This window comes from Salmo salar, chromosome 15, assembly GCF_965601325.2.
Source record: "Salmo salar chromosome 15, fSalSal1, whole genome shotgun sequence".
NCBI lineage: Eukaryota > Metazoa > Chordata > Actinopteri > Salmoniformes > Salmonidae > Salmo > Salmo salar.
The window spans coordinates 4,522,105-4,644,000 of NC_138305.1; the positions used below are offsets into that span (position 1 = coordinate 4,522,105).

At 43.0% G+C, this 121,896-nt stretch overlaps 3 protein-coding genes across 5 annotated transcripts; all 3 read right to left on the reverse strand.

Moving 5' to 3' along the window:
• Positions 1 to 17,897: 17,897 nt before the first annotated feature.
• On the reverse strand, positions 17,898 to 31,114 carry LOC123727182 (perforin-1). Its single transcript, XM_082961561.1, has 4 exons — positions 31,094 to 31,114; positions 19,112 to 19,270; positions 18,376 to 18,495; positions 17,898 to 18,164 (listed from the first exon to the last, which is right to left on the reverse strand). The coding sequence occupies exons 2-4, from the start codon at positions 19,262 to 19,264 to the stop codon at positions 18,027 to 18,029; spliced, it is 411 nt and encodes a 136-aa protein (XP_082817687.1). The 5' UTR covers positions 19,265 to 19,270; positions 31,094 to 31,114; the 3' UTR covers positions 17,898 to 18,026.
• An 18,294-nt stretch (positions 31,115 to 49,408) lies between these two features.
• LOC106570835 (perforin-1) lies at positions 49,409 to 121,652 on the reverse strand. 3 transcript variants are annotated; one of them, XM_014143451.3, is made up of 3 exons: positions 53,458 to 53,527; positions 52,201 to 52,401; positions 49,409 to 49,906 (listed from the first exon to the last, which is right to left on the reverse strand). In XM_014143451.3, the coding sequence occupies exons 2-3, from the start codon at positions 52,357 to 52,359 to the stop codon at positions 49,646 to 49,648; spliced, it is 420 nt and encodes a 139-aa protein (XP_013998926.3). In that variant the 5' UTR covers positions 52,360 to 52,401; positions 53,458 to 53,527; the 3' UTR covers positions 49,409 to 49,645. The 3 variants fall into 3 exon arrangements, with proteins under 3 accessions (XP_013998926.3, XP_082817688.1, XP_013998871.2); XM_082961562.1 differs by lacking the exons at positions 52,201 to 52,401; positions 53,458 to 53,527 and adding exons at positions 121,037 to 121,237; positions 121,551 to 121,652 and having other exon boundaries at positions 49,502 to 49,906; XM_014143396.3 differs by lacking the exons at positions 49,409 to 49,906; positions 52,201 to 52,401; positions 53,458 to 53,527 and adding exons at positions 119,867 to 120,735; positions 121,037 to 121,237; positions 121,551 to 121,652.
• Positions 63,574 to 91,502, reverse strand: LOC106570873 (uncharacterized). Its single transcript, XM_045695354.2, has 4 exons — positions 91,148 to 91,502; positions 75,052 to 81,726; positions 70,809 to 71,093; positions 63,574 to 64,926 (listed from the first exon to the last, which is right to left on the reverse strand). The coding sequence occupies exons 2-4, from the start codon at positions 81,689 to 81,691 to the stop codon at positions 63,971 to 63,973; spliced, it is 7,881 nt and encodes a 2,626-aa protein (XP_045551310.1). The 5' UTR covers positions 81,692 to 81,726; positions 91,148 to 91,502; the 3' UTR covers positions 63,574 to 63,970.
• Positions 121,653 to 121,896: the final 244 nt, after the last annotated feature.

Consider the following 121,896-nt stretch of genomic DNA (forward strand, 5'->3'; position numbering starts at 1 on the left):
GCTTTCGTTGTAAAGCCTTTTTGAAATCGGACAGTGTGGTTAGATTAACGAGAGTCTTATCTTTAAATGGCTGTAAAATAGTCATATGTTTGAGAAATTGAAGTAATATGATTTTGAAGATTTTGAAAATCGCGCCACAGGATGGCAGTGGCTGTTACGTAGGTGGGACGAATTCGTCCCGCCGGTCCCATAGAGGTTAAATACTTTATACTGGTAAAAGCATCTGTTCTAAGAACAGTTCCGAATGGTACTCTAAAATAACCATTATAATAACTACGACAGACTGTGACTCCTGGGGAACGCAACCAGAGACTTTTCTGTCGACTTTTTAGCAGATGGACCGGTGTTTTTTGAAATCGGACAATGTGGTTAGATTAATGAGAGCCTTGTCTTTAAAATGGTGTAAAATAGTCATATGTTTGAGAAATTGAAGTTATAGCATTTATGAGGTATTTGTATTTCACGCCACGCAATTCCACTGGCTGTTGACTGGCAAGCGTCCCACCTTGCCCAGGGAGGTTAAATATGGAAAGCTTAGCAGCACAGAGAAATGATCTAATTCACACACTTATCAAGAGAACATATCCCCACTGCCTCTGCTTTGGCGAACTCACTAAAGACAAATGCTTTATTTGTAAAGGATGTCTGAGTTTTGGAGTGTGCCCCTGCCTATCCAAAAAACAAAAAAAATTTAAGAAATTGTGCAGTCTGGTTGGCTTGATATAAGGAATAAGATATTATTTAGACTTTTGATACTTAAGTATATTTCAGCAATTATATTTACTTTAATACTTAAAACCTTTTAGGGACAGACGTTCCGCTAGCGGAACGCCTCACCAATATCCAATGGTAGAGCGTGGCGCGAAATACAAATACCTTAAAAATGCTATAACTTCAATTTCTCAAACATATGACTATTTTACACCATTTTAAAGACAAGACTCTCGTTAATCTAACCACACTGTCCGATTTCAAAAAGGCTTTACAGCAAAAGCAAAACATTAGATTATGTCAGGAGAGTACCCTGCCAAAAATAATCACACAGCCATTTTCAAAGCAAGCATATATGTCACAAAAACCCAAACCACAGCTAAATGCAGCACTAACCTTTGATGATCTTCATCAGATGACACTCCTAGGACATTATGTTATACAATACATGCATGTTTTGTTCAATCAAGTTCATATTTATATCAAAAACCAGCTTTTTACATTAGCATGTGATGTTCAGAACGAGCATACCCACTGAAAACTTCCGGTGAATTTACTAAATTACTCACGATAAACGTTGACAAAAAACATAACAATTATTTTAAGAATTATAGATACAGAACTCCTTTATGCAATCGCAGTGTCAGATTTTAAAATAGCTTTTCGGCGAAAGCACATTTTGCAATATTCTGAGTAGATAGCTCGGCCATCACAGGCTAGCTAATATGACACCCACCAAGTTTGGGACAACCTAAACTCAGAATTACTATTAGAAAAATTGGATTACCTTTGCTGTTCCTCATCAGAATGCACTCCCAGGACTACTTCAACAACAAATGTTGTTTTGGTTCCAAATAATCCATAGTTATATTCAAATAGCTCTGTTTTGTTCGTGCGTTCAGGTCACTATCCGAAGGGTGACAATTCTAAATATTCCATTACCGTACTTAGAAGCATGTCAAACGCTGTTTAAAATCAATTTTTATGCTATTTTTCTCGTAAAATAGCGATAATATTCCAACCGGGAAACGTTGTATTCATTCAAATACTGAAAGAAAAACATGGCGAGTTCTCGTGAACGCGCATCTCCAGTCTCACTGTCCCCAGGCTGACCACTTACAAACTCTGCTCCTATACTTTGCCCAGAGACAGCAGACACCCCATTCCACTTTCTGGCGGCTTTAGAGAGCCAATGGAAGCCTTAGAAAACGTCATGTTACAGCACAGATGCTGTATTTTTGATAAAGATGCAACAGAATGACAACAAATTGTCAGACAGGGCACTTCCTGTATGGAATCTTCTCAGGTTTTGGCCTGCCATATGAGTTCTGTTATACTCACAGACACCATTCAAACAGTTTTAGAAACTTTAGAGTGTTTTCTATCCAAATCTACTAATTATATGCATATTCTAGTTTCTGGGCAGGAGTAGTAACCAGATTAAATCAGGTACGTTTTTTATCCGCCGTGAAAATACTGCCACCTATCCCAAAGAAGTTAAGTATATTTTAAACGAAATACTTTTAGACTTTTAGTCAAGTAGTATTTTACTGGGTGACTTTCGCTTTTACTTCAGTCATTTTCTATTAAGGTATCTTTACTTTTGCTCAATTATGACATTTGAGTACTTTTTCCACCACTGCATTCAGATCAGGGGAGACCTGTTCTAATCTGTGTCTCAGATTAGGAGTGCTGATCTAAGATCAGGTTTTCCCAGTCCAGAACAATCTGCTTCAATATGATCTAAAAAGTCAAACTGTTATGAACACGCTTCATGAATACGGGTCTAGATCAGGAACCGTGTCCACAAAGCACCTCAGAGTAGAGACTGCTTTCCAACAACAGGTGGTTTCTGTTGACTGTTTCTGTTGACTATCTAATGGAGGTTCTTGAACAGGAAAACATCTGAGAGCAGAGCATTACATTTACATTTTAGTCATTCAGCAGACGTTCTCATTCAGACAGACTTACAGAGGAGGACAGAGGAGTCGAGGAAAAGACAGACTTTTGCCCAAATGAGAATCTCTCAGTGAATAAAATAGATCTCAGTAACCGGGAAACTAATGAGTGGTTGAGAGGTCGAGGAGAGTGTTAATTCATTAGTAGGTAAAGGAGGAGTCTGCTTTCCTCCTCGATGACATACTTCAGCAGAGGATTCACAAGAGTATCCTTTCATGTTCAAGCACGGAAGTGTTTTAAAATCCACCTCACCCCATTTGAATCAGCTGTTGTTTTCTGTAAGGAGAAAAGCATGCTACTTCTACTTTTATCTATAAAATGTCTTCCACAACTACTAGATACAAATAAATGTATCATTACGCAATTATTTTGGGATTACAATGAGCCAATGAGGATGGTATGATGGTATGTCTCCACATGCCTGACTGACCAGTGAGGTCATTCCTCAGGATCTTCCGTGTGTGTGTGTGTGTGTGTGTGTGTGTGTGTGTGTGTGTGTGTGTGTGTGTGTGTGTGTGTGTGTGTGTGTGTGTGTGTGTGTGTGTGTGTGTGTGTGTGTGTGTGTGTGTGTGTGTGTGTGCGCGTGTGTGTGAGCATGTCTGTCAATGGACTGATATCTAGGTTGGGTCTGCCTTGGGTATCCCTAACCCTCTCCCACCCCTGCTTGGACCACGACACAACAAAGATAGAAATTTACTTTTTTAAAGCAAGGTAGTTATTGATGACCCACAGAGAATAGGTCATAATTGGTGGCAAATTACTACAGTATCTCAAACTGACTAAATAATGGAGCCTGGCCCATGGGGAGAAGATTATGTTTGACGGCATTGATATTAGTAACAACAAGACAAGCTGTTGGACAATCACAATGTGGTCATTAATAATGTGACAGCCCATTGGATAATCACAGTGTGGTCATTAATAACGTCACAGCCCATTGGATAATCACAGTGTGGTCATCAATAACATCACAGCCCATTGGACAGTCACAGTGTGGTCATTAATAACGTCACAGCCCATTGGATAATCACAGTGTGGTCATACATGACATCCCATTGGATAATCACAGTGTGGTCATTAATAACGTGACAGCGCATTGGATAATCACAGTGTGGTCATTAATAACGTGACAGCCCATGGTCTTTCCTAGCTCTCTTTCCTCATATCTTTTCCTAATTTTCTTTCCTTTCCTCCTTTCCTAGCTTAATCTCCTCCTTTTCTTGCTTCCTTTGCTTCCCTAGCTTCCTCTCTTCCTTTTCTTGATCCCATTCCTCATTTCCTAGCTTTTTTTCCTAAATTCCTTTTCTCTTTCCTACGTTACTTTCCTCATTTCCTTGATCTATTTCCTCGATCTATTTCATCCTCCACTTGTTGGCTGCTTTTCCTTCATTCTGTGGTCCAACTTATCCCAAACCATCTCAACTGGGTTGAGGTCGGGTTATTGTGGAGGCCAGGTCATCTGATGCAGCACTCCATCACTCTCCTTCTTGGTCAAATAGCCCTTACACATCCTGGAGGTGTGTTTTGGGTCATTGTCCTGCTGAAAAACAAATGATAGTCCCACTAAGTGCAAACCAGATGGGACGGCGTATCGCTGCAGAATGATGTGGTAGCCATGCTGGTTACGTGTGCTTTGAATTCTAAATAAACCGCTGTCACCAGCAAAGCACCCCCACACCATCACACCTCCTCCTCCATGCTACACGGTGGGATCCACACATGCAGAGATCATCCGTTCACCTACTCTGCGTCTCAGAGATTTTTGGAGACACAGTCTCCACAAAATTACCATCTTTTAGTAAATATCTACCTCCTGTTTCAGCACTTTTAGGAAAGTGACTAATCAGTAACAACCCGTTTTATAACTGCATCTCAAACCCTTCTGTAAGGCGTCTGTGTGCAGCTGGTGCAGAGGAGTCAGGCGCAGGACAGCAGAGATGAGTAATAAAAGTAATTTTACTCAAATAATCAAAATACATGAAGTAAATACTAAGCACACACACAGGACCGAAATACATCAAACAATCACTCACAAACAAACATGGGGGGAACAGAGGGTTAAATAATGAACAGGTAATTGGGGAATTGAAACCAGGTGTGTAAGACAAAGACAAAACAAATGAAAAATGAAAAGTGGATCGGCGATGGCTAGAAGGCCGGTGACGTCGACTGCCGAACGCCGCCCAAACAAGGAGAGGGACCGACTTCGGCAGAAGTCGTGACACCCTCTCTGATAAGATGACAGAAAGCTGTAGTCTAGACCCACATGGGTGTACTTCAGCTGTGGGATGACATCACAATAACAACATTCTAAAGTGAATATTAACATAATTCAAACAATCAAAAAATCCCGTGGCAGATATGGCTAAGATCCTGTAGGACAGACAGACAGACAGACAGACAGACAGACAGACAGACAGACAGACAGACAGACAGGTGGCTGCTGCTAAAAGATAAGAGTTCAGCCTGTGTTTGTGTGTAGCACCACAGAGAGAGGAGAGAGGAGTATGTTCTGTAGTCAGTGTATATTGTCGCTGTGGGAGTGACGCATATTATAACACCTTAATTAGCTCTGTAGTCTTCTGTACTTCTTTAATACAAAAAGTTTACTAATTAGATATTGGAATATTAACCACAAGTGGATTCACTGCATTCAAAGTGATTGAGGATAAAACCAAGAGGTTTTACAACTCATCCGGGTGATAGGGCCCTGGGATGAAGCTTCTATTGAAGCCAGAGACAGTGTTTGTATGTGGCGCCACAGAGTGAGTGATATAACTGTAGTGTGTAAAGATGTTGTCCCACATTACACCCTATTCACTTTATAGTGAACTACTTTTGACCTGTATTGCATTATATAGGGAATAGGGTGCCATTTGGGAATCAAAACATTGTCACTGTAGGAGTGGTCCTTATACACTGCTCAAAAAAATAAAGGGAACACTAAAATAACACATCCTAGATCTGAATGAATGAAATAATCTTATTAAATACTTTTTTCTTTACATAGTTGAATGTGCTGACAACAAAATCACAGAAAAATTATCAATGGAAATTCAATTTATCAACCCATGGAGGTCTGGATTTGGAGTCACACTCAAAATTAAAGTGGAAAACCACACTACAGGCTGATCCAACTTTGATGTAATGTCCTTAAAACAAGTCAAAATGAGGCTCAGTAGTGTGTGTGGCCTCCCTACAACGCCTGGGCATGCTCTTGATGAGGTGGCGGATGGTCTCCTGAGGGATCTCCTCCCAGACCTGGACTAAAGCATCCGCCAACTCCTGGACAGTCTGTGGTGCAACGTGGCGTTGGTGGATGGAGCGAGACATGATGACCCAGATGTGCTCAATTGGATTCAGGTCTGGGGAACGGGCGGGCCAGTCCATAGCATCAATACCTTCCTCTTACAGGAACTTCTGACACACTCCAGCCACATGAGGTCTAGCATTGTCTTACATTAGGAGGAACCCAGGGCCAACCACACCAGCATATGGTCTCACAAGGGGTCTGAGGATCTCATCTCGGTACCTAATGGCAGTCAGGCTACCTCTGGCGAGCACATGGAGGGCTGTGCGGCCCCCCAAAGAAATGCCACCCCACACCATGACTGACCCACCGCCAAACCGGTCATGCTGGAGGATGTTGCAGGCAGCAGAACGTTCTCCACGGCGTCTCCGGACTCTGTCACGTCTGTCACATGTGCTCAGTGTGAACCTGCTTTCATCTGTGAAGAGCACAGGGCGCCAGTGGCGAATTTGCCAATCTTGGTGTTCTCTGGCAAATGCCAAACGTCCTGCACGGTGTTGGGCTGTAAGCACAACCCCCACCTGTGGACGTCGGGCCCTCATACCACCCTCATGGAGTCTGTTTCTGACCGTTTGAGCAGACACATGCACATTTGTGGCCTGCTGGAGGTCATTTTGCAGGGCTCTGGCAGTGCTCCTCCTGCTCCTCCTTGCACAAAGGCGGAGGTAGCGGTCCTGCTGCTGGGTTGTTGCCCTCCTACGGCCTCCTCCACGTCTCCTGATGTACTGGCCTGTCTCCTGGTAGCGCCTCCTGAGCTGCACTACCTGAGCCACTTGTGTGGGTTGTAGACTCCGTCTCATGCTACCACTAGAGTGAAAGCACCGCCAGCATTCAAAAGTGACCAAAACATCAGCCAGGAAGCATAGGAACTGAGAAGTGGTCTGTGGTCACCACCTGCAGAACCACTCCTTTATTGGGGGTGTCTTGCTAATTGCCTATAATTTCCACCTGTTGTCTATTCCATTTGCACAACAGCATGTGAAATGTATTGTCAATCAGTGTTGCTTCCTAAGTGGACAGTTTGATTTCACAGAAGTGTGATTGACTTGGAGTTACATTGTGTTGTTTAAGTGTTCCCTTTATTTTTTTGAGCAGTGTAATATCACTCCTACTGAAGCAGTGGGCTGTGTGGCACCTGTTGTCTTCCTATAGATCGTGATCAATGGTATTACTGATGAATTACAGATTCTATGCAGTACTATTTACCATCTCCACCCTTAGCAATGTCCTCTCCCTTACCTAACTGTTTATTCACTGGGCTGGCCCTTTGACATTATCTGGAATAGAATTTGTTCAATCAGCATTTCAGATAGTATCAGAATTTGTTGTTACATCTTATAGGCTTCCATACGTCTCGTGGTAATATAGGGTGTTTTTTCATTGGTTTAGTCATCACTATGTAGTCCTACATACCATCTGTGGGTCATCATACCACCCGGGTGAGGGGGGGGGGGGCTGAGATTTTTATAAACAGCTAGATGGCACAGTAAGGACCATCAGCAGTTGGGTGACTAGAGAAAAACAGACTCAAGAATATCCAGTTAAGATATGATCTGTTGTTCTGGTGCTGTTCTTCCTTCTTGTGCTGTTATTCTGTTTCTCTCTCTCTCTCCTCTCTCTCTCTCTCTCTCTCTCTCTCTCTCTCTCTCTCTCTCTCTCTCTCTCTCTGTGTGTGTGGGCATCCCTCCTACGTTTGTCATCTCTGTAGACTGTGGCTGGGATTCAGTTGATTGCAGTCAGTGAGTGGCTTTCCAAAAAGCGCTTGTAGATTGGCACAATAGCAGATATAGAAATTGATTGTCAGTTTGGTTGAGTACACTGAATGACTTCTCAGCCAGGTTTGCTGTCAGAACTGAATGTGTAACACCATGGGACTGACAGTTTCTATATCAAGTGTCACCTCCCTCCATCCAGGATACGCTGTTGTGGAAATCAAAGACACTTCTGGAAAGCCACTATCTGCAGTTGAATAAGAGCCTGTATTTCTGCTGATTCAGGATTGTTCTGGTGTCTTCCATTTATTTATCTCTCTCTCTGTCTGTCTGTCTCTGTCTCTGTCTCTGTCTCTGTCTCTGTCTCTGTCTCTGTCTCTGTCTCTGTCTCGCTCTGTCGCTGTCTGTCGATCTCTCTCTCTTCCTCCACTGACTAATCTCCTAACACTGATAATATGTCCTGGTCTTTCAACTCTATTTTTTACTCCACCTCTCTGAATACAGTTTGTAGTGTTGGTTTCAAGCTCTTATGGACATGTTTATACCCTCCCTTCCCCTCCCCTCTCTCAGACAGTGTACCATGGCCTCTCTCCCTCTGTCCCTGGGACTGCTGGTGCTATGCACCCTGGCTCTTGTACACTGTGACCTGTATGATGGCCACATCAGGGTGTGGGTCCTTAGTGCCTCCAACCTGAAAGGAGAGTTCCTCTCCCAACCAGACCCCTACGTCAAGGTGAATTGATTCATTTATTTCACCTTTAATTTATCAGAACAGTCAGTTAACAAAACATTCTTATTTTCAACAACAAACTGGTGGGTGGGGTGATAAAACAGAAGAACTACAGAAGAACTACAGTAATGTTACAAACAGGACAGACATCCTAACACAAAAGGACAGAGACACAGAACTAATCAAACAGTAAACAGTAGACAGTCAGCAGTCATTTGTTTGGATATCAAGTAGGCTACTAACTTACTTACTGACTTTATTGTCCCCATGGAGAAATTTTGTTGCAGTGTCATGTACACGTTTAAAGTGGCGTTTAAATACAAAACAAAATTGGCAACTCAACTTTCATAACAGTTACATACCAATAAAACATTTTTTTTTTAAAGACTAGCCTGCTGGTCTTACTGAGTCGATAGGAACATTAGCCCGAGCTATTTAGGAGGGATATCACACCTGGCACAAATAATTGTCTAGTTCTGTTTTTCCTGCTGAGGGGTGCCCTATACCTGCGCCCAGAGGGGAGTAGTTCAAAGTCCGGGTACAGGGGGAGGCTTGGGTCTAAAATGATTTTGTGAGTGTTGCGGAGGGCCCTGACCTTAAAGATCTCATCCAGGCCTGTATGTTTGACTCCAAGTACCTTGCTTGCTGTGTTGATAATCCTTCTCAGCATACAGTGACGTGTGAACATGAAAATGTCAGTGATTGTCTTGTTATTTGTTAGGTGAACAAATAAACAAATGAATGAATGAATAAACAAATGAAAAAACAAGCAAACAAATTAATTAATGGATTTTTAAATACGTATATAGGTGACTCTGCCAAGTGAGCCAGCTATACATACATACTTTTTTTTAAATCAAAATGTTTATTATTATTACAAATTATTATTATTATTATATGTGGGATGATGACGCCTTGACCAGATCACCACCTGGGAACCTGCAGCACCACCATCCGCCGAGGAACACACACTGAGACCTGCCACCTGAAGAAAGGCACCGTCTACTACACCTACAGCTGTGACTACAGTCACTAGAAGGAACATAATGATGGTTAGATTGTAACCTATGACCTTTATGACCTTGTGACTTATTGGTTGTCTCACCCTGTCACTCATGTACTCACTTCCTATTAACATCAATTCAAAAACGTGCTTTATGCAAGATGTTCTCAGTCGGGCTTCATCATGTTTCTGCATTGTTTTATACTTCTCAGAAAACGTCTTAGATTGGTCCATAGAATATTAAAAGGGATTTATCAATATTTCTACTAGATTTTAGATTTTATCTCAAAGATTTTTATCATTTGACATTTACCTTTTACATTAGACAAATCTTGTGCTTAAACTTGAGCTTAATATAACTTGGTTTATTCAAAGGTTTGTCCTTATTTCATAATCAGCAGTTAAAAAACGTCAAAACTTTGTAATGTACATTACTGTATGTCACAAAACCCTATACTGTTTGCTTTAGAGACATTACTGAGAATGGACCAGCTGTGGGTCTTCATTGCCTCTTGTTGAATGTGTACGGGGGGTTGGTACGATATTTGTACAGGGTGCCGGGTAAGGTGCTTATAAGGGGAACATTTCCCATTGGTGATAACAAAGTCCAAATGTTATCTTATCTTAAAGTAAAGATTCACCCATTTAAAATGTTATATTGTTTTTGTGCATCTTTGAGCGAAGTTCTATGTGTATCTGAGCTACTGCCATTCAAGCAGGCAGAAATTCAGAAATAGCATTGCAATAAAGCCGCTCTCATCAGTGGTGATTGGTCATGTTTAAGATGAGGGAGGAGGATTATTTTTTTCATGAGCATGACCTTATTTCTATTACAGCATATTGGATGGCTGTCATTCATATTCCATTCACCCAGTTCAGTTTAACAGTGATAGGTTAAGGCTACTACATGATACTAACATTTTCCCTATGATGTTGCTACAACCTAGCATATGAATGAAAGTTTATAACGTCGAAGAAAAAAACAAAGTGAGGTGACAGACAGTGACACATTCAATACCATCTTGCACACTCTTTCCTGCATCTAACTTATCTAGAGTGTAATCATTAGTCCAACAGTTGCAAAGGAGAGTTTCTTTTGGACAAATTCAGGTATGTTTATCCCCATTTTCTTCCGTTTGCTTCAGTTTAAGAAATGTTTTCAAAGAAAAGGTTTTCAACAGAATCGCCAGAATGAATACACCCTTGATCATACACAAACACAGTTCACTTTCATAGCAGCCGCATACAACCAGCATGAACATTTTGCTTGTTGTAATTCCTTCTTGCATCTACTCGCTCTCCTCTCACCTTTTCCCTTCGCTTGTGGACTTCAGTGATGCTAACCACTACACACAGCCTACATCATTGTCACAATATTAGCTAACGCCATAGTCAACATAGCTACTAGAAGTAACGCGTTAGTAAACCAGCTACAATCATGAAGTACAGTGTACAGTCAGCAAGCAGTTTAGCATTTACACTGGTGGGCCTCGGTGGCAATAACTGAATAAAACCAAAAGCTCACCTTGACTTGGAAGAGTTCCAGTGTTGGATAGCTAACATCTCTGTTTGAGCTGGGTGTTTATGCAGGGTAAACTAGTTAGCTGCATTCGCAAGCTAAGTGAAAGTGAGAAGAAGAAAAATCTATGAAATATATCTAGCTGTCTTTCTTTCTCGCTCTCTCTCTCTCTCTCTCTCTCTCTTGCTTCTCCTTCATTTTTAAAGAAATTAATTTGTTAAAAATTGTTTGACTATTGTCTTTCTCTCACTTTGAGTCAACTACTCGCCACATTTTATGCACTGCAGTGTTTGCTAGCTGTAGCTTATGCTTTTAGTGCTAGATTCATTCTCTGATCCTTTGGTGGACAACATGTCAGTTCATGCTGCAAGGGGTCTTCTAGGTTGGAGGACGTCATAATTACTGTGTAAGTCTATGGAAGGTTTTGTATTGAAGTCAATGTGCCCAGAGGAGGATGGAAACTAGCTGTCCTCCAGGTACACCATTGTGCTAACCTAGAGTGCTGTTGAGACTAATGTAGATGTTCATTGCAAAATAGTGTGTTTAATTAATTATTTGGTGACGTGAATATATTTAGTACTGTTTTTTTAATGTTTCACTATTTTTATTTGTATGATATTCACTGAGAAGGATGGTCCTCCCCTTCCTCCTCTGACGAGCCTCCACTGTTTTAGAAATGTATCTGTTTGGTATCCTAGCTTCCTTTCTACCTTTCTTATCTTCATTTCTTCCTTTCCTAGCTTGCTTTCCTTGATCCCTTTCCTCCCTTTCCTCCTACTATAGTAGTGATTTTGGGCCTTCTACTGTACATTACTACTACTGTTACATTAATGTTGTGCCACCGGAGGTTAATCTCTTTATCTTTAAAAAACAGATATCACAGTGCCTCTCCTCTTTCTAAAGATCTAATGTAACTTTACTGTATATAAGAATATGAATATGTATATATGAATAGTGTGTAAATAATATTTTTGTTCTATCTCAAAAAATGTTTTAATTAAATTAAAAAGATGGTGGCCAGCTTCGGCACGGCATACCCAGGATACAAGGATCATGGATGAACTAAACGTATTAACACTGCCCTCATTTCATGAGTGATGACAACCTGTGCCTGGACTTTGCAGTGTCCCTGTTTAAGTCCCCCTTCAGAGACTGTTTACCTGCCTGCCAAGGACATGTGTCAGGCAAGTCACCTGTAGTATACACATGCTGTCTATATTAACAGGCCAGGACTGAAAGATACAAAGTCACCCACACCTTACTTTTGCCACTTCACTCTGTGTTTGAGTGTCCACTTAATCAACTCTTTAAGTATCTTCTAAAGTAAATGTCAAATGTGTTTTATGTGTATTTTAACTTGAATGTTTTATTGTCTATTCAATGCAATATCCATGTACGTATGAGGTTGTCACATTTTGCAGAGTCATCACTTGCCATTGACTATAATGCAATATGCAAATATGTATAAAACATATTAGAAACCACTCTAAAACACTCCACACCAGTAAATGGAGTAAGGAAAAGAGGAAAGGAAGCAAGGAAAGGAGGAGGAAAGGGAGCGAGGAAAGCAAAAGAGTGGAAGATAAAAGAAAAAAAGAGATCAAGGAAATTAAGCTAGGAAAGGAGGAAAGGAAATGAAACAAGGAAAGGATAAGTGTAAAGTTAGTTAGAGATATAAAGGGAACAAGCAAATTAGGAAAGAAAGCTAGGAAATGAGGAACAGGATCTAGAAAAGGAGGAGAGGAAATTAATCTAGGGAAGGAAAGGGAGAATAAAAGGAGGAGAGGAAATTAATCTAGGGAAGGAAAGGGAGCAAGAAAAGGAGGAGAGAGGCTAGAAAAGGAGGACAGGATAGAAAATGAGGAAAAGATAGGAGGAAAGAGAGTGAGGAAAACAAAGGAGTGGAGGAAGGGAAAGACAGGTCAAGAAACAGAAGATAAGAAAGAAGGAATGTAAACGAGGAATGACCAAGGAAAGGAAGCCAGGAAAGGATAGGATGAAAGGGAGCTAGGAAAGAAAAGGGAACTAAGAAAGGGGGAGATGAAGACAGTGAAGGAAAGTGAGCAAGGAAAGGAGGATATGAGAGGAAGCCAGGGAAGGAAAGGGAGCAAGGAAAAGGAGGAAAGGAAGCTAGGAAAAGAGGAAAGGAAAAGTAGTTAACCTCTATGGGCTAGGTGGGACGCTTGCGTCCCACCTACTCAACAGCCAGTGTAATCAGGGCTCTGTTCTAGGCCCTCTCCTATTCTCGCTATACACCAAGTCACTTGGCTCTGTCATATCCTCACATGGTCTCTCCTATCATTGCTATGCAGACGACACACAATTAATCTTCTCCTTTCCCCCTTCTGATAACCAGGCGGCGAATCGCATCTCTGCATGTCTGTCAGACATATCAGTGTGGATGACGGATCACCACCTCAAGCTGAACCTCGGCAAGACGGAGCTGCTCTTCCTCCCGGGAAGGACTGCCCGTTCCATGATCTCGCCATCACGGTTGACAACTCTCTTGTGTCCTCCTCCCAGAGTGCTAAGAACCTTGGCGTGATCCTGGACAACACCCTGTCGTTCTCCACTAACATCAAGGCGGTGACCCGATCCTGTAGGTTCATGCTCTACAACATTCGCAGAGTACGACCCTGCCTCACACAGGAAGCGGCGCAGGTCCTAATCCAGGCACTTGTCATCTCCCGTCTGGATTACTGCAACTCGTTGTTGGCTGGGCTCCCTGCCTGTGCCATTAAACCCCTACAACTCATCCAGAACGCCGCAGCCCGTCTGGTGTTCAACCTTCCCAAGTTCTCTCACGTCACCCCGCTCCTCCGCTCTCTCCACTGGCTTCCAGTTGAAGCTCGCATCCGCTACAAGACCATGGTGATTGCCTACGGAGCTGTGAAGGGAACGGCACCTCCATACCTTCAGGCTCTGATCAGGCCCTACACCCAAACAAGGGCACTGCGTTCATCCACCTCTGGCCTGCTGGCCCCCCTACCTCTGAGGAAGCACAGTTCCCGCTCAGCCCAGTCAAAACTGTTCGCTGCTCTGGCACCCCAATGGTGGAACAAGCTCCCTCACGACGCCAGGACAGCGGAGTCAATCACCAACTTCCGGAGACACCTGAAACCCCACCTCTTTAAGGAATACCTGGATAGGATAAAGTAATCTTTCTAACCCCCCCCCCCCCCCTTAAAAGATTTAGATGCACTATTGTAAAGTGGTTGTTCCACTGGATATCATAAGGTGAATGCACCAATTTGTAAGTCGCTCTGGATAAGAGCGTCTGCTAAATGACTTAAATGTAAATGTAAATGTAATCCCGTGGCGCGTTATTCAAATTCCTCAAAAATGCAAAAACTTCAATTTTTCAAACATATGACTATTTTACACCATTTTAAAGACAAGACTCTCGTTAATCTAACCACACTGTCCGATTTCAAAAAGGCTTTACAACGAAAGCAAAACATTAGATTATGTCAGCAGAGTACCCAGCCAGAAATAATCAAACACCCATTTTTCAAGCTAGCATATAATGTCACATAAACCCAAACCACAGCTAAATGTAGCACTAACCTTTGATGATCTTCATCAGATGACAACCCTAGGACATTATGTTATACAATACATGCATGTTTTGTTCAATCAAGTTCATATCTATATCAAAGACCAGCTTTTTACATTAGCATGTGACTAGCATGTGACTAGCATTCCCACCGAACACTGCCGGTGAATATACTAAATTACTCACGATAAACGTTCACAAAAAGCATAACAATTATTTTAAGAATTATAGATACAGAACTCCTCTATGCACTCGATATGTCCGATTTTAAAATAGCTTTTTGGTGAAAGCACATTTTGCAATATTCTCAGTAGATAGCCCGGCATCACAGGGCTAGCTATTTAGACACCCAGCAAGTTTAGCACTCACCAAAGTCAGATTTACTATAAGAAAAATGGTATTACCTTTGCTGTCTTCGTCAGAATGCACTCCCAGGACTTCTACTTCAATAACAAATGTTGGTTTGGTTCTAAATAATCCATAGTTATATCCAAATAGCGGCGTTTTGTTCGTGCGTTCAAGACACTATCCGAAAGGGTAAATAAGGGTGACGAGCATGGCGCAATTCGTGACAAAAAAATTCTAAATATTCCATTACCGTACTTCGAAGCATGTCAACCGCTGTTTAAAATCAATTTTTATGCCATTTTCTCATAAAAAAGCGATAATATTCCGACCGGGAATCTGCGTTTAGGTAAACAGACGAAAGAAAATAAAGCATGGGGTCGACTCGGGCACGCGCCTAAGCCCATAGTACTCTGATCGGCCACTTGCCAAACGCGATAAAGTGTTTCAGCCAGAGGCTGCCTCGATATTGTTCAGCTTTTTCCCGGGCTCTGAGAGCCTATGGGAGCCGTAGGAAGTGTCACGTTATAGCAAAGATCCTCAGTCTTCAATAAAAAGAGCCAAGATGAAACACAACTTGTCAGACAGGCCACTTCCTGCATGGAATCTTCTCAGGTTTTGGCCTGCCATATGAGTTCTGTTATACTCACAGACACCATTCAAACAGTTTTAGAAACTTTAGGGTGTTTTCTATCCAAAGCCAATAATTATATGCATATTCTAGTTACTGGGCAGGAGTAGTAACCAGATTAAATCGGGTACGTTTTTTATCCGGCCGTGTAAATACTGCCCCCTAGCCCTAATTAAGATGGAAAGAGAAGAAGAAAAGCAAGCAAGGAAGGAATAAATTGAAGCTAGAAAAGGCAGAAAGGGAGCTAGGATATCAAACATGCATTTCAAAAAGCAATTGTGATATATACATTTGTACCAAATTTTTTTTAGAACTGAGGATGTCCTATCTGGATTCCGTATTGTTCAATGCATTCGGATTGTATTCGCACCCCTTGACTTTTACATTACAGCCTTATTTTAAAATTGATTAAATAGTTTTTTCCCCTTATCAATCTACACACAATACCCCATGATTACAAGGCAAAAACAGGTTTAGACATTTTTTCAAATGTAGAAAATTAAAAAAACTGAAATATCAGATTTACATAATTATTCAGACCCTTTACTCAGTACTTTGTTGAAGCACGTTTGGCAGCGATTACAGCCTCAAGTCTTCTTAGGTATGACGCAACAAGCTTGGCAAACCTGTATTTGGGAAGTTTCTCCCATTCTTCTCTGCAGATCATCTCAAGCTCTGTCAGGTTGGATGCGAGTGTCACTGCGTAGCCATTTCCAGGTCTCTCCAGAGATGTACCATCGGGTTCAAGTCCAGGCTCTGTCTGGGCCACTCAAGGACATTCTCAGACTTGTCCCGAAGCCACTCCTGCGTTCTCTTGCCTGTGTGCTGAGGGTTGTTTTCCTGTTGGAAGGTGAACCTACACCCCAGTCTGAGGTCCTGAGAGTTCTGGAGCAGGTTTTCATCAAGGTTCTCTCTGTACTTTGCTCCGTTCATCTTTCCCTTGATCATAACTAGTCTCCCAGTCCCTGCCACTGAAAAACATCCCCACAGCATGATGCTGCCACCACCATGCTTCACCGTAGGGATGGTGCCAGGTTTCCTCCAGACGTGACGCTTGGCATTCAGGCCAAAGAGTTCAATCTTGGTTTCATCAGACCAGATAATCTTATTTCTCATGGTCTGAGAGTCCTTTAGGTGCCTTTTGGCAAACTCCAAGCGGGCTGTCATGTACTTTTTACTGAGGAGTGGCTTCCGTCTGGCCACTCTACCATAAAGGCCTGGTTGGTGAAGTGCTGCAGAGTTGGTTGTCCTTCTGGAAGGTTCTCCCATATCCAAAGAGGAACTCTGGAGCTCTGTCAGAGTGAACATCCTGACCAAGGCCCTTCTCCCCCGATTGCTCAGTTTGGCTGGGCGGCCAGCACTAGGAAGAGTCTTGGTGGTTCCCAACTTCTTCCATTTAAGAATGATGGAGGCCACCGTGTTCTTGGGGACCTTCAATGCTGCAGAAATGTTTTGGTACCATTCCCCAGAACTGTGCCTCGACACAATCCTGTCTCAGAGCTCTACGGACAATTCCTTCGACCTCATTGCTTGGTTTTTGCTCTGACAAGCACTATCAACTGTGGGATCTTTATATAGACAGGTGTGTGCCTTTCCAAATCATGTCCAATCAATTGAATTTACCAAAGGTGGATTCCAATCAAGTTGTAGAAACATCTCAAGGATGATCAATGGAAACAGGAGGCACCTGAGCTCAATTTCGAGTCTCATAGCAAAGGGTCTGAACACTTATGTAAATAAGGTATTTCTGTTTTTTTGTAGTTTTTTTATACATTTGCAAACATTTCTGAAAACCTGTTTTCACTTTGTCATTATGGGGCAATGTGTGTAAATTGATGAGGAAATACATTTATTTAATCAATTTTGGAATAAGACTGTAACGTAACAAAATGTGAAAAAGGGAAGGGGTGTGAATACTTTCCAAATGCACTGTATGTGGAGCAACTCACAAATATGTAAAATACAGGTCACAAATGTAAACTGTGGAGTCACAAATGTTGTCATATTTCTAAAAACATATTTGACCACAGTGTTTGCAAAGTAAGAAATATGTTTATTATAGGTTCCCTGATGACGTTGTGGGTTCCCTTGCTGATGTTGGTGCTTCAGCTTCCCACCATGTCATCCCAGGTTAGATCCTTAACATAACATAACACAAGGACTTAATTATCACCATGGGGATATGTTGTATTCATCTGAATGCTGATTATGAAAGAAGGCCAAACCTTAGAATAACAAAAAGTTGTATAAAGTGTAGGTTTAAGCACAATAATGGTATACTGTAAAAGGCTTTGACAGAAAATCTAAAATCAAGTCAAAATATTAATTTATCACTTTCAATATTCTATGGACCAATCTAAGACCTCTTCTGAGAAAGTGTAAAACAATGTAGAAACATGATAAAGCCAGACTAAGACCGTCTTGCCGTAAAACACGTTTTTTTTATTGATGTTTTAAGCAAGTGAATACATGAGTGACAGTGTGAGAGAACCAATCAGACACAAGGTTATAAAGGTCATAGGTTACAATCTAACCATCATTCTGTTCCTTCTAGTGACTGTAGTCGTAGCTGTAGGTGTAGTAGACGGTGCCTTTCTTCAGGTGGCAGGTCTCAGTGTGTGTTCCTCGGCGGATGGTGGTGCTGCAGGTTCCCAGGCGGTGGTCTGGTCCGGCGTCATCATCCCACACCTAATAATAATAATAATTTATAGTCATAATAATAATAAATCATCTTTAAAATCAGAATAATAATAGTAATACTCTTCCTCCTCCTCTTCCTCCTACTCTTTCTCCTCCTACTCATGTTATTCATCATCATCATTGTAATAATAATTTATTTGATTTACATAGTGCTTTTGCAGTGCTCAAAGCGCTTTGCATAGTAAGGGGGGAAACTCACCTCCAGCTTCAGGACAGACTTGTGGATGATGTCTACGAAGTTGAATTCACCGGGCCAGGTGGGGTTGGCCTGGTTCTTCAGAATGCTGCTCATGCCACCGAAGGTGGGGCCGCACCACACCTAAAGAAGAGAATGTTGTCAGTAGAATTGATTAAGTATTGGTGGGACCCCTGCGAGACGGTTGAGCTAATGTAAGTAACAAGAACATTTCCCAGGACATAGACATATCTGATATTGGCGGAAAGTTTAAATTCTTGTTAATCTAACTGCACTGTCCAATTTACAGTAGCTATTACAGTGAAAAAATACCATGCTATTGTTTGAGGAGAGTGCACAATTTTGAACATCATAAGTTATTAATAAACAAATCAGGCACATTTGGGCAGTCTTGATACAAAATTCTGAACATAAATGCAATGGTTCATTGGATCAGTCTAAAACTTTGCACATACAATACAACTTTGCACATACAATCTATATTGCACCTGGGCTGGAAGAATACATTATGGCCTTTCTCTTGCATTTCAAAGATGATGGTACAAAAAAATACAAAAGAAAGGTTGGTTTTTTCTTTGTATTATGTTTTATCAGATCTATCGTGTTATATTCTCCTACATTCCTTTCACATTCCCACAAACTTCCGTGTTTCCTTTCAAATGGTACTAAGAATAGGCATATCCTTGCTTCAGAACCTGAGAACCCTATGTCATTACAGGCGAAAATGTAATCAATTCACCTTGACGTAGGGGTCTGGCTGGGAGAGGAGGTCTCCTTTCAGGTTGGAGGCACTAAGGCCCCACACCCTGACGTGGCCGTCATACAGGTCACAGTGTACAAGAGCCAGAGTGCATAGCACCAGCAGTCCCAGGGACAGAGAGAGAGAGGCCATGGTACACTGTCAGAGAGAGAAGATATAAACATGTCCATAAGAGCTTGAAACTAACACTACAAACTGTATTCAGAGAGGAGTAAAAATACAGTTCAGGACATATTATCAGCATTAAGAGACCAGTGAAGGAAGAGATAAAGAGAGACAGACAGCGACACAAAAGAGAGAAAGAGTGAGAGAGAGACAGCGACAGAGAGAAAGAGAGAGAGAGAGAGAGAGAGAGAGAGAGAGAGAGAGAGAGAGAGAGAGAGAGAGAGAGAGAGAGAGAGAGAGAGAGAGAGAGAGAGAGAGAGAGAGAGAGAGAGAGAGAGAGAGAGAGAGAGAGAGAGAGAGAGACAGTTAGAGAGAGAGGTGGAAGAACAGAAGAACAGCACCAGAACAACAGATCATGTTTTACCTGGATATTCTTGAGCTGGACGTCTGTCTTTCTCTAGTCACCCAACTGCTGATGGTCCTTACTGTGCAATCTAGCTGTTTATAAAGATCTCAGCCCCCCCCCCCCCCCCACACACACAGGTGGTATGTAGGACTGCTTAACCAGTGAGAACACACCCTATATTACCAAGAGACATATGGAAGCCTATAAGGTGTGACAACAAATTCTGAGACTATTTGAAATGCTGATTGAACAAATTCTATTCCAGATAATGTCAAAAGGCCAGCCCAGTGAATAAACAGTTAGGTAAGGGAGAGGACATTGCTAAGGGTGGATATGGTAAATAGTATTGCATAGAATCTGTAATTCATCAGTAATACCATCGATCACTATCTGTAGGAGACAACAGGCGCCACATAGCCCACTGCTTCAGTAGGAGTGGTATTGTAAGGACCACTCCTACAGTGACAATTTTTGAGTCCCAAGTGGCACCCTATTCCCTATATAGTGCACTACTGGTCAAAAGTAGTTCACTATAAAGTGAATAGGGTGTAATGTGGGACAACATCTTTACACACTACAGTTATATCACTCACTCTGTGGCGCCACATACAAACACTGTCTCTGGCTTCAATAGAAGCTTCATCCCAGGGCCCTATCAACCGGATGAGTTGTAAAACCTCTTGGTTTTATCCTCAATCACTTTGAATGCAGTGAATCCACTAGTGGTTAATATTCCATGATCAAATTAATAAACTTTTTGTATTAAAGAAGTACAGAAGACTACAGAGCTAATTAAGTTATTATAATATGCGTCACTCCCACAGCGACAATATACACTGACTACAGAACATACCCCTCTCTCCTCTCTCTGTGGCGCCACACACAAATAGTATTTTTCTTGTCTCTTGGTTGACTTTCCTATATATAAATCTTATTTTATTTATGTAATATCTTATGCTGTTCTTGTCTATTACTGTTCTGTACTTTGTCATGTATTTGTTTTAGGTGGACCCCAGTAAGAGTAGCAGCTGCAAGAGCAGTAGCTAATGAGGATCCTAATAAACTAAACTAAACTGCTACTATGACAGTCACTGTACAAGTATCAGCAAATCAGTGGCCCTGTGTTAGAGTGTCCACCCTGAGATAGGAAGGGTGGGGGGATCTATCCCTGGTCGAGTCATACCAAACAAAGATTCTAAAAACATGGGGCCTGAAGCCTCTCTGCTTGGCCCTCAGCATTAAGAAGATGGATTGGTGGTAAGGCCTAACGCCAGACTAGCGTCCTGTCCAGGAGCTGTAATTGTACATCAAGCTGCCTTACCCCACAGAATCAGGAGATGGGCTCCTGCCCCTAATTTCCTCCAATTGTATACATTTGTCATGTGGCAGAGAGAAAAATGTGCATTTTTATAGTTTACGTCATGTTGTTCTAATCTACAAATCTTGCCATGAGGCTGATTTTTTATACACTGCTCAAAAAAATAAAGGGAACACTTAAACAACACAATGTAACTCCAAGTCAATCACACTTCTGTGAAATCAAACTGTCCACTTAGGAAGCAACACTGATTGACAATACATTTCACATGCTGTTGTGCAAATGGAATAGACAACAGGTAGAAATTATAGGCAATTAGCAAGACACCCCCAATAAAGGAGTGGTTCTGCAGGTGGTGACCATAGACCACTTCTCAGTTCCTATGCTTCCTGGCTGATGTTTTGGTCACTTTTGAATGCTGGCGGTGCTTTCACGCTAGTGGTAGCATGAGACGGAGTCTACAACCCACACGAGTGGCTCAGGTAGTGCAGCTCATCCAGGATGGCACATCAATGCGAGCTGTGGCAAGAAGGTTTGCTGTGTCTGTCAGCGTAGTGTCCAGAGCATGGAGGCGCTACCAGGAGACAGGCCAGTACATCAGGAGACGTGGAGGAGGCCGTAGGAGGGCAACAACCCAGCAGCAGGACCGCTACCTCCGCCTTTGTGCAAGGAGGAGCAGGAGGAACACTGCCAGAGCCCTGCAAAATGACCTCCAGCAGGCCACAAATGTGCATGTGTCTGCTCAAACGGTCAGAAACAGACTCCATGAGGGTGGTATGAGGGCCCGACGTCCACAGGTGGGGGTTGTGCTTTACAGCCCAACACCGTGCAGGACGTTTGGCATTTGTCAGAGAACACCAACATCGGCAAATTCGCCACTGGCGCCCTGTGCTCTTCACAGATGAAAGCAGGTTCACACTGAGCACGTGACAGACGTGACAGAGTCTGGAGACGCCATGGAGAACGTTCTGTTGCCTGCAACATCCTCCAGCATGACCGGTTTGGCGGTGGGTCAGTCATGGTGTGGGGTGGCATTTCTTTGGGGGGCCGCACAGCCCTCCATGGGTTAATAAATTGGATTTCCATTGATTATTTTTGTGTGATTTTGTTGTCAGCACATTCAACTATGTAAAGAAAAAAGTATTTAATAAGATTATTTCATTCATTCAGATCTAGGATGTGTTATTTTAGTGTTCCATTAATTTTTTTGAGCAGTGTATATTCTTGGAAATGTGTCTTTGCGCACGCCATGAAGACAGGACGCACCTGCTAAAATCGGTTTCCTATTGAACATACTTCTTTCCGTAAGAAATATTAGTTTGATTACATTTAACAGTTTCTGAGGAGTAAATAGAAATGTATTTTGACTAGTTGAAACAAAGATTAGGGGTAGATTTTTGGATTCCTTTCTCTACATGTTGAATGAGTGGATTACTCAAATTGATGGTGCCAACTAAACAGACTTTTTGGGATATAAAGATGGATTTTATCTAACAAAACGACACTACATGTTATAGCTGGGACCCTTTGGATGAAAAATCAGAGGGAGATGTTCAAAAAGTAAGTGAATATTTAGTCACTATTTGTGAATTTATGAAACCTGTGCCGGTGGAAAACTATTTTGATATGGGGCACCGTCCTCAACAATCACATGGCATGTTTTCGCTGTAATAGCTACTGTAAATCGGACAGTGCAGTTAGATTAACAAGAATTTAAGCTTTCAACCGATATAAGACACTAATATGTACCTAAATGTTTAATATCCATAATTTTTATGATTATTTATTTGAATTGTGCGCCCTCCAGTTTCACCGGAAGTTGTCTAGCCCCTTAGGAAGAATTCAGAAATCAATATTTGATGGAATAACCCTGATTTTCAATCACAGCTTTCAGGCATCTTGGCATGCTCTCCACCAGTCTTTCACAGTGATGTTGGGTGACTTTATGCCACTCCTGGTGCAAAAATTCAAGCAGCTCAGCTTTGTTTGATGGCTTGATCCGTCTTCCTCTTGATCACATTCCAGAGGTTTTCAATGGGGTTCAGGTCTGGAGATTGGGCTGGCCATGACAAGGTCTTGATCAGGTGGTCCTCCATCCACACCTTGATTGACCTGGCTGTGTGACATTGTCCTGCTGGAAAATCCAATCCTCAGAGTTGGGGAACATTGTCAGAGCAGAAGGAAGCAAGCTTTCTTCCAGGACAACCTTGTACGTGGCTGATTATGCATCCTTCGCAAAGACAAATCCGCCTGATTCCAGCCTTGTTGAAGCACTGGAGAGGCCTACAAGCTACAGTGTCTCAAACCCCAAAATTTGTTAAACAAATCTAAATATATTTCAGATTTTAGATTCTTCCAAGTAGCCACCGTTTGCCTTGATTACTGCTTTGCACACTCTTGGTATTCTCTCAACCAGCTTCATGAGGAATGCTTTTCCAACAGTCTTGAAGGTGTTCCCACATATGCTGAGCACTTGTTGGCTGCTTTTCCCTCACTATGCGGTCCAACTCATCCAAAACCATCTCAACTGGGTTGAGGTCTGGTTATTGTGGAGGCCAGGTCATCTGATGCTGCACTCCATCACTCTCTTTCTTTGTCAAATAGCCCATACACAGCCTGGATGTGTGTTTTAGGTCATTGTCCTGTTGAAAAACAAATGATAGTCCCACTAAGTGCAAACCAGAAGGGATGGTGTATTGCTGCAGAATGCTGTGGTAGCCATGCTGGTAAAGTGTGCCTCTAAATAAATCACAGACAGTGTCACCAGCAAACCACCAGCACACCTCCTCCTCCATGCTTCACTGTGGGAAACACACATGCGGAGATCATCCATTCAACTACTCTGCGTCTCACAACAACATGGCAGTTGGATCCAAAAATCTCAAATTTGGACTCATCAAACCTAAAGGACAGATTTATACCGGTCTAATGTCAATTGCTTGTGTTTCTTGGCCCAAGCAAGTCTCTTCTCTTATTGGAGTCCTTTAGTAATGGTTTCTTTGCAGCAATTCAACCATGAAGGCATGATTCACTCAGTCTTCTCTGAACAGTTTAGATGTTTCTGTTACTTTAACTCTGTGAAAAATAAAGGAGAGCCACACACCCTAGGAGCTCAGATGAAAAAATGTTATGTCCAACGTTTCGACAGACAAGCTGTTTTCATCAGGATATAATGACAAACACTGCGGGATGACTTGTTTATATAGTGTCAAAAGACACACACAGGTGTCTGTAATCATGGCCAGTTGTGGCCTGATATCATTGGTTAATTCTCATATATTAAAATAGCATACAAAAAACATAAATGGATAGCGTACGATCATAGATACAATTTGGCTACATAGGCCTACAAACATTTACACTAGCAAAATCACAATAATCACAAGAATTGCTTCAGATCAAAGTCTACTTGAACTCTGTGAAGCATTTATTTGGGCTGCAATCAGAGGCTGGTAACTCTAATGAACTTATCCTCTGCAGCAGATGTAACTTTGGGTCTACGTTTCCTGTGGCGGTCCTCATGAGAACCAGTTTCATCATAGCGCTTGATGGGTTTTGCGACTGCATTTGAAGACATATTCTAAGTTTGTCACAACACAACAGATTGGCTCAAACGCATTAAGAAGGAAAGAAATTCCACAAATTAATTTTTAACAAGGCACATCTGTTAATTGAAATGCATTCCACGTGACTACGTCTTGAAGCTGGTTGAGAGAATGCCAAGAGTGTGAAAAGCTGTCATCAAGGCAAAGGATGGCTAAAATATATTTTGATTTGTTTAACACTTTTTTGGTTACTACGTGATTCCATTTGTGTTATTTCATAGTTTTGATGTCTTCACTATTATTCTACAATGTAGAAAATAGTTTAAAAAATAAAGAAAACACTTGAATGAGTAGGTGTTCTAAAACTTTTGACTGGTACTGTATATGATGTATATTATGTATGTGGCTGGCTGGAATATGTAGAATATCTGTAGTCAATGGTAGAATATCTGTAATCAATATCTAATATATCTGTAGTCTGTATGTAGTATATCTGTAGTCAATATGTAGTATATCTGTAGTCAATGGCAGTATATCTGTAGTCAATATATAGTATATCTTTAGTCAATATATACCATATCTGTAGTCAATGGCAGTATATCTGTAGTCAATATGTAGTATATCTGTAGTCAATATGTAGTATATGTAGTCAATGGCAGTATATCTGTAGTCAATATGTAGTATATCTGTAGTCAATATGTAGTATATCTGTAGTCAATGGCAATATATATGTAGTTAAAATGTAGTGTATCTGTAGTCAATATGTAGTATATATGTAGTCAATATGTAGTATGTCTGTAGTAAATGACAGTATATCTGTTGTCAATATGTAGTATATCTGTAGTCAATGGCAATATATATGTAGTCAATATATAGTATATCTTTAGTCAATATGTAGTATATCTGTAGTCAATGGCAATATATATGTAGTCAATATATAGTATATCTTTAGTCAATATATACCATATCTGTTTTGGGGATCAACAACAATCACAGAAAGAGTAAAAATAAGTCTACATGTAAAAATTGGTGAACTTCCCCTTTAATGCTCAGTGCCAAGCAGCAGGGCATCAGGTCACATTTTTTTTGAGTCTGTTTGGTTTGACTCGACCAGGGATTGAACCCTTCCAATCTCAGGGTGGACGTTCTACGACAGGGCCACTGACTTGCTGCTACTGTTATAGTGACTGTAATAGTAGCAGTACTAGTAGTGTAGAAGGCACAACGACACTACTGTAGTCGGAGGAAAGGAAGCCGGGAAAGGAAGAAAGGGAGCTAAGAAAAGAGATGAAAGGAAGCTAGGGAAGGAGGAACGGAAAGGTAGTTAGGAAAGAATAGGAGGAAAGGGAGCTAGGAAAGCGAATGAGGAAAGGAGGACAAGTATCATGGAAAGGAAGCTAGGAAAAAAAGGAAAGGAACCTAGGAAAGAAGAAGAGTAAAGTAAATTAGGAAAGAAAGCAAGGAAATTAGGAACGGGATCTGCATAAGGTGAAGCGGAAATTAAGCTAGTGAAGGAAAGGGGGCAAGAAAAGGGAGGAGAAGATGCTAGGAAAGGAGGGAAGGAAATTAGAAAAAGATAGGAGGAAGAGAGCTAGGATACCAAAGGAGCGGAAGAAAGGAAGGAAAAGGATCAAGGAACGGAAGCGAAGAAAGAAAGAATGGAAGACCAAGGAAAGACCATGGGCTGTGATTATCCAATGGGCTGTCACGTTTTTAATGACCACACTGTGATTATCCAATGGGCTGTCACGTTATTAATGAGCACACTGTGATTATCCAATGGGCTGTCACGTTTTTAATGACCACACTGTGATTATCGACTTGGCTGTCACGTTATTAATGACCACACTGTGACTATCCAATGGGCTGTCACGATATTAATGACAATACTGTAATTTTCCAATGGGTTGTCTTGTTGTTACTGATAGCAATGCCATGAAAAATCATCTTCTCACCGTTGGCCAGGCTCCATCACCTAATCAGTTTGAGATACTGTAGTAATTTGCCACCAATTTTTACCAATTCTCTATCTGTCATCAATAACTACCTTGATTGAATAAAGTCAAACATTTTATAGATGAAATACATTTTATAGATAAATATATGAATAAGTATCTATAAAGTATAAGTATAAGTAGCATGCTTTTCTCCTTCCAGAAAACTTGCTAGAACCTGAAAGGATACTCTTGTGAATTCTCTGCTGAAGTAGGTAAAGGAGGAGGAGAGCAGACTCCTCTACCTAATAATGAATTAACACTCTACTCAACCTCTCGACCACTCATTAGTTTCCCGCTTACTGAGATCTATTTCATTCACTGGGAGATTCTCATTTGGTCAAAAGTCTGTCCTCTCCTCGACTCCTCTGTCCTCCTCTGAATAAGAACGTCTGCTGAATGACTAAAATGTAAATGTATGGCTCTGCTCTCAGATGTTTTCCTGTTCAAGAACATCCATTAGATAGTCAACAGAAACCACTTGTTGTTGGAAAGCAGTCTCTCACCTCATATTCAAAACTCATCTCAAAGACAGATTAAGAGTGTTGGGCCAATATCCACAAATCATCTCTGAGTAAGAGTGCTGATCTACAACCTGTCCATACAATATTATTCATGATGATCTGAAGAGTAAAACTGATCCTAGATCAGCAACAGTTCTCTAAGGTGCTTTGTGGATACGGGCCCTGATCTAGTCCCGTATTCATAAAGCATCTACATGAAAGCTGATCTACGATTACTTTAGCTTTTTAGATCATAATGAATCTGGGGGGTATATGTAAGTATATCAGTGGGCTCCCTGACGATGTTGTGGGTTCATTTGCTGATGGTGTTGCTGCGGCTTCCCAGCATGTCATCCCAGGTTGGATCATAACGATAACATATTGTAATATAACATTAAAACTTAATTATCACCATGGGGAAATGTTCCCCTTCATAAGGACCTTACCCAGGCACACCGTCATTAACATAACAACCCCTCGTACAACTACTGTACCAACCCCTGTACCAATCCCACATTCGCCAAGAGGCAATGGAGACCCACAGCTGGTCCGTTCTCAGTAATGTCTCTAAACCAAACTGTATAGGGTTTTGTGATGTTCCGTACTGTCAAAAGTTTTGTTTTCATCTGATACGCTGATTATGAACGAAAGCTAAACCTTAGAAGAACAAAAAGTTATATTAAGCTCAAGTTTAAGCACAATAATGGTCTACTGTAAAAGGTAAACGTCGAATGGTAAAAATCTTTGAGATAAAATCTCAAATTAGTAGAAATATTGATTTATCACTTTAATATCCTATGGACCAATCTAAGACATCTTCTGAGAAATCATATAACAATACAGAAACATGATGAAGCCAGACTGAGACCATCTTGCCGTAAAGCACGTTGATTTTATTGATGCTATAAGGAAGAGAATATATGAGTGACAGGGTGAGAGAACCAATCAGACACGAGGTCACAAAGGTCATAGGTTACAATCTAATCATCATTCTATTGCTCCTGTTCCTTCTTGTAGCTGTAGGTGTAGTAGACGGTGCCTCTCTTCAGGTGGCAGGTCTCAGTGTGTGTTCCTGGGTAGACAGTGGTGATGCAGGTTCCCAGGCGGTTATCTGGTCCGGCGTCCTGATCCCACACCTAATAATAATACCATTATTATAATAATAACAAAAACAATAGTAATAATTAATCATAATCATAACTATCATATTCATAATAATCATAATCATCATCATCATCATCATCCTCTTCCTCCATCTCTTTCTCTTCCTGTCCCTCTTCATCATTATCATCACAATAATAATAATTGATTGGATTTACATAGTGCTTTTCCAGTGCTCAAAGCGCTTTGCATAGTAATGGGGAAACTCACCTCCAGCTTCAGGACAGACTTGTGGATGATGTCTAGGAAGTTGAATTCGCCGGGCCAGGTGGGGTTGGCCTGGTTCTTCAAAATGCTGGTCATTCCACCAAAGGCTGGGCCGCACCACACCTAAGGAAGAGAATATTGTCAGTAGACTTGTATTATTAAACTTTTTTTTTTATTATTGTACTTCTAATACTAAATTATCTTTAATGGTAAGGGTAGGTAACAACACACCCGCCACGGTGATCCTCAACACAGGGGCCCCTCAGGAGTGTGTGTTCATTCCCTTCCTGTACTCCCTGTTCACTCATGACTGCACGGCCAGGCAATACTCCAACACCATCATTAAGTTTGCCGATGACACAACAGTGGTAGGCCTGATCACCTGGCCGTGTGGTGCCAGGACAACAACCTCTCCCTCAACATGATGAAGACAAAGGAGATGATTGTGGACTACAGGAAAAAGAGGGCCGAGCACACCCCCATTCTCATCGAAAGGGCTGTAGTTGAGCAGGTTAAGAGCTGTTGGTGATGTTTTGGTGATCAAATCCTACCAACAAAATAACATGGTCCTTGGTGTCCAAAATGGTCCAGCACACCAAGACAGTCATGAAGAGGGCACGACAAAACCTATTCCCCCTCAGGAGTCTGAAAAGATTTGGCATGGGTCCTCAGATCCTCAAAAGGTTCTACAGCTGCACCATCGAGAGCATCCTGACTGGTTGCATCACTGACTGGTATGGCAACTGCTCGGCCTCCGACCGCAAGGCACCACAGAGGGTAGTGCATACGACCCAGTACATCACTGGGGCCAAGCTTCCTGCCATCCAGGACCTCTATACCAGGCGGTGTCAGAGGAAGGCCCTAAAAGTTGTCAAAGACTTCAGCCACTCTAGCCATAGACTGTTCTCTCTGCTACCGCACGGCAAGTGGTACCGGAGCACCAAGTCTAGGTCCAAGAGGCTTCTAAACAGCTTCTACCCCCAAGCCATAAGACTCCTGAACATCTAATCAAATGGCTACCCAGACTATTTGCATTGCCCCCCCTTATTTTACCCCCCTTTTTTACACCGCTTCTACTCTCTGTTGTTATCATCTATGCATAGTCACTTTAATAACTCTACCTACATGTACATATTACCTCAATTACCTCAACTAACCGGTGCCCCCGCACATTGACTCTGTACCGGTACTCCCTGTATATAGTTTCGCTATTATTATTTTAGGGGCTCGTAAGTAAGCATTTCACTGTAAGGTCTACATCTGTTGTATTCGCCGCATGTGACTAATACAATTAGTTGGCTCACTTGTCTGAGGAACCTCTATTTGTATTTAAAAATGTATTCATTCGTTTGTTTGTTCATTCATTTTTTTCATTAGTTCACCTAACAAGTAACAAGCCAATCACTGACATTTTCACGGTCACACGTCACTGTATGCTGAGAAGGATTATCAACACAGCAAGCAAGGTACTTGGAGTCAAAATCATTTTAGACCCAAGCCTCCCCCTGTACCCGGACTTTGAACTACTCCCCTCTGGGCGCAGGTATAGGGCACCCCTCAGCAGGAAAAACAGAACTTGACAATCATTTGTGCCAGGTGTGATATCCCTCCTAAATAGCTCGGGCTAATGTTCCTATCAACTCAGTAAGACCAGCAGGCTAGTCTTTAAAAAAAAAATGTTTTATTGGTATGTAACTGTTATGAAAGTTGAGTTGCCAATTTTGTTTTGTATTTAAACGCCACTTTAAACGTGTACATGACACTGCAACAAAATTTCTCCATGGGGACAGTAAAGTCAGTAAGTAAGTTAGTAGCCTACTTGATATCCAAACAAATGACTGCTCACTGTCTACTGTTTACTGTTTGATTAGTTCTGTGTCTCTGTCCTTTTGTCTTATGATGTCTGTGTTGTCTGTAACATTACTGTACTTCTTCTGTTTTATCTCCCCACCTGCCCATCCCTCATTTTATATAACAATGATTTGTTAACTGACTGTTCTGGTTAATTAAAGGTAAAATAAATGAATAAATTCACCTTGACGTAGGGGTCTGGCTGGGAGAGGAGGTCTCCTTTCAGGTTGGAGGCACTAAGGCCCCACACCCTGACATGGCTGTCATCCAGGTCACAGTGTACAAGAGCCAGGGTGCATAGCACCAGCAGTCCCAGGGACAGAGAGAAAGAGGCCATGGTACACTGTCAGAGAGAGGGGAGAGGAGAGGAGAGGAGAGGAGAGGAGAGGAGAGGAGAGGAGAGGAGAGGAGAGGAGAGGAGAGGAGAGGAGAGGAGAGGAGAGGAGAGGAGAGGAGAGGAGAGGAGAGGAGAGGAGAGGAGAGGAGAGGAGAGGAGAGGAGAGGAGAGGAGGGGAAGATATAAACATGTCCATAAGAGCTTGAAACTAACATTACAGACATTCAAATGTAGTTGAAAGATCAGGACATATTTTCAGAATTAACAGATCAATGAAGGAAGAGAGAGACAGACAGGCAGCGACACAAAAGAGAGAAAGAGGGAGAGAGAGACAGCAACAGAGAGAGAGAGAGGGACAGCGACTGCGAGAGAAAGAGAGAAAGAGAGAGGGTTAGAGAGAGAGAGAGAGAGAGAGCTGTACTAGCTGTACTGTAGCTATAGCTATACAAATTCTGAGAGAGAGAGAGAGAGAGAGAGAGAGAGAGAGAGAGAGGAAGAATATAACAGCAGCAGAACAACAGATCATGATCTTACCTGGATATTCTTGAGATGGACGTCTGTCTTTCTCTAGTCACCCAACTGCTGATGGTCCTTACTGTGCCATCTAGCTGTTTATAAAGATCTCAGCCCCCCCCCCCCCACCTACCCCCCAGGTGGTATGTTGACCCACAGGTGGTATGTAGGACTACTTAACCAATGAGAGCACACCCTATATTACCACGAGACGTATGGAAGCCTATAAGGTGTAACAACAAATTCTGATACTATTTGAAATGCTGATTGAACAAATTCTATTCCAGATAATGTCAAAAGGCCAGCCCGGTGAATAAACAGTTAGGTAAGGGAGAGGACATTGCTAAGGGTGGACATGGTAAATAGTATTGCATAGAATCTGTAATTCATCAGTAATACCATTGATCACTATCTGTAGGAGACAACAGGCGCCACACAGCCCACTGCTTCATTAGGAGTGGTATTGTAAGGACCACTCCTACAGCGACAATGTTTGAGTCCCAAATGGCACCCTATTCCCTATATAGTGCACTACTGGCCAAAAGTAGTTCACTATAAAGTAAATAGGGTGTAATATGGGACAAACACTTTACACACTACAGTTATATCACTCACTCTGTGGCGGCACATACAAACACTGTCTCTGGCTTCAACAGAAGCTTCATCCCAGGGCCCTATCAACCGGATGAGTTGTAAAACCTCTTGGTTTTATCCTCAATCACTTTGAATGCAGTGAATCCACTAGTGGTTAATATTCCAAGATCTATTTAATAAACTTTTTGTATTAAAGAAGTACAGAAGACTACAGAGCTATTTAAGGTGTTATAATATGCCCCACTCTCACAGTGTCAATATACACTGACTACAGAACATACCCCTCTCTCCTCTCTCTGTGGCGCCACACACAAACACAGGCTGAACTCTTATCTTTTAGCAGCAGCCACCTGTCTGTCTGTCTGTCTGTCTGTCTGTCTGTCTGTCTGTCTGTCTGTCTGTCTGTCTGTCTGTCTGTCTGTCTGTCTGTCTGTCTGTCTGTCTGTCTGTCTGGCTGGCTGGCTGGCTGGCTGGCTGGCTGGCTGGCTGGCTGGCTGGCTGGCTGGCTGGCTGGCTGTGCTACAGGATCTTAGCCATATCTGCAAATTGATTTTTTGAATGTTTGAATTACGTTAATATTCAATTTAGAATGTTGTTATTGTGATGTCATCCCACAGCTGAAGTACACCCATGTGGGTCTAGACTACAGCTTTCTGTCATCTTATCAGAGAGGGGTTTGAGATACAGTTATAAAATGGGCCGTTATTGATTCGTCACTTTCTTAAAAGCGATGAAACAGGAGAAAGATATTTGCTAAAAGATGGTAATGCTGTGGAGTGTTTATAAAAAAGAATCTCAAAATCTCTGAAATTCATAACTAAATCTAAAAATGTATAATCACTGACAAATATTAAGACAAAAACAGATGTGAAGCCTTAACTAACACTTTACAGTGATGACACAAAGAACCAGACTGAGAACATAATGCTGAGATGCAGGTGTCTTTATCGATGCCATACTGAAGTGAGGATTGTCATATCAGATGAGTGAGCCAATGACACACTAATATGACAGTAGGGTCAAAGGTTGAATGTTAAGGTTCATCCTCTTGGGACAGAGCTGCTGTCTAGCTGTACTGTAGCTATAGTTGATGGTTCCCTGCCCCAGGAAACTTTCCATACTATGGGCTCCATCTGTAACTGTGGTGGAACAGGTCCCCAGCTGGTCGTCAGCTGATCTGTAACTGTGGTGGAACAGGTCCCCAGGTGGTCGTCAGCTGATCTGTAACTGTGGTGGAACAGGTCCCCAGGTGGTCGTCAGCTGATCTGTAACTGTGGTGGAACAGGTCCCCAGGTGGTCGTCAGCTGATCTGTAACTGTGGTGGAACAGGTCCCCAGGAAGTAGTCAGCTGATCTTTAACTGTGGTGGAACAGGTTCCCAGGTGGTCGTCAGCTGATCTATAACTGTGGTGGAACAGGTCCCCAGGTGGTCGTCAGCTGATCTTTAACTGTGGTGGAACAGGTTCCCAGGTGGTCGTCAGCTGATCTATAACTGTGGTGGAACAGGTCCCCAGGTGGTCGTCAGCTGATCTTTAACTGTGGTGGAACAGGTCCCCAGGTGGTCGTCAGCTGATCTTTAACTGTGGTGGAACAGGTCCCCAGGTGGTCGTCAGGTGATCTTTAACTGTGGTGGAACAGGTCCCCAGGTGGTCGTCAGCTGATCTGTAATAAGCTGACATATGGAATTGTTTTAAGATGGTCATACTATGGATCATTTAGGTATTTGATTTTGAATTTTAGGACACCTTCAGGTAAAAAATGAAATATTGAATACAACCTTTACTACGATAGCCAATAGAAACGCTTTGAATAACACATTCATTAATGAGGAAAAAGACAGTATCTGTCCCTTATCGAGGAGATATAAGAAAGCTTTGGAAATATTGAGGTTTTTCTGGACACATATTTAACCACTTATTTTAGACAGCTCCCGCTATTATTTTGGTTGTGCACAAACAGCCCGTGATATAGTCCACATTAATATTATACTGAGAGACAAAAAGCCTTGATATAGTCCACCTTAATATTATACTAAGAGACAAAAAGCCTTGATACTAGTCTACCTTAATATTATACTGAGAGTCAAAAGCCTTGACATAGTCCACCTTAATATTATACTGAGAGTCAAAAGCCTTGACTTAGTCCACCTTAATATTATACTGAGAGTCAAAAGCCTTGATATAGTCCACCTTAATATTATACTGAGAGTCAAAAGCCTTGATATAGTCTACCTTAATATTATACGCCCACTGAGAGCAAGTATGGTGCTTGTAACTGTATTTAAACATAGCCTATTTAAAACAAATTGTTGTTACGTTTTGATTAGAAGTGTATTATTCACTCTCATTCTTAGCTTTATCAATAGTGCGAATGGTATGTTTAGCAATATATTTCCATATTGAAGCCACGCATTTAGGCTTCTTACAATGTGCACTGCAAACATGTTAAAAATATTTAGCAAAGATGTTGTAGGTTTATATACTCTACATCTGTTTACTGTTGTTATTTAGTTTCTGTCGGTTATAACGGACTAACATTCCAATAGGAGTTGATGACAACGCAATTCATTAAATACCGTAAATACACAACTTGAAGCAACCACATATTTAGCAATTGAGCATGTTCTGATTGGCCAGTGAGGGGTCAAGCCTCAACACACCTAAAACTTGACACCCCCGCCCCCCGATTTTATAGCGCTACCGCCAGCACTAAAGTTTACCATAGAGTTAGGTTCTTAAAATAGAGCCCTATAGCTTACATTAACATAAACACTAGTGACACACTGGGTTAAAGAGGAATGCAAACACTTTAGGAAGTGTTTATATACACTGAACAAAAATATAAACGCAACAAGCAACAATTTCAACGATTTTCATGAGAGAGAGCCAAGGTTTGACCATGCATTCCTCTACTGAACTTTAACCATACCACGTGGTTAAACTTTTAGACTATCGATACGGACAGAATAATAACAAGTCTTTGATATTAACCTGTTAGGGCTAGGGGGCAGTATTGACACGGCCGGATAAAAAACGTACCCGATTTAATCTGGTTACTACTCCTGCCCAGTAACTAGAATATGCATATAATTATTGGCTTTGGATAGACAACACCCTAAAGTTTCTAAAACTGTTTGAATGGTGTCTGTGAGTATAACAGAACTCACATGGCAGGCCAAAACCTGAGAAGATTCCATGCAGGAAGTGGCCTGTCTGACAAGTTGTGTTTCATCTTGGCTCTTTTTATTGAAGACTGAGGATCTTTGCTATAACGTGACACTTCCTACGGCTCCCATAGGCTCTCAGAGCCCGGGAAAAAGCTGAACGATATCGAGGCAGCCTCTGGCTGAAACACATTATCGCTTTTGGCAAGTGGCCGATCAGAGTACTATGGGCTTAGGCGCGTGCACGAGTCGACCCCGTGCTTTATTTTCTTTCGTCTGTTTACCTAAACGCAGATTCCCGGTCGGAATATTATCGCTTTTTTATGAGAAAAATGGCATAAAAATTGATTTTAAACAGCGGTTGACATGCTTCGAAGTACGGTAATGGAATATTTACAATTTTTTTGTCACGAATTGCGCCATGCTCGTCACCCTTATTTACCCTTTCGGATAGTGTCTTGAATGCACGAACAAAACGCCGCTGTTTGGATATAACTATGGATTATTTTGAACCAAACCAACATTTGTTATTGAAGTAGAAGTCCTGGGAGTGCATTCTGACGAAGACAGCAAAGGTAATAAAATTTTTCTTATAGTAAATCTGACTTTGGTGAGTGCTAAACTTGCTGGGTGTCTAAATAGCTAGCCCTGTGATGCCGGGCTATCTACTGAGAATATTGCAAAATGTGCTTTCACCGAAAAGCTATTTTAAAATCGGACATATCGAGTGCATAGAGGAGTTCTGTATCTATAATTCTTTAAATAATTGTTATGCTTTTTGTGAACGTTTATCGTGAGTAATTTAGTAAATTCACCGGCAGTGTTCGGTGGGAATGCTAGTCACATGCTAGTCACATGCTAATGTAAAAAGCTGTTTTTTGATATAAATATGAACTTGATTGAACAAAACATGCATGTATTGTATAACATAATGTCCTAGGGTTGTCATCTGATGAAGATCATCAAAGGTTAGTGCTGCATTTAGCTGTGGTTTGGGTTTATGTGACATTATATGCTAGCTTGAAAAATGGGTGTCTGATTATTTCTGACTGGGTACTCTGCTGACATAATCTAATGTTTTGCTTTCGTTGTAAAGCCTTTTTGAAATCGGACAGTGTGGTTAGATTAACGAGAGTCTTGTCTTTAAAATGGTGTAAAATAGTCTGAGGCTGGGGTAACATAACATCAAACAATCACCGACAAGGACATGAGGGGAAACAGAGGGTTAAATACACAACATCATTAATTGGATTGGAAACAGGTGTGTAGGAAGACAAGACAAAACCAATGGAAAATGAAAAACTGATCAATGATGCCTAGAAGACCAGTGATGTCGACCGCCGAACACCACCCGAGCAAGGAGGGGCATCGATGTTGGTAGAAGTCATGACAGTACCCCCCCCCCCCACCCCCCACCCCCCACCCGACGTGTGGCTCGTCGACACCGGCCTCGGGGACGACCCGGAGGACGAGGATCAGGGCGATCTGGATGGAGACGATGGAACTCTCGAAGCAGGAAAGGATCTAACACATCCTCCAACGGAACCCAGCATCTCTCCTCTGGGACCGTACCCCTCCCAGTCCACGAGGTACTGAAGATCCCTCGCCCAACATCTCCAATCCAGGATGGATCAAACGGAGTACGCCGGGGCCCCCTCAATGTCCAGAGGGGGCGGAGGAACCTCCTGCACCTCAGCCTCTTGGAGCGGCCCAGCCACCACCGGCCTGAGGAGAGACACATGGAATGAGGGGTTAATGCGGTAATAGGAAGGGAGCTTTAATCTATAACATACCTCGTTCACCCTCCTCAGGACTTTAAACGGCCCCACAATCCGCGGACCCAGCTTCCGGCAGGGCAGGCGGAGGGGCAGGTTTCTGGTCGAGAGCCAGACACTGTCCCCCGGTGCGAACACCGGGGCCACACTGCGGCGACGGTCTGCGCCCACTTTCTGGTGCTGCACGGCGCGCTGAAGGCGGACATGAGCAGTCCCAGGTTTCCTCCACGCGCCGGAACCAGTCGTCCACCGCAGGAGCCTTGGTCTGACTCTGATGCCAAGGGGCCAGAACCGGCTGATACCCCAACACACACTGAAAGGGAAAGAGGTTAGTGGAGGAGTGGCGTAGCGAGTTCTGAGCCATCTCTGCCCAGGGCACAAACTCCGATCACTTCCCCGGCCGGTCCTGTCAATAATACCTCAGAAACCTACCCACATCCTGGTTAACCTGTTTAGGATAGGGGGCAGTATTGACACGGCTGGATAAAAAAACGTACCCAATTTAATCTGGTTACCACTCCTACCCAGTAACTAGAATATGCATATACTTATTACACATGGATAGAAAACACCCTAAAGTTTCTAAAACTGTTTGAATGGTGTCTGTGAGTATAACAGAACTCATTTGGCAGGCAAAAACCTGACAAGGTTTCAGGCAGGAAGTGGCCTGTCTGACAAGGTGTCGTTCTTCTTGTCTCTGTTTATTGAAGAGTGAGGATCTTAGCTGTCCCGTGACACTTCCTACGGCTGCCATAGGGTCTCAGAAGGCGGCAAAAAGCTGAATCGTGGCTTTGCAGGCTCTGGCTGAAACAAAGTAGCGCGTTTGGGTAGTGGCTGGTTACAGTACTGTGAGACTCAGGCGCGTGCCCGCGTCGACCGAAAGCTTTGTTTACTTTCCTCAGTTTAGCTAAATGGACATTCCCGGTCGGAATATTATCGCTTTTCTACGAGAAAAATGGCATAAAAATGGATTTTAAACAGCGGTTGACATGCTTTGAAGTACGGTAATGGAATATTTAGATTTTTTTTGTCACGAATTGCGCCATGCGCACGACCCTGATTTACCATTTCAGATAGTGTCTGGGACGCACAAACAAAACGCCGCTATTCGGATATAACGATGGATTATTTTGGACCAAACCAACATTTGTTATTGAAGTAGCAGTCCTGGGAGTGCATTCTGACGAAGACAACAAAAGGTAATCAAACTTTTATAATAGTAAAGCTGATATTGGTGAGTGCTAAACTTGCCGGGTGTCTAAATGGCTAGCCGTGATGGCTGGGCTATGTACTTAGAATATTGCAAAATGTGCTTTCACCAAAAAGCTATTTTAAAATCGGACATATCGAGTGCATAGAGGAGTTCTGTATCTATAATTCTTAAAACAATTGTTATGCTTTTTGTGAACGTTTATCGTGAGTAATTTAAAAAAGCTGGTTTTTGATATAAATATGAACTTGATTGAACAAAACATGCATGTATTGTATAACATAATGTCCTAGGGTTGTCATCTGATGAAGATCAGCAAAGGTTAGTGCTGCATTTAGCTGTCTTCTGGGTTTTTGTGACATTATATGCTAGCTTGAAAAATGGGTGTCTGATTATTTCTGGCTTGGTACTCTGCTGACATAATCTAATGTTTTGCTTTCGTTGTAAAGCCTTTTTGAAATCGGACAGTGTGGTTAGATTAACGAGAGTCTTGTCTTTAAATAGCTGTAAAATAGTCATATGTTTGAGAAATTGAAGTAATAGGATTTTTAAGGTTTTGAAAATCGCGCCACAGGCTTCAAGTGGCTGTTACGTAGGTGGGACGAATTCGTCCCGCCTAGCCCATAGAGGTTAACTCTCTCCAACTGCCCGTTACTCTCAGGGTGAAAACCCGAGGTAAGGCTGACGGAGACCCCCAGACGTTCCATGAACGCCCTCCAGACCCTAGAAGTGAACTGGGGACCCCGATCAGACACTAAATCCTCAGGCACCCCGTAGTGCCAAAAGACATGTGTAAACAGAGCCTCCACCATTTGTAGGGCTGTAGGGAGACCTGGCAAAGAGAGGAGACGACAGGACTTAGAAAACCGATGCACAACGACCAGGATCGTGGTGTTACCTTGTGAAGGTGGAAGATCGGTTATAAAATACACCGACAAGTGCGACCACGGCCGTTGTGGAACGGGTAAGTGTTGTAACTTACCCCTGGGTAGGTGTCTAGGAGCCTTGCACTGAGCAGGAGGAAACATAAACCCTCACGTCTTTGCTAAAGTGGGCCACCAGTACCTCCCACTAAGACAGCGCATCGTCCAATCAATCCCAGGATGATCAGAGGAGGGTGACGTGTGGGCCCAGTAGATCAATCGCTTGCGGACAGCAGACGGAACGTACCGACACCCAGCTGGACTCTCAGGCGGAACGGGCTCTGCACGTGACGCCCGTTCAATGTCTACTTCCAGTTCCCACACTACCGGCGCCACCAAGCAAGATGCTGGAATTATGGCAGTGGGATCCATGGACCGCTCCTCTGTGTCATACAGCCGGGACAATGCGTCTGCCTTAATGTTCTGGGAACCTGGTCTGTAAGAGATGGTAAACACAAAACGGGTGAAAAACATGGCCCACCTTGCCTGGCGAGGATTTAGTCTCCTCGCTTCCCGGATGTACTCCAGATTGCGGTGGTCAGTCCAGATGAGAAAAGGGTGTTTAGCCCCCTCAAGCCATTGTCTCCACACCTTCAAAGCCTTGACGACACCCAACAGCTCCCTGTCCGCCATATCATAGTTCCACTCCAACGGGCTGAGCTTCTTGGAAAAGAAGACACAGGGGCGGAGCTTAGATGGCGTACCCGAGCGCTGAGAGAGCACAGCTCCTATCCCAGCCTCAGACACGTCCACCTCCACTATGAATTGCAAAGATGGACCCGGATGAGCCAACACCGGAACCGAGGTAAACAGAGCCTTCAGTTTCCTAAAAGCCCTGTTCACCCCAGCCGACCACTGCAAACGCACCGGACCCCCCTTCAATAGTGAGGTAATGGGAGCAGCAACCTGACCAAAACCCCGGATAAACCTCCGGTAGTAATTGGCAAACCCTAAAAATCGCTGCACCTCCTTCACCATGGTTGGAGTCGGCCAATTACGCACGGCTTCAATGCGGTCACTCTCCATCTCCACTCCTGACGTAAATATGCGATACCCTAAGAAGGAGACAGACTGTTGAAAGAACAGGCATTTCTCAGCCTTGACATACAGGTCATGCTCCAACAGGCGACCAAGTACTCTGCGCACCAGGGACACATGCTTGGCGCATGTAGCGGAGGATATCAGAATCTCATCGATATACACCACTACACCCTGCCTGTGCAGGTCCCTGAAAATCTCATCTACAAAAGATTGGAAGACTGATGGAGCATTCTTCAACCCGTATGGCATAATGAGGTACTCATAATGCCCTGAGGTGGTACTAAATGCTGTCTTCCACTCGTCCCCCTCTCGGGTACACACCAGATTGTACGCACTCCTGAGATCTGGTTTAGCGAAGCGCGCCCCGTGCATTGACTCAATCGCCGTGGCAATCAGTGGTAGTGAGTAACTGTATCCCACCGGGATTTTATTTAAACCTCGATAATCAATGCATGGGCGCAGACCTCCATCCTTCTTCACAGAAAAGAAACTCGAGGAGACGTGTGAAGTGGAGGACCTAATGTACCCCTGACGCAGGGATTCGGAGATATATGTCTCCATAGCCACCGTCTCCGCTTGCGACAGGGGATACACGTGACTCTTGGGAAGTGCAGCGTCTACCATGAGATTTATCGCACAATCCCCCTGTCGATGGAGTGGTAATTGAGTCGCCTTCCTTTTACAGAAGGCGAGAGCCAAATCAGCATATTTGGGGGGAATGCGCACGGTGGAGACCTGCTCCGGACTTTCAACCGTAGTAGCAACAACATAAACCCCTACACACCTACCTGAGCACTCTCGCAACCACCCCGTGAGAGCCCTCTGTGGCCAAGAAAAAGTAGTGTTATGACTAGTTAACCAAGGTAGACCCAGCACCACGGGATACGCAGGACTGTCAATAAGGAAAATACAAATTTTTCCTTGTGACCCCCCTGCGTCACCATACTCAAAGGAGCTGTGGCCTCCTTTATCAACCCTGACCCTAATGGTCGACTATCTAAGGAGTGAACGGGGAAAGGCACATCCACGGGTACAATGGGGTTCCCTAAACTACGAGCAAGAGCTTGATCAATTAAATTTCCACCCGCGCCTGAATCTACTAGCGCCTTATGCTGGGAACGCGGGGGGAAAAAAATCAGGAAAAATAACAGACACAAATATATGTGCAACAGAGGGCTCTGGATGAGAATGGTGTCTACTCACCTGGGGTGGCGCCAGAGCGCCCTGCCTGTTACCTTGATTCCCAGAGGAACCTACCCGGCACCGACCAGCAGTGTGACCTCTGCGGCCACCCATGGTGCACGAGCGGGAACCCCCTCCAGTCTCCCTGTGTACCCTCCCTCCTAATTCCATGGGAAGAGGAGAGGGGGTGCGGGAGGATGGAACCACCAGACCCTGATCTGGACTTCCGCGATCAGCCAGCAGGTTGTCCAGCCGGATGGACAGATCCACCAGCTGGTCGAAGATGAGGGTGGTGTCTCTGCAGGCCAGCTCCCGACGAACGTCCTCACGCAGACTGCAGTGGTATTGGTCGATCAGGGCCCTGTGATTCCATCCAGTACCAGCTGCCAGGGTCCTGAACACCAGGGCGAAATCCTGGACGCTCCTCGTCTCCTGCCTCAGATGGTAGAGGCGCTCACCCGCCGTTCTGCCCTCAGGTGGGTGGTCGAAAACTGCCCGAAAACGAATGGTGAACACCTCATAATCGTCCAACGCCGCATCTCCTTCTCCACACACAGCGCTGGCCCATTCCAGGGCTCTCCCGGTGAGGCGAAACTCTTCTCACGCTCAGTTGGAACTGAGGGGACCGTGGCCAGATAAAGTTCTAATTGGAGCAGGAAACCCCGGCAGTTGGCAGCACTCCCGTCGTAACCCTGAGGCAAGGTTAGACTGATGCCCCCGGGTTCCGGTTGGCATGGGGCGCTTCGGATAGACCCCGGTTGAGCTGGTGGAGGCGCTGGATGAATTCCCTGTCTCTCCCAGCGGTCCAGATTCTGGACAACGTGATCCATGGCGGCGCATAGATGGTGTAGCTTCTCCGCATTCTCCTGGATGCGCTCCTCCACCTTTCTGTCCGGGGTATCTTCTCCTGCTGACTTCAATATGCTGGTCGGTGATTCTGTCATATCCATGTATGTAGGTGGCAGGGAAGTCAGGCGCAGGAGAAACCAAGTTGGTTAATATGGAGTATTTAATGAAAAAACCAACTGCACAACCAAAGTACAAAATAACCTGGGTAAAGTATACCCGTCGCACACCGATACACAAACTCACCTAACATAACATCAAACAATCACCGACAAGGACATGAGGGGAAACATAGGGTTAAATACACAACATGATTAATTGGAATGGAAACAGGTGTGTAGGAAGACAAGACAAAACCAATGGAAAATGAAAAACTGATAAATGATGGCTAGAAGACCGGTGACGTCGACCGCCGAGCACCACCCGAGCAAGGAGGGGCATCGACTTCGGGCAGAAGTCGTGACAAGGGCATGGGTTTTGTTTCAAAATGTACCACCGGGGTGGAGGAAATCCCACAACCGTTTTTAGTTTTATTGTTTAGGGGTAGGTCAATTCCAGCTCCTTTACAAAAAATAGATCTAGTGGCTCGCATACCTACCAATATAGGAATTTCTTTACCTTGTATTTTTACCATAATGTTAGGCTGTGGTGGGGATTGAGGGTATGCTGGGGGTGAGGGTGTGGTGGGGGTTGAGGCTGGGGTTAGGCCTGTGGTGGGGGTTAGGCCTGTGGTGGGGGTTGAGGCTGTGGTGGGGGTTGAGGCTGGGGTGGGGGTTGAGATGGCGGTTAGGCCTGTGGTGGGGGTTGAGGCTGGGGTGGGGGTTGAGGTGAGGCTTAGGCCTGTGGTGGGGGTTGAGGCTGTGGTGGGGGTTGAGGCTGTGGTGGGGTTTGAGGCTGGGGTGGGGGTTGAGGTGGGGGTTAGGCCTGTGGTGGGGGTTGAGGCTGTGGTGGGGGTTGAGGCTGTGGTGGGGGAGCTGAGGAAGGGGTCAGTTTATCTGCCCCTTGTGGCTTTTCCTAGCTTGAGGTAATTATTGACGAAGTTGATGATTAACGTGGCGATGATATTTGTCTGAGACTTTGTTTCCCTTTAAACGGTCATACAATGCTTTAACCTCATCTTTATCAAATTATCCACAAATGGACCACTGAACATTTCATATGAGGACTTTTTACACCTCTTACGTACGTTTACGTGTGGGTGAGTACGTTTTTTCCCCGCTGGATCAGCACCTTCTAAATAAACCCATAATACACACATACAATTCAGTCTCTCTTTACCCAACTACGTCTCCCAAACGACACAAGTCTACTCGACCACTGGTCTATCACTTCACTTCTATACTCAACCCGTCCCATTACCAACCAAACTCTTACAGTTAAATGTCTGGAATTACCTTTAACTTTCTCCTCTCATGTAGGCAAACCAATTCCTACTCCCTTTTAGTCAAAACTATGTATAATCATTTGTAGGCAAACCAATTCCTACCGATAGGTCAAGGATAGTAGGGTTCGGTACACAAATCTGGTTCTCGGTAGGTCCAGGTCTAAACGCCAACAGATAAGTCCAAAACAGTCCAGCTCGTACACGGTAAATCCAGCCAATGTAGATTGTCTCTTTCTCTATGGTTCATAGATCCTTCCCCATCACAAAATGGCCGACTGCCAAAACTATAATTCCCAGAAGCAAGGGGAACCCTCAGAAGGTGGAGCCGACCCACAGATAAAGGGTCAAGAAAAACCCGGAAGAGAGAGAGAGGGCGGGAAGGATCTATGAACCATAGAGAAAGAGACAATCTACATTGGCTGGATTTACCGTGTACGAGCTGGACTCTTTTGGACTTATCTGTTGGCGTTTAGACCTGGACCTACCGAGAACCAGATTTGTGTACCGAACCCTACTATCCTTGACCTTACCTGCGGCCTGGGTGGACCAGGACAGAGAAACAAACATACAGGTACTGTCATGTTCGAAATAACTTTAATTCTGGGCTGACTTTGGTGACAGTTTCCCACTTAATTTGTGACAAACGCTCCTAGCTTTGAAGAGGTTTGCCACAATATATATATATATATATAAAACGACTATATTTCCATTCTTGCAGGCTATCCAATTCCTGCTAATATACTGTAAAAAACGGTATATTTTACCAACTTGTGACATACATTACAGCAATAAAGGAACAAATGCACAATCATTGACAAATATTAGGAGAAAAGCTAAACACTTCATGGTGATAAAAGAAAGAACCAAACTGTGACCATTATGCTGAAATACAGTTGTTTTATTGATGTCTAAACTGAGACCATTATGCTGAAATACAGTTAATTTATTGATTTTTAAAGGGAGGACCATGAGATCAGAGTGAGGACTATGCATATTCAGGAGGCTAGCATCTCACTCTCCATTGAATACAGGCGGTTGACATCAACACCCCTCATCAAATATTCAAAAAAGTATTCAAATAACCATTCCCACCATTCCGCTCTGTGGACAACGGAGTGTGTAGGAGTAGTACAGGGTCTACTGTAGAGGCTCTAGGGTGTAGGAGTAGTACAGGGTCTACTGTAGAGTCTCTAGGGTGTAGGAGTAGTACAGGGTCTACTGTAGAGGCTCTAGGGTGCAGGAGTAGTACAGGGTCTACTGTAGAGTCTCTAGGGTGTAGGAGTAGTACAGGGTCTACTGTAGAGGATCTAGGGTGCAGGAGTAGTACAGGGTCTACTGTAGAGGATCTAGGGTGTAGGAGTAGTACACGGTCTACTGTAGAGGATCTAGGGTGTAGGAGTAGTACAGGGTCTACTGTAGAGGATCTAGGGTGTAGGAGTAGTACAGTGTCCCGCCCTTCTTCAGGAAGCAGCTATGCTGCCAAGTTCCGTTCTTGATGGCGTGCATAGGTCCCCATCAGGTCGTCGAGGAGCAAGTCGCTGTCTTACACCTCCAACCTTGCAGGGTTGTTCTCATAGGCGTTGAAGAAGCTGAAGTCCTCCTTCCACCAGGGGTCAGATTGGTCATTCTTCACCTCTGTCCTCTCCCCATAGCTGCAGTTGAACACCTTAAAGGGATAGTTCACCATGATCACAAAATTACTTAGATAACCATAGATTCTTCTATCATTTGGACTGACCTTTAGCTGAGTTACAGCCACCGGTCTAAGGTTCAGGAGAAGGTCTAAGTCCTGCCTAAAAAAAATAGCTGAAGTTGGAGACTTATCTCCCTCACTAACTTTAAGCATCAGCTCTCTGAGCGGCTTACTGATCGCTGCAGCTGTACACAGCTCATCTGTAAATAGCCCATCCAATCTACCTACCTCATCCCCATATTGTTTTTATTTACTTTATTTTGCTCTTTTGCAGACCAGTATTTCTACTTGCACATCATCTGCACGTCTATCACTCCAGTGTTAATATGCTAAAGCTAACTCTCTCTCCTCTGCTCTCATCCTTCTAGACCTATCTGCTGCCTTTGATACTGTGAACCATCAGATCCTCCTCTCCACCCTCTCCGAGTTGGGCATCTCCGGCGCGGCCCACGCTTGGATTGCGTCCTACCTGACAGGTCGCTCCTACCAGGTGGCGTGGCGAGAATCTGTCTCCGCACCATGCGCTCTCACCACTGGTGTCCCCCAGGGCTCTGTTCTAGGCCCTCTCCTATTCTCGCTATACACCAAGTCACTTGGCTCTGTCATATCCTCACATGGTCTCTCCTATCATTGCTATGCAGACGACACACAATTAATCTTCTCCTTTCCCCCTTCTGATAACCAGGCGGCGAATCGCATCTCTGCATGTCTGTCAGACATATCAGTGTGGATGACGGATCACCACCTCAAGCTGAACCTCGGCAAGACGGAGCTGCTCTTCCTCCCGGGGAAGGACTGCCCGTTCCATGATCTCGCCATCACGGTTGACAACTCCCTTGTGTCCTCCTCCCAGAGTGCTAAGACCCTTGGCGTGATCCTGGACAACACCCTGTCGTTCTCCACTAACATCAAGGCGGTGACCCGATCCTGTAGGTTCATGCTCTACAACATTCGCAGAGTACGACCCTGCCTCACACAGGAAGCGGCGCAGGTCCTAATCCAGGCACTTGTCATCACCCATCTGGATTACTGCAACTCGCTGTTGGCTGGGCTCCCTGCCTGTGCCATTAAACCCCTACAACTCATCCAGAACGCCGCAGCCCGTCTGGTGTTCAACCTTCCCAAGTTCTCTCACGTCACCCCGCTCCTCCGCTCTCTCCACTGGCTTCCAGTTGAAGCTCGCATCCGCTACAAGACCATGGTGATTGCCTACGGAGCTGTGAAGGGAACGGCACCTCCATAACTTCAGGCTCTGATCAGGCCCTACACCCAAACAAGGGCACTGCGTTCATCCACCTCTGGCCTGCTGGCCCCCCTACCTCTGAGGAAGCACAGTTCCCGCTCAGCCCAGTCAAAACTGTTCGCTGCTCTGGCACCCCAATGGTGGAACAAGCTCCCTCACGACGCCAGGACAGCGGAGTCAATCACCACCTTCCGGAGACACCTGAAACCCCACCTCTTTAAGGAATACCTAGGATAGGATAAAGTAATCCTTCTAACCCTCCCCCCTTAAAAGATTTAGATGCACTATTGTAAAGTGGTTGTTCCACTGGATATCATAAGGTGAATGCACCAATTTGTTATTCGCTCTGGATAAGAGCGTCTGCTAAATGACTTAAATGTAAATGTAATGTGTTTCAAAACGTTTCGAAAGGTGGGGGTAGACAGGGCCGCCGCCGTCATAATGGTGATGGCCCTCCCCCTGTGACCAATTTCCAACGCGTCTCATTCACTGAGTTTCGACAGTAGAAGGCTCAAAACACTTTGTAAAGACTGGGGACATCATGTGGAAGCAATAGGAAGTGCTCAATGAACGATAGCTCACGGTGTGAATAATAGGCAACGACGTGAAGTTGAGTCCACAATTCAGAATTCCACTTCCTGTTTCAATCGCTTTTGACTGCCATATGAGTTCTGTTATACTCACAGACACCATTCAAACAGTTTTAGAAACTTTAGGGTGTTTTCTATCCACAGGTATTAATTATATGCATATCCTAGCTTCTGAGTTTGATTAGTAGGTCGTTGAAAATGGGCACGAATTTTTTCCAAAATGCGCTGTGGCGCCCCCTATCCTAGGGTAACGTCAAGAGGATAAACTCTCGTTACATGACTCCTAAAAGGTCATAATACCTGTGTTCTGTAGAGTCTGGAGACGAGCGTCTGTCTGTCTGTCTCAGGGGGAAACAACAGGAAGTGATTTGCTATATACAGTATCTCATAAAAGTGAGTACACCCCTCACATTTTTGTAAATATTTGAGTATATCTTTTCATGTGACAACATTGAAGAAATGACACTTTGCTACAATGTAAAGTAGTGAGTGTACAGCTTGTATAACAGTGTAAATTTGCTGTCCCCTCAAAATAACTCAACACACAGCCATTAATGTCTAAACCGCTGACATTAAAGTGAGTACACCCCTAAGTGAAAATGTCCAAATTGGGCCCAATTAGCCATTTCCCCTCCCCGGTGTCATGTGACTCGTTAGTGTTACAAGGTCTCAGGTGTGAATGAGAGCAGGTGTGTTAAATTTGGTGTCATCGCTCTCACACTCCCTCATACTGACTGGTCACTGGAAGTTCAACATGGCACCTCATGGCAAAGAACTCTCTGAGGATCTGAAAAAAAGAATTGTTGCTCTACATAAAGATGGCCTGGGCTATAAGAAGATTGCCAAGACCCTAAAACTGAGCTGCAGCACGGTGAACAATACCGCACAGCGGTTTAACAGGACAGGTTCCACTCAGAACAGGCCTCGCCATGGTCGACCAAAGAAGTTGAGTGTACGTGCTCAGTGTCACATCCAGAGGTTGTCTTTGGGAAGTAGACGTATCAGTGCTGCCAGACTTGCTGCAGAGTTGAAGGGTGGGGGGTCAGCCTGTCAGTGCTCAGACCATACGCCGCACACTGCAAATTGGTCTGCATGGCTGTCGTCCCAGAAGGAAGCCTCTTCTAAAGATGATGCACAAGAAAGCCCGCAATCAGTTTGCTGAAGACAAGCAGACTAAGGACATGGATTACTGGAACCATGTCCTGTGGTCTGATGAGACCAAGATAAACTTATTTGGTTCAGATGGTGTCAAGCGTGTGTGGCGGCAACCAGGTGAGGAGTACAAAGACAAGTGTGTCTTGCCTACAGTCAGGCATGGGGGTGGGAGTGTCATGGTCTTGGGCTGCATGAGTGCTGCCGGCACTGGGGAGCTACAGTTAATTGAGGGAACCATGAATGCCAACATGTACTGTGACATACTGAAGCAGAGCATGATCCCCTCCCTTCGGAGACTGGGCCGCAGGGCAGTATTCCAACATAACGGCCCCAAACACACCTCCAAGACGACCACTGCCTTGCTAAAGAAGCTGAGGGTAAAGGTGATGGACTGGCCAAGCATGTCTCCAGACCTAAACCCTATTGAGCATCTGTGGGGCATCCTCAAACGGAAGGTGGAGGAGTGCAAGGTCTCTAACATCCACCAGCTCCGTGATGTCGTCATGGAGGAGTGGAAGAAGGCTCCAATGGCAACCTGTGAAGCTCTGGTGAACTCCATGCCCAAGAGGGTTAAGGCAGTGCTGGAAAATGATGATGGCCACACAAAATATTGACACTTTGGGCCCAATTTGGATATTTTCACTTAGGGGTGTACTCACTTTTGTTGCCAGCGGTTTAGACATTAATGGCTGTGTGTTGCGTTATTTTGAGGGGACAGCAAATTTACACTGTTATACAAGCTGTACACTCACTACTTTACATTGTAGCAAAGTGTCATTTCTTCAGTGTTGTCACATGAAAAGATATACTCACTTTTATGAGATACTGTATATAGCAAATCACTTCCTGTTTTTTTTTTTGACTCTCTAAGAATTGTGTTCCTTTTCTAACAGACCTTCATGTAAGTGAGCCTCATTTCAACACAACAACAAAAATAGGAGAGAGACTGAAACCCCTGTGCAGTGAATCTAGTTTTTATTAATTGATGCCATTGTAGAGTGAGCACAGAAGTGACAGTTGGACAGAGCCAATCAGACACAGAGCTAGAAGGAGCATAAAAGTACAAACATAGTGACAAGAGGTCAACTTCTTTACTGCAGTTCACAAGATAAACAGACACAGAACCAATGTTTTATGATGACTTTTACTGGAAATAAGCAGTTGTATGTTGCTTATTACAAAGTGAGAGACTTAGAGAGAGACATCAGCGTAGACACTAATTACAATACACTAACTGTAAGGGGGAGGTGGAGTTTTGTACTGCTCAGTATTCTAGAATCTACTCTGTTATGATGAGCTTGAGGATGAGGCCAGGGGGTTTGAGGAGAACGAGAAATCATGTAACAAATGAGGGATCCGAAATGGGACGTTGTTGTAAAAATAGATAAGAGGAGAGAAACCGTGGAACAAGCCGTTGTTGTATATAAGAGGACAGAGATATGGGACCAGATGTTGTTGTAGGTAACAAGAGGACTCTATTCTAGCTGGATATAGGACTACCAGTAGTAAATGCTGTTTTAGCTATGTGGAACGGGTCTAGGGTGTACTGTAGGCTTTTAGGGTGTAGGGGTAGTACACGGTCTACTGTTGAGGCTCTAGGGGGTAGGAGTAGTACAGGGTCTACTGTAGAGGCTCTAGGGTGTAGGAGTAGTACAGGGTCTACAGTTGGAAATCTTGGTGTAGGAGTAGTACAGGGTCTACTGTTGAGGCTCTAGGGTGTAGGAGTAGTACAGGATCTACTATAGGGGCTCTAGGGTGTAGGAGTAGTACAGGATCTACTGTAGAGGCTCTAGGGTGTAGGAGTAGTACAGGGTCCCTCCCTTCTTCAGGAAACATTGATGCTGCCAAGTTCCAATCTTGATGGAGCGCTCACAGGTCCCCAACAGGTCGTCGAAGAGCAAGTCACTGTCGTACACCTCCAGCCTCATGGGGTTGTTCTCATGGGCGTTAAAGAAGTTGAAGTCCTCCTTCCACCAGGGGTCATGGTTGTTGTTCTTTACCTCTGTCTTCCCGCCGTAGCCGGAGCCCATAAACACCTAAATTATAATGATACTAGTGATAATGACAATAATGACATTAATGATAATAATGATGATAATGGCAATACTGATTATGGTCATGATGATACTGATGATGATGATGATGATGATGATAATGATTACACTACTGATTATGGAAATGATGATAATGATGCTGATGATGATGTGTTATAATTATCATTGTCATCATTACCAGAATCAGTATTGTCATTATCGTCATTATTATCAGTACCACGTCCCGCTACCAAAACCTGCTGGCTCTCATTCACTGCGGCCAATGTGAGTAAAACATTTAAACATGTTAACCCTCGCAAGGCTGCCGGCCCAGATGGCATCCCTAGCCGCATCCTCAGAGCATGCGCATACCATCTGGCTGGTGTGTTCACAGACATATTCAATCAATCCCTATCCCAGTCTGCTGTTCCCACATGCTTCAAAAGGGCCACCATTGTTCCTGTTCCCAAGAAGGCAAAGGCAACTGAGCTAAACGACTATCGCTACGTAGCACTCACTTCCGTCATCATGAAGTTGCTTTGAGACATTAGTCAAGGATCATATCACTTCCACCCTACCTGACACCCTAGAACCACTTCAATTTGCTTACCGCCCCAATAGGTCCACAGACGACGCAATCGCAATCACACTGCACACTGCCCTAACCCATCTGGACAAGAGGAATACCTATGTAAGAATGCTGCTCATCGATTACAGCTCAGCATTTAAAACCATAGTACCCTCCAAACTCGTAATTATGCTCGAGACCCTGGGTCTCGACCCCGTCCTGTTCAACTGGGTCCTGGACTTTCTGACGGGCTGTCCCCAGGTGGTTAGGGTAGGAAACAACATCTCCACCCACGCTGATCCTCAACACTGGGGCCCCACAAGGGTGCGTTCTCAGCCCTCTCCTGTACTCCCTGTTCACCTATGACTGTGTGGCCATGCACGCCTCCAACTCAATCATCAAGTTTGTAGACGACACTACAGTGGTAGGCTTGATTACCAACAACGACGAGACGGCCTACAGGGAGGAGGTGAGGGCCCTCAGAGTGTGGTGTCAGGAAAGTAACCTCGCACTCAACATCTACAAAACAAAGGAGATGATCGTGGACTTCAGGAAACAGCAGAGGGAGCACCCCCCCTATCCACATCGACAGGACAGTAGTGGAGAAGGTGGAAAGTTTTAAGTTACCCGGTGTACACATCACGGGCAAACTGATATGGTCCACCCACACAGACAGCGTGGTGAAGAAGGCACAACAGGGCCTCTTCAACCTCAGGAGGCTGAAGAAATTTGGCTTGCCACCGAAAACACTCACAAACTTTTACAGATGCACAATCGAGAGCATCCTGTCGGGCTGTATCACCGCCTGGTACGGCAGCTGCTCCGCCCATAACCGGAAGGCTCTCCAGAGGGTAGTGTGGTCTGCACAACGCATCACCGGGGGAAAACTACCTGCCCTCCAGGACACCTACACCACCCGATGTCACAGGAAGGCCAAAAAGATCATCAAGGACAACAACCACCCGAGCCACTGCCTGTTCAGCCCGCTATCATCCAGAAGGCAAGGTCAGTACAGGTGCATCAAAGCTGGGACCGAGAGACTGAAAAACAGCTTCTATGCCAAGGCCATCAGACTGTTAAACAGCCATCACTAACATTGAGTGGCTGCTGCCAACATACTGACTCAAATCTCTAGCCACTTTAATAATTCATAATTGGATGTAATAAATGTATCACTAGCCACTTTAAACAATGCCACTTTATATAATGTTTACATACCCTACATTACTCATACTGTATGAATATACTGTACTCTATACCATCTACTGCATCTTGCCTATGTCGCACGGCCATCGCTCATCCATATATTTATATGTACGTATTCTTATTAATTCCCTTACACTTGTGTGTATAAGGTAGTTGTTGTGACATTAGATTACATGTTAGATATTACTGCACGGTCGGAACTAGAAGCACAAGCATTTTGCTACACTCGCATTAACATCTGCTAACCATGTGTATAGTTATGTATGTGTGTGACCAATAAAATTTGATTTGATTTATCATCATTCTTATCATTATCATCATCATTATTACAATTATTTTCATTATCGTCATTAGATTAGATATATAAATCCCCCTCCCAGATGCTCATAGTATAGGGGGGAAGGGTGACTCACCTCATCTAATCTATAATGTATAGCACTAGCACCTGGCTATTTTGCACCAGACAGATCACCACACATCATCTATCATGGTGGACAGGTGACTCAGGTGAGGAGAGATTTACCTTGACGTAGGCATCAGGGGTCCCTAGCAGGCCGCTGTTCAGGTCGCTGGCTCTGAGGTTGAACACCTTGAGGACCTTACGTTCCTCTGCTGCATAGACCTGAACCACAGTCAGAACACACACCACCAGCAGGCACCACAGGAGAGAGGAGGAGGACATGTCTCTCAGTCAGATAGGGCTTGATCCGTGGAGGGAAGCCAACTAGGAGAGGGGGGACAGAGAGAGACGGAGGAAGAACGTGAAAACAGAGAGAGAGAGAGAGAGAGAGAGAGAGAGAGAGAGAGAGAGAGAGAACGAGAACTAAAACAGGATCGGACCCTTTTTTTTTTTTTTTTTAAATCTTCGCCTAAAATGACATACCCAAATCTAACTGCCTGTAGCTCAGGACCTGAAGCAAGGATATGCATATTCTTGATACCATTTGAAAGGAAACACTTTGAAGTTTGTGGAAATGTGAAATTAATTTAGGAGAAAATAACATATTAGATCTGGTAAAAGATAATACATCGAAAAAAAACATGCATTTTCAAACTGTAGGACCCAGTTCCTATATTTGAATATAAAAAAAAAAAACTATGCTACCTTTTTGTCTCTGGAACCCTCAGGCTGACAAATCAGAGTAAGATTACTGAATGTAAGTACATTATTTACCTTCAGAGGTGAATGTATCAAACCAGTTGCCATGCTAAAAGTTTATTGTTTGTGTGCACTCTCCTCAAGAGTGCTCAAACAATAGCACGGTATTCTTTCACTGTAATAGCTACTGTAAATTGGACAGTGCAGTTAGATTAACAATCATTTAAGCTTTCTTAAATTATGTCTTTGTCCTGGAAATGTTCTTGTTACTTTCAACCTCATGCTAACATTAGCACGCGTTAGCTCAACCGTCCCGCGCGGGGGGGGGGATCCGTAGAGGTTAAAGAGAGCGTAAGAGCTTGGTCACAGAGCATAAACCGTCTTCAAACCGTAAACATACACGCATAACAATGTAATAAGAATGTATGTCCATTTCAAGGTCTCGATCAGTTTAGCGATTACAACTAGGAGAGACAAGGAGAAAATACACATGCCACATACAGAGAGGAAGAGAAAGAGAGAAGCCAAGATACTTCTGAGAAAAACGAACCCAGTACAGACAAAGAAAACTACAGGGTGAAAGAGAAGCCAAGATACTTCTGAGAGAAACAAACCAAATAGAGACAAAGAAAAGACTACAGAGAGAGTGAGAGAGAGAAATATGGATTGGCTGTCCTTTACCTCAGCCTTGTAGTGTCTGAATGTTGTACATTCTACCCCTGTAAATATAACATACTGTACAGTCCCTTCAGCCCCCTCCACTCTAAAGGTGATAGCAACATACATATGGTCAGTTCTCAAGCACCGTCTCAGCCAATGAGCGTCCACGGTGCTGGCTATGAGACGGCAACGCCCTATACTACGTGGAAAACGGGTTTGAACTGAAATCCTATTTTGCATCCCAAAAAGGACCCTATTCCCTATACAGCACTATGGGCCCTGGTCAAAAGTAGAGCACTATATAGGGAATATGGTGGAATTTGGGATGAAGCCTGGGTTAACAGAGATGGTCTCATTACATAATGAAAGGTAGGTTAGGGTACGCCTGTGAGAAAAGGCTTTCCTCCAACAGGTGGGTGCAACAGGGCCAACGTTGTTGTCATGGTTAACAGAGGTAGAAATGGTCTCATTGTCATAGGCGTCGTAAGGATTGGACCAAGGCGCAGTGGGTAAAGTGCTCATCTTCTTAATTTATTTAAAGTAAACACTTAAACAAAATAAACAAACAACAATAACAGTTCCATAAGGCTCCCAGGCTATACAGAAAATAACCACCCACAAAACACAAGTGAAACAAACACAACTAAATATGGCCTCCAATTAGAGACAACGACAACCAGCTGTCTCTAATTGGAGGTCAATGCCAAAAACCCAGCATAGAAATAGAAAACTAGATATACACATAGAACGTAAACACAAAACAAACACCCCCTGCCACGCCCTGAACAAACTACAATGACAAATAACCCCTTTTACTGGTCAGGACGTGACACTCATTACATAATGAAAGGTGGGTTACGGTATGCCTGTGAGAAAAGGCTTTCCTCCAACAGCTGGTTGACACAAGAGTCAGAGTTAATCTTACCAAAAACTATAAACCTGTAGCTAATATCAACCAAGTCTTCACAACCTAATTATACTATCTAACTAAGATATCTTTAGCTAGCTAGCTAGCTTGTCTGCTTGCTGGCTGAAGCATGACCGCCCAGATAAACAGAGATTAAGAGTCTGAGCCTGCCTGGCAGGGTGGGTCCAAAAGCCAAAGCCTGGGATTGGTGAGCATGTCACGACTTCCGCCGAAGTCGGTTCCTCTCCTTGTTCGGGCGGCGTTCGGCGGTCAACGTCACCGGTCTTCTAGCCATCGCCGATCCACCTTTCATTTTCCATTTGTTTTGTCTTGTTTTCCCACACACCTGGTTTACATTCCTTTATTACTTGTCGCGTATATATCCCTCTGGTCACCCCATGTCTGTGTGTGAAATTGTTTATTGTCAGGTTGGCACGCTTCCGGCTGGTTTGTGCCGGGTTTTGTTTTGTACCCGTGCTTTGTGGCAGCGTCACTTGTTCTATGGGCATTTGTTTTTGTGATGCAGTTGCGTTCTGTTCAAAATATTGCCTCAGTAAAGTGCTTTGTCCACTCATCTCTGCTCACCTGCGCCTGACTTCCATGCACCAGCTACACACACCTCTTGACAAAGCAATATACAAGGATTTTCTCAAAGCTGCTAATGAAAACCTTGACAACATCGCACCTAGCCATTTGGAGTTCCAGTGGAGTACCCCACCCAGGTAGTGGCAGTGCTGGCAACATTGGCTGCAGTAACCCATGGGGAGTTACACTCAACCCATGGGGAGGGAGTTACACTCAGACAATCAGAGGGGGAGCATATTATTGCGGCCCTGGCGGTACAGAATAATTAAAGGGTCTGACTGCACAGTGGTGCTTGGGAAGATGGGTCACAACGGGCGACCAGCGTGTGTGGGTGTGCGTGTGTGGGTGTTGGGGGAATATCCGAGTTCCACCAGCTAGGACTAGATATTGGTTAATCAAATCTTCTCATTCCTGCTGTCATGACGTTGCCCTGTTGTATGAGGTTTATGACCCCCATAAATACCTCTCCCACTTTTCTCTCCTCCCTACAGAATGGACTCTTGGAAAGCCCATTGTTAACATAGAGAGAGTATGGTAACATCAAAAGGTTGGGGAAAGGTACAATATGTCTGTAATCCAACCAGTTGAAAGTGTCCGTTGGTACTAAAATAATATGATGTCAGATCAGTTGGTGTCTGGCACATTATATCTGATGACAGGACAACATACATTTTATCTTGGAAAGTCTACACATTCTAGTTATCAGATTCACATGGAATTGTTGTGCAATTTTTAGCTTCTAAATGAGAGAATTGTTTTCATAAGTAAACTATGCTCACTCAGTGGCCACGCCCAAGTGAACAGACATTGGTTGAGAACTGTGAAACACGCCCTTCTCTCCCCCAATACAAAAGCCTGTTGACGGAAGTCAACCTTAGTTCCCGACAACGTGAGGACTGGTGTCCATATGTTTAAAAGGGCTAATTTCAATGTGGAGGTGACGATCCCCACACTGGAAGGATGAATTTCGACTAGACCAGCCAGAATACAGCACGAGCTGAGTATGGCAACTTGGTATGAACTCTTATTCACTAAAGAAGTGATACCTCCTAGACGTTGAGTTATCAGTTGCAGCTGTAAACGTACGTGGCCTAATAAAGGACAGACAATCCGATGAGAAGACAGGGTACTTCAACGTATCCACTCTACAACACTATGACCAGAAAGATTCTACAAAGGACAAAGGCGATCTCTGCCGGGCAAACCAGTCTTCCATCTTCGACCCATCTATTGAAGCGCAGCTTAGTGTAAATATATATCTTGCATTTTCCTTTTCCGAATGGCGGTTCTTAGAACGCATAAGATTCTATATTTACGGTAGCATAGCTTCTAAAGGTCCGATAAAGACCCAATCCCCTTTGTCCCTCAGTCTTCCCGCTCTTTTATTCAAACCCAACCCCCTTTGAGTAACCAGCCGTCATATCGGTTTCGTCTGCTAGAGACTTTATTTTATGACATGATTAGTAATCGATGTATGATCCATCCTGTGTATATGTAATTCTGTGTGATTATTTAGGTATTTAGCAAATAATAATTAAGCCAATTTTTGTATTGCTGATTAAACTTGTTAGCCAGGATTCGTGATGATAACCAAGAATTTTACGACATTCAGATGAGACTGAATAAGGTGACGATTAATAATAGACTGCTGTTGATATATATAAGATCTTCAGATCTTTAAGAGTTTATTCGGAAGACAGTAGCTCTATAAACACTCTTCCGTGGTGCCCCAGGTTGTTAGCGAGTTAATTGTTGCATGGTTTAATTCAATCACGTAATCAATCAAACATTAGCTAATCGATTTGATGAAATAGCCTGTCATATAATTTAAACAGTCAGAGACACGACACCGCTTAATTTGGCAATTTGGCATGCCTTCTAAAACAGCCAAACTCTGTACACATTCACACATCAAGTGGTGAGCTTGTGGATGTGTTTGGTTGTGTGTGTGTCTGTGGGGGGGGGGGGGTGTAAGTCGATCTATGGGTGGAAGGGAAGAGAGGATGCAGAGGTGTTTGTTAGGGAGGTGTGTTGAGTGAGTGAGTGAGTGAGTGAGTGAGTGAGTGAGTGAGTGAGTGAGTGAGTGAGTGAGTGAGTGAGTGAGTGAGTGAGTGAGTGAGTGAGTGAGTGAGTGAGTGAGTGAGTGAGTGAGTGAGTGAGTGAGTGAGTGAGTGAGTGAGTGAGTGAGTGTATGCATCCAACATCTGTTGACAAAAATGTAGAATTTATACTGCAATCCTATGTGATAGGGAGCAATCGTAAGTAGAAATGCTTATTATTATTAAGTCGATTGTGGGAATAAATTAAGATTTGCAAGATTTTCATATATATATATATATATATATATATACAGTACCAGTCAACATTTTGTACACACCTACTCATTCCAGGGTTTTTCTTTATTTTTACTATAATGTAGAATAATAGTTGTCACGTCCTGGCCGGTATAAGGGTAAATTGTTATTGTAGTTTGGTCAGGACGTGGCAGAGGGTATTTGGTTTATGTGGTTCGGGGTGGTGTTTTTTTCTAAAAGGGCATTTGATTTAAGTATTCCGGGGTTTTTGGGCACTGTTCCTTGTTTACGTATTTCTATGTTGATCTAGCTGGTTGTATGTCTATGTTTGGTTAATTGGGGTGGACTTCCAATTGAAGGCAGCTGTGTGGTGTTGCCTTTGATTGGAAGTCCTATATTAGTTGGGTGTGTTTGTCTGTGTATTTGTGGGAGAATGTTTCTTGTTTAGCGTGTGTGAGCATAACAGAACTGTCTAGTAATCGTGAGTTCGTTTTGTTATTTTGTATGTTCATTTTTGAGTTTATTAAATGTTCAAAATGAACTCTCTCAACTCTGCTGCATATTGGTCCTCTTTTTCCGACGATGATTTCGCTATATCGTCTGACGACGAAGAAATCCCTGACAATAGTGAAGAAATGTAACTATGAAGTAGCACATATGGAATCATGTAGTAACCAAAAAAGTGTTAAACAAATCAAAATATATTTTATATTTGAGATTCTTCAAAGTAGCCACCCTTTGCCTTGATGACAGCTTTGCACACTCTTGGCATTCTCTCAACCAGCTTCATAAGGAATACTTTCATAAGGAACACGACTCAGGATAAAACCCAGATGCAGACAGTTCAGATGTTTACTACAAAACAGGGGGCAGGCAAACGACAGGTCCAGGGCAGGCAGAGGTCGGTAATCCAAGACAATGTCAATCAGGGACACAACAGCAGGCAGGCTCAGGTTCAGGGCAGGCAAAATGGACAGAAACAGGAGGACTAGAAAGCAGAAAACAATTTGGTAAAAGACCAAGTCCATATTATGGCAAGAACAGCTCAAATGAGCAGAGAAATGACAGTCCATCATTACTTTAAGACATTAAGGTCAGTCAGTGTGTCTGATTCACGCAGTCTCCGTTGAACAGTTGATGTTGAGATGTGTCTGTTACTTGAACTCTGTGATGCATTTATTTGGGCTGCAATTTTTGAGGGTGGTAACTAATGAACTTAACGTCTGCTGCAGAGGTAACTCCGGGTCTTCCTTTCCTGTGGCGGTCCTCATGAGATCCAGTTTCATCATAGCGTTTGATGGTTTTTGCGACTAGATAGATAGCAATAAAAACTGTAACATAGTGGAACTACCAGTACAGATAGATAGCAATAAAAACTGTAACATAGTGGAACTACCAGTACAGAAAGATAGCAATAAAAACTGTAACATAGTGGAACTAACAGTACAGATAGATCGCAATAAAAACTGTTACATAGTGGAACTAACAGTACAGATAGATAGCAATAAAAACTGTAACATAGTGGAACTAACAGTACAGATAGATCGCAATAAAAACTGTTACATAGTGGAACTAACAGTACAGATAGATCGCAATAAAAACTGTAACATAGTGGAACTAACAGTACAGATAGATCGCAATAAAAACTGTAACATAGAGGCACAGAATAAGTTAGAGGAAAAACAAAAAGAACTAGAGAAACATTCAAGAAAGATGAAGTGTAATATATTATAAAAAATAAAATGAACTGGATGGAATATGGGGAAAGAAGCAAAAGACGATTATTAATTTTTTTCAACACAGAAATGCTACGAAAAATAATTTACAGAAATGTACAAATGATGGAGTCATCCATGATTCAACAAACTGTATTCTGAAAGAGTAAGCAAAGTACTATAAGAAAATATTTTTTTTCAGTCTCCTCCATCTCCACTAATCGAAGTTAATTGTAAGGATTTATTTTCTTTTAATAGTGTCAAATTAACAGTTATACAGAAAGACGTATGTGAAGGCCTAATTACAGAGGATGAACTTCTACTGTAGATGTAAATAAAGCTTTCAAGTCCGGGAAAACTCCAGGGCTGGATGGCATACCAGTTGAGGAATATCAAATATTTTTTCATGTACTCAAAGGTCAGTTTTTAACATGTTTTAACCACTCCTATAAAAATGATAGACTATTTGACACTCAGCAAGAAAGTCTGATTTCACTATTACTGAAACAGGACCCAGGTGGCCAATATAAAGATCCAGTCCACCTAAAAAACTGGAGACCCCTTAAACTTCAGTGTTGTGATGCCAAAATCCTAGCAAAATGCATAGCGCATAGAATTAAAAAGGTGTTGTCGGATATTATTCATCCTAATCAGACAGGTTTTTTTACATGGACGATACATTGGACATAATATAAGACAAGTACCGGAAACAATAGAACACAATGAAAAATCTGGGAAACCAGGCATTGTATTCATAGCTAACTTTGAAAAGGTCTTTAATAAAGTACAATTAGGAATTAACATATGGACTGGACTATTTTAATTTCGGAGAATCCTTATACAATGGGTTAATGTTACGTAAAGTAATCCCAGTTGTAAAATAGTACTGGCTACTTCTCAGAAAGTATTAAATTGTCAAGAGGAGTAACACTAAGTTGTCTACTATCGGCATATCTATTTATTATGGCCATCGAAATGTTAACTATTAAAATCTGATTCCCCCCAAAATATGAAGGGGATAGAATTCAAGGGTTTAAAAACAAAGGTGTCATTGTACGCTGACGATTCATGTTTTCTTTTAAATCAGCCATTTGGATCCCTGCACAGCCTCATAGAAGCTCTATGTAATTGTTCTAACCTCTCTGGATTAAAACCAATTTATGATAAGTGCACCATTTTACAAACTGGATCTCTCAAAAATACTTTTACATTATTATGTAGTTTACCAATAAAATGGTCCGACGGGGGAAGTGAACATACTTGGTATGTTTTGTAGAAAGTTAGCAGTGGTGTAAAGTACTTACTTAATACTTTAAAGTATTTTTACTTAAGTCATTTTTTGGGGCATCTGTACTTCACTTTACTATTTATATTTTTGACAACTTTTATTTTTACTTCCCTACATTCCTTAAGAAAATAATGTACTTTTTACTCCATACATTTTCTCTGACACTCATTACGTTTTGAATGCTTAGCAGGACAGGAAAATGGCCAAATTCACGCACTTGTCAAAATAATCCCTACTGCCTCTGATCTGGCGGACTTACTAAACACAAGTGCTTTGTTTGTAAATTGTGTCTGCATGTTGTAGTGTGCCCCTGGCTATGCGTAAATTTTAAAAACAAGAACATTTTGCCGTCTGGTTTGCTTAATATTTCACTACTATGGCCTATTTATTGCCTTACCTCCTCACGCCATTTGCACACACTGTATATAGACTTTATTTTTTTTCTATTGTGTTATTGACTTTTTTTGTGTCGCACTGCTTTGCTTTATCTTGGCCAGGTCGCAGTTGTAAATGAGAACTTGTTCTCAACTAGCTTACCTGGTTAAATAAAAAAATAAAAAATAAGCAATTTGATATTATTTATACCTTTACTTTTGATACTTAAGTATATTTTTGCAATGACATTTACTTTTAATACTTAAGTATATTGAAGACCAAATACTTTTATACTTTTACTCAAGTAGTATTTTATTAGGGACTTCACTTGAGTCATTTTTTACTAAGGTATCTTTACTTTTACTCAAGTATTGAAATTGGGTACTTTTTCCATCACTAAAAGGTTGCCCGAATTAGATAAGATTTTGCTACCATGGAAAGAACAACACCTGTCTGTTTGTGGGGAAATCACCCTGATTATTATTTAGTCAAATCCCAGTTTACCTATTTACTTATGGCCCTGCTACACCTAACGACTTGTTTTTAAATTATGTTAGAAAAAAATATTCCACTTTATTTGAAACAGCAAGCCAGACAAAATTAAACAGGTTTATTTATATAATGAATATGAACTTGGAAGGCAGAAATTATTAAATATTAAAGCATTGGACCTCTCACTAAAGGCTTCAGTCAGACAAAGGTTATACTTAAATCCAAACTGGTTATCTAGCAGATTAGTAAGAATGGCTCACCCCGTGTTCAACAATGGCCCTTTTCCCTTCATTCAGATTTCAACCTTTCACTTTCGGTTATTTGAAAATGAAATCATCTCCAAAATATTGCTATTTTTAAACAAGCAATAGAAAGCTGGTTGCAATTTCAGATTAACCCACCAGAAAAGACAAGACAAATATTATGGTTAAACTCAAATATACAACTGTTTTGGGAATGTTTAAAAACAGTCAAATCTTTGTAAATTATATCATTAATAGGACTAAAAGACCAAAATTGGCTAAATAAAATTGTGAAAATAAAAGAAATGTTCCAGTTTCAATTAATGGACAAAAAAATTGACAGGTGCGCCGTACAGGTTGAAAAATACACTGAACTAAAATATAAATGCAACATGTAAAGTGCTGTTCCCATGTTTCATGAGCTAAATTAAAAGATCCCAGAAATGTTCTATCCGCACAAAAAGCGTATTTCTCTCAAATGCTGTGCACACGTGTTTACTTCATGCCAGAAACCCAGGGCTCGTGCGGGGAGCAGGAACAGGACGCCCTGCTCCGTAGCCCTTGCAAGTATCAGCCGTGCACTCACTTACCTTAACAGGGGAGGTTGTCGGTTGCTGCTGGGTACTGCAGTTTGCAACAAAGACAGGTAGTGAGGGGGAATTTGGTACACCAGATAAGATAGTGGGTTTTCTAGGAGTGCTACCCCTCTCTCCTGATTGCATAAACAGAGTACGCTGTGCGTTACATTTGTTCTTTGACATGCAAATTAATTAGCTTGACGCTATATCAGTTTTTGTAGTGTGTGACTGTATTTGACATGATTAATCAGGCTAAACGCGATCATAGGTTGTGGCATTTGTCTTCCCTATCGTGGTTTCCTGGATTCACAGTGATTAACCTGAAACCGAGTGTATAGCCTAGCTGTTGCCCCTGTCCAGCTTATTGTAGCTTATTCAGTGCACCGTAGATGGGTATCTACTGCCAGTCTGCAACTAACCCGCAAGTCCAACAATGGTACACACACACACACCCAGACCCCATTAGGGGGTCCCGTCAGCTTGACTGGGACGGCCATGGCATATGGTTTACATCATTTTCATGCTCAGCAAACCATTCAGTGACCGCTTGTGCGCTGTGGATGAGGGTATTGTCACCCTATGGGGGGCATAGCCATTGTAGCCACAATAAAGGCCTGCCCAGCATTTTTATGCATGACCCTAAGCATGATAGGATGTTAATTGCTCCACACTCGTGTAAACCCTCGGAATCATGTCTTTGGAGAGCAGATGGGATCAGATCTGACTGACATTTGCTAAATCCCTGCAGAACTCCCAGTTTGCAGACTGGCTCCATCCAAGCAGACAGCAGATTACTGGACAGGCAACCCGCAACAGCCACAAACTGAACACTCCCATGACACGTACAGGCCGCTGTCAGAACTCTACCATCCCATACTTCACTACACTGATCATACATACACCATATAGCCCAGTGGAAATGTCTTCCTAAGAACTCTAAAGATGGGTTTTCTAAAGCTGCCACCCTTAAACTTGTTGTTGTTGTTTTGTTTACATATATTGCATATTTTAACATTGTGTTATATTAAGTGTTTTGCTAGTTTAGGATCTGATAATTATATATGATTGATGTTATGACTGTAAATTGGTGTGCATTTCAGTCTATGACTGTGAGAAACCAATTAAACCTACTAGTACTATCCCCATTTACTCAAATGTTTCCATTATCTTGGAAGTTACCCGTGTCTATATTAAAATAAATATGACAGAGAATATAGTGTACTGTCCAAGACAAGTACACACTGCAAGTAATATATTGTACTTGTTTTGTACACAATACTGTATGTTGGTTCTTTACAGTTCATAAGGGGTTTTAATTGAGATACAACTTAACGAGAAATGCACAGTAAACGTCCTAAATGTGTCAAATTAAAGATTTATTAAAGCATTATGAAGGTAAGGTGACTCTTTCAGTTAAAAGCATTCGATTTTGCAATCGCACACATAATGTGGGATTTGTGTGGCAATGAAAACTATTTTCACCCCCCAACATAAGGAGACACAAAATTAAATGTTTCGTAGTTACGCTGCATTTCTGAGATCTCTATACAAAAAACAGTCAGACAGCTAGATCCTGGATTCTTACAGCGTTCCAGTTCAATGTCTAATTTAACTGATTCATTCGTAATATATGATATAACGACAATATACACTGCCATAAATGCAAGGGAAAAAAATTATGTTTTATGTCACACGATTTTAGACAAATTCCGTCAAGACACCAACCATGATAAAGGGTTAAACACTTCAATCAACACGTCAATTTTATTGAATATAACTATGATCCCCCGTTATATCTTATGTAATGTAATGACATGACATGTATTGACATGAAAAAAATGGGCAGATCATTATCAATGACTCATCAACAGCTGTAACAAGTTGTTGAGTGTAGGAAATTGTCACTGGTACCCTAGTTTATAGAAAGACAAATAAGTGGCGCATCTGTTAAGAAATTAATAATAATAATAATCAGTCTATCATTCTATATATTTTGATATCTGACTGTGGAGGAGATTAGGTGGGCGGGCTTCACAGCTTATCACTGGTGGGCAGCCTTCACAGCGGACCAGTGGCAGGTCTTGGGTAGTGGTACCTCAGCAGCTCGGTGGGATAGCATGTCTCACCGAACGGATACCCCATCCACAGGCCCAGCTGGTACCAGGCACTGGCGTACCAGTGCATGCCTTCCTGGTCTTCCTGCCCCTGCCGCGGGGGAGCCAGAAGCCGGTCCCCAAGGAGAGGGAGGGAGGAGCGCAGGATGTGGAGGAGCCTGTAGGGGACGAAGGTGAGGTGAGCAAGATGCTGCCGGCACTGCAGGGTGTAGCAGGAAACTAGGCGTCCATCCACCACCAGGTTCCCCTCCACAGTCAGGGGAGCATAGGCCCCTAGGCTCTCTGCCTCACTCACTTCGGTCACGCGTTTGGCCTCCAGTGATCCGGTGCTGGGGTCATGGAGGTAGATTAGGTGGCCCGGGAGGACATCCTTGGCGAACACCGGGACCCTGCGAGCGTCGCTGGCCAAGTCAATGGTTGTTGCGTTGTTGGGGGCGATGAAGAGAACATGGTCAGGAGTGATGTACAGGGGCTCCTCGGACCCCTCCGTGTCCAGCAGGAGGTAGTGCTCCCTTGAGCCGCTCCGCCGGTCAAGCCACAGGAGGACCTCGCTGAAGGTGGGCCGGCCAGCAGCGTCGACAGCCAGCACCCTGTCCCCCAAGCGCAGCTCTGTCATGGTTCTCTTGGAGCCGTCACTGGTGAGCACCGTGGCATGGGCGGGGAAGCACTCCTCATCTTTCTGGCACCAGGTGTTTATAGTGAATGGATCTTTACTGGGGTATTTGGCCATGTTTCTCCTCACCTCACTCACAGTCATTGTGTTCCAGTAACTTACAAAATCCGGGTTCCTTGTAGGAGAACCGTCGGTCTGGAGGCTACAACCTGCCTCCACCCAAAGCTTGCTCAAGCACTTCATGAAATGGGGTCCCCTCTCGTTGTCATAGCCACAGTCCCCACTCTCTGGGGGCGGGTAACAGAAAGAAAGAAGGTAGAAGAGAGAAAGAATGCAGGTTAGTCATAAGTATTTACCTTTCAAATAGATTAATAGAAATGGATTTCCCTGAGTGGCTCAGTGCAATATTCTGGGAGAAACACTGTTGATAGCGATATTTGCACTTTAGGCAGGAGTTAGTCACTAATGCAACTTTATTTAACCATCTCAAGTGGTTTTTCTTTTGTGTGTGCTACATGTTTCCATGTGTTGCCACAACTGTTTAAATAAGGTGTGTGCATTGTATTTATTCTTGAATTGTTTTGACATCCTGTCCACGGTATTAAATTGCAGTCTCTACACAGTGCTCGGTTTCCAAGATGGCTTTCCTAATGTACTCTTTCAGATAAAGAACTTTAGAAGGACACTTCCCATCAACCCCTCCATCATAGACACATGAGCAAACAATATGATGGGAAACGTTTTCAGGTTCTTCTTAAGGGTATATGTGAAGTCATCTTGGACATTGTGTACACTGAAATGTAATAGCGTAAAACACATTTTCAGGATGTACACACCTTACTTAACAGTTGCAGCAACATATGAGAACACACACACAAAACAATTTGAGTTCCCCCATAAGCCCAGAATGACTGCCATTGTCCCGTGTATTTTTTCAAGCACTGTGATAATCATTATCAACATAGTCAAATGATACTTTTGCACAGCCAGTTAGATACAGGAGGAGTCTCGTGTGACCTGGAAGTGGAAATCGCATGCTTCCAAAAACAGCCTGTTTTTCAGAAGGGGCATATTTAAAGCACACATTGAGGTTGCAGTGCATTTTCACTACTATAGTGTAATAGCTATTTGAAAAGACCGCCTGACATTTCAGCTTGTTTTGGTGCATAGAGTTTTGGCCAGTGGATTAGTTAAAAGACCAATGAGAAAGATAGTTCCAAACCTTTCTGCAAATAACAGCTAGTTTTCATCCCAACTCAGATCACTCCCAGACAGTCCTAGCAAAATTTTTGCTTGAGAAATTCTTTGCTAAGAAGCCATTTTTGTTTATTTTTAAACATTTTAATTGAAAACAATCAAATCAAATGTATTTATATAGCCCTTCTGACATCAGCTGATATCTCAAAGTGCTGGACAGAAACCCAGCCTAAAACCCCAAACAGCAAGCAATGCAGGTGTAGAAGCACGGTGGCTAGGAAAAAAATCCCTAGAAAGGCCAAAACCTAGGAAGAAACCTAGAGAGGTACCAGGCTATGAGGGGTGGCCAGTCCTCTTCTGGCTGTGCAATCACAGCAATCACAGTTAGGTACTTCATTGTTACCCATATTTGAAATTGAGATTTTTCTTTTAAAACAAGTTTATTGGACCTTTAACATGCACATTTCATCGAATAAATACAGTTATTACAGCAAGGCTGTTTAGTTTTTTATAATATTAATTTACCCAGTAAGTTGACTGAGAACACATTCTCATTTTCGCAACAACCTGGGTCATAGTTACAGGGAAGAGGGATGAATGAGCCAATTGGGAGCAGGGGATGATTAGGTGGCCATGAGGTTTAGATTGGGAGTTTAACCAGGACACCAGGGTTAACACCACTACTATTACAATAAATGCTATGGGATCTTTAGTGACCACAGAGAGTCAGGACACCCGTTTAACATCCCATCCAAAAGACAGCACCCTACATAGGGCAATGTCCCCAATCACTGCCCTGGGGTATTGGAATACTTTTTAGACCAGAGGAAAGAGTGACTCCTACTGGCCCTCCAACACCATCTGGTCTCCCATTCAGGGACCGACCAGGACCAACCCTCCCTAGTTTCAGATGCGAGACAGCAGTGGGAAGCAGGGCGTTATGCTTCTGGGGTTTTTTTTAAGGATCGTTCAAAACATTGCATTACACCCAGCTAAGCACAAGTATTTTACTGGAGTGCTATTCAACCCTTTTTAGTCGCAGAAAGTTTACGACTCGAGAGGGGTCATGTCTTATTTAGTAAAATAATTCAGCGAGTATATTTTGGAGCACATTTATATTTATATACAATTATTTAACAAGCTGTCATGCGACTGTATTTTCAGATTGCATTGTATGGTCATTGCGTACGACTTTGGAAAAATACATTTTAAAACCTTTCTGGTATATCAAAGGTGTTATGCAACCTGTTTTCAACTGTGGCCCTTCTGAAATATCAGGCTGAAAATGTGGGAAGATTTTTATAAATGTAGTATAGGCTACCCTTGTCTTATGCTGACCTGTGTTTTTACTATGAGATCTCTTATTGGTGTTGTTGTTGTGATTAGTACACTTAGACATTTACATTTACATTTAAGTCATTTAGCAGACGCTCTTATCCAGAGCGACTTACAAAATGGTGCATTCACCTTATGATATCCAGTGGAACAACCACTTTACAATAGTGCATCTAAATCTTTTAAGGGGGGGGGGGGGGGGGTTAGAAGGATTACTTTATCCTATCCTAGGTATTCCTTAAAGAGGTGGGGTTTCAGGTGTCTCCGGAAGGTGGTGATTGACTCCGCTGTCCTGGCGTCGTGAGGGAGCTTGTTCCACCATTGGGGTGCCAGAGCAGCGAACAGTTTTGACAGGGCTGAGCGGGAACTGTGCTTCCTCAGAGGTAGGGGGGCCAGCAGGCCAGTGGTGGATGAACGCAGTGCCCTTGTTTGGGTGTAGGGCCTGATCAGAGCCTGAAGGTATGGAGGTCCCGTTCCCTTCACAGCTCCGTAGGCAATCACCATGGTCTTGTAGCGGATGCGAGCTTCAACTGGAAGCCAGTGGAGAGAGCGGAGGAGCGGGGTGACGTGAGAGAACTTGGGAAGGTTGAACACCAGACGGGCTGCGGCGTTCTGGATGAGTTGTAGGGGTTTAATGGCACAGGCAGGGAGCCCAGCCAACAGCGAGTTGCAGTAATCCAGACGGGAGATGACAAGTGCCTGGATTAGGACCTGCGCCGCTTCCTGTGTGAGGCAGGGTCGTACTCTGCGAATGTTGTAGAGCATGAACCTACAGGATCGGGTCACCGCCTTGATGTTAGTGGAGAACGACAGGGTGTTGTCCAGGATCACGCCAAGGTTCTTAGCACTCTGGGAGGAGGACACAAGGGAGTTGTCAACCGTGATGGCGAGATCATGGAACGGGCAGTCCTTCCCCGGGAGGAAGAGCAGCTCCGTCTTGCCGAGGTTCAGCTTGAGCTGGTGATCCGTCATCCACACTGATATGTCTGACAGACATGCAGAGATGCGATTCGCCGCCTGGTTATCAGAAGGGGGAAAGGAGAAGATTAATTGTGTGTCGTCTGCATAGCAATGATAGGAGAGACCATGTGAGGATATGACAGAGCCAAGTGACTTGGTGTATAGCGAGAATAAGAGAGGGCCTAGAACAGAGCCCTGGGGGACACCAGTGGTGAGAGCGCATGGTGCGGAGACAGATTCTCGCCACGCCACCTGGTAGGAGCGACCTGTCAGGTAGGACGCAATCCAAGCGTGGGCCGCGCCGGAGATGCCCAACTCGGAGAGGGTGGAGAGGAGGATCTGATGGTTCACAGTATCAAAGGCAGCAGATAGGTCTAGAAGGATGAGAGCAGAGGAGAGAGAGTTAGCTTTAGCAGTGCGGAGAGCCTCCGTGACACAGAGAAGAGCAGTCTCAGTTGAATGCCCAGTCTTGAAACCTGACTGATTAGGATCAAGAAGGTCATTCTGAGAGAGATAGCAGGAGAGCTGGCCAAGGACGGCACGTTCAAGAGTTTTGGAGAGAAAAGAAAGAAGGGATACTGGTCTGTAGTTGTTGACATCGGAGGGATCGAGTGTAGGTTTTTTCAGAAGGGGTGCAACTCTCGCTCTCTTGAAGACGGAAGGGACGTAGCCAGCGGTCAAGGATGAGTTGATGAGCGAGGTGAGTAAGGGGAGAAGGTCTCCGGAAATGGTCTGGAGAAGAGAGGAGGGGATAGGGTCAAGGGGCAGGTTGTTGGGCGGCCGGCCGTCACAAGACGCGAGATTTCATCTGGAGAGAGAGGGGAGAAAGAGGTCAAAGCACAGGGTAGGGCAGTGTGAGCAGGACCAGCGGTGTCGTTTGACTTAGCAAACGAGGATCGGATATCGTCAACCTTCTTTTCAAAATGGTTGACGAAGTCATCCGCAGAGAGGGAGGAGGGGGGGAGGGGGAGGAGGATTCAGGAGGGAGGAGAAGGTAGCAAAGAGCTTCCTAGGGTTAGAGGCAGATGCTTGGAATTTAGAGTGGTAGAAAGTGGCTTTAGCAGCAGAGACAGAAGAGGAGAATGTAGAGAGGAGTGAGTGAAAGGATGCCAGGTCCGCAGGGAGGCGAGTTTTCCTCCATTTCCGCTCGGCTGCCCGGAGCCTTGTTCTGTGAGCTCGTAGTGAGTCGTCGAGCCACGGAGCAGGAGGGGAGGACCGAGCCGGCCTTCAGGATAGGGGACAGAGAAAATCAAAGGATGCAGAAAGGGAGGAGAGGAGGGTTGAGGAGGCAGAATCAGGAGATAGGTTGGAGAAGGTTTGAGCAGAGGGAAGAGATGATAGGATGGAAGAGGAGAGAGTAGCGGGAGAGAGAGAGCGAAGGTTGGGACGGCGCAATACCATCCGAGTAGGGGCAGAGTGAGAAGTGTTGGATGAGAGCAAGAGGGAAAAGGATACAAGGTAGTGGTCGGAGATTTGGAGGGGAGTTGCAATGAGATTAGTGGAAGAACAGCAAATGATAAGGATGTTAAGCTTGAAAGGGCTGGTAACTGTGACAGCATGGAATTCAAATGAGGAGATAGACAGATGGGTCAGGGGAGAAAGAGAGAATGTCCACTTGGGAGAGATGAGGATTCCAGTGCCACCACCCCGCTGGCTCGATGCTCTAGGGGTATGCGAGAACACGTGGGCAGACGAAGAGAGAGCAGTAGGAGTAGCAGTGTTATCTGTGGTAATCCATGTTTCCGTCAGCGCCAGGAAGTCTAGGGACTGGAGGGTAGCATAGGCTGAGATGAACTCAGCCTTGTTGGCTGCAGACCGGCAGTTCCAGAGTCTGCCGGAGACCTGGAACTCCACGTGGGTCGTGCGCGCTGGGACCACCAGGTTAGAGTGGCAGCGGCCACGCGGTGTGAAGCGTTTGTATGGCCTGTGCAGAGAGGAGAGAACAGGGATAGACAGACACATAGTTGACAAGCTACAGAAGTGTTGTTTCTTGTATTATTGTCTCCTGTGTCTTTAGAGAACTGTTTCACTTTGATATCCTTTTTCTTCTGTCCTGATTTTCTCTTTCTTTTCTTCTGTTAACTAGATATTCTTTGTTGTTCTTCGTTAGCTAGCTAGCTTCTTCCAAAAGAGTCCCTAGCAACTGCTTAGCAACTGGTAAACAATTCAGCTTGCTAAGATAACTACAATTTTATGAAAAATAGTTATCTTCTTTGTTTGTTGCTTGTTTTTTCTCCTATTCAGTCTTGCAGTTTTCTTTTGCTTTTTTCCGATGTACTTCACTCTAAAAAAAATGTAAATTTCAATATTTGTAGGAGCTCATTTTTCAGCTGCTGCTGCTCAAATTGGAGTTCCGGAACATTGAATATATAGATATAATATATATAATATATTTTTATATATATATATATATATATATATATATATATATATATATATAATATATAATATATATATATTTTATTATATATATATAATACATAGACATCCCATGTACTGGGTGCTTAATTTACTGCTCTCAATTTTTTTTTAAATAAATATGTCAATATCTGGCTATTCCAAATTGGAGAGAAAATGGAAGTAAGAAAATTGCCGTTCTTTGTATGGAATAGATTGTATTTTGTAGCCTTTGTAGGTAGCCAAATGAAAAAAAATAGCTATAACCTTGTTGACTCACCAATGCAGTAGGGAAAGCTTGACCATCCAGAACTGGTACATCGGATCTGGGAGGAGACTTCGAGATTATAGAGTCGGTTACACATTATATCGCATTTTTCTCCTTCAAAATTGGAGGCACAAAATGCTTGGCCATTGGGAACTTCATAGGGATCACAGCGGTGTCTGCATTGGATCTGTTTGCTGCAGATCAATGTTTCTCGTATGAACCTACATCCCATGACATCACAGACGTGTGTCTGTTGAGAAATAAACCCTCCACTGTCGATCACTGATGCTGTCCATTCTGTATACACAACAGCAACAAAATACAAGAGCATATGAAAACAGCAATATAACACACATCTGTCATGGAAACAGAAATATAAACACAATATCTGTCATGGAAACAGAAATATAAACACAATATCTGTCATGGAAACAGAAATATAAACAAATAAACTCACCAGACTCATCATAGAGTATACTCAATAACTAAATATTACATAAGAGGAATTTATATTACAGTACTTGGAAATTAATATGTTATTAGTATGTCTGGTGAGTTCATAGTGTGTGTGTGTGTGTGTGTCTCTCTCTGTGTTTCTTTAGTGAGTGTGTCTATGTGTGTGTACAGTATTCAGACCCCTTGACTTTTTCCACATTTTGTTACTGTCACGTCCTGACCAGCAGATGGAGCTGTTGTAGTAGTTTGGGGGTCAGGACGTGGCGGTCTTGTGTGTCTTGTGACTCCTGATCAGGAACAGCTGGGAATCGTTGTTCCTGATTGGGAGTCATATGTAGGAGTTATTTGTCACTGGGGTTTGTGGGTGGTTGTTCTTGCACTGCGTTTTGTATGCCTGTAAGACTGTCACTGTTGTGTTTATTGTTTTTTCAGTGGATGCTTTACTCCTTTTTTGAAAATTAAAATATGAGTATCCATATTCCCGCTGCGCCTTGGTCCTCCTTTCAACAGCACGAAGGATTTTGTGACAGTTACGTTACAGCCTAAAAATGGATTAAATAAGTAAAAGAATACTCAGCAATCTACACACAATACCCCATAATGACAAAGTGAAAATAGGTTTTTAGAAACTTTTGCAAATGTATTAAAAGTTCAAAATAAATACCTTATTTACATAAGTATTCAGACCCTGCTATGAGACGCGAAATTTAGCTCAATTACATCCTGTTTCCATTGATCATCCTTGAGGTGTTTCTACAACTTGATTGGAGTCCACCTGTGGTAAATTCAATTGATTGGACAAGATTTGGAAAGGCGCACACCTGTCTATATAAGGTCCCACAGTTGACAGTTCATGTCAGAGCAAAAACCAAGCCATGAGGTCGAAAGAATTGTCAGTAGAGCTGGGGAAGGGTACCAAAACATTTCTGCAGCATTCTTAAATGGAAGAGGTTTGGAACCACCAAGACTCTTCCTAGAGCTGGCCACCCGTCCAAACTGAGTAATCGGGGGAGAAGGGCCTTGGTCAAGGAGGTGACCAGTCTGACAGTCTGACAGAGCTCTAAACTTCCTCTGTGGAGATGGGAGAACCTTTCAGAAGGACAACCATCTCTGCAGCACTTCACCTATTTGGCCTTTATGTTAGAGTGGCCAGATGGAAGCCACTCCTCAGTAAAAGGCACATCACAGGCCGCTTGGAGTTTGCCAAAAGGCACCTAAAGACTCTCTGGTCTGATGAAACCAAGATTGAAGTCTATGGCCTGAATGCCAAGCATCACTTCTGGAGGAAACCTGGCACCATCCCTACGGTGAAGCAAGGTGGTGGCAGCATCATGCTGTTGGGAGGTTTTTCAGCGGCAGGGACTGGGAGACTAGCCAGGATTGAGGGAAAGATGAACGGAGCAAAGTACAGAGAGATCCTTGATGAAAACCTACTCCAGAGCGCTCAGGACCTCAGACTGGGGCGAAGGTTCACCTTCCAACAGGACAGCGACCCTAAGCACACAGCCAAGACATTGCAGGAGTGCCTTCGGGACAAGTCTCGGAATGTCCCTGAGTGGCCCAGCCAGAGGCCGGACTTGACCCGATCTAACATCTCTGGAGAGACCTTAAAATAGCTGTGCAGCAACGCTACCCATCCAACCTGACAGAGCTTGAGAGGATCAGCAGAGAAGAATGGGAGAAACTCCCCAAATATAGGTGGGCCAAGCTTGTAGTGTCATACCCAAGAAGTCTCAAGGCTGTAATCGCTGCCAAACGTTCTTCAACAAAGTACTGAGTAAAGGGTCTGAATACTTATGTAAATGTAATATTTCAGTTTAAAAAAAAATTCTAAATTAGCAAACATTTATAAAATCCTGTTTTTGCTTTGTCATTAAGGGGGATTTGTGTGTAGATTGATGAAGAAATGTTTTTATTTAATACATTTTAGAATAAGGCCCAACAAATGTGGAAAAAGTCAAGGGGTCTGAATACTTTCCGAAGGCACTGTATATGTGTGTGTGTGTGCGCGCGCGTGTGTGTGTGTGTGTGTGTGTGTGTGTGTGTGTGTGTGTGTGTGTGTGTGTGTGTGTGTGTGTGTGTGTGTGTGTGTGTGTGTGTGTGTGTGTGTGTGTGTGTGTGTGTGTGTGTGTGTGTGTGTGTGTCTTTCTATGAGTGTGTGTGTCTGTGTGTCAATATGAGTGTGTGTGTGTGTGTGTGTGTCTTTCTATGAGTGTGTGTGTCTGTGAGTGAGTGAGTGAGTGAGTGAGTGAGTGAGTGAGTGAGTGAGTGAGTGAGTGAGTGAGTGAGTGAGTGAGTGAGTGAGTGAGTGAGTGAGTGAGTGAGTGAGTGAGTGAGTGAGTGAGTGAGTGAGTGTGTGTGTGTGTGTCTTTCTATGAGTGTGTGTGTCTGTGAGTGAGTGAGTGAGTGAGTGAGTGAGTGAGTGAGTGAGTGAGTGAGTGAGTGAGTGAGTGAGTGAGTGAGTGAGTGAGTGAGTGAGTGTGTGTGTGTCTGCGTGTCTGCCTATGTGTGTGTGTGTGTGTGTGTCTGAGTGTGTGTCTGCCTATGTGTGCGTGTCTTTCGGGGGTGTGTGTGTGTGTGTGTGTGTGTGTGTGTGTGTGTGTGTGTGTGTGTGTGTCTATGACTGTGTGTCTGTGAGTGAGTGTGTGTCTGAGTGTGTGTGTGTGCCTATGTGTGTGTCTATGACTGTGTGTCTGTGAGTGAGTGTGTGTCTGAGTGTGTGTGTGCCTATGTGTGCGTGTATTTCTGTGTGTGTGTGTGTGTGTCTGTCTACGTCTGTGTGTGTGTCTGTGTCTACGTCTGTGTGTGTGTCTGTGTCTACGTCTGTGTGTGTGTCTGTCTGTGTCTACGTCTGTGTGTGTGTGTCTGTCTGTGTCTACGTGTGTGTCTGCGTCTGTCTGTGTCTACGTCTGTGTGTGTGTGTCTGCGTCTGTCTGTGTCTACGTCTGTGTCTACGTCTGTGTCTGTGTCTACGTCTGTGTGTGTGTGTCTGCGTCTGTCTGTGTCTACGTCTGTGTCTGTGTCTACGTCTGTGTCTACGTCTGTGTCTGTGTGTCTGCGTCTGTCTGTGTCTGCGTCTGTCTGTGTCTGCGTCTGTCTGTGTCTGCGTCTGTCTGTGTCTGCGTCTGCGTCTGTCTGTGTCTGTGTCTGCGTCTGCGTCTGCCTGTCTGTCTGTCTGTGTCCAAGTCTGTGTGTGTGTCTGTCTGTGTCTACGTCTGTGTGTGTGTCTGTCTGTGTCTACGTCTGTGTGTGTGTGTCTGTCTGTGTCTACGTCTGTGTGTGTGTGTCTGTCTGTCTACGTCTGTGTGTGTGTGTCTGTGTCTACGTGTGTGCGTCTGTCTGTGTCTGTGTCTGTCTGTGTCTACGTCTGTCTGTGTCTACGTCTGTGTGTGTGTGTGTGTGTCTGTCTGTGTCTACGTGTGTCTATCTGTGTCTACGTCTGTGTGTGTCTGTCTGTGTCTGTCTGTGTCTACGTGTGTCTACGTCTGTCTGTCTGTCTGTCTGTCTGTCTGTCTGTCTGTCTGTCTGTCTGTCTGTCTGTCTGTCTGTCTGTCTGTCTGCGTGCCAGGGTGTCTGAATCATTTTGACCCTTATCTTTTTGAGAGAAAAAAAGTTAAACAAAACTTGTTAAGCAAAATTATCTGAACAACTGCATTAGCATAAAATTATATAATTTCAAAAATAATTGGAGCATACACTATACTGAAGCTCGGTATTGGTATTATTAATTTCATACAGTCATATTTATCAAGGGTGTCAATCATTTTGGACCACCAACTGTATATAAATGCTTACTCACCATGACCAGGAAACAGGTATCCACAGACAGCTTTAGCTGCATTTGAGTCTTCAACACAAATTTTGCTCCAACCGGCCCCATCCACGTTCCCTTCAACAATCCCTGTATAATCCGAGCCACTTGTCTGTAGCTTTACTTTTCTACATGTCACCTCCTGAGATATCAGTGTTACAAACTCCAACTGTCTGTCTTCGCAGGATAACCTGGCGTAGGGACCAATATTTTGGAAGTAAAATATCTGTGTCTGGATTTTGTCAACTAAGTCATAAAGGCCGTCTTGAATGTTGACAAGTTGGAAGTTAGGCTCACAGGATGAGGTTATCAATCCCCAGTCACCACCGTGGCAGGTTATGGTGCGGTCCTCAGAAGAAATGTGGTAGTAATCATCACATATCAAGTACAGAGAGTCGCCTTCTTCTAAATTCCCTATGCTACCTGAAGGTGAATATAATTTACCATGAGGAACCTGGGGAGGGGCAAGGCAGGGGATTGGTTTGCAGAGTAGTATTCCACCTCTAGTGGGTGGAAACCACTCTCCTGATTCTACCTGGCATGTGAAGCTGGACACCCCAAAAAGATCGTACCCTGAGTCACAGCTGTAGACGATTGTAATGGAGTTTGAGTGACGCAAGGATTGGTGATGCCCGTTGTTGATCTCCGGTGGGGTCCTGCAGCACAACGAAGGGGTGGGTTGTAAAGTACCGTAGTGACATGTGCTTTCGAAAAGGAAGCCAAGACAGATAACAGAGATAGTTCTGCCATGAGGAACATGATCGCCCCAATGGATGCAGCCTCTGGGGACACAGGGCCTATCCAAGGGTAGTAATAGGTCTGTTGGTGTGCATTGAATTTCAGAGCTAGAGGTCAGCTGGTAGCCCTCCAGGCACTCAATCACCGCCACCGGTCCATCCGCTGTCATTTTCTCCTCAACGATAGTGCTTCCACTTGGGGCAATGAAGCCTAGGCATATGCTTAGAGTTTCTATTGCTGGGAAGACAGCCTTCTGACTTTCCATCTCTTCTATTACCGATGACACAAAGACCCTGAATGCAGATTTGGGTTTTAAGTCGCGGATTTCCGCCCTAGCATCGCTGGTGTTGAAGAGCGCCACCAGGTCACCGTTGTCTTCTTCCACAAGCACCACGTAAGTGTACCTCTCGCTGTTGGTGTCGGATCCCATAGGGGGTGCCGCCCAGTTTATCATCACGCTGTTGTGGGTGACGTGCAGCACTTTCAGAGACACTGGCGGATTGGGTTTCGTTCTCTGTGCTGCCTCCCATAAAACCAGCACTGGAACTTCACATTTCGTCAGGTAAAGCTGAAAGGTGTAAAGGACTCCAGAAAGGAGGCCAGTGATTTCCAATGAGGGCATGTTACCCCAAGTTAAAGTGTCGCTGTGGAAAAGCTGGTCTGACACTTTTAAATGATAGCGGAACATTGACTCTGCCACACTTCCTACTCTCCCCAGAGCCATGTCTTCGACTACAATGGCCGTCTCATTAGCACGTGTCACGCTGAAGGGTGGAAGGGATGAGTTAAAAGCCTTGAGGGAGGTGCTAATCTCAACAGCTGAGCTGAAGTAGGATGAGTCAGTCAGGGTGTTGTTTGCAAAGGCAAAGCTGATGTGCTGGTAAAGCGAGCGGTTGCTGCTCCAGTTGTCAAATATAACAGTAAGTGAGTCTCTTCCAATCAGGTTTAGAAGAGGGTCTCGATAGTGCAGAGAAACAACAAGGTTTCCTTCTAAAGTAAAGAAGCAGGCGTCCTGGGGGGCGAAGTTACGAAATAGAACGCTATCCTCGATCCCATCTGAGGCAAAGTTGTCAATGTGTTTCACTCCGCTGCTGTCATCCAGAATGTAAAGGTCTCTTCCTGGCCCCCCGCACAGCAGGTCTGACCCGTGTTCCGGCACCAGACTGTCATTTCCGAATTTCCCAATCAGCTGGTTATCCTCGTTGTCGCCAATCAGCAGGTCGTTGAACTCTGTCCCAATCACCCTCTCCACACCAGTGAAGGTGTCATTCTCTGCATCTGCTCCCCACCCCCTGCCTGAGTGTAGGTCCACCGTGACCCCGCTGCCTGTCCGCACGTCTCCACTGAAGAACACTGTATCGATCCCAGGACCCCCGTCAATCCTGTCGGCCCCACCTCCCCCGTAGATGAAGTCGTCTCCCTCGCCACCCTGGATTTCATCCTCCCCTTCTCCCCCCTCTAGGACGTCATTCCCGCCATCTCCGATGATGATGTCATTTCCTCCAAAGCCCTCGATCATCTCACTTCCCTGGTTGCCATGGATATAGTCCTTCATGTTGCCCCCGGCAATAAGTAAACTGCCGTTGCTCCCTGTGATGTAGTTACTGAAGGCAGTGGCGCCATGTATTCTAGAAACATTGCTGAATTCACTTCCTGATGAGGCACAGCTGATGTTGCAGCTCTTGGAGGAGGATGCCATGTCAATGCTGAGGACGGACTTGTAGGGGTAAGAATCACCATTGATTTTGAACAGAAATCCATCCAAGGAACGAACCAGGAGGTGCTGAAACTTCGCCCCCTTCAAGTACTTCAGCAAGCGGACACGGACCGAGTCGTTCCTAGAGCGGGAGAACATGATAATGTGGGGTCCCTCCAGGAGAACTTCGACGTCTTCATAGAGGACCTGGAGGAAGAGGTTGTCCATTTTCATGTCTTCTGCCTCGTTGTCAATTTCGTTCTCATAGCCGTATGCATGGCCAATGACATAGGTGTCTGACCCATTGCCTCCCCGCAGGTACTGGTACTTGTAAATGTTTCCAATGCCAGGGTCAATGAAGTTGTCCAACGAGTTTCCAATCACAGTGTATGAACACTTGCTAGATTTGGCTTGGAACCTTTCCACTTTCCTCCAGGGCTCTTTGCTCAAGTCAAAGAATTGTTTCTGGTCTATACAATCCTCCTTGCTGAGGTTAATTTCCATGGGACTCATGATGTCCTGGTCGGACTCATTGAGCGGCAAGGTGGCGATGATGCCATCAGAAGTCTGCACAACCAGGTGTTGGAAGTTCTTACCCTGGAACCAGTTCCACAGGACGACTTCAATGTTAACAAATGCCACCTTCAAAACAAGGTGTGGCAATCGAAGCTCTGTTTTGATTTCCCCCCAGGCATACTGGATAAACAAAACGTCGCTAGTTTTGTCTTCTGCGAAATTGTTGATCTGAGCTCCTCCACAGCCAGACTTAATGACGTATTTATCACTGCCACCTCCTCCCTGCAGGTGGTCCCTGCCCCCGCTGCAGCTGAGGAAATTGCCCAGCACATTCCCGACAATGATGTCATCATAGGGGGAGTCGAAGACAGTCACCACAGTGTGGAAGTGTTGGTCAGTTTTGTTGAGGTTGACGGTGCTGCCGTGTTGCTCCGTGCTGAGGTCGACCATCAGCGGCGTCTTTACCAGCCCACTGTCTTCACTTTTTGAGATGTAAAAAGTCACATGATCAGAAGACAGAAACGCGAAGTGTTGATATTGTCTGCCAATGTTCCACTTTTGCAAATGGAAGCACGTTGACTTCGGCTCTTTTTCGTCTGTCACCCGAACACCATCATCCAGCAGTTCTGCACGAATCCTCTGGAAGGGCACGTGAAACACCACCAAGTCTATTTTCTGGTCTGTGGCGTAGTTGTTTACGATATCACAGCCTTCTGCTGGGAAGATCTCATAGGTGTCGGCTCCCTCTCCTCCTTCAAGTACGTCTGCTCCCGGACCACCATTGAGAACGTTGTCTCTCTTGTTGCCCAAAATGCTGTCACTAAAATTGCTGCCCAAAACCCTGATTACGCTTTGGTAATCCCCCTCCAGTCTGAGAGATACCGGACTTTGGGATTTGGTGTTGTCCAGGGTTTCCGGGACACAGTTAGTATGGAACTTGTGCCCCATAAGTCCTCTGTCTGCTATTTTAAAGATGACGCCATCAGCAGACTGAAATGTCATGTGCTGATAGTAGTCAACGTTGCTGTGGCTAAACCAGTTCCGAATGGTGATCTGGTGCTTCTTCTGTTGTCCGTAAACGAGGAGAAGATCGTTTTGTTTCCGGATACAATCAATGCGGCTGAAAGGTGCTTTTATCAACAGGTGATCCTTAAACAAATCGTGGGAGAAATTGTCAATCTCGGAAATGCTTCCGTCTGTGGGAAAGACGTAAAGGTCCTTCCCTTTTCCGCCAGAGAGCACCGAAGCCTGAGACCCGAGAAAGAAAATGTCATCCCCCCCATGACCGTGGATGGTGTAGCGGTAGTTCCGGATCACGTAGTCCAAATCCAGGCCTCCATAAGCGCAGGGGTCTGAGGGAGCTGGTGGAGGCTGCTCTGCTGCGGGTTGATGGAGGGCAAAGAATGAGTTGTCCTTGTCATTCCCATAATAGGTGCCAAACAGGGAGGAGCGGAGCAGGAGTTCTCCACAGATGACCTGTTGGGAGTGAACTGGGATGACCCACCACAGGTTTGCAGTCTTCTGGGTGTACAGGAACTGGCGAGACTCCCCCACCCCAAGAATGATGCTCTGAATGGCAGGGTTGTGGAATGTTTTCACAATGGTTTTGACCCCGCCTCGCCCGTCATCAATGCCTCCAATCTGAATGGTGACATTGCCGTGGTTTGACAGCCGGACCGTTATCAAACCCCCATACTGTGAGAGCGCCCCTTCCGTCAGGTCGATGGTGCTTACGTTACCGTCATTGGCCACTATTCTGTAATAGGCACTGGCAGAAGACAAATTTCGCAGAAGCTCTTGGTTTTTCCTGTATTCTTCATCCACCTCTTTCATCTGTCTCAGCAGCCCTCCGGTCCCAAAATCCAAAGCACCTTCCCCTAACCCTTTTAAAACAGCAGTCAGTTTCTGTATGTCATTAGCCCCCTTGGGCAGTCGGTCCAGCTCACTCACAACATCGCAGTAAAAATCACTGATAGACATCCTAACTATGGTCAGGCCAATGATTATGGGCTCCAGAATAAGTGCGGCCGGAGGGAAGGCCACTTCAGCGATGGACAGCACAGTGGTTGACACGTCCAAGACTAAGTTTGAAACTTTTAAGCCATAATATTTATTCTGTTCTGGGTCAGAGTTGTTGCTTGTCTGAATAGCTACAGAATCTTCAGCTATGAAATAGAATTGGAAACCCAAGCCAACGAAGGGAATGTCCTTCAGAAACTGTCCAGCGGCACTCTCCTGAACTCTTTCCAGTGAGCCGCTTACTCTCTCCAATGTCTTCTCCAGACCCAATCTCTCTGCCCCTTTACGGATGGTGCTTTTTAATATGTTCTGGGACATTTTGGAGATCTGTTGATTCACGCCAGTCAGCCCCCCGAGCCCGTGTAGAGACTGGGTGAGAGTAAAGGCCCCTCTGGCTGTATCATTCTCTGCAAAAAACTTCCCCGCCCCAATAAAGCCAGCCACAATGCCATACACCGCCATGCCTCTGTTGATCTTGTCCAGGGCACCCCCACCTGCCGCTTTCACCCGACTGCCCTGATGCATGGCATTCTCTTCGATCTGCCGGGTGTAGAAGGTTTTGGACTCATCTAGAGGGAAGGAGACCAGGTGGGTGTCCTCTGGGTTCCTCCTGCTTGCCACTTCCACCTCCACTTGACCGTCTTTAATGCGCAGTGACTTGTCCTTCACCACATACTCTTCTGAATTGCACACATTTCTGCGTCGTCGCCTCTTCTTAAAACAACCATGTAAGTTATTATCAAGCTGCTCCCCAAAGCTGTTTTGGTCATTAAACCGATTTATGTTTGTTTCCATGTCGACGTCCATTTGGTTATTATTAATATTAGTAATTTTTCGCAAGGGGCTGCGAAGCACATTTCCATTTTCATAAGTGAACAAAACTCTTCTTTCATCTTTTATGGTCATTTCATTACTCATTCGCCCCTGGTTGAGATCAGGAAAAGATGTCAGACCATGTTGCTCATAATTTTGAAAGAATAGTTGTTCAGGAAAATTAGAAAATCTGGGTTGGTAAACATTAAGTGTGTTGGTTGTTGACACGAAGGTGTCATACGCCACAATCTCACGGAGCTGGAACCCCAGATTATTATTATTCACCTCCTTCATGAATTGAGTCATGTAATTCCCTGCGGCATCCGTTCCAGCATTACACACAATGAATCGCATTTCAACTTGGGGTTGTCTCATATTGCGGACCAATAACTTCACCACATTAGCCAGTTGATGGTGATCCATGTTGTTGATGTTGTAGTCCACACCATAATATTTCAGTCCATCGTTTGTTGACTCTACAAGTTTTCTGTTACCATGAGAAATCAAGGTAATCTTGACTCTATTAGCATTCTGAATAAGTTCATCGCTCATCCAATTTGGCCTGCTAAGCTCTTGAAATGTAGGTTGACCGTTTTGGTCTATGTTTAATTTTAAAACCAACACCTTAGTTTCTTTCCCTTTGAAGTAAGAAGTTTCGTAATTGATGTAAGCTTGGTCAGTGGTGAAGACATCGGGTGGCCCAAGCACTAAGTGAATTTCCGCTTCATTTGGCCGATTATTGTTAACCTGTTGCCACTCCGGTGTGGAGTAAGGCCACATGGAGCCGCACCCCGGGACAGAGGCTGAGAGGACGACAATGAAAATGGAAAGTCCAGTGGGCCTCATGGTGGCTATGTGACATTCACAAAAACTGCTTTCTCCTGAGAAAAGAAAAACACAGTAAGGAAAGATATTAAGGATTAAAGAAATTATGAATAGATTAATGATATTGAGGATAGAGTAATGATATTGAGGATAGAGTAATGATATTGAGGATAGATTAATGATATTGAGGATAGAGTAATGATATTAAGGATGAATGATATTGAGGATTAATGATATTAAGGATATAATAATGATATTAAGGATAGATTAATGATATTAAGGATAGGTTAAGGATATTGAGGATTAATGATATTAAGGATACATTAATGATATTAAGGATTAATTATATTGAGGATACATTAATGATATTAAGGATTCATTATATTGAGGATATATTTGTGATATTAAGGATTTATGACATTAAGGATTAATGACATAAAGGATATATTAATGATATTAAGGATATTGTAATGTCTGCTTCCAACTCACGCTCTCAAACACATAGACCCCCTGAACGCAGCCCACTTTCCAGCCCACTTTCAAGATCAGACTCTCAAACACGTAGATCCCCTGAACGCAGCTGACTCTCCAGATCCCAATCACCTGAATTCTAATCACCTGTTCACACACCTGTATGTCATTTACACACACTATTTACTTCAGTTCTTTGCACCCCATCTTTGTGAGGTATTGTTTGTTTTGATACACTTTTCTATTCGAAGCGCTGTTTTTCCCATATTAGTCCTCCTGTGTATCATAGTTTTGGCCATCCTCACTAACAATGCCTTTTTGCCTATTCCCTGCCTGTACTTTTGCCTATCGGATTCCCTGTCATCAACCTCTTGCCCGATCTCCCGGACTACGTTACTAGTCTTTTCCCTGCCTGTACTTCAACAATTGGATAAAGGATAGATTAATTATATTTATTTTGCCTTTATTTTATCAGTGAGTCATACTGAAACCAGGATCTCTTTTACAGATGAGCCCTGAATTACATAAATTACAGAAAATACACAATGCAAGCAGAAAGAAAACCATGGTCATAAAACACATTCATCAGTAATAAGGTACTCCATCAGCCTTCTGAACATTTAGAAGATCGTTCCACAAATAAGGTGCAAGAAAGTTAAATCAGCTTTTAGTTAACTCAGTAGAGACCAAAGGAATTCCCTCTGGCTTTGAAGCCAGCAGCTGCCATATTGGTTCTCCTTATAAAGAGCAGTCCTCCATAGGATGTCACAGACAAAATTACATGTATTTAAGTCTTTCTTTGTTGTGGTGGGGACAGTAACATTAGTACTCTCTAAAAAGTATACTTTAAAGAATGTTATATTATAATAGTTTTTTTTAAATGTGCATGTTTAAAAGTATGCAATAAACCCTCTTGCCGCTCCGATCCCGTTAGCGGGATCAACAGCCAGTGAAAAAAATCAGAGCGCCATATTCAAAACCAAATCTAATAATTTCTATTTCTCAAACATAGGACTATTTTACACCATTTTATAGATGCACTTCTCCTGAATCGAACCACGTTGTCCGATTTCAAAAAGGCTTTACAGCGAAAGCAAAACATTAGATTATGTTAGATTATGTACATCGACAAAAGCAACCACACAGCCATTTTCCAAGCAACTAGCATGCATCACAAATACCCAAAACACAGCTAAATGCAGCACTAACCTTTGACGATCTTCATCAGATGACACTCCTAGGACATCATGTTACACAATACATGCATTTTTTGTTCGATAAAGTTCATATTTATATATAAAAACAGCATTTTACATCGGCGCGTGACGTTCAGAAAATATTGTCCATCAAATACTGCCGGTGAACCCGCGCCACAATTTACAAAAATACTTGTCATAAACATTGATACAAAATGAAACTGTCATTCAAAGAATTATAGATGAACATCTCCTTTATGCAAACGTTATGAAAGATTTCAAAAAAGCTTCACGAGGAAAGCACTCTTTGCAATAATATGAGTACTGAGCTCAGAAAAATACTCTAGGCTATACAGATAGCCGCCATCTTGGAGTCATCTAAAATCATACATTGCATTAGAAATATTCCCTTACCTTTGATGATCTTCATCAGAAGGCACTTCCAGGAATCCCAGGTCCACAACAAATGTTGTTTTGTTCGATAAACTCCATAATTTATGTCCAAATAGCTCCTTGTTGTTCGCGCGTTCAGTTCAGCTACTCAAAATGTAGGAGGTGTCACCAGCTGTATCACCAACTTCCCAGCCTTCTCATTCGGTCTGTGTTTACCAGAAAAGCCTCAAACAACTTTCTAAAGACTGTTGACATCTAGTGGAAGCCTTAGGAAGTGCTAAATGAGTAACCAGTCACTGTGTGTTTCATAGGCAAAGGCTTAGAAAAGATGCCACGCATCAGATTTTCACTTCCTGCTAGGATTTTCCTCAGGTTTCTGCCTGCCATATGAGTTCTGTTATACTCACAGACATCATTCAAACTGTTTTAGAAACTTCAGAGTGTTTTCTATCAAAATCTACTAAGACTATGCATATCCTAGCTTCTGAGTTTGAGTAGGAGGCAGTTTAATATGGGCAAATATTTATTTCGAAAGTGACAATACTGCCCCCTATCCAGAAGGGGCTGTAAGAGATAGATTAATGATATTGAGGATATATTAATGATATTAAGGATTCATGATATTAAAGATAGATTCATTTATATTAGAATTATAGTAATTCCACCTGATTTTAAAACATTTTAACAACAGCAAAAGGCTTTCCAGCCTACTTCCCCAGCCTTGGAAGCCTAATAAATTACCTTTTGTAAAATGTCCACTGTTGGTCTACAAAAAAAGTGTCTAACGGGGTCATAGATGTGATTGTTCAATTTGACTTTTTTATTACAGTCTTACACCATTTGTACGAAACTGAAGTTTTACATGCCCACAGCAATAACATACATGAGCACAACAGTAACATTTTCACATTGCTTTCACACAAAATGCAAATGATAAGCACCTTTTTGTTAGCATAACTCTCTACATAAGACCCACAAATCAATTGAGTAAGTGTTGCCAATCAAAACAGAATAATTTCCTCACATCATATACAGTACTTCTTCGGGATAGGGGGCAGTATTTTGACGTCCAGATGAAAAGTGTGCCCAAAGTAAACTCCCTGTTTCTCAGGCCCAGAAGCTAGGATATGCGTATGCATGGTAGTATTGGATAGAAAACACTCTAACCTTTCTGAAACTGTTAAAATAATGTATGTGAGTATAACAGAACTGATTTGGTAGGCGAAACCCCGAGCACAATCCATCCAGGGGAAAATCTTTTTGAGGTCATTGTGTTTTCAAATGCTTTTCTATGGGAACCTGATGTATTAGGGCCCAGATTGCAGTTCCTATGGCTTCCACTAGATGTCAGTCTTTAGAAATTGTTCGATGTTTTTCTTTTGAGAAATGAAGAAGTAGTCCTATTCTTTCTAGGCGTCACTCAGATGGACTCAAGCCTTTTGGTGCGTGTGAACATGAGCGCGCTCCTCGTTGTTTTTCTTCGGTATTGGAAACAGTTTACTCCGTCTTAAATTGTATCGATTATTTACATTTTAGGGTACCTGAAGTTGGATTAGAAATGTTGTTTGAAATGTTTGGAAAAGTTTACAGGTAACTTATTAGATACTTTGTAGTCATGTTGGGCGAGTTGGAACCTGTGTATTTCTGAATCAAACACGCCAAATAAATTGACATTTTGGGGATATAAAGAAGGAACTTATCGAACAAAACGACCATTATCCTGTTAGGGCTAGGGGGCAGTATTGACACGGCTGGATAAAAAACGTACCCGATTTAATCTGGTTACTACTCCTGCCCAGTAACTAGAATATGCATATAATTATTGGCTTTGGATAGAAAACACCCTAAAGTTTCTAAAACTGTTTGAATGGTGTCTGTGAGTATAACAGAACTCATATGGCAGGCCAAAACCTGAGAAGATTCCATGCAGGAAGTGGCCTGTCTGACAATTTCTTCCCCTTCTTGATTATCTCTATCCATTACAAAGGATCTCTGCTGTTACGTGACACTTCCTACGGCTCCCATGGGCTCTCAGAAGGCGGCAAAAAGCTGAATCGTGGCTTTGCAGGCTCTGGCTGAAAAAAAGTAGCGCATTTGGGTAGTGGCTGGTTACAGTACTGTGAGACTCAGGCGCGTACCCGCGTCGACCGAATGCTTTGTTTTCTTTCCTCTGTTTACCTAAACGCAGATTCCCGGTCGGAATATTATCGCTTTTTTACGAGAAAAATGGCATAAAAATGGATTTTAAACAGCGGTTGACATGCTTCGAAGTACGGTAATGGAAGATTTAGAATTTTTTTGTCACGAATTGCGCCATGCTCGTGACCCTTATTTACACTTCAGATAGTGTCTTGAATGCACGAACAAAACGCCGCTATTTGGATATAACGATGGATTATTTTGGACCAAACCAACATTTGTTATTGAAGTAGCAGTCCTGGGAGTGCATTCTGACGAAGAACATCAAAGGTAATCAAACTTTTGTAATAGTAAATCGGAGTTTGGTCAGGGCTAAACTTGGTGGGTGTCTAAATGGCTAGCCGTGATGGCTGGGCTATCTACTCAGAATATTGCAAAATGTGCTTTCACCGAAAAGCTATTTTAAAATCGGACACCTCGATTGCACAAAGGAGTTCTGTATCTATAATTCTTAAAATAATTGTTATGTTTTTTGTGAACGTTTATCGTGAGGAATTTAGTAAATTCACCGGAGGTTTGCGGGGGGGTATGCTAGTTCTGAACGTCACATGCTAGTGTAAAAAGCTGGTTTTTGATATAAATATGAACTTGATTGAACAAAACATGCATGTATTGTATAACATAATGTCCTAGGTGTGTCATCTGATGAAGATCATCAAAGGTTAGTGCTGCATTTAGCTGTCTTCTGTGTTTTTGTGACATTATATGCTAGCTTGAAAAATGGGTGTCTGATTATTTCTGGCTGGGTACTCTGCTGACATAATCTAATGTTTTGCTTTCGTTGTAAAGCCTTTTTGAAATCGGACAGTGTGGTTAGATTAATGAGAGTCTTGTCTTTAAAATGGTGTAAAATAGTCATATGTTTGAGAAATTGAAGTAATAGCATTTCTAAGGCATTTGAAAATCGCGCCACGGGATTACACTGGCTGTTGCGTAGGTGGGACGATTTCGTCCCACCTAGCCCAGAGAGGTTATGTCACTGAGACATTTGGGATTGCAAAAAGATGAAGATCTTCAAAGGTAAGGCATTTATTATATCGCTATTTCTGACTTTTGTGTCGCACCTGCCTGGTTGAAAAATGGTTTTCATGTTTTTGTATGCAGGGCGCTGTCCTCAGATAATCGCATGGTGTGCTTTCGCCGTAAAGCCTTTTTGAAATCTGACAGCGGCTGGATTAACAAGAAGTGAAGCTTTATTTTGATTTATTACACTTGTATTTATATGAATATTAAATATTTATATTTCTGTAGTTTGAATTTGGCGCTCTGCAATTTCACCGGTTGTCAAATCTATCCCATTAACGGGATTCGAGTGTTAAGGGATCCCTACGAGGTTGTTTAAAAAGTATTTATACCCGTTTACAAGAAATGTTTGCACATTTATTTAAAAAATAAAAATAAAAATATATCTAATTTTCATACGTTTTCACACCCTTGACTCAATACATGAATCACCTTTTGCAGCAATTACAGCTGTCCTTCTGAAAAGTGAAAAGGTGAATTTGTCTCCAAGTGTCCATTGGAAAGCAGCCTGAACCAGGTTAACCTCTAGGATTTTGCCTGTGCTAAGCTATTGTCATGACGTTGGCCTGTGGGTAAGGTTTATGACCCCCCCATAAATACCTTTCTCCCTTCCCTCTGACTCTACTGAAGGACTCTTGAATAGCCTTTGTTAAACATAGAGAGTCTGGGAACATCAAACAAGTGGGGAGAAAGGAACCATATTTCGGTAATATAACCAGTTGAAAATATGCGATGGTACTTAATGAATATGATGTCAGTTCGGTTGTCATCTGAGACATTATGACTGATGACAGGACGACATAAACTGTATCTGGGAAAGTCTACACATTATAGTTATCAGATTCACATGGAATTGTTGTGCAATTTAAATGCAATTTAAATGAAACTATTTGTGAAAATATTAAATGTCATTTTAGCTCCCAAATGAGAGAATTGGGTTTTCATAAGGTTAGAGCCCTGCTCAGTCAGTGGCCCGCCCCTCTGAAGAGACATGGGTTATAAACTATGAAACACACCCTTCTCTCCCTCCACTATATAAGCCCTTGACGAAAATGTAACCTTCTGTTCCGAGGACGATAGGACGACGGTCCATACGTTAACCTCTTACATCTAGACGTTCCGCTAGCGGAACACCTGCTCCAATATCCAATGATAGGCGTGGCGCGAATTACAAATTCCTCAAAAATACAAAAACTTCAATTTTTCAAACATATGACTATTTCACAGCATTTTAAAGACAAGACTCTCCTTTATCTAACCACACTGTCCGATTTCAAAAAGGCTTTACAGCGAAAGCAAAACATTAGATTATGTCAGCAGAGTACCAAGCCAGAAATAATCAGACACCCATTTTTCAAGCTAGCATATAATGTCACAAAAACACAGAAGACAGCTAAATGCAGCACTAACCTTTGATGATCTTCATCAGATGACACACCTAGGACATTATGTTATACAATACATGCATGTTTTGTTCAATCAAGTTCATATTTATATCAAAAAACAGCTTTTTACATTAGCATGTGACGTTCAGAACTAGCATACCCCCCGCAAACTTCCGGGGAATTTGCTAACAATTTACTAAATTACTCACGATAAACGTTCACAAAAAGCATAACAATTATTTTAAGAATTATAGATACAGAACTCCTCTATGCACTCGATATGTCCGATTTTAAAATAGCTTTTTGGTGAAAGCACATTTTGCAATATTCTAAGTACATAGCCCAGGCATCACGGGCTAGCTATTTAGACACCCACCAAGTTTAGCACTCACCAAACTCAGATTTACTATTATAAAAGTTTGATTACCTTTTGTTGTCTTCGTCAGAATGCACTCCCAGGACTGCTACTTCAATAACAAATGTTGGTTTGGTCCAAAATAATCCATCGTTATATCCGAATAGCGGCGTTTTGTTCGTGCGTCCCAGACACTATCCGAATGGTAAAGAAGGGTCGTGCGCATGGCGCAATTCGTGACAAAAAAAATCTAAATATTCCATTACCGTACTTCGAAGCATGTCAACCGCTGTTTAAAATCCATTTTTAAGCCATTTTTCTCGTAAAAAAAGCGATAATATTCCGACCGGGAATGTCCATTTAGCTAAACAGAGGAAAGAAAACAAAGCTTTCGGTCGACGCGGGCACGAGCCTGAGTCTCACAGTACTGTAACCAGCCACTACCCAAACGCGCTACTTTGTTTCAGCCAGAGCCTGCAAAGCCACGATTCAGCGTTTTGCCGCCTTCTGAGAACCTATGGCAGCCGTAGGAAGTGTCACGGGACAGCTAAGATCCTCACTCTTCAATAAACAGAGACAAGAAGAACGACTCCTTGTCAGACAGGCCACTTCCTGCATGAAATCTTCTCAGGTTTTTGCCTGCCATATGAGTTCTGTTATACTCACAGACACCATTCAAACAGTTTTAGAAACATTAGGGTGTTTTCTATCCAAAGCCAATAATTATATGCATATTCTAGTTACTGGGCAGGAGTAGTAACCAGATTAAATCGGGTACGTTTTTTATCCAGCCGTGAAAATACTGCCCCCTAGCCATAACAGGTTTAAAAGGACTAACATGTCAACTACAGAACTAAGCCAACCTCGGCGTGAGCTTTGGTTGTGAATGGTATGAACTTTGAACTCTTATTCACTAAAGAAGTGAGACATCCTAGCCGTTCAGTTCGCAACAGCAGCTGTAAACGTGGGCTAGGAAAGGACGGACGACGTATCCAGTCTAACACACAACGAAGATACTACAACGTATCCAATTTACCACCAGAGACATTCTTCCGAAGACAGGAAGATCTCTGTTGGCCAACACGGCCAGCATCTACGACCAACCTACCGAAGCGCAGCTCAGAGTAAATATTTATTGCATTTTCCTTTTCCAAATGGGCGGTAATTTAGAATGCATAAGATACTGTATTTACGATAGCACAGCTTCTCCCTTTGTTCCTCAGTCTTCCCGCTCTTTCATTTAAGCCCAACCCCCTCTCTTTGTGTAACCAGCCGTCATATAGTACCGTCCCCCAGGGAAGTTTTATGAATGACATAATTTGCATTCTGTGTATATGTAATTCTGTGTGATTAGTTAGGTATTTAGTAAATAAATAATTAAACCCAATTTGTATTGCTGATTCAACTTGTTAGCCAGGGTTCGTGAAGATAACCAAGAATTTACAACTTTCAGAAGAGACTGAAATAAGGTGATGATTAATATTGACTGCTATTGATGTAAAATATTACTAGGTCTTTAAGAGTTTATTCGGAAGATAACAGCTCTATAAACATTCTTTCGGGGTGCCCTGACTTTCTAGTTAATTACATTTTACATTTACATTTTAGTCATTTAGCAGACGCTCTTATCCAGAGCGACTTACAGTAGTGAATGCATACATTTCATACATTTTTTTCCCCGTACTGGTCCCCCAGTAATAGGTAAGGTAAAATTAATTACAGAGAAAGGATTTTATAGAATAGCATGTCATATCACTTAATCCGGCATAGCCAAAGACACAACATTTAATTCCGGGTTTTTTTTATCCTAAAAAAACTCCCTAGTCCTTGCCAATGACAAGCATATACATAACATGATGCAGCCACCACCATGCTTGAAAATATGAAGTGGTACTCAGTTATGTGTTGGATTTGCCATAAAGCTTTGTATTTAGGACATAAAGTGAATTTCTTTGCCACATTTTTTGTAGTTTTAATTTAGTGCCTAATTGCAAACAGGATGCATGTTTGGAATATTATTCTGTACAGGCTTCCTTCTTTTCACTCCGCCATTTAGGTTAGTATTGTGGAATAACTACAATGTTGTTGATCCATCCTCGGTTTTCTCCTATCACAGCCATTAAACGCTGTAACTGTTTTAAAGTCACCATTGGCCTCATGGTGTAATCCCTGAGTTTCCTTCCTCTCCAGCAACTGAGTTAGGAAGGACGGCTGTATCTTTGTAGTGACTGGGTGTATTGCTACACCATCCAAAGTGTAATTGTTTTAAGTCGGTCATACCAAGAATCATTTAGCTATTTATTTGATTTTGAATTTTTTACTCTTTCGAATGGACACACAACCAATAAAATTAGATTGCATTTCTTGAGCCAAGAAACAAATACTGGTGCAGGGATTTAAGGGAATAAATGTTTTTCTTCTCAGAAAAATCAAACTGAAATAAAGCTACTCTTACCTTTATGAAGGCAAACAAGTTGATATGCGGTCTTGTATCGAAGGTTCTGCACTGTGTTCTCTCTCTCTCTCTCTGAGTGTGTCAGTTTGCAGGCGTTAATGATGAAGTGTTTCGAATCGCATTGGTTTATATAAGAAGTTTGCTGTTTGGCTGTGGGTTGGTCTAAAACCCCCTGGAGTCAAAACGGGGGTGGAAGATTGAAAATCACTGAAAAGAGAACGAGGGAAAGAAGTTGAGGGAGAAGATCTTTGACTTGCCAGGAGAACAAATTGGGCTTGCGAGAGAAGAGCCCCCCTTCTCTCTCTTCGCCTTTCCCTCTCTCTCTCTGTCTCTCCCTCTCTCTTTCACTCTCTCTCAGCCTCTGTCTATCAGCCAAATGTTTGTGGTGGTGCCTTCACTTAAAAAGTACAGTGCCCTCCATAATTATTGGGAAATCATTTACTTTTTTGACTCTATACTCCAAAAGTTTGTGTTTGAAATAAAACTATGACTGTGAGGTTAACGTGCACTCTGTTGGCTTTAACCTGAGGGTATTTTCATCCATATCAGGTGAACCGTTTCGAAATTACAGCGCCTTTTGTACGTAGTCCGTCCGTCTGTGTCCCCCCCCTCCAAATTTGTAGAGCTTGTGGCTCTAAAAATTTGTTGGATGCATTTGCTGTTGGTTTTGGTTGTGTTTCAGATTATTTAAATTAATGGTAATGGTAAATATTGTACACTACTGGTCAAAAGTTTTAGAACACCTACTCATTCAAGGGTTTTTCTTAATTTTTACTATTTTCTACATTATAGCATAATAATGATGACATCAAACTATGAAATAACACATATGGAATCATGTATTAACCAAAAAAGTGTTAAAAAAATGAAAATATATTTTATATTTAAGATTCTTCAAATAGCCACCCTTTGCCTCGATGACAGCTTTGCACACTCTTGGAATTCTCTCAACCAGCTTCATAAGGTAGTCAACTGGAATGCATTTCAATTAACAGGTGAGCCTTCCTAAAAGTTCATTTGTTGAATGTATTTCCTTCTTAATGCGTTTGAGCCAATCAGTTGTGTTGTGACAAGGTAGGGAGGTATACAGAAGATAGCCCTATTTGGTAAAAGACCAAGTCCTTATTATGGCAAGAACAGCTCAATAATAATCATGGTTACAAACATTCTTCACTGTCCCAATAATTGAACATGCCAGCTGCTTAGCTAGCTACCCATCCAACTCAGGCTAGAAAGCTGTGTTTAGCTAGCTAACTATAAAGGTCTGCTAACTTAGCTACAGCTAGGCCTATATTAATTGACAGTGTGTCTGTACAAGGTACTTGACATAATACATATGTAACAGTGTAGGTTCCGTCCCTCTCTTCGCCCCAACCCGGGCTCGAACCAGGGACCCTTGCACACATCAACAACTGACACCCACCGAAGCATCGTTACCCATCGCACCACAAAAGCTGCAGGGGAAACCCTACTTCAAGTCTCAGAGCGAGTGACGTCACTGATTGAAATGCTATTAGCGCGCACCACCGCTAACTAACTAGCCATTTCACATCGGTTACACATACATATATCAAATCGTTTGCTAACAGTTCACAAGCTGGTTAACTAGTGATTAGCTAAATGATTAGCTACTTACTACTAATCTTCTGCATAGATAACTATCTTAATTAACCACAGCGCTAACGTCTGCCAGTTAGCTAGCTAGCCCGGCTAGCCAGCATTTCCATGGTTCCTCCCACCCAACGGTTTCTCAATCAGACAGTTATCAGCAAAAAAATTAGTTCCAGGCTATCATAAACAGTCACCTTTGAAGGGAGAATCTTTCCAGTGTTTTTATTTTATTTTCATGACTCAGAAATGGGTTTTTAGCAAGGGAGTGGACAGCGATGTCGATGTTTCCAACTGACAATAACGGTTGTAAACCAAATCAAACGAAATTTTATTAGTCACATTCACCAAATACAAAAGGTGTAGGTAGACCTTACAGTGAAACGCTTCCTTACAAGCCCCTAATCACAAAAGCAGTTTAAAAAATATGAATAAGAATAAGAAATAAAAGTAACAAGAAGTTAAAGAGCAGCAGTAAAATAACAATGCCGTGACTATATACAGGGGGTACCAGTACAGAGTCAATGTGCGGGGCCACTGGTTAGTCGAGGTAATTGAGGTAATACGTATATGTAGGCAGGGTTATTAAAGTGCCTATACATAGATAATAACAGAGTAGCAGCAGCATAAAAGAGGGGGGGGGGCAATGCAAATAGTCTGGGTAGCCATTTTATTAGATGTTCAGGAGTCTTATGGCTTGGGGGTAGAAGCTGTTTAGAAGCCTCTTGGACCTAAACTTGGTGCTCCGGTACTGCTTGCCGTGTGGGAGCAGAGAGAACAGTCTATGGCTAGGGTGGCTGAAGTCTTTGACAATTTTTAGGGCCTTCCTTTGACATCGCCTGGTATAGAGGTCCTGGATGGCAGGAAGCTTGGCCCCAGTGATGTACTGGGCCATTCGCACTACCCTCTGTAGTGCCTTGCAGTCGGAGGCCGAGCATTTGCCATACCAGGCAGTGATGCAACCTGTCAGGATGCTCTCAATGGTGCAGCTGTAGAACCTTTTGAGGATCTGAGGACCCATGCCAAATCTTTTCAGTCTTCAGAGGGGGAATAGGTTCTGTCGTACCCTCTACACGACTGTCTTGGTGTGCTTGGATCATGTTAGTTTGTTGGTGATGTGGACACCAAGGAACTTGAAGCTCTTAACCTGTTGGGGATAGGGGGCAGTATTTGCACGGCCGGATAAAAAACGTACCCGATTTAATCTGGTTACTACTCCTGCCCAGTAACTAGAATATGCATATAATTGTTTGATTTGGATAGAAAACACCCTAAAGTTTCTAAAACTGTTTGAATGGTGTCTGTGAGTATAACAGAACTCATTTGGCAGGCCAAAACCTGAGAAGATTCCAAACAGGAAGCGCTCTCTCTGACTATTTCTTGGCCTTCTTGATCATCTCTAACCAAAACAGGGGATCTCTGGCATAACGTGACATTTTCTAACGCTCCCATAGGCTCTCAGAAGGCGCCAGAACGATGAATGGTGGCTTTGCAGGCCATGGCTGAAAAACATTAGCGCATTTGGATAGTGGTCGATCTGAGGACAATGAGACTGGAGGCGCGTGCACGAGCCGATACCATGTTTACTTTCTCTCTCTTTGAACGAAAACAACGACTCCCGGTCGGAATATTATCGCTTTTTTACGAGAAAAATAGCATAAAAATTGATTTTAAACAGCGTTTGACATGCTTCGAAGTACGGTAATGGAATATTTTGAATTATTTTGTCACGAAACGCGTCGGGCGCGTCAACCTTCTTTACCCTTCGGATAGTGTCTTGAACGCGCGAAAACGCCGCTATTTGGATATAACTATGGATTATTTGGAACCAAACCAACATTTGTTATTGAAGTAGAAGTCCTGGGAGTGCATTCTGACGAAGAACAGCAAAGGTAATCAAACTTTTCTAATAGTAAATCGGAGTTTGGTGAGTACCACACTTGGTGGGTGTCAAAATAGCTAGCCTGTGATGGCCGGGCTATCTACTCAGAATATTGCAAAATGTGCTTTCACCGAAAAGCTATTTTAAAATCGGACATAGCGAGTGCATAAAGGAGTTCTGTATCTATAATTCTTAAAATAATTGTTATGTTTTTTGTGAACGTTTATCGTGAGTAATTTAGTAAATTCACCGGAAGTGTTCGGTGGGAATGCTAGTCACATGCTAGTCACATGCGAATGTAAAAAGCTGTTTTTTGATATAAATATGAACTTGATTGAACAAAACATGCATGTATTGTATAACATAATGTCCTAGGATTGTCATCTGATGAAGATCATCAAAGGTTAGTGCTGCATTTAGCTGTGGTTTGGGTTTATGTGACATTATATGCTAGCTTGAAAAATGGGTGTCTGATTATTTCTGGCTGGGTACTCTGCTGACATAATCTAATGTTTTGCTTTCGTTGTAAAGCCTTTTTGAAATCGGATAGTGTGGTTAGATTAACGAGAGTCTTGTCTTTAAAATGGTGTAAAATAGTCATATGTTTGAGAAATTGAAGTAATAGCATTTCTAAGGTATTTGAATATCGCGCCACGGGATTACACTGGCTGTTGAGTAGGTGGGACGCAAGCGTCCCACTGGCCCAGAGAGGTTAACCTGCTCCACTATAGCCCTGTTGATGAGAATGGGGGTGTGCTCAGTCCTCCTTTTCCTATAGTCCACAATCATCTCCTTTGTCTTGATCACGTTGAGGGAGAGGTTGTTGTCCTGGCATCACACTGCCAGGTCTCTGACCTCCTCCCTATAGGCTGTCTCATCGTTGTCGGTGATCAGGCCTAACAGGCCTGTCATCGGCAAACTTAATGATGGTGTTGGAGTTGTGCCTGGCCGTGCAGTCATGACTGAACAGGGAGTACAGGAGGGGACTGAGCATGCACCCCTGAGGGGCCCCTGAGTTGAGGATCAGAGTGGCGGAGTGTTGTTACCACCCATACCACCTGGAGGTGGCCCCTCAGAAAGTCCAGGATCCAGTTGCAGAGGGAGGTGTATAATTCCATGGTCCTTAGCTTATTGATGAGCTTTGAGGGCACTATGGTGTTGAACGCTGAGCTGTAGTCAATGAATAGCATTCTCACATAGGTGTTCCTTTTCTCCAGGTGGGAAAGGGCAGTGTGGAGTGAAGATTGCATCATCTGTGGATCTGTTAGGGCGGTATGCAAATTGGAGTGGGTCTAGGATTTCTGGGATAATGGTGTTGATGTGAGCCATTACCAGCCTTTCAAAGTACTTCGTGGCTACAGACGTGAGTGCTACGGGTCGGTAGTCATTTAGACAGGTTACCTTAGTGTTCTTGGGCACAGGGACTATGGTGGTCTGCAACCTGTTAGGGCAAGGTGACAAAATCCGGGGAAATTGGAGAGTGCCAAATTCAAAAAATCATAATATTAAACATATTACATATTACCCACACCAACATATTTTTCAACCAGCACAGGCATCACAAAATCACAAATAGCGATAAAATAAATCACTTACTTTTGAAAATGTTCCTCTGTTTGCAATCACAAGGGTCCCAGCTACACAATGAATGTTTGTTTTGTTCGATAAAGTCCTTCTTTATATCCAAAAAAGTCTGTTTAGTTGGCGCCATTGATTTCAGTAATCTACTCGTTCAACATACAGACAAAGGAGTCAGAAAAGATAATGGTAAACTTCGTCCAACATGTCAAACAACGTTTCTATTCAAGCCTCAGGTACCCTAATATGTAAATAAACATTAATATTTCATACGGAAAAAACTATGTTCAATAGGAATGGAAAATAATGAAGAGTGCGCCCTCATTCACGTGCGCCAAACGACTAGTTTTCCTGTGTCGCTCCCTTTGGAAATACTACAATTACTTGTTCGTTTTTCAAGAAACAAGCCTGAAACCTTGTTTAAAGATTGTTGACATCTAGTGGAAGCCATAGGTACTGCAATCTGGGAGGAATTTTTATATATATCCCATTGACTTGCATTGAAAAGGCCTAAAAATGTTTTATTCTGGATGGATTTTCCTCAGGTTTTCACCTGCCATATAAGTTCTATTATAGCCACATTTGAACAGTTGCAGAAGCTTCAGAGTGTTTTCTATCCAATGCTACCAATTATATGCCTATACTGGCTTCTGGGCCTGAGTAACAGGCAGTTTACTTTGGGCACATTCAGTCAGGCGGAAATTCGGATACTGGCCCCTAGCCCTAACAAGTTTTAAAACATTTTGGTTTTACAGACTAGGACAGGGAAAGATTGAAAATGTCAGTGAAGACACTTGCCAGTTGGTCAGCGCATGCTCGCAGTACACATCCTGGTAATCCGTCTGGCTCTGCGGCAATGTGAATGTTGACCTGTTTAATACTCACATGAGAGCGTGATCACACAGTCTTACGGAACAGCTGGTGCTCTCATGCATGCTTCAGTGTTATTTGCCTCAAAGTGAGCATAGAAGTAGTTTAGCTCGTCTGGTAGGCTCGTGTCACTGGGCAGCTCGCGGCTGTACTTCTCTTTGTAGTCTGTAATAGTTTGCAAGCTGTGCCACATCCGACGAGCGTCAGAGCCGGTGTAGTATGATTAGATTTTAGTCCTGTATTGACACTTGCCTGTTTGATGGTTCGTCGGAGGGCATAGTGGGATTTCTTATAATCTTCTGCGTTAGAGTCCCACTCCTTGAAAGCGGCAGCTCTAGCCTTTAGCTCAGAGCGGATGTTGCCTGTAATCCATGGCTTCTGGTTGAGGTATGTACGTACGGTCACTGTTGGGGACGACGTCATCAATGCACTTATTGATGAAGCCAATGACTGATGTGTTGTACTCCTCAATGCCATAGGAAGAATCCTGGAACATATTCCAGTCCGTGGTAGCAAAACAGTCCTGTAGCTTAGCATCTGCTTCATCTGACCACTTTTGTTTTGACCGAGTCACTGGTGCTTCCTGCTTTAATTTTTGCTTGTAAGCAGGAATCAGGAGGATAGAATTATGGTCAGATTTGCCAAATGGAGGGCGAGGGAGAGCTTTGTACGCGTCTCTGCGTGTGTAGTAAAGGTGGTCTAGAGTTTTTTTTCCTCCGGTTGCACATTTAACATGCTGATAAAAATTTGGTAAAACAGATTTAAGTTTCCCTGTATTAAAGTCCCCGGCCACTAGGAGTGCCACCTCTGGATGAGCGTTTTCCTGTTTGCTTATGGTGGATATAACTAATTAAGTGCGGTCTTAGTGTCAGCATCGGTCTGTGGTGGTATGTAGACAGCTACGAAAAATACAGATGAAAGCTCTCTAGGTAGATAGTGTGGTCTACAGCTTATCATGAGATACTCTACCTCAGGCGGGCAAAACCTTGAGACTTCCTTAGATATCATGCACCAGCTGTTGTTTACATACATGCATAGTCCGCCACCCCTTGTCTTACCAGACTCTGCTGTTCTATCCTGCCGATACAGCGTATAACCAGCCAGCTGTATGTTGATGATGTCGTCATTCAGCCACGACTCTGTGAAGCACAAGATATTACAGTTTTGAATGTCCCGTTGGTAGTTTAATCTTCCTCATAGGTCGTCGATTTTATTTTCCAATGATTGCACGTTAGCTAGTAGGATGGAAGGCAGTGGGGGTTTATTCGATTGTCTACGAATTCTCAGAAGGCAGCCCAACCTCCGTGCTCTTTTTCTCCGTTGTCTCTTCACGCAAATAACAGGGATTTGGACCTGTTCCCAGGAAAGCAGTATGCCGTTCACGTTGGGCTCTTCGGACTCGTTAATGGAAATAAAGCTTCTGCCAGTTCGTGGTGAGTAATCATTGTTCTGATGTCCAGAATTTTTTTTCAGTCATAAGAGACGGTAGCAGCAACATTATGTACCAAATAAGTAAAAAAATATGTTACAAACAACGCAAAAAAACATACACAAAAACACAATCGGTTAGGAGCATGTAAAACGTCAGCCATCTTTTCCGTCGCCGTCTTCTCAAATTGAATGCAGGGACAGTGCGCACGGGCTGTGCAACTTTTGTTTTAGCATTGTGTCAAGAAGCAGTGTGGCTTGGCAGGGTCGTATTTTGGAGGATGTACGGCTAGCAACCTTCTCCTCTCCCGAGTCCGTTCGGCAGGTGCGGCGATGGGACAAGACTGTAACTACCAATTGGATATCAAGAAATTGGGGAGAAAAAAATTGTAAAAAAAGAAAGATATATATATATATATATATATATATATTATTTCAACAGCATTTGACATAAGATCCTCTCTAAGCTTTACAGGAATATGACTCAACATAAAAACAGCAACAACTCCCCCATTGGCATTCCTGTTTTTTCTGATGATGTGGTAACCATGTATTGCTGCCAATTCCTAGCAAGTTATCAATTTCATGAACCTTGTTTTCAGGCTAACTATGTTAATGATTGTTTTTTATTGATTTACTGTGAGGCTTATCGGAAGTAGACATGACAATTATATTTATTTTGGAGCAGATAATAGACCTCCTACCAGGGCAAACCACTTCAATGCTAACAGTAGAACTCAGGTTCATGGGCGCATGATTACTGCTTACAATATCTGTTTGATTGACAGAGGCATTTAGGGGAGTTAGAGGATAACACATTTGGTTACTTACATTATGACTTCCAACACCCCTAGGATAATGTACATTTGCAGCAGCACTAAGACAATTCAACAGCACAATGGTAGGGATTATCTGAGCAGGGCTTGATATCACAATAATCAGCATCATAATAATAATGACACATTTCTATATACAAACTTCCTATAGGACAAATTAAGTAATTGTAATGACAAATGCAATTCCCCAATTTCAGAATTAAAAGGTAATTACCGTATTGGTCATGGGGTGATGATGATAAAACAGCACTAAAGGACCTTTTGAATTGTAGGGGACAAAAATATGCCCTCAACTCCAGAGCAAGGAAAACATCTGGAAGACAATTTTTTCTGGAAGACAATTTTTTTTTTTCGCATGAGAAAAGCCCCCTCTCTCTCTCTGCCTCTCTCTATCAGCCAGATGTTTGTGGTTGTGCCTTCACTTTCACTTTTGTTGTTTTCTTATTTCTTTAAAAATATATTGTATAATATTTCTTGTGTTACAACTAATCTAGCATATGTCACAGGCCGGCTCATAGCCTGTGGCAAAATGAGGGGACATGAACAACAGGTATAGGCCAATCAAAAGGTTCTTTATTGTAAACCAAAAACTATTAACTTTAAACAAAGAAAAAGGAATGATGTGTGGAAATGTCATAATGTAGGGTGTATGTAAGGTGCATGGATGCATGAATCTGTGTGTGTGAACATGACTGAGTGGAAACTAAGTAAACCTACAAAGGAACAAACAAAACAGGATCATACCTGGAGGAGCAGAGAGAGAGAGAAGAGTGGTTAGTGAAGCAGTTTAAATACCCTGAGCCCAGGTGGCTCCAATCACTAACGACCCTCCTCTGCCTGCAGGAGGAACCGCCCCTGCACTGCAGAGGAGGGGCCGTGACACATATGTATTTCTACCATTGGGCCCAATGCTAGAGCATTCTATGGAATACAATAAGTCTATAATAGGCACTTAATGTTCGGGATAGGGGCACTATTGCACATGTCTACAATATTCTATGATAGGTACTGTACATGAACACAGGCTACTGCTGTGTGTAGCATAGTGTACTTCAGAATAGTAGGGTATGTACCACACGTCACCAGGGTACTGGGATGATTACCAGAAAATTACAGACACCGACAATGCCCTGCTCTTACCGACACTGCCCTGCTCTTACCAACAACACTTCCCTGCTCTTACCGACACTGCCCTGCTCCTACAGACACTGCCCTGCTCTTACAGACACTGCCCTGCTCTTACAGACACTGCCCTGCTCTTACAGACACTGCCCTGCTCTTACCGACACTGCCCTGCTCTTACCGACACTGCCCTGCTCTTACCGACACTGCCCTGATCTTACCGACACTGCCCTGATCTTACCGACACTGTCCTGATCTTACCGACACTGTCCTGATCTTACCGACACTGTCCTGCTCTTACCGACACTGTCCTGCTCTTACAGACACTGTCCTGCTCTTACAGACACTGTCCTGCTCCTACAGACACTGCCCTGCTCCTACAGACACTGCCCTGCTCTTCCGGATGCTGGAGTGAGTAGACGTGCTGTTCTTCGCTCCGCGGGTAATATTACATTTCCTTACATTCCTTACATTACAACGGAACGATTTGATTAGTGTAATGTTAGCTAGTTAGCTACATAGTTGTCTTTGCATCAAGGATAAAGGTGTAGCTAAAGGTGTAGGTGTAGCTTTGAGAAACTAACACGGTTAGCTAGGCAGTACTGTATCATTTTTAGTCAATAAGATTTTTGCAACGTAAGCTTTCGAGTTGTGTAGTCCACTTGTGTAGCTAGCAGGACTGACTTTGTGTTAGCTAGCCAATGTATAATTACTTCTGCGTTATGAAAGGAACTAGACACGGACACGAATGATCCATTGGAAGTTTGTTGCAACCAAGTATTGGTGCTAACCGTGTGTTATTGGATGCTAGCATGCTAGTTAGCTACGGCGTCATAAGACACGGTGCACTTGGTGGGTTTCACGGAAGAATACTGTACCAAGTTATATAGCTGAATAAACTAAGTTTGAGCCTATTCCTGGAAACATTGAACCACTGTAGTTTACATCAATTATAATTTTTAAGTGGAAGTTGGAATAGTTATATTTGAGTGTTTCAGCGAATGGTTAGTGAGGGAGGCCCTACTCTCTCGCTCCCCAGTTGTTTAGTTAATTTTCATTCCAATCTCCTTTGCATTAGCGTAGCCTCTCCTGTAGTCTGTCAACTATGTGTCTGTCTATCCCTGTTCTCTCCTCTCTGCACAGGCCACACAAACGCTTCACACCGCATGGCCGCTGCCACTCTAACCTGGTGGTCCCAGCGCGCACGACCCACGTGGAGTTCCAGGTCTCCGGCAGCCTCTGTAACTGCCGGTCTGCGGCCAACAAGGCAGAGTTCATCTCAGCCTATGCTACCCTTGGGTCCCTCGACTTCTTGGCACTGACAGAAACATGGATTACTACAGAAAACACTGCTACTCCTACTGCTCTCTCCTCGTCTGACCACGTGTTCTCGCATACCCCGAGAGCATCTGGTCAGCGGGGTGGCGGGACTGGAATCCTCATCTCTCCCAAGTGGACATTCTCTCTTTCTCCCCTGACCCATCTGTCTATCTCCTCCTTCCATGCTGTCACAATCACTAGCCCATTCAAGCTTAACCTCTCTAGGGTAGGGGGCAGTATTTTCACATCCGGATAAAAAAACGTACCCGATTTAATCTGGTTATTACTACTGCCCAGAAACTAGAATATGCATATAATTGTTTGATTTGGATAGAAAACACGCTAAAGTTTCTAAAACTGTTTGAATGGTCTCTGTGAGTATAACAGAACTCATATGGCAGGCAAAAACCTGAGAGGTATCCAACCAGGAAGTTTGACCTCTGACGGTTGTAGTCATTTCAAATGATTTTCTATCCGAACTACACTGTCTGTGGGGTCATTTTGCACTTCCTAAGGCTTCCACTAGATGTCAACAGTCTTTAGAAAGTTGTTTGAGGCTTTTGCGGTAAACACAGATCCGAACAAGAACGCTGGGAAGTTGGTGACTCAGAAAATCACACGAGTTCATTGCGCGCGTAAACGTTAGAAGGTACCTGTGTTCCAAAACGTTTTTCAAAACATTGCAAACGTCCGGTTGGAATATTATTGAAGTTTGAAGTTAAAATGGCCCTAAAGATTGATGCTATACAACGTTTGACATGTTTGAACGAACGTAAATATAACTTTTTTTTTACTTTTCGTCGTGACATATTCTTCGCGCTTCCTTCATTTTGAGTAGCCTACTGAACGCGCAAAGAACATGGAGTTATTTGGACATAAATTATGAACTTTATCGAACAAAACAACATTTATTGTGGACCTGGGTTCCTGGAAGTGCCTTCTGATGAAGATTATTAAAGGTAAGTGAATATTTCTAATGCTTTTAGATGACTCCAAAATGGCGGGTATCTGGTGTATTTTTCTGAGCGCAGTACTCAGATTATTGCAAAGTGTGCTTTCCACATAAAGTTATTTTGAAATCTGTCAAAGCGGTTGCATTCAGGAGATGTTAATCAATAATTCTTTGTATAACAGCTTAATATTTTATCAACGTTTATTATGAGTATTTCTGTAAATTATGGTGCCCTTTCACTGGCAGTTTTGGTGGAAATACATTTTCTGAACATCACGCCGCCAATGTAAAATGGGGTTTTTGGATATAAATATGAACTTGATGGAACAAAAAAATGCATGTATTGTCTAACATAATGTCCTAGGAGTGTCATCTGATGAAGATCGTCAAAGGTTAGTGCATAATTTTTGCTGGTTTTGTGCTTTTGGACGGCTACCATTGCTTTGAAAATGCTAAGAAAATGGCTGTGTTGTTGTTCTTTTGCTGTGGTGGTATCCTAACATAATCTAATGTTTTGCTTTCGCTGTAAAGCCATTTTGAAATCGGACAACGTGGTTGGATTCAGGAGAGGTTTATCTTTCAAATGGTGTAAAATAGTTGAATGTTTGAGACATTTTTATTATTAGATTTTTTATGATTTGAATATCGCGCCCTGCTGTTTCATTGGCTGTTGGCTAGGGGTTCCGCTGGCAGAACGTCTGTCCACAACAGGTTAATCTTACATCTAGACGTTCCGCTAGCGGAACACCTGCTCCAATATCCAATGATAGGCATGGCGCAAATGACAAATTCCTCAAAAATACAAAAACTTAAATTTTTCAAACATATGACTATTTCACAGCATTTTAAAGACAAGACTCTCCTTTATCTAACCACACTGTCCGATTTCAAAAAGGCTTTACAGCGAAAGCAAAACATTAGATTATGTCAGCAGAGTACCCAGCCAGAAATAATCAGACACCCATTTTTCAAGCTAGCATATAATGTCACAAAAACCCAGAAGACAGCTAAATGCAGCACTAACCTTTGATGATCTTCATCAGATGACACACCTAGGACATTATGTTATACAATACATGCTTGTTTTGTTCAATCAAGTTCATATTTATATCAAAAACCAGCTTTTTACATTAGCATGTGACGTTCAGAACTAGCATACCCCCCGCAAACTTCCGGGGAATTTATTAACAATTTACTAAATTACTCACGATAAACGTTCACAAAAAGCATAACAATTATTTTAAGAATTATAGATACAGAACTCCTCTATGCACTCGATATGTCCGATTTTAAAATAGCTTTTTGGTGAAAGCACATTTTGCAATATTCTAAGTACATAGCCCAGCCATCACGGGCTAGCTATTTAGACACCCGGCAAGTTTAGCCTTCACCAAAATCAGATTTACTATTACAAAAGTTTGATTACCTTTTGTTGTCTTCGTCAGAATGCACTCCCAGGACTGCTACTTCAATAACAAATGTTGGTTTGGTCCAAAATAATCCATCGTTATATCCGAATAGCGGCGTTTTGTTCGTGCGTTCCAGAAACTATCCGAAATGGTAAATCAGGGTCACGCGCATGGCGCAATTCGTGACCAAAAAATTCTAAATATTCCATTACCGTACTTCGAAGCATGTCAACCGTTGTTTAAAATCAATTTTTATGCAATTTATCTCGTAAAAAAGCGATAATATTCCGACCGGGAATCTCCTTTTCTGCAAACAGAGGAAAAAACACAAAGACGGGGGCGGCCAGTGCACGCGCCTAAGCCCACAGTCCCTTGATCGGCCACTTGAGAAAGGCGATAATGTGTTTCAGCCTGGGGCTGGAATGACGACATTCAGGTTTTTCCCGGGCTCTGAGAGCCTATTGGAGCCGTGGGAAGTGTCACGTTACCGCAGAGATCCTTTGTAATGGAATGAGATGTCAAAGAAAGACAATAAATGGTCAGACAGGCCACTTCCTGTAAAGGAATCTCTCAGGTTTTGACCTGCCATTTGAGTTCTGTTATACTCACAGACACCATTCAAACAGTTTTAGAAACTTTGGAGTGTTTTCTATCCAAAGCCAATAATTATATGCATATTCTCGTTACTGGGCAGGAGTAGTAACCAGATTAAATCGGGTACGTTTTTTATCCAGCCGTGAAAATACTGCCCCCTAGCCATAACAGGTTAATTAACAAGGACAACACACAGGTCTTTCCATCATTGTATGATTTTTTTGTGTGCAAATGAACTCAAGGTTACGGACAATGTCAATTGTGATATAGCGAAGCACCTGAGTGAGTTGGGTGCCCAATTATGCAGGTACTTTCCCGAAACGGATGACACAAACAACTGGATTCGTTATACCTTTCATGCCCTGCCTCCAGTCCACTTACCGATATCTGAACAAGAGAGCCTCATCGAAATTGCAACAAGTGGTTCTGTGAAAATTGAATTTAATCAGAAGCCACTGACAGATTTCTGGATTGGGCTGTGCTCAGAGTATCCTGCCTTGGCAAATCGTGCTGTTAAGACACTGATACCCTTTGCAACCATGTACCTATGTGAGAGTGGATACTTGGCCCTTACTAGCATGAAAACTAAATACAGGCACAGTCTCATTGTCGTGTGTGTAGGTGGCAGGGAAGTCAGGCGCAGGAGAAACAAACTTCATATACGCGGAGTAGTTTAATAACTTTTAAAACAAACTCCAACAATAGAAATACATAAAAATCTAAATGGGTACACATACCCGCCGAACACCTAAGAAAACTAACACGAACACAATAACACCAAACAATCTCGGACAAGGACATGAGGGGAAACAGAGGGTTAAATACACAACAGGTAATGAATGTGATTGGAACCAGGTGTGAAAAGAAACAAGACAAAACCAATGGATAATGAAAAATGTATCAGTGTTAGCTAGAAGACCGGTGACGTCGACCGCCGAACACCACTCGAACAAGGAGGGGCATCGACTTCGGTAGAAGTCGTGACACACAGACTGTGTGTGGAAAATTATTTAAGACTGAGACTCTCTCCAATACAACCTAACATTGCAGAGTTATGTGCATCCTTTCAAACATACCCTTCTCAACATACCCTTCTCATCATCATGTCCACCAGGACACTTACACCACCCGATGTCACAGGAAGGCCAAAAAGATCATCAAGGACATCAACCACCCGAGCCACTGCCTGTTCACCCCGCTACCATCCAGAAGGTGAGGTCAGTACAGGTGCATCAAAGCTGGAAAGACAGAGAGAGACTGAAAAGCAGCTTCAATCTCGAAGGCCATCAGAATGTTAAACAGCCATCACTAACATTGAGTGGCTGCTGTCAACATACAGACTCAAATCTCTGGCCACTTAAATAAAAGGACTTAAAACCTCTTGGGGCTATGTGGGACGCTAGCGTGCCACCCGTGGTGCACCCTATCAACAGCAGGTGCATTTCAAGAGCGGCAAATTTGAAACCAAATAAATGTCAAAATTCGAATTTTTCAAACATACAACTATCTTACACCCTTTGAAAGATAAACATCTCCTTAATCTAACCACGTCGTCCGATTTCAAAAAGGTTTTACGGCGAAAGCATAAAGTTAGATTATATTAGGAGAGTACATTGTCAATAGCTGTGTGTAATGTTTTGTCAATTCAAAGACAGACGTCACCAAAACCATAAAACCAGCTAAAATGATGCACTAACCTTTGACAATCTCCATCAGATGACACTCCTAGGACATTATGTTAGACAATACATGCATTTTTAGTTCTATCAAGTTCATATTTATATCCAAAAACAGCGTTTTACTATGGCGTTGATGTTCAGGAAATCGTTTCCCTCCAATAACCGGCAGTCACGTCAGCACAACAAATTAAATAATTAATTAGAAAACATTGGTAAAATATTATATTGTCATTTAAAGAATTATAGATTTACATCTCTTGAACGCAATCGACTTGCCAGATTTAAAAATAACCTTACTGGGAAATCACACTTTGCAATAATCTGAGCACTGCGCCCAGAAAAATACGCTTTGCGATACAGACTAACGGCCATGTTGGAGAGATCTAAAATCGAAAATACTATGTAAATAATCCATTACCTTTGATTCTCTTCATCAGATGTCACTTCCAGGAATCCCAGGTCCATAACGAATGTAGTTTTGTTCAAAAAAGCTCATCATTTATGTCCAAAAAGCTCTGTGTTGTTAGCACATGATCTAAGCCCGCCGGACTTCACTTCATGAACGAGGGGAAAAAATATATTTACGTTCGTTCAAACATGTCAAACGTTGTATAGCATAAATCATTAGTGCCTTTTTTAACCAGAACATGAATAATATTCAAGGTGGACAAATGCATTCTCTTTTAAAACGTATTGGAACGAGGGTACCCAACATGACCTCGCGCGCCAGAGTCTAATCGGCCATCACCGTTCCAAGGCTCGTTCAGTCAGATCTCACAGTAGAAGACTCAAAACACTTTGTAAAGGCTGGTGACATCTAGTGGAAGCAATAGGAAGTGCCAAAACATTAATAAGCCCCTGTGTGTTTCAATGGCATAGGCTTAAAGGTAATTCAACACATCAGGTATCCACTTCCTGTCAGAATCTGTCTCAGGGTTTTGCCTGCAAAATGAGTTCTGTTATACTCACAGACACCATTCAAACAGTTTTAGAAACTTTGGGGTGTTTTCCATCCATATATAATAAGTATATGCATATTGTAGTTACTGGGTAGGATTAGTAACTAGATTAAATCGGGTACGTTTTTTTATCCAGCCGTGAAAATACTGCCCCCTAGCCCCAACAGGTTAATAAAGGTATCACTAGTCACTTTAAATAGCGACTCTTTAATAATGTCTACATATCCTACACTACTCATCTCATGTATATACTGTATTCTACACCATCTACTGCATCTTGCCTATGCCGCACGCCATCGCTCATCCATATATTTATATGTACATATTCTTATTCATCCCTTTACATTGTGTGTATTTGTGTGTATAAGGTATTTGTTGTGAATTTGTTAGATTACTTGTTAGATTTTACTGCATAATTGGAACTAGAAGCACAAGCATGACCAATAAAATTTGATTTGTATCGTATAGTGTGTGTGTGTGGCGGGCTTACAATGATGGCAAAAAAACAACATTTGAGAGTGCGCTGACCCTGGTGCTAGATGGGGTAGGCAGCTGGAGGCTGAATGTTTGAAGGGGTACGGGACTATAAAAAGTTTGTGAACCACTCTAGACCAATAGGTCTACACACAACAACGTCAGGAAAATTCATCTCTGAAGAGCCTAAAATAAATCTAATCATTCTGGATCCTATTTCGACAGGTTGCACATCAAAATATAAATGATGCATTCCCTGGATATATCAAATGAAATAGTTTCCTTTTTGAATGATATCCTATACCATCTCAGTTGTCGTACTTCGCACTAGAAAATAATCCCTGCCATTAATGGAAAGTATTTTTTCTCGTTGCGTTTATCGCGATATTATCTTTTTGTCCATATCAGCCAGCTCTAGTATGTAGTGTAGTATACTACAGTACACTACACACATTGTAGAGTAGATACTACACATTGCAAAAGGGTACCACAGTACACAACGAAATACTATAGTAAGTACTATACATGGTCACAGGGTACTACAGTGTGATGTATAGTATACTACAGTACAATATTCTATAAAAAGCACTTCACTTTACATTTGTATACTGTAGAATTGTTTCATGGTGAGAGAGGACCAGACTTAAATGCCACACTGACTAGTTGTCTTTAACACATCGCCCTAGCAACTCAACAAGCACCATGGTCATGGCTAGAATGGATCCAGCCTTTGTCAAATTAACGTCAGATTTTACTTTTCCTAGCAGGTTAAGAGAACTTGTGCAACAGGTTAGGAGAATTAACATAGTAGGTTAGGATAATTAGGTTAAGGTTAGGAGAAGTTGGATCCCTTCTAGCCATGACCACCACCAGCTGCAAATCATTGTCAATCAGCCTCCTCGCTTGTTTGCAACACTTTAAACTATTTGCCTTGTACGCAGCTCCTCATCGAGCACTAGCTGCTACATTGCTAACAAGGTTGGAGAGTAACTGATTACATGAAAAACAATAACCATAATCAGTTGCGTTACCAGCAAAAAAATATATTTAGAGAAAACTAGATGATTTCTTCTTGGACTAATTTTCTATTCAGAAAGGATGTTTGTGGGAAAAAAATACATTATGACAGCTTTCTGTTTCAAATCAAATCAAATGTATTTATATAGCCCTTCGTACATCAGCTGATATCTCAAAGTGCTGTACAGAAACCCAGCCTAAAACCCCAAACAGCAAGCAATGCATGTGAAAGAAGCACGGTGGCTAGGAAAAACTCCCTAGGAAAATCTCCCTAGATAGGCCAAAACCTAGGAAGAAACCTAGAGAGGAACCAGGCTATGAGGGGTGGCCAGTCCTCTTCTGGCTGTGCCGGGTGGACATTATAACAGAACATGGTCAAGATGTTAAAATGTTCATAAATGACCAGCATGGTCAAATAATAATAATAATCATAGTAGTTGTCGAGGGTGCAACAAGTCAGCAAATAATAATAATCATAGTAGTTGTCGAGGGTGCAACAAGTCAGCAACTCAAGAGTAAGTGTCAGTTGGCTTTTTCATAGCCGATCTTTGAGAGTATCTCTACCGCTCCTGCTGTCTCTAGAGAGTTGAGAACAGCAGGTCGGGGACAGGTAGCACGTCCGGTGAACAGGTCAGGGTTCCATAGCCGCAGGCAGAACAGTTGAAACTGGAGCAGCAGCATGGCCAGGTGGCCTGGAGACAGCAAGGAGTCATCATGCCAGGTAGTCCTGAGGCATGGTCCTAGGGCTCAGGTCCTCTGAGAGAAAGAAAGAAAGAGAGAAAGAGAGAATTAGAGAGAGCATATTTAAATTCACACAGGACACCGGATAAGACAAGAGAAATACTCCAGATGTAACAGACTGACCCTAGCCCCCCGACACATAAACTACTGCAGCATAAATACTGGAGGCTGAGACAGGAGGGATCAGAAGACACTGTGGCCCCATCCGATGATACCCCCGGACAGGGCCAAACAGGCAGGATATAACCCCACCCACTTTGCCAAAGCACAGCCCCCACACCACTAGAGGGATGTCTCCAACCACCAACTTACCGTCCTAAGACAAGGCCGAGTATAGCCCACAAAGATCTCCGCCACGGCACAACCCAAGGGGGGGGGGAAGACCACGTCAGTGACTCAACCCACTCAAGTGACGCACCCCTCCCATGGATGGCATGGAAGAACACCAGTAAGCCAGTGACTCAGCCCCTGTAATTGGGTTAGAGGCAGAGAATCCCAGTGGAGAGAGGGGAACCGGCAAGGCATAGACAGCAAGGGCGGTTTGTTGCTCCAGCCTTTCCGTTCACCTTCACACTCCTGGGCCAGACTATACTTAATCATAGGACCTACTGAAGAGATAAGTCTTCAGTAAAGACTTAAAGGTTGAGACTGAGTCTGCATCTCTCACATGGGTAGGCAGACCATTCCATAAAAATTGAGCTCTATAGGAGAAAGCCCTACCTCCAGCCGTTTGCTTAGAAATTCTAGGGACAATTAGGAGGCCTGCGTCTTGTGACCGTAGCGTACGTGTAGGTATGTACGGCAGGACCAAATCGGAAAGATAGGTAGGAGCAAGCCCATGTAATGCTTTGTAGTTTAGCAGTAAAACCTTGAAATCAGCCCTTGCCTTAACAGGAAGCCAGTGTAGGGAGGCTAGCACTGGAGTAATATGATCACATTTTTTGGTTCTAGTCAGGATTCTAGCAGCCGTATTTAGCACTAACTGAAGTTTGTTTAGGGCTTTATCCGGATAGCCGGAAAGTAGAGCATTGCAGTAGTCCAGCCTAGAAGTAACAAATGCATGGATTAATTTTTCTGCATCATTTTTGGCCAGAAAGTTTCTGATTTTTGCAATGTTACGTAGATGGAAAAAAGCTGTCCTTGAAACAGTCTTGATATGTTCTTCAAAAGAGAGATCAGGGTCCAGAGTAACGCCGAGGTCCTTCACAGTTTTATTTGAGACGACTGTACAACCATCCAGATTAATTGTCAGATTCAACAGAAGATCTCTGTTTCCTCAATGACATTCCATTCAGCATTGATGCTGCAAGTTTAAGTTTGTTCCACCTGAACTCGTCTGACCACAAGTCAGAGACCACTATCATGACACACACATGCTTTTGATGGCTCCTGTTTGTCTTCTTCTAATGCCTTTTAAGGGGAATCCAAAAGTAACTGAACGTAATCAGATTATGTTACTGAGTTTTGGACAGGTAACTAGTAACTGTAACAGATTACATTTAGAAAGTAACCTACCCAACCCTGATTGCTAATCAACCTCCACACCGGTCCTCACTCTCCTTAATCACAACTTCTACCACTACTTCAACCTGACCAAACAAAAATTCCTTCTCTCTGTTCTGCAGTGCATGTCGTGTTGCACGACACTGTGCTATGGGCTTTATCAAGTTTTACTGAGCAAGTTCTCCTGCTCTCTATATTCATTCCACCAACAAGGCCTCAAAGACTTCACCCCCCAAACCAGCTCCAGACCTGGATTCTCTCCCTGCCTCCGCATATTACGACTTGGCATCTGACACATCCTGTCTCTGCAGTTACAGCTCCCTGCTAGGGCCCAGCAGGCCTTCTCTCTCCCCCCCTTTCACTCATACCTGAACACAGGTACCGTCCCTCTCCCCCACCTCTCTCTCACTGCCCCAGTCACCTCTGTTTGGCGGTGCAACATCTGTCTCCTCCACGCCAATAGTCCCTACATCCCCTTTTCATCCACTAAACTACTTCTCCTGCTCTCCTGGTCAGTTGACTACGGCTGCCCCTCCTGCCAGAACCACAACCACCTCCAACCATGTTGCCTAACGCACAACGACACCAAGTACCTGAGGGCCGCGATGACGACATTCCCTGCTGCTTCCACTGCCACATATTCATTCCACCACCAACTTGGCTTCCAAGCCTCAGATCAACAGCTCCTGCAGTAGTATGTCAGCAGGTACTGGGGGCGCTCTTGACAACTGTACTGTCACCTCTTCGACCGCAGGGTGTCCCTCACCTGCGACCTCTGCGGTTGTCTATCCCACCTTGCCTGCATTCTGTCTGCCCCAACGCCAGGCCCCTGATGCTTCCTCTGCCGCTCTGTCCAGACCTCTTCTTTCCTCTGTACAACGCTCTGCCTTTTCTTCTTCATCTGTGGTGAGAGACAGCTGTTGTCCCCTATGCTCCAACGACCTGGTTACTACGTTTGCCTTCCACACGCAAATGCTCCTGCAACGGTTCGGCCCCTGGTCTTACCAGCTGAGACGCTCGCTTAGATCAGGGAAGCAACTGCCTCTGTTCAAGTCTCCAATTGCCGGCTTCAACCCAGACTCGCAGCCCAGACTCTCCATCCAATCCACTATTCATCACTGACTGATTAGGTATTTCTAAAACTGTTTATTATAAATCTGTTTTTGCTTTGTCATTATGGGGTATTGTGTGTAAATTGATGAGGGGGGGGGAAATGTATTTAATCAATTTTAGAATAAGGCTGTAAACTAACAAAATGGTCTGAATACTTTCCGAAGGCACTGAACCACAGCTAAGGGCTGTATCCAGGCACTCCGTGTTGTATCATGCATTAGCCTTCCCTGTAGCTCAGTTGGTAGAGCATGGTGTTTGCAACGCCAGGGTTGTGGGTTCGATTCCCACGGGGGACCAGCGCAGAAAAAAAACATTTATGAAGAAAAAGTAGAAAGTAAGTAGAAAAAACATGATGATTCACCCTACTTGTAGAGGAACACCAACGCCATCCTCCTCTCTTTCATGTTGACGAAACTTCCTCTCATGGGAAACAATTAGCCAGCTAGTTAACATTAGCCTACTAAATCTTGCTACATATTGAATGTCCATCCTCTCAGGCCAGAGGCACAATGTATGAATTTATGGTTGGATCAAAATCACCATTATAATCATTGGCCAGTATAGAGAATTAAGTAAAATCACAAGTCCAAATCCCTCTCTCCATTCATGGCTAATTTAGTAAAGGGACAATTTTAGCTAGCTAGCTAGCCACCGGAAAACAACACAACGAGAAGCAACAATTTTTTTTAAATTCTGTCAAATGACCTTTGGCTTGATTTGGTGTGAAGCCAAATCCAAACTGGCTTCCCTTGACCCTTAGTGGGTTTTGGCAGAAAGTGGATGTTGATACAGCTATCTAGTCTAGCTAGGTTCTGTGTCGATAAACATCAGTGACCTCTGGTAGCCGTGCCTGAGTCCAGCCAGGTGTTGACTCTACAGGTGACTTCTACTGCATGCAGGGAAAAAGATGTGTGATTAGTAAGTTATTGCCTATATTATTCTTAGCGTTTTGTTGGTGTAATTTGTTTTAAAGACAATTTGTATTTATTTTTCTCATTGAGTCTTAAAGTCACATCATGGAATACAAGGCTTAGCTGTATAATAAGACACCGGACCCAACAGTCACAAAAAGGAGACGCGTCCGTACCGAAAAAGGTAGGTATTTTGTGTTTAAAGTATATGCTGACTTTATTCTCTTAACCAGCGCTTAGTCTTTTGCAATATTTATGAATGTAATGTTTATTTGTGTGTCATATATGAAGCTCTATGGCAAATTGCAATGTATATATCCCCATGTTAGATTATTAATTGACAACTTCAGAAGTAAAGTAGGTATTTGTATCTAGAAGGGACTAATTCAAACAAGTGTGAGAATGGCAACACCAAGGGAGGCTTCTCTCCTTGGAGAATCAGGCTTAGTGAATGACCAGCCCATTTCCTCTAAGTGCAATAGTGTATGGCAATCACATTCATTCAAACTCTAGTACCACACTATCGAAATGGGTCAACCTTGCAGTTGTCACAAACGAAAGGGTCAGTGGCGCTGATAAGGAGTTTTGTAGACGTGGGTCATAGCTGTGACGTGGGGTATGCATTCACTGACCCCCTTAATACAACCAACTATACAGCAAAAGAGAGACACAGTGGCTACTGCTTCAGGAATACTTAACGAGAGTCTCCAACAATGTGCAGTTAATAAAACGCTCAGACATTCCAACAACCTGCATCTACATGGAAGACATTCCAACAACCTGTATCTACATGGAAGACATTCCAACAACCTGTATCTACATGGAAGACATTCCAACAACCTGTATCTACATGAAGACATTCCAACAACCTGTATCTACATGGAAGACATTCCAACAACCTGTATCTACATGGAAGACATTCCAACAACCTGTATCTACATGGAAGACATTCCAACAACCTGTATCTACATGAAGACATTCCAACAACCTGTATCTACATGGAAGACATTTCAACAACCTGTATCTACATGAAGACATTTCAACAACCTGTATCTACATGGAAGATATCCCAACAACCTGTATCTACATGAAGACATTTCAACAACCTGTATCTACATGGAAGACATTCCAACAACCTGTATCTACATGGAAGACATCCCATCAACCTGTATCTACATGAAAGACATCCCAACAACCTGTATCTACATGAAGACATCCCAACAACCTGTATCTACATGAAAGACATCCCATCAACCTGTATCTTTAGGCGGGGCTGAGGAGAGGTGAAGAGGGTGGATAATGGCAGTTTTAGATGGCAGTTTTGTAAGCACAGCACAGCGAGGGGCCTCACGCTGCTGTCCACCCATCCTATCTGTAAACAGCTCTGTTACTGAAGGCATGACCTGACACTTCAAATCTTTCAAAGACAAAATGGTTGAGATCTTTCAAAAAACTTGGTATAATGTTGACATAGTATTTTCCTCTAGGATCGATTACCTCACTATGATGGATCATCTAGCCTGCTGGACAGATTTCCACGAGACTTAATGTTCAGCGTCTATAGACCAGGATCTTAATATGTTCCAAAAACTAAGTTGATTATAAACGTAATGGCCGCTGTGAGCCAATGAACTTGAGTGAGGGCGTGGCCTGACACCTCAAAGTCGTTCAAATACAAAATGGTTGAGAATTCTCACAAAACATGGTAAAAACAATTATATTGTATGCCAGGAGCTGAGCACAAATGCCAAAATGACCTATGATGGTAATATAGTAGGCATATATTCTGCCGTTCATACATACATGTGTCGCCTTACATGGTATTCAAACACTATTTGTTTCATGAGGAATGTGTAGTGCGGAGGGTTAATGCTGGTAATACATACTGACCCAGATCAAATCCTGCTCTTTTCAGATTTTAACAAAAATGTTAACAACAATTACAAAGTTGTCCAGGAGGTCACTACTGAGCCCAAATGATTCATAAGATGGCAAGATAGGAAGTATATTCTGCCATTCATACATGCATGCAGGGAAAAAGATGTGTGATTAGTAAGTTATTGCCTATATTATTCTTAGCGTTTTGTTGGTGTAATTTGTTTTAAAGACAATTTGTATTTATTTTTCTCATTGAGTCTTAAAGTCACATCATGGAATACAAGGCTTAGCTGTATAATAAGACACCGGACGCAACAGTCACAAAAAGGAGACGCGTCCGTACCGAAAAAGGTAGGTATTTTGTGTTTAAAGTATATGCTGACTTTATTCTCTTAACCAGCGCTTAGTCTTTTGCAATATTTATGAATGTAATGTTTATTTGTGTGTCATATATGAAGCTCTATGGCAAATTGCAATGTATATATCCCCATGTTAGATTATTAATTGACAACTTCAGAAGTAAAGTAGGTATTTGTATCTAGAAGGGACTAATTCAAACAAGTGTGAGAATGGCAACACCAAGGGAGGCTTCTCTCCTTGGAGAATCAGGCTTAGTGAATGACCAGCCCATTTCCTCTAAGTGCAATAGTGTATGGCAATCACATTCATTCAAACTCTAGTACCACACTATCGAAATGGGTCAACCTTGCAGTTGTCACAAACGAAAGGGTCAGTGGCGCTGATAAGGAGTTTTGTAGACGTGGGTCATAGCTGTGACGTGGGGTATGCATTCACTGACCCCCTTAATACAACCAACTATACAGCAAAAGAGAGACACAGTGGCTACTGCTTCAGGAATACTTAACGAGAGTCTCCAACAATGTGCAGTTAATAAAACGCTCAGACATTCCAACAACCTGCATCTACATGGAAGACATTCCAACAACCTGTATCTACATGGAAGACATTCCAACAACCTGTATCTACATGGAAGACATTCCAACAACCTGTATCTACATGAAGACATTCCAACAACCTGTATCTACATGGAAGACATTCCAACAACCTGTATCTACATGGAAGACATTCCAACAACCTGTATCTACATGAAGACATTTCAACAACCTGTATCTACATGGAAGACATTCCAACAACCTGTATCTACATGAAGACATCCCAACAACCTGTATCTACATGAAAGACATCCCATCAACCTGTATTTACATGGAGACATTCCAACAACCTGTATCTACATGGAAGACATTTCAACAACCTGTATCTACATGAAGACATTTCAACAACCTGTATCTACATGGAAGACATCCCAACAACCTGTATCTACATGAAGACATTCCAACAACCTGTATCTACATGAAGACATTCCAACAACCTGTATCTACATGAAGACATTCCAACAACCTGTATCTACATGGAAGACATTTCAACAACCTGTATCTACATGAAGACATTTCAACAACCTGTATCTACATGAAAGACATCCCAACAACCTGTATCTACATGAAGACATTTCAACAACCTGTATCTACATGGAAGACATTCCAACAACCTGTATCTACATGGAAGACATCCCATCAACCTGTATCTACATGAAAGACATCCCAACAACCTGTATCTACATGAAGACATCCCAACAACCTGTATCTACATGAAAGACATCCCATCAACCTGTATCTTTAGGCGGGGCTGAGGAGAGGTGAAGAGGGTGGATAATGGCAGTTTTAGATGGCAGTTTTGTAAGCACAGCACAGCGAGGGGCCTCACGCTGCTGTCCACCCATCCTATCTGTAAACAGCTCTGTTACTGAAGGCATGACCTGACACTTCAAATCTTTCAAAGACAAAATGGTTGAGATCTTTCAAAAAACTTGGTATAATGTTGACATAGTATTTTCCTCTAGGATCGATTACCTCACTATGATGGATCATCTAGCCTGCTGGACAGATTTCCACGAGACTTAATGTTCAGCGTCTATAGACCAGGATCTTAATATGTTCCAAAAACTAAGTTGATTATAAACGTAATGGCCGCTGTGAGCCAATGAACTTGAGTGAGGGCGTGGCCTGACACCTCAAAGTCGTTCAAATACAAAATGGTTGAGAATTCTCACAAAACATGGTAAAAACAATTATATTGTATGCCAGGAGCTGAGCACAAATGCCAAAATGACCTATGATGGTAATATAGTAGGCATATATTCTGCCGTTCATACATACATGTGTCGCCTTACATGGTATTCAAACACTATTTGTTTCATGAGGAATGTGTAGTGCGGAGGGTTAATGCTGGTAATACATACTGACCCAGATCAAATCCTGCTCTTTTCAGATTTTAACAAAAATGTTAACAACAATTACAAAGTTGTCCAGGAGGTCACTACTGAGCCCAAATGATTCATAAGATGGCAAGATAGGAAGTATATTCTGCCATTCATACATGCATGCACTTCCATGTTTTTTTGCCTCAAACTTGCCTGACAACACTCACTCTGATAGTGGGTTGGGTTGAGGGAACTGAACTAACCAGACCCTCCACTGTCCCAGACAACATACTCCCATTCATATGTTTTGTGTATATATAATGTATTTGGACAATGTGTTGTATACTGTATACGATAATATTGTTCTATAAATTGTAACACTTGTGAAATTAAAATGAATGAACTGAAATGACTATTCACATGGATTCTGTCTATTTTGAATGTATTCATTTGTTTATTTGTTGTCGTCATCAACCTACAGTGGGGGAAAAAAGTTTTTGATCCCCTGCTGATTTTGTATGTTTGCCCACTTACAAAGAAATGATCAGTCTATAATTTTAATGGTAGGTTTATTTGAACAGTGAGAGACAGAATAACAACAAAAAAATCCAGAAAAACGCATGTCAAAAATGTTATAAAATGATTTGCATTTTAATGAGGGAAATAAGTATTTGACCCCTCTGCAAAACATGACTTAGTACTTGGTGGCAAAACCCTTGTTGGCAATCACAGAGGTCAGACGTTTCTTGTAGTTTGCCACCAGGTTTGCACAAATCTCAGGAGGGATTTTGTCCCACTCCTCTTTGCAGATCTTCTCCAAGTCAGTAAGGTTTCGAGGCTGACGTTTGGCAACTCGAACCTTCAGCTCCCTCCACAGATTTTCTATGGGATTAAGGTCTGGAGACTGGCTAGGCCACTCCAGGACCTTAATGTGCTTCTTCTTGAACCACTCCTTTGTTGCCTTGGCCGTGTGTTTTTGGTCATTGTCATGCTGGAATACCCATCCACGACCCATTTTCAATGCCCTGGCTGAGGGAAGGAGGTTCTCACACAAGATTTGACGGTACATGGCCCCGTCCATTGTCCCTTTGATGCGGTGAAGTTGTCCTGTCCCTTTAGCAGAAAAACACCCCCAAAGCATAATGTTTCCACCTCCATGTTTGACGGTGGAGATGGTGTCTTGGAGTCATAGGCAGCATTCCTCCTCCAAACACGGCGAGTTGAGTTGATGTCAAAGAGCTCCATTTTGGTCTCATCTGACCACAACACTTTCACCAGTTGTCCTCTGAATCATTCAGATGTTCATTGGCAAACTTCAGACGGGCATGTATATGTATTCTTGAGCAGGGGGGCCTTGCGGGCGCTGCAGGATTTCAGTCCTTCACGGCGTAGTGTGTTACCAATTGTTTTCTTGGTGACTATGGTCCCAGCTGCCTTGACATCATTGACAAGATCCTCCCGTGTAGTTCTGGGCTGATTCCTCACCGTTCTCATGATCATTGCAACTCCACGAGGTGAGATCTTGCATGGAGCCCCAGGCCGAGGGATATTAACAGTTCTTTTGTGTTTAATCATTCCATTTGCAAATAATCACACCAAATGTTGTCACCTTCTCACCAAGCTGCTTGGCGATGATCTTGTAGCCCATTCAAGCCTTGTCTAGGTCTACAATTTTGTCCCTGACATCCTTGGAAAGCCCTTTGGTCTTGGTTATGGTGGAGAGTTTGGAATCTGATTGATTGCTTCTGTGGACAGGTGTCTTTTATACAGGTAACAAGCTGCGGTTAGGAGCACTCCCTTTAAGAGTGTGCTCCTAATCTCAGCTCGTTACCTTTATAAAAGACACCTGGCAGCCAGAAATCTTTCTGATTGAGAGGGAGTCAAATACTTACTTGCCTCATTAAAATGCAAATCAATTTATAACATTTCTGGCATGCATTTTTCTGGATTTTTTTGTTGTTATTCTGTCTCTCACTGTTCAAATAAACCTACCATTAAAATTATAGACTGATCCTTTCTTTGTCAGTGGGCAAACGTACAAAATCAGCAGGGGATCAAATACTTTTTTCCCCCACTGTAAGGTGTCAAGCACCTTTAAAAATGTTCAGTGTACAGTTTGTGTGTGTGTGTGTGGACACAGTGAGTCAAACATGCTTTTGAAAAAAAAGGTATCTTGAAGAATGATGTTGATAAACACCTGACATTATACAGGTTCATCAAAACCACTGCAGGAATGTGCCTTGCCCTGCAGGAATAAATGAATCCTGCAGGAATTTGCCTTGCCCTGCAGGAATAAATGAATCCTGCAGGAATTTACCTTGTCCTGCAGGAATTATTTTTTTTAAACATGCAGGATCTGTAGGATTTTAGAATTCCTGCGGGACAATACAAACAGGAGTCCTACAGAGGCATAGGCAAAACTTCTGACATTTATCAACATTAGTCCTGCAGGATTCCTGCAAATCACCTGCACAATTCCTTCACAGAGGCACAAATTCCTGCAGGAGTCACAGACAAATATTAGGAGAAAACCTAAACACTTCATGGTGATAAAAGAAAGAACCAAATTGAGAGCATTATACTGAAATACAGTTGTTTTATTGATGTCTAAAGTGAGGACCATGAGATCAGAGTGAGGAGGAGGGGGAAACTAGGTACATGTGTCTGTTGTGATTCAGAACACAGTTTAGAGCTGTGTCTGGGGACTCAAAGAGGAGCACGTTTTGGTTTTTGCCCTAGCACTCCACTAACACACATGATTCAACTAATCAAGTCATCATCAAGCCTTTAGTTGAATCAGGTGTGTTAGTGCCCAGGACCGGGATTGGGAAACGCTGGTGTAGAGGGTGTTTGGAATCAGAGTGAAGTCAGAGTTTTGACAGATTGTTGTGGATGAGAGGTGGGACATTACTCTAGGCTTGGGGTGTAGGAGTAGTACAGGGTCTACTGTAGAGACTAGGGTGTAGGAGTAATACAGGGTCTACTGTAGAGGCTCTGGGGTGTAGGAGTAGCACAGGGTCTACTGTAGGGTCTCTAGGGTGTAGGAGTAGTACAGGGTCTACTGTAGGGTCTCTAGGGTGTAGGAGTAGTACAGGGTCTACTGTAGGGGCTCTAGGGTGTAGGAGTAGTACAGGGTCTACTGTAGGGTCTCTAGGGTGTAGGAGTAGTACAGGGTCTACTGTAGGGGCTCTAGGGTGTAGGAGTAATACAGCGTCCCTCCCCTCTTGATGGAGCAGCTATGTTGCCAAGTTCCGTTCTTGATGGCGCGCTCACAGGTCCCCAGCAGGTCGTCGAAGAGCACGTCGGAGTCGTACACCTCCAGCCTCATGGGGTCGTTCTCACGGACGTTGAAGAAGTTGAAGTCCTCCTTCCACCAGGGGTCATGGTTGTCGGTCTTTACCTCTGTCTTTCCACCGTAGCCGGCGCCACTGAACACCTGAATTATAATAATGACAATGATTATGACGATAATGATAATTATGATAGTGATAATCATCATCGTCATCATAAATATCATCATCGTCATGACAATCATCATAAACATAATCACAATCATAATAATAGATTAGATTTATATAAAGCTTTTACCCAGATGCTCAAAGAGCTTCATATAGTAAAGGGGAGAGGGCCGTACCTCATCCACCACCAATGTGTATCACCCAGACATTTGGCGCCAGACAGATCACAACACATCAACTATCATGATGGACAGGTGACTCAGGTGAGGAGAGATTTACCTTGACGTAGGCATCAGGGGTCTGGAACAAGCCGCTGTTCAGGTCGCTGGCTCTGAGGTTGAACACCTTGAGGACCTTACGTTCCTCTGCTGCATAGATCTGGACCACAGTCAGAACACACACCACCAGCAGGCACCACAGAAGAGAGGAGGAGGACATGTCTCTCAGTCAGATAGGGCTTGATCCGTGGAGGGAAGACAACTAGGAGAGAGAGATGAGGGGGGAAAGAGAGAGGAAAGAGAGAGTGAGAGAGAGAGAGAGAGAAAGATGGGGTGAGAGTGAGAGAGAGAGAGATGGGGGGAGGCAGAGAGAGAAAGGGGGAGAGAGAGGGGGCGGAGAAAGAGAAACAAATGAAAAGAGAAAAAGTCAGAAGAAGAGAGGAAAGACTTGATATATCAGGACATGACGTGGAAACAACGTTGATTCAGCCAGTTTTTGCCCAGTAAGTCCTTTACATAATGTTCATTTCAAATATAATACATTATAAAATAAACTCTCGGTAGGGTCATAATACCTGTGTTCTGTAGAGTCTGGGGATGAGCGTTTGTGTGTCTGTCTGTGTGTCTGTCTGTGTGTCTCAGGGGAACCACTGACTGTTTTTCCTATGCTCCCTCACTGTTTATAAACGGCACTCCACAGGTGGCTTGTTCTCAGTGATGCCTCAACTAATGAGATAACAGTCTGCGTTGCCAAATAACAGCAACACCTACAGGTATTATTATCCTCTGATAAAATGAAGGCCAGACTTTTGAATTAACACTTTGAGGGCTAGTTTCCCTGCCCAATGAGTGAGGAAAACGTTGCTATCTGTCGAGTGGCGCAGCGGTCTAAGTCACTGTATCTCAGTGCTAGAGGCGTCA

Bases quoted from the DNA above. Each gene is read 5' to 3' on its own strand.
- LOC123727182 (XM_082961561.1), bottom strand. From the start codon at position 19,264: ATGGCCTCTCTCTCTCTGTCCCTGGGACTGCTGGTGCTATGCACTCTG. The intron at 18,496-19,111 runs GTGAATTGATTA...TCTCTTCTTTAG, and splicing joins AGCCAGACCCCTACGTCAAG to GTGTGGTGCGGCCCCACCTT. The intron at 18,165-18,375 runs GTGAGTTTCCCC...TATTATTATTAG, and splicing joins AGTCTGTCCTGAAGCTGGAG to GTGTGGGATGATGACGCCGG.
- LOC106570873 (XM_045695354.2), bottom strand. From the start codon at position 81,691: ATGAGGCCCACTGGACTTTCCATTTTCATTGTCGTCCTCTCAGCCTCT. The intron at 71,094-75,051 runs GTGAGTAAGCAT...TTGTGTATACAG, and splicing joins ATACCTGTTTCCTGGTCATG to AATGGACAGCATCAGTGATC. The intron at 64,927-70,808 runs GTGAGTCAACAA...ACCCGCCCCCAG, and splicing joins AAGCTTTCCCTACTGCATTG to AGAGTGGGGACTGTGGCTAT.
- LOC106570835 (XM_014143451.3), bottom strand. From the start codon at position 52,359: ATGTCCTCCTCCTCTCTCCTGTGGTGCCTGCTGGTGGTGTGTGTTCTG. The intron at 49,907-52,200 runs GTAAATCTCTCC...ATTATAATTTAG, and splicing joins CCCCTGATGCCTACGTCAAG to GTGTTTATGGGCTCCGGCTA.